The sequence below is a fragment of the Manacus candei genome, unplaced genomic scaffold (genome assembly GCF_025592945.1).
Source record: "Manacus candei isolate 608988 ecotype Guabito, Panama unplaced genomic scaffold, ASM2559294v1 h1tg000277l, whole genome shotgun sequence".
Lineage (NCBI taxonomy): Eukaryota > Metazoa > Chordata > Aves > Passeriformes > Pipridae > Manacus > Manacus candei.
In genome coordinates, this window is record NW_026138325.1 from 1 (window position 1) to 115831 (window position 115831).

The 115831-nt window shown below is 63.2% G+C and overlaps 6 protein-coding genes and 4 long non-coding RNA genes across 17 annotated transcripts; 5 read left to right on the plus strand and 5 right to left on the minus strand.

Moving 5' to 3' along the window:
* The first annotated feature begins 2435 nt into the window (after positions 1-2435).
* On the plus strand, positions 2436-3358 carry LOC127464816 (uncharacterized). The gene is made up of 3 exons (XR_007901649.1): positions 2436-2582; positions 3027-3130; positions 3239-3358. It is a non-coding gene; the product is annotated as an uncharacterized LOC127464816 (long non-coding RNA).
* Positions 3359-3482: 124 nt separating this feature from the next.
* LOC127464811 (DNA-directed RNA polymerase II subunit RPB1) lies at positions 3483-46332 on the minus strand. 6 transcript variants are annotated; one of them, XM_051775274.1, is made up of 30 exons: positions 46062-46332; positions 44410-44542; positions 42793-42929; positions 41069-41242; positions 39408-39689; positions 37918-38079; positions 36491-36711; positions 35572-35704; positions 34628-34752; positions 33830-34040; positions 32349-32558; positions 31503-31671; positions 30797-30891; positions 29574-29777; positions 27008-27230; positions 25651-25834; positions 23883-24054; positions 21570-21675; positions 20250-20455; positions 18625-18849; positions 18246-18294; positions 17063-17392; positions 15304-15404; positions 13905-14009; positions 12751-12933; positions 11333-11536; positions 9509-9695; positions 7160-7273; positions 6001-6150; positions 3483-4765 (listed from the first exon to the last, which is right to left on the minus strand). In XM_051775274.1, exons 1-30 carry the CDS (start codon positions 46149-46151, stop codon positions 3609-3611), a joined length of 6042 nt encoding a protein of 2013 aa, XP_051631234.1. In that variant the 5' UTR covers positions 46152-46332; the 3' UTR covers positions 3483-3608. The 6 variants fall into 6 exon arrangements, with proteins under 6 accessions (XP_051631234.1, XP_051631235.1, XP_051631238.1 ...); XM_051775275.1 differs by lacking the exon at positions 18246-18294 and having other exon boundaries at positions 17063-17309; positions 46062-46330; XM_051775278.1 differs by lacking the exons at positions 39408-39689; positions 41069-41242; positions 42793-42929; positions 44410-44542; positions 46062-46332 and adding an exon at positions 39283-39309.
* Positions 24150-25564, plus strand: LOC127464815 (uncharacterized). 2 transcript variants are annotated; one of them, XR_007901648.1, is made up of 4 exons: positions 24153-24317; positions 24401-24482; positions 24565-24769; positions 24811-25564. It is a non-coding gene; the product is annotated as an uncharacterized LOC127464815 (long non-coding RNA). The 2 variants fall into 2 exon arrangements; XR_007901647.1 differs by having other exon boundaries at positions 24150-24317; positions 24565-25564.
* On the minus strand, positions 27534-28534 carry LOC127464817 (uncharacterized). The gene is made up of 3 exons (XR_007901650.1): positions 28446-28534; positions 27821-28070; positions 27534-27571 (listed from the first exon to the last, which is right to left on the minus strand). It is a non-coding gene; the product is annotated as an uncharacterized LOC127464817 (long non-coding RNA).
* Positions 46333-46461: 129 nt separating the features above from the next.
* LOC127464813 (uncharacterized) lies at positions 46462-48091 on the minus strand. 2 transcript variants are annotated; one of them, XM_051775280.1, is made up of 3 exons: positions 47993-48091; positions 47842-47919; positions 46462-47667 (listed from the first exon to the last, which is right to left on the minus strand). In XM_051775280.1, exons 1-3 carry the CDS (start codon positions 48089-48091, stop codon positions 46783-46785), a joined length of 1062 nt encoding a protein of 353 aa, XP_051631240.1. In that variant the 3' UTR covers positions 46462-46782. The 2 variants fall into 2 exon arrangements, with proteins under 2 accessions (XP_051631240.1, XP_051631241.1); XM_051775281.1 differs by lacking the exon at positions 47993-48091 and having other exon boundaries at positions 47842-47980.
* A 36-nt stretch (positions 48092-48127) lies between these two features.
* LOC127464814 (zinc finger and BTB domain-containing protein 4-like) lies at positions 48128-64781 on the plus strand. Its single transcript, XM_051775282.1, is given in 7 exon segments — positions 48128-48454; positions 53936-54016; positions 55445-55521; positions 59344-59724; positions 59726-61113; positions 61145-64096; positions 64595-64781. Coding segments are annotated over 3 exon segments (3156 nt in total). The 5' UTR covers positions 48128-48454; positions 53936-54016; positions 55445-55521; positions 59344-59358; the 3' UTR covers positions 62547-64096; positions 64595-64781.
* A 341-nt stretch (positions 64782-65122) lies between these two features.
* LOC127464810 (uncharacterized) lies at positions 65123-67902 on the plus strand. The gene is made up of 6 exons (XM_051775273.1): positions 65123-65437; positions 65711-65759; positions 65830-65925; positions 66167-66778; positions 67444-67514; positions 67635-67902. Exons 1-6 carry the CDS (start codon positions 65244-65246, stop codon positions 67900-67902), a joined length of 1290 nt encoding a protein of 429 aa, XP_051631233.1. The 5' UTR covers positions 65123-65243.
* Positions 67903-71601: 3699 nt separating this feature from the next.
* On the minus strand, positions 71602-81406 carry LOC127464819 (rhodopsin kinase GRK1-like). The gene is given in 10 exon segments (XM_051775285.1): positions 71602-71638; positions 71640-71895; positions 73102-73303; positions 74093-74217; positions 75814-75897; positions 77071-77228; positions 78194-78321; positions 79573-79859; positions 80931-81213; positions 81215-81406. Coding segments are annotated over 10 exon segments (1752 nt in total).
* Positions 81407-89952: 8546 nt separating this feature from the next.
* Positions 89953-106200, plus strand: LOC127464818 (sodium/potassium-transporting ATPase subunit beta-2-like). Its single transcript, XM_051775284.1, is given in 9 exon segments — positions 89953-90132; positions 96712-96840; positions 98310-98315; positions 98318-98413; positions 99817-100022; positions 101218-101274; positions 104627-104725; positions 106022-106148; positions 106151-106200. Coding segments are annotated over 9 exon segments (867 nt in total). The 5' UTR covers positions 89953-90020; the 3' UTR covers positions 106186-106200.
* A 4690-nt stretch (positions 106201-110890) lies between these two features.
* On the minus strand, positions 110891-113424 carry LOC127464809 (uncharacterized). The gene is made up of 3 exons (XR_007901646.1): positions 113247-113424; positions 112109-112194; positions 110891-111407 (listed from the first exon to the last, which is right to left on the minus strand). It is a non-coding gene; the product is annotated as an uncharacterized LOC127464809 (long non-coding RNA).
* Between the last annotated feature and the right edge of the window lie 2407 nt (positions 113425-115831).

Genomic DNA, 115831 nt, shown 5'->3' on the forward strand with positions numbered 1-115831 from the left:
GGGGGCACCTGGGGGGCTCCGGGGGGACCGGGAGGAGGGGCAGGATGCCCAAGGTGACACCTGAGGGTCTCTGGGTGCCCTGGGGGTCCTTAGGGGTGCCCGGGGGGGTCCCCCCCGAGGCCCAGGTACCACCCAGGGCTCCGGGGGGGTCCTTGAGGAGCCCCCCGATCTCTCCATGGGGACCTTTGGGACACCCGTGGCCACCTAAAGGTGCTCCGTGACCACCTGGATGTCCCCCCAGGTGACACCCAGGGGAGCTCTGGGGGCTCTGGGGGGGTCTCTGGGGGCTCCTGGGGGGTCTTTGGGGGTTCCTGGGTGGTCTTTGGGGGCTCCTGGGGGGTCTCAGGGGTCTCCTGGGGGCTTTGGGGCTCTTGGGGGTCTGGGGTCTCTGGGGCTCCTGGGGGGTCTTTGGGGGTTCCTGGGGGGTCTCAGGGGGCTCCTGGGGGGTCTTTGGGGGTTCCCGGGTGGTCTTTGGGGGCTCCTGGGGGGTCTCTGGGGGCTCCTGGGGGGTCTCTGGGGGCTCCTGGGGGGTCTTTGGGGGTTCCTGGGTGGTCTTTGGGGGCTCCTGGGGGGTCTCAGGGGGCTCCTGGGGGGTCCCTGGGGTCCTGGGGGGGTCCATGGGACCCCAAGGAGCTCCAGGGTGGCCCAGGGGTGACACTTGTGGCCACCTCAGGTGGTCTCTGGTACCTGGAGGGGGAGGAGGGGGGGGGGCGTGTCCCCAAGGGGGCGGGGCCACCACAGGTGTGTCCAGGTGTGTGTGTGTGGGGTGTCCCCTAATTGGGGTATTTTGGGGGTGTCCCCCCCCCCCAAAACGGAGCCACGGTTGAAAATCAGTAAAACTTTTATTGGTTCTCCCAAAATCGGAAATTCCCCCCCCCCCCAAAATTCGCTTCCCCTCCCCCACCCCCTCCCCCCACCCACCCATTAAAGTGAAAACAGCAAAATAAAGGGGGGGGGAGGGGTAAAGGACCCAACCCCCCTCCCAAGACCCCCAAAACCATCACCAAGAAGAGCCCCCCCCGCCCCCCACCCCGATTTAAACCCCCCCTCATTAATTAACGACCCCCATAAATTACAACCCCCCACACACACCCCCACCCCCCAAAAATCAAAGGGGGGGAGGGGATGCCCTTCCTGCCCCTCCCCCACCCCAACTGGGGGGGTCTCCCCTCAACTTGGGGGGTCACCCTCGATTTGGGGGGGGTCACCCCTCAATTTAGGGATCAAACCCCCCCCAGTTTAAGGGTTTCACCCCAATTCAGGGGTCACCCCCCCCAACTTGGGGGTCACCCCAAATTTAGGCGTCACCGTCCTCAGATGTCACCCCACAACTTGGGGGTCACCCCCCAAATCTAAGGGTCACCCCCCCCCCCAAATTTAAGGGTCACCCCCCAAATTTAAGGGGTCACCCTCCCCCAAATTTAAGGGTCACTCCAAATTTAAGGGTCACCCCCCAAATTTAAGGGTCACTCCAAATTTAAGGGTCACCCCCCAAATTTAAGGGTCACCCTCCCCCAAATTTAAGGGTCACTCCAAATTTAAGGGTCACCCCCCAAATTTAAGGGTCACCCCCCTCTCCCCTCATCCCCGTTGGAATTTGGGGGTCACCCCCACGGCCTCTGGGATTTGGGGGGGTGACAACCCCGACCCCACACTGAGGTGAGGTTTTGGGGGGAAGGGGGTGACAACCCCGACCTCAGGGCAATTTGGGGGTCACCCCCCACGGCCTGGGGGTGTTTTTGGGGGTGACAACCCCATTTCCTTTAGAATTTGGGGTTCAGGGGTGACAACAACCATTAGATTTGGGGGTGACAACAACCCCCTCCCCATTTCAATTTGGGGGTCACCCCCCCCCCACGGCCTGTGGGTGTTTTTGGGGGTGACAACAACCCCGTCCCCACTGGAACTGGGGGGGTTTGGGGGGTGACACCCCCCTCCCCACACTGACGTGGGGGTTATGGGGGAGAGGGGGTGACAACCCCACCCCCACCTCAATTTGGGGGTCACCCCCAGGGCCTGGGTTGGTTTTGAGGGGGTGACAACAACCACTGGAATTTTGGGGTTGACGACCCCGTTCCCACAAGTCCATGGGGGAGTTTGGGGGGGGTGACAACAACAACCCCCATCCCCAAATCAAGGTGGGGGTGACAACAACAACCCCCCATCCCCAAATAATGTGGGGGTGACAAAAACAACAACCCCCCGTCCCCAAATCAAGGTGGGGGTGACAACAACAACCCCCCATCCCCAAATAACGTGGGGGGTGACAACAACAACCCCCCATCCCCAAATCAAGGTGGGGGTGACAACAACAACCCCTGTGGGGTCACCCCCCGGGCTGGGGGGTTTGGAGGGGAGCCCCCACTGGAATTTGGGGGTCGCCCCCACAGCCTGTGATGGTTTTTGAGGGTGACAACCCCCGTCCCCCCCTGTGACCTGGGGGTCACCCCCACGGCCTGTAGGGTTTGAAGGGGTGACAACAACCCCATCCCCACATTGACAGGGGAGTTTGGGCGGGTGACAACAACCCCCTGTCCCCAAATCAATGTGAGGGTCACCCCCACGGCCTGCGGGGTTTGTAGGTGACAACAACCCCCGTCCCCACACTGATGGGGGAGTTTGGGGGGGTGACAACAACCCCCTGTCCCCATCATCAACACAGGGGTCATCCCCACACCCTGTAGGGTTTGAAGGGGTGACAACAACCCTGTCCCCACATTGTTTGGGGAGTTTGGGGGGTGACAACAACCCCCTGTCCCCAAATCAATGTGGGGGTCGTCCCCACACCCTGTAGGGTTGGAAGGGGTGACAACAACCCCGTCCCCACATTGATGGGGGAGTTTGGGGGGGGTGACAACAACCCCCTGTCCCCATCATCAACACAGGGGTCATCCCCACACCCTGTAGGGTTTGAAGGGGTGACAACAACCCTGTCCCCACATTGTTTGGGGAGTTTGGGGGGTGACAACAACCCCCTGTCCCCAAATCAATGTGGGGGTCGTCCCCACACCCTGTAGGGTTGGAAGGGGTGACAACAACCCCGTCCCCACATTGATGGGGGAGTTTGGGGGGGTGACAACCACCCCCTGTCCCCAAATCAATGTGGGGGTCACCCCCAGGCCCTGTGGTGGTTTTGGGGGTGACAACCCCCCATCCCCAAATCAACATGGGGGTCACCCCCACACCCTGTAGGGTTTGAAGGGGTGACAACAACCCCGTCCCCACGTTGATGAGGGAGTTTGGAGGGGTGACAACAACCCCCTGTCCCCAAATCAATATGGGGGTCACCCCCGTGGCCTGTGATGGTTTTGAGGGTGACAACAACCCCTTCCCCACATTGACAGGGGAGTTTGGGGGGTGACAACAACCCCCCTGTGATGGTTTTGGGGATGACAACAACCCCGTCCCCACATTGATCTGGGAGTTTGGGGGGTGACAACAACCCCCCATCCCCAAATCAATGTGGGGGTCACCCCCAGGCCCTGCGGGGTCTGTAGGTGACAACAACCCCGTCCCCCCCGTGCTGGTTCTGGGGGTTGTTGCTGTTCCCCACAACCCCCGTCCCCCCCCACAAGCCGGGGGTCCCCCCCCAGACCCCCGGGGGGGTCTCAGTTGTCGTCGTCGCTGTCGTCGGGGCTGATGGCCGGGCTGGTGAGGCTGTAGGTGGGCGACGTGGGGCTGTAGCCGGGGGACGTGGGGCTGTAGGTGGAGCCCTTGGGCGACGTGGGGCTGTAGGTGGGCGAGGTGGGGCTGTACTTGGGCGAGGTGGGGCTGTAGGTGGGCGACGTGGGGCTGTACTTGGGCGACGTGGGGGTGTAGACGGGGGACGTGGGGCTGTAGGTGGGCGAGGTGGGGCTGTACTTGGGCGTGGTGGGGCTGTAGGTGGGCGAGGTGGGGCTGTACTTGGGGGACGTGGGGCTGTACTTGGGCGAGGTGGGGCTGTACTTGGGCGAGGTCGGGGTGTACTCGGGGGAGCTGGGGCTGTAGCTGGGGCTGGTCGGGGTGTACTTGGGGGACGTGGGGCTGTAGCTGGGGCTGCTGGGGCTGTAGCTGGGGCTGCTGGGGGTGTAGGTGGGCGACTGAGGGGTGTAGCGGGGGCTGGACGGGGAGTAACTGGGCGAGGTGGGGCTGTAACTGGGGGACGTGGGGCTGTAACTGGGCGAGGTGGGGCTGTAGTTGGGCGAGGTCGGGGTGTAGTTGGGGCTGGTGGGGCTGTAACTGGGCGAGGTGGGGCTGTAGCTGGGGGAGGTTGGGGTGTAGTTGGGGCTGGTGGGGCTGTAGTTGGGGCTGGTGGGGCTGTAACTGGGAGAGGTGGGGCTGTAACTGGGAGAGGTGGGGCTGTAGCTGGGGGAGGTGGGGCTGTAACTGGGAGAGGTGGGGCTGTAACTGGGGGAGGTCGGGCTGTAGCTCGGCGAGGTGGGGCTGTAACTGGGCGACGTGGGGCTGTAACTGGGGGAGGTCGGGCTGTAACTGGGAGAAGTGGGGCTGTAGCTGGGCGAGGTGGGGCTGTAGCTGGGCGAGGTGGGGCTGTAGCTGGGGGAAGTGGGGCTGTAACTGGGGGAAGTGGGGCTGTAGCTGGGCGAGGTGGGGCTGTAACTGGGCGAGGTGGGGCTGTAGTTGGGCGAGGTGGGGCTGTAGCTGGGGGAGGTGGGGCTGTAGCTCGGCGAGGTGGGGCTGTAGCTGGGGCTCTGGGGGGTGTAGCCGCCCGGCGAGCGCGGTTCGTAGGCGGGGGACGTCGGGCTGTAGCTGGGGGACATGGCCCCGCCTGCGGAGAGGGGACACGGGGGGGTTACACGGGGGGTACCGGGGGGGGTTGGGGTGTCGGAGAGGGTTGGGGGGTCTGTCAGGGGTGTTGGGGTGTTGTTGGGTGTTGGTGTTGGGGTGTTGAGGTGTGCGAGGGGGTGGTGTGGGGGTCTGTGAGGGGGTGTTGGGGTGTTGCTGGGTGTTGTTGGGGTGTTGGGGTGTGCAAGGGTGTTACAGAGCATTGAGGCGTCTGTGAGGGGGTGTTGGGGTGTTGTTGGGTGTTGTTGGGGGTGTTGTTGGGGTGTTGTGATGTGCGAGGGGGTGGTGTGGGGGTGTTACAGAGTGTTGGGGTGTCCGTGGGGGTGTTGTTGGGTGTTGGTGTGTTGAGGTGTGTGAGGGGGTGGTGGTGGTGTTGTAGAGTGTTGGGGGAGGTCTGTCAGGGGGTGTTGTGTTGTTGGGGTGTGTGAGGGGGTGATGTGGGGGTGTTACAGTGTGTTGGGGTGTTGTGGGGGGTGTTGGGTGTTGTTGGGGTGTTGGGTGTTGTTGGGGTGTTGTAGAGTGTTGGGTTGTTGTTGGGGTGTGCGAGAGGGTGGTGTGGGGGCGTTAGAGAGGGTTATGAGGTCTGTGAGGGGGTGTTGGGGTGTTGTTGGGGTGTTGTCGGGGTGTGTGAGGGGGCGTTGTGGGGGTCTGTGAGGGGTGTTGGGGTGTTGTGAAGGGGTGGTGTGAGGGTGTTACAGAGCGTTGGAGGGTCTGTCAGGGGGTGTTGGGGTGTTGTTGGGGTGTGTGAGGGGGTGTTGTGGGGGCCTGTGAGGGGTGTTGGGGTGTGTGATGGGTGGTGTGGGGCTGTTACAGAGTGTTGGGGGGTCTGTGAGGGGGTGTTGTTGGTATGTTGAGGTGTTGGGGTGTGCGAGGGGGTGGTGTGGGGGTCTGTGAGGGGGTGTTGGGGTGTTTTCGGGGTGTTGGGGTGTGTGAGGGGGTGCTGTGGGGCTGTTACAGAGTGTTGGGGGGTCTGTGAGGGGGTGTTGGGGTGTTGTTGGGGTGTGTGAGGGGGTGGTGTGGGGGTGTTACAGAGTGTTGGGGGTGTTTTGGAGTCCTGTAGGGGTGTGAGTGGCTGTAAGGGGTGTTTTTAGGGTATTTTTGGGTGTTTCGGGGGTGTTTGGGGGTATTTTTGGGTGTTTTGGGGGTATTTCGGGGGTGTTTGGGGGTATTTTTGGGTGTTTTGGGGGTATTTCGGGGGTGTTCTCGTGCTGTACTCACCGGGGGAGGGGATGTAGGGGCTGGAGGGTCCGGGGGACCCCGGGGACCCCGGGGTGGGCGACCAGGCCGGGGAGTAGCCGGGGCTGAACCCGGAGGCGTCGGAGGCGGCGCTGGGGGAGAACCCGGCACCCCCCGGGGTCATCCCGCTGCCTGGGGGGGCAAAAACAGGGTCAGGACCCCCAAAACAACCCCCAAACTACCCCTTGGACCCCCCCGGGGTCATCCCGCTGCCTGGGGGGGCAACAACAGGGTCAGGACCCCCAAAACAACCCCCAAAATACCCCCAGCACCCCCCGGGGTCATCCCGCTGCCTGGGGGGGTAAAAACAGGGTCAGGACCCCCAAAACAACCCCCCAAACCCAACCTGGCACCCCCCGGGGTCATCCCACTGCCTGGGGGGGCAAAAATAGGGTCAGGACCCCCAAAACAACCCCCAAACTACCCCTTGGACCCCCCGGGCTCATCCCCCTGCCTGGGGGGGCAAAAACAGGGTCAGGACCCCCAAAACAACCCCCAAAATACCCCCAGCACCCCCCGGGGTCACCCCCCAAACCCAACCTGGCACCCCCCGGGGTCATCCCCCTGCCTGGGGGGGCAAAAACAGGGTCAGGAACCCCAAAACAACCCCCAAACTACCCCTTGGACCCCCCGGGCTCATCCCACTGCCTGGGGGGGCAAACAAGGGGGTCAAGGGAGTGGAACCCCCCAAAGTGCCCCCAGGACCCCCAATGGATGCCCCAAAAGTGCCCCCAGGATTCCCAGTCTGCCCCAGAGCCCCCCAAATCCCCTCCCAGCCATCCCAGTGATCCCCCATTTTACCCCCAAAACCCCCCTCAACAGCCCCCCAAGCCCCCCCACATCCCAGTTCACCCCCCAGCATATCCCAGTGACCCCCAGTTTACCCAGTGACCCCCAGTCTGCCCCAGGGCCCCCCAAATCCCCTCCCAGCCATCCCAGTGACCCCCAGTTTACCCCCAAACCCCCCTCAACAGCCCCCCAACCCCTGCCCCACATCCCAGTTCACCCCCCAGCATATCCCAGTGACCCCCAGTTTACCCCAGTGACCCCCAGTCTGCCCCAGGGCCCCCCAAATCCCCTCCCAGCCATCCCAGTGACCCCCAGTTTACCCCCCCAGCCCCTCCCAGTGCCCCCCACTCACCGACACTGGGGGACCAGGCGCCGTAGGCGGGCGTGGCCGCCTGGTTCCAGGGGGTCATGGCGGGGGACATCCCCCCCATGGGGCTGGGGGCCGACCCAAAGAACATCCCCGTGGCTGTGGAGAGACAGGGGAGGAGGGTCAGGGGTGGGGCAGCCCGGGGGGACCCCAAAATTTGAGAGGGACCCCAAAATCTGGGGGATCCCCTTCCCACTGGGGTGACTGGGATGGGCTGGGGGCGGCCTGGGGGATGTTGGGGGGTTTCATGTCACCACCCCTGGGGTGTCCCCCCCCTCATCCCCTGTGGGTTCCAGGTGTCCCAGTCCTGGGGGACCCCAAAATCTGGGGGGGAGCCCAAAAATCTGGAGGGGAAACCCCAAAATCTGGGGGATCCCCTTCCCACTGGGGTGACTGGGACGGGCTGGGGGCGGCCTGGGGGATGTTGGGGGGCTTCGTGTCACCACCCCTGGGGTGTCCCCCCCATCATCCCCTGTGGGATCCAGGTGTCCCAGTCCTGAGGGACCCCAAAATCTGGGGGGGGGGCCAAAAATCTGGAGGGAACCCCCAAAATCCCACCATGGGGGATCCAGGTGACCCAGGGCAGGGTGATGGTGGTGACCTTGGGGGGCTTCGTGTCACCACCCCTGGGGTGTCCCCCCTTCATCTCCTGTGGGATCCAGGTGTCCCAGCCCTGAGGGACCCCAAAATCTGGGGGATACCCCAAAATCTGGGGGGGAAACCCCAAAATCTGGGGGACCCCCTTCCCACTGGGGTGACTGGGATGGGCTGGGGGCGGCCTGGGGGATGTTGGGGGGCTTTGTGTCACCACCCCTGGGGTGTCCCTCCCTCATTCCCTGCAGGATCCAGGTGTCCCAGTCCTGGGGGACCCCAAAATCTGGGGGGGGGCCCAAAAATCTGGAGGGAACCCCCAAAATCCCACCATGGGGGATCCAGGTGACCCAGGGCAGGGTGATGGTGGTGACCTTGGGGGGCTTCGTGTCACCACCCCTGGGGTGTCCCCCCTTCATCTCCTGTGGGATCCAGGTGTCCCAGCCCTGAGGGACCCCAAAATCTGGGGGATACCCCAAAATCTGGGGGGGAAACCCCAAAATCTGGGAGACCCCCTTCCCACTGGGGTGACTGGGACGGGCTGGGGGCGGCCTGGGGGATGTTGGGGGGCTTTGTGTCACCACCCCTGGGGTGTCCCCCCTTCATCTCCTGTGGGATCCAGGTGTCCCAGTCCTGGGGGACCCCAAAATCTGGGGGGGAGACCAAAAATCTGGGGGGACCCCAAAACCTGAGGGGACCCCAAAACCTGGAGGTGTCCCTTCTTCCCAAGTTGTCCAGATCAGGGTGATGGTGGTGGCAACCACAACCTTGAGGGTCTCCTTGTGACCATCCCTGGGCTGTCCCTGCTCCTTCTCAGGGTGTCCCAGCCCTGGGGGGACCCCAAATCTGAGGGGACCCCAAAATCTGAGTGGTCCTTCTCCAGCCATGGGGGTCCCACATGTCCAGGGGACCCAGGTCAGGGTGATGGTGGTGGCCACGATGACATTCAGGGTCTCCTTGTCACCACCCCTGGGCTGTCCCTGCTCCTTCTCAGGGTGTCCCAGTCCAGGGGGACCCCAAAACCTGGTGGGACCCCAAAATCTGGGAGAACCCCAAGACCTGGGGGTGTCCCCTCTTCCCAACAGGACCCAGGTCAGGGTGATGGTGGTGGCCACCACAGCCTTAAGGGTCTCCATGTCACCACCCCTGGGCTGTCCCTGCTCCTTCTCAGGGTGTCCCAGTCCGGGGGGACCCCAAAACCTGGTGGGACCCCAAAACCTGGTGGGACCCCAAGACCTGGGGGTGTCCCCTCTTCCCAACAGGACCCAGGACGAGGTGGTGGTGGCCACCACAACCCTGAGGGTCTCCATGTCACCACCCCTGGGCTGTCCCTGCTCCTTCCCAGGGTGTCCCAGTCCGGGGGGACCCCAAAACCTGGTGGGACCCCAAAACCTGGGAGAACCCCAAGACCTGGGGGTGTCCCCTCTTCCCAACAGGACCCAGGACGAGGTGGTGGTGGCCACCACAACCCTGAGGGTCTCCTTGTCACCACCCCTGGGCTGTCCCTGCTCCTTTCCAGGGTGTCCCAGCCCTGAGGGACCCCAAAACCTGGTGGGACCCCAAAACCTGGAGGTGTCCCCTCTTCCCAACAGGACCCAGGACGAGGTGGTGGTGGCCACCACAACCCTGAGGGTCTCCATGTCACCACCCCTGGGCTGTCCCTGCTCCTTCCCAGGGTGTCCCAGCCCCGAGGGGACCCCAAAACCTGGTGGGACCCCAAAGTTGGGGGTGTGGGGGACTCACGGCCGCCGACGCCGAGCCCGGGCAGGGCGCTGGGAATCTCCATGCCGTGTTTGCACTTCTCGGCGTCGAGCAGGAGGTCGAAGCAGCCGGTGCCGGCCGGGGCCAGCTGGCCCAGCATGATGTTCTCCGAGACCCCCTTCATGGGGTCGCTCTCCCCGTGAGCCGCCGCCTCCATCAGCACGTCCACCTGGGGGGGGAACCCCAAAATCGGCCTCAGATCCCAAAATAACTCCCAAAATCAGCCTCAGATCCCAAATAAACCCTAAAATCCTTCAATAACCCCCAAAATCAGCCTCAGATCCCCCAAATACTCTAAAAAATCCCTATTTTCAAAATCAGCCTCAGAACCCCAAAATAACCCCCAAAATCAGCCTCAAACCCCCCAAAATCCTCTAAAAAAATCCCTATTTTCAAAATCAGTCTCAGAACCCCCAAATCAGCCTCAGATCCCAAAATAACCCCCAAAATCAGCCTCAGATCCCAAATAAACCCTAAAATCCTTCAATAACCCCCAAAATCATCCTCAAAACCCTCAAATAACCCCCAAAATCAGCCTCAGCCCCCAAATCCTCCAACAGCCCCCAAATCCTCCAATAAACCCCCCAAATCCCCAAGAACCCCCACAAACCTCCATTTCCAGCCCCCAAAACCCTTCCAACACCCCCAAATCCTCCTTCCAGAGCCCCAAATTCCCATTCCCACCCCTCGATGCCATTCCCAGCCCAATCCCCCATTCCCAATCCCATTCCCAATCCCATTCCCAGCCCCATTCCCAAACTCATTCCCGAAGGAGCACTCCATGAGTGGCCCGGTGTCCTGGCGGTTGACGCCGTGCCGGGTGATGGCCATGAGCCCATTCCCACCCCAAATCTCCCATTCCCAGCCCCATTCCCATCCCCAAACCCCCAATCCCATTCCCAATCCCATTCCCAATCCCTCATTCCCACCGTCTCCTCGAAGGAGCACTCCATGAGGGGCCCGGTGTCCTGGCGGTTGAGGCCGTGCCGGGTGATGGCCATCAGGTGTTCCCAGCCCCATTCCCAGCCCCATTCCCATCCCTAAACCCCCAATCCCATTCCCAATCCCATTCCCATCCCCATCCCCACCGTCTCCTCGAAGGAGCACTTCATGAGTGGCCCGGTGTCCTGGCGGTTGACGCCGTGCCGGGTGATGGCCATCAGGTGTTCCCACCCCAAATCTCACCCCAAATCCCCCATTCCCACCCCAAATCCCCCATTCCCAGTCCCATCCCCACCGTCTCCTCGAAGGAGCACTCCATGAGTGGCCCGGCGTCCTGGCGGTTGACGCCGTGCCGGGTGATGGCCATCAGGTGTTCCCAGCCCCATTCCCACCCCAAATCCCCCATTCCCAGATCCCAATCCCTCATTCCCACCGTCTCCTCGAAGGAGCACTCCATGAGGGGCCCGGTGTCCTGGCGGTTGAGGCCGTGCCGGGTGATGGCCATCAGGTGTTCCCACCCCAAATCTCACCCCAAATCCCCCATTCCCACCCCAAATCCCCCATTCCCAGTCCCGTCCCCACCGTCTCCTCGAAGGAGCACTCCATGAGGGGCCCGGCGTCCTGGCGGTTGACGCCGTGCCGGGTGATGGCCATCAGGTGTTCCCAGCCCCATTCCCACCCCAAATCCCCCATTCCCAGATCCCAATCCCTCATTCCCACCGTCTCCTCGAAGGAGCACTCCATGAGTGGCCCGGTGTCCTGGCGGTTGACGCCGTGCCGGGTGATGGCCATCAGACCATTCCCACCCCAAATCTCACCCCAAATCCCCCATTCCCACCCCAAATCTCCCATCCCCATCCCCACCGTCTCCTCGAAGGAGCACTTCATGAGTGGCCCGGTGTCCTGGCGGTTGACGCCGTGCCGGGTGATGGCCATCAGGTGCCCGCGGGAGGTCATGGTGTCGCAGAGCAGCGCCAGGTGCCGGTAGTTGACGTAGGAGCCGTCGAAGGAGATGACGTGGTAGAGCTCCCGCTCCAGAGCCTTCCGCACCGCCTCGATGCCCAGAACCTGCCGGCACCGGCACGGATTGGAGGGGGGCAGGATCAGAGGGGGGCACGGATCACAGGGGGGCACACCCATGCCAGTCCGGGGGTATGGGACACACACACACACAGGGGGGCAGGAATCCCTGAGATCCAGGGGTCCAGGAATCCCACCACTCAAGGATCTGGGTGTCCAGGACCCCTGAGATCCAAGGATCCAGGAATCCCACCAACCCAGGGCCCGGGTGTGCAGGATCCCTGAGATCCAGATATCCAAGATCCCTGACATCCAGGGGTCCAGGAATGCCACCAACCCAGAGCCTGGGGGTGCAGGATCCCTGAGATCCAAGGATCCAGGAATGCCACCACCCAAGGGCCCAGGTGTGCAGGATCCCTGAGATCCAGATATCCAAGATCCCTGAGATCCAGGGGTCCAGGAATCCCACCAATCCAGGACCCCAGTGTCCAGGATCCTGAGATCCAGGGGTGCAGGAACCTTCGGGACCCAGAGGTCCCTCAAACCCCCTCCCAGGTGTCCCCAGGTGTCCCCAGGTGTGTCCCTCAAACCCCAGCCCAGGTGTGTCCCCAGGTGTCCCCCCCAGCCCAGGTGACTCACGGTGAAGATCTCCACGATGAGGCCCCAGATATCCCTCAAACCCCTTCCCAGGTGTCCCCAGATATCTCCAGGTGTCCCCCAGGTGTGTCCCTCAGCCCCCAGGTATCCCCAGATGTCCCCAGGTGTGTCCCTCAGCCCCCAGGTGTCCCCAGGTGTGTCCCTCAGCCCCCAGATGTCCCCAGGTGTCCCCAGGTGTGTCCCTCAGCCCCCAGATGTCCCCAGGTGTCCCCAGATGCCCCCCGGTGTCCCCAGGTGTGTCCCTCAGCCCCCAGGTGTCCCCAGATGCCCCCAGGTATCCCCAGGTGTGTCCCTCAGCCCCCAGGTGTCCCCAGGTGTCCCCAGGTGTGTCCCTCAGCCCCCAGGTGTCCTCAGGTGTGTCCCTCAGCCCCCAGGTGTGTCCCCAGGTGTCCCCAGATGCCCCCAGGTGTGTCCCCAGGTGTGTCCCCAGATGCCCCCAGGTGTGTCCCCAGGTGTGTCCCCAGGTGTGTCCCTCAGCCCCCAGGTGTCCCCAGGTGTGTCCCCAGATGTCCCCCAGGTGTGTCCCTCAGCCCCCAGGTATCCCCAGGTGTCCCCAGGTGTGTCCCCAGGTGTCCCCCAGGTGCCCCCCAGCGCAGGTGACTCACGGTGAAGATCTCCACGATGTCATTGGACGTTGTCCTCACGGGGTCCACGTCCTTCTCGCTCAGGACCCTCATGAGGCTCACGCCGTCCGTCTCCAGGATCCACTCCTGGAGCGCCTTGAACTCCCCGTCCTCGGTGATGATGATCTTCTTCTTGTTGTCCGTCTGGGGCAGGTGCATGTACACCTGGGGGGGGGTAAAGGGGGGGTCAGGGGCACCCAGGGGGGCTGCTGGGGTGGGCAGGGGTGTTTGGGGGGTCTTAAAGGTCTCCTGGAACCTCCTCGAGGTCTCCTGGAACCTCCTCGAGGTCTCCAAGGAGAGCTCTGGGTGCTCCTCGAGCTCTACCTGGAGCCCCCCAAGCACCCTTGGGTGTTACCTGAGCACCTGGGGGGGGTAAAAGGGGGGTCAGGGGCACCCAGGGGGGCTGCTGGGGTGGGCAGGGGTGTTTGGGGGGTCTTAAAGGTCTCCTGGAACCTCCTCGAGGTCTCCTGGAACCTCCTCGAGGTCTCCAAGGAGAGCTCTGGGTGCTCCTTGAGCTCTACCTGGAGCCCCCCAAGCACCCTTGGGTGTTACCTGAGCACCTGGGGGGGGGTAAAAGGGGGGTCAGGGGCACCCAGGGGGGCTGCTGGGGTGGGCAGGGGTGTTTGGGGGGTCCTAAAGGTCTCCTGGAACCTCCTCGAGGTCTCCAAGGAGAGCTCTGGGTGCTCCTCAAGCTCTACCTGGAGACCCTCCATCCCTTCCTGGAGCCCTCCAGGTGCTCCTGGAGACCCCTTACCCCTTCCTGGAGCCCTCCAGGTACCCCTGGGGACCCTCCAGGTACTCCTGGAGACCCTCCATCCCCTTCCTGGGCCCCTCCAGGTACCCCTGGGGTCCCTCCAGGTGCCCCTGAAGACCCTCCACACTCTCCTGGACCCCTCCAGGTACCCCTGGGGACCCCCCACCCCTTCCTGGACCCCTCCAGGTACTCCTGGAGACCCTCCAACCCTTCCTAGACCCCTCCAGCTGCTCCTGGAGACTCTCCCGGAGTCCCCCAGGTTCCCTTTGGGACCCTCCTGGACCCCTCCAGGTGCTCCTGGATCTCCTCCACCCCTTCCTGGAGCCCCCCAGGTGCCTCTGGGGACCCCCCCACCCCTCCCAGCCCCCCCAGGTGCCCCCACCTTGCTGATCTGCTCGATGCCCTGCAGGGTCATGTCCGTGAGCATGTTGGACTCGATGCAGCGCAGGAACACGTCGTCGTCCATCTTATCCACCACCTCCTCCTCCTGGGCACGGGGGGGCACGGGGGTCACCCCCACACCACCCACAGGTGACCCCCAGACCACCCTGTGTCACCCCAGCCCACCCTGTGTCACCCCAGCCCACCCTGTGTCACCCTCCCACCCATGGGTGCCCAAACTCACCCCATCACGGGACCCCAAAAAGCTCCTCAGATGCCCTCAAGGGTCACCCAGGACCATCCAAACACCCTCAAGGGTCACCCAGGACCCCCCAAACACCCTCAAGGGTCACCCAGGACCCCCCAAACACCCTCAGGGCTCACCCAGGACCATCCAAACACCCTCAAGGGTCACCCAGGACCCCAAAAAAGCTCCTCAGATGCCCTCAAGGGTCACCCAGGACCCCCCAAACACTCTCAAGGGTCACCCAGGATCCCCAAACACCCTCAAGGGTCACCCAGGACCCCCCAAACACCCTCAAGGGTCACCCAGGACCCCAAAAAAGCTCCTCAGATGCCCTCAAGGGTCACCCAGGACCCCCCAAACACTCTCAAGGGTCACCCAGGATCCCCAAACACCCTCAAGGGTCACCCAGGACCCCCCAAACACCCTCAAGGGTCACCCAGGACCCCAAAAAAGCTCCTCAGATGCCCTCAAGGGTCACCCAGGACCCCCAAAAAGCTCCTCAGATGCCCTCAGGGCTCACCCAGGATCCCCAAAAAGCTCTTCAGATGCCCTCAAGGCTCACCCAGGACCATCCAAACACCCTCAAGGGTCACCCAGGACCCCAAAAAAGCTCCTCAGATGCCCTCAAGGGTCACCCAGGACCCCCCAAACATCCTCAAGGGTGATCCAGGACTCCCAGAAGCTCCTCAGAACCCCCCAAAGCCCCTCCATTCTCATTCAGGACCCCCTGAAGGCCCCTCAGAACCCCCCAGAGCCCCTTCAGGCTCTCCCAAGACACCCAGAAGCTCCTCAGGACCCCCTAAAGTCCCTCCATGCTCACCCAGGACCCCCTGAAGGCCCCTCAGAACCCCCCAAAGCCCCTCCAGGCTCTCCCAGGACCCCCTGAAGGCCCCTCAGGACCCCCCAAAGCCCCTCCAGGTTCTCCCAGGACCCCCTCAAGATCCCTGAGACGCCCTCAAGGCTTTCCCAGGACCCCCTGAAGGTCCCTCAGATGCCTTCAAAGCTCACCCAAGATATTCCCCAAGCTCCTCAGGACCCCCCAAAGCCCCTCTAGGCTCCCCTAGGACCCCCTGAAGGTCCCTCAGAACCCCCCAAAGCCCCTCCAGGCCCTCCCAGGACCCCCTGAAGGCCCCCCAGATGCCCCCCAGGCCACCTCCTGCATCTTGTTCTCGTCGCTGTTCATGATGCGGATGCGCAGCACCAACTTCTCCGCGTTGTCGTCGTTGAAGATGCAGTTCAGGTCGTCCCCAAAGCCTGGGGGGGGACACAGGGGGGGTCAGTGGGTCACCCCCAGGCTCAGGGCACCCAGCAGAGCTCCAGGATCAACCAGGACCCCTCAGAGACCACCCAGGATCAACCAGAGACCACCCAGGATCAACCAGGACCCCTCAAAGACCACCCAGGATCAACCAGAGACCACCCAGGATCAATCAGAGACCATCCAGGATCAACCAGGATCAACCAGGACCCCTCAGAGACCACCCAGGATCAACCAGAACCACCCAGGATCAACCAGGACCCCTCAGAGACCACCCAGGATCAACCAGGACCCCTCAGAGACCACCCAGAACCCCTCAGAGACCATCCAGGATCAACCAGGATCAACCAGAGACTATCCAGGATCAACCAGGATCAACCAGAGACCACCCAGGATCAACCAGGATCAACCAGAGACCACCCAGGATCAACCAGGACCCCTCAGAGACCACCCAGGATCAACCAGAGACCACCCAGGATCAACCAGGACCCCTCAGAGACCACCCAGGATCAACCAGGACGTGCCAAAGCTCCCCAGATGCCCTCAAGGTTCATCTCGGTCACCCCAAAGCTCCTCCAGAATCCCCTGAGGCTCCTCAGAACCCCCTGAACACCCCTCAAATCCCCTCCATTCTCCCCCAGGACCCCTCAAATCCCCTCCATTCTCCCCCAGGACCCCCCCGAAGTCCCCCAGACCCCTTTGAAGCCCCCCCAGACCCCTTTTAAGCCCCCCCAGACCCCTTTGAAGCCCCCCCAGGCCCACCGGCGTTGATCTTCTCGGCGATCTGCTCCATGGTGAGCTTGGTCATGGGCTCCAGGACCCCTCAAATCTCCTCCATTCTCACCCAGGACCCCTCAAATCCCCTCCATTCTCACCCAGGACCCCCTGAGGCTCCTCAGAACCCCCTGAACCCCCCTCAAATCCCCTCCATTCTCACCCAAGACTCCCCTAAAGCTCCTCAGATGCCCTCAGGGCTCATCTCGGTCACCCCAAAGCTCCTCCAGGTTCCTCCAGGACCCCATGAAGATCCCTCAAATCCCCTCCATTCTCACCCAGGACCCCTCAAATCCCCTCCATTCTCACCCAGGACCCCCCTGAAGCCCCCCAGACCCCTTTGAAGCCCCCCCAGCCCCCTTTGAAGCCCCCCCAGACCCACCGGCGTTGATCTTCTCGGCGATCTGCTCCATAGGGAGCTTGGTCATGGGCTCCAGGACCCCTCAAATCCCCTCCATTCTCCCCCAGGACCCCCCTGAAGCCCCCCAGACCCCTTTTAAGCCCCCCCAGACCCCTTTCAAGCCCCCCCCAGACCCCTTTCAAGCCCCCCCAGGCCCACCGGCGTTGATCTTCTCGGCGATCTGCTCCATGGAGAGCTTGGTCATGGGCTCCAGGACCCCTCAAATCCCCTCCATTCTCACCCAGAACCCCCTGAGGCTCCTCAGAACCCCACAAATCCCCTCCATTCTCACCCAAGACTCCCCTAAAGCTCCTCAGATGCCCTCAGGGCTCATCTCGGTCACCCCAAAGCTCCTCCGGGCTCCTCCAGGACCCCAGGAAGATCCCTCAAATCCCCTCCATTCTCCCCCAGGACCCCCCTGAAGCCCCCCAGACCCCTTTGAAGCCCCCCCAGCCCCCTTTGAAGCCCCCCCAGGCCCACCGGCGTTGATCTTCTCGGCGATCTGCTCCATGGTGAGCTTGCGGTCCGTCATGTGCTTGCGGTCGAGCTCGACGCGCAGCAGCCAGGGCGAGATGCGGCTCACGTCGAAGTCGGGCATCTCGTAGTAGACGTTGACCCACTCCTGGTCCTCGGCCACCACCGTGCTCTGAGGGTTGGGGTCGTAGTAGATGGCGGTGTTGGCCGTCACCTTGCGCAGCGTCGTGTGCTCCAGGCGGCACAGGATGTCCTGGGAGGGGGACATGGGGACATGGGGACATGGATATGGGACATGGGACAGGGATATGGGACAGGGATATGGGACATGGTGTGCTCCAGGCGGCACAGGATGTCCTGGGAGGGGGACACAGGGGACATGGGACAGGGATATGGGACATGGGACAGGGATATGGGACATGGTGTGCTCCAGGCGGCACAGGATGTCCTGGGGGGACACAGGGGACATGGGGACATGGATATGGGACATGGGGACATGGATATGGGACATGGTGTGCTCCAGGCGGCACAGGATGTCCTGGGGGGGGGACACAGGGGACATGGGACAGGGATATGGGACATGGGACAGGGATATGGGACATGGTGTGCTCCAGGCGGCACAGGATGTCCTGGGGGGGACATGGGGACATCAGGGGTTACTGAGGGGACATGGATATGGGACATGGGACAGGGATATGGGACATGGTGTGCTCCAGGCGGTACAGGATGTCCTGGGGGGACAGCAGGACATGGGGACATCAGGACATGGATATGGGGACATGGGACATGGATATGGGACATGGGACGTGGATATGGGACATGGGACATGGATATGGGACATGGTGTGCTCCAGGCAACACAGGATGTTCTGGGGGGACAGCAGGGGACATGGGACAGGGATATGGGACATGGGACAGGGATATGGGACATGGTGTGCTCCAGGCGGCACAGGATGTCCTGGGGGGGACACGGGGACATCAGGGGTTACTGAGGGGACATGGATATGGGACATGGGGCAGGGATATGGGACATGGGACAGGGATATGGGACATGGTGTGCTCCAGGTGGCACAGGATGTCCTGGGGGGGACACGGGGACATCAGGGGTTACTGAGGGGACATGGACACAGGGACATGGACATGGGGACATCAGGACATGGGGACATGGACATGGGACAGGGATATGGGACATGGGACATGGATATGGGACATGGTGTGCTCCAGGCGGCACAGGATGTCCTGGGGGGACATGGAAAGGACATCAGGACATGGATATGGGACATGGGACATGGACATGGGACATGGGACAGGGATATGGGACATGGTGTGCTCCAGGGGGCACAGGATGTCCTGGGGGGGGACATGGGGACATCAGGACATGGACATGGTGTGCTCCAGGTGGCACAGGATGTCCTGGGGGGACAGCAGGACATGAGGACATGGACATGGGACATGGATGTGCTCCAGGTGGCACGGGATGTCCTGGGTATCTCCCAGGTTGTCCCCACCCCCAGGCTGTCCCCAGACTGTCCCCATCCCCGTGCCCATCCCATCCCATCCCCACCCCACCTTGGCCCTCTCTGCGTCGCGGGCGCTCTGGCCCAGCAGGAACACGGTGAGCGACGGCGTCTTGGGCTTCTTGGAGATGTTGATGAGCTCCTTGAGGCGGGGCACGCCCAGGGTGACGTTCTTGGCCGACACCCCCGCGTAGTGGAAGGTGTTCAGGGTCATCTGCGTGGCCGGTTCCCCCAGAGACTGCGCGGCCAGGGCGCCCACCATCTCCCCGGGGTGAGCCTGGGGGGACACGGGGGGTCAGGGGGGCCCCAGAACCAGCCCTGGGATGGAGCCAAACCCCCTGAGATGTGGGTTAAACGCCCCTGAGATGTGGGTTAAACCCCCCTGAGATGTGGGTTAAACCCCCCTGAGATGTGGCTCCAAACCCTCTCAGATGTGGCTCCAAACCTCTCTCATATGTGGCTCCAAACCCCCTGAGATGTGGGTTCAAACCCTCTCAGATATGGCTCCAAACCCCCTGAGATGTGGCTCCAAACCCCCTGAGATGTGGGTTAAACCCCCTGAGATGTGGGTTAAACGCCCCTGAGATGTGGGTTAAACCCCCCTGAGATGTGGGTTAAACCCCCTGAGATGTGGCTCCAAACCCCCTGAGATGTGGGTTAAACCCCCCTGAGATGTGGGTTAAACCCCCTGAGATGTGGCTCCAAACCCCCTGAGATGTGGGTTAAACCCCCTGAGATGTGGGTTAAATGCCCCTGAGATGTGGGTTAAACCCCCCTGAGATGTGGGTTAAACCCCCCCGAGATGTGGGTTAAACCCCCTGAGATGTGGCTCCAAACCCCCTGAGATGTGGGTTAAACCCCCCTGAGATGTGGGTTCAAACCCCCCTCAGATGTGGCTCCAAACCCCTCTCAGATGTGGCTCCAAACCCCCTGAGATGTGGCTTCAAGGATAAAGTCAAACACACCCCAAATCTGGTCCTAAAACCTTAGTTCTGACCCCAAAACCAGCCCTGAGGTGGAACCAAAACCCCCCTCAGATGTGGTTTCAAGGATAAAGTCAAAGACACCCCAAATCTGGTCCTAAAACCTCAAATCCCCCCAAGCCCCTCAGATGTGACCCCAAACCCCCCAAATCCCCCCCAAACCCCCCAGATCTCACCCTAAACCCCCAGATATGACCCCAAACCCCCACTGACAATGGCCTGGTTGAACTTGGACTCGATCTCCCCCAGCAGCCACTCGAAGGCCCCCAAACCCCCCAGATGTGACCCCAAACCCCCAGATGTGCCCCCAATCCCCCCCAAACCCCCAGATGTGCCCCCAAACCCTCCAAAGCCCCCAAACCCCTCACTCACGATGGCCTGGTTGAACTTGGACTCGATCTCCCCCAGCAGCCACTCGAAGGCCTCCAAACCCCCAGATCTGACCCCAAACCCTCCAAACCCCCCAGATGTGCCCCCAATCCCCCCCAAACCCCCAGATGTGCCCCCAAACCCCCCAAACCCCCCCAAACCCTTCACTCACGATGGCCTGGTTGAACTTGGACTCGATCTCGCCCAGCAGCCACTCGAAGGCCCCCAAACCCCCCAGCTGTGCCCCCAAATCCCCCCCAAACCCCCCAGTTGTGCCCCCAAACCCCCCCAAAACCCCCTGAATCCCCCCCAACCCCTCACTCACGATGGCCTGGTTGAACTTGGACTCGATCTCGCCCAGCAGCCACTCGAAGGCCTCCCCGCTGAGCCGGAACTCCTCGACCATGCGGCGGCTGCAGAGGGTGGAGCGCAGGTGGATGTTGAAGAGCAGCGTGGCGTTCTCCTGCGCCTGCCGGCTCAGGGGGTCCTCCCCGTTCACGATCACCAGCTTACGGCTCAGCTCCTTCACCCCTGGGGGGGACACGGCGTTAAAGGGGGGGTTTGGGGGCTCCAGAGTCTCCCTGGGGGGCTGGAGAACCTCCTCGAGAGCATCCAGAGCTTTCCTGGGGGATCAAGATCCTTCAGAACCTCCTCAAGAACATCCAGAGCTTTCCTGGACTCCTCAAGATCCTCCAGAGCCTTCCTGGAGGATCAAGATCCTTCAGAACCTCCTCAAGATCCTCCAGAACCTCCTCAAGAACCTCCAGAACCTTCCTGGAGGATCAAGATCCTTCAAAACCTTCTCAAGATCCTCCAGAATCTCCTCGAGAACATCCAGAGCCTTCCTGGAGGATCAAGATCTTTCAGAACCTCCTCAAGATCCTTCAAACCTCCTCAAGAACCTCCAGAACCTTCCTGGAGGATCAAGACCCTTCAGAACCTCCTCAAGATCCTCCAGAACCTTCCTGGAGGATCAAGACCCTTCAGAACCTCCTCAAGAACCTCCAGAACCTTCCTGGGGAGCCTGAGAACCTTCAGAACCTCCTCAAAAACCTCTAGGACCTTCCTGGACTCCTCAAGAACCTTCTTGGACTCCTCCAGAACCTCCAGAACCTTCTTGGCCTCCTCAATTATCTCCTGAACTTCCATAACCTCCTCCAGAACCTTCCTGGGGTCTCACAAACCCATTGGGGATTCCTGGGGGGGCTCAAGATCCTCCAGACCCTTCCTGGGGTCCCAAAGAACCTCCTGAACCTTCTTGGTCTCTTCAAGAACCTCCAGAACCTTCCTGGGGTCCCAAAGAACCTCCTGAACCACCTCAAGAACCTCCAGAACCTTCTCAAGAACCTCCAGACCCTTCCTGGGGTCCCAAAGAACCTCCTGAACCTTCTTGGCCTCCTCAAGAACATCCAGACCCTTCCTGGGGTCCCAACAAACCTCCAGAACCTTCTCAAGAACCTCCAGACCATTCCTGGGGTCCCAAAGAACCTCCTGAACCTCCTCCAGAACCTCCAGAACCTTCCTGGGGGGCTCCAATCCCCCCATAACCCCCCCCCCCAAAAATCCAGGGATTACCATTGGCTCTGGGATCTCCAAACCCCCCAAATCCCCCCAGACCCCCCCAGTTTGGGGTCCCCCCACTCACCCTCCACCACCTTGACGGGGTGCAGGTCCGAGGGCAGGCGGGAGTTGATGTGGAAAATCTTCTGAGCGTTCCAGATCATCCTGAGCAGGTTACAGGGCAGAACCACCTGGGGGGACCCCGAAACGGGGGGTCAGCGACCCGAAAACGGGGGCGGGGCGTCAAAATTCGGGGTGAGGGCGTCAAAATTTGGGGTGAGGGCATCAAAATTTGGGGTGAGGGCATCAAAATTTGGAATTAGGGCATCAAAATTTGGGGTGAGGGCATCAAAATTTGGGGTGAGGGCATCAAAATTTGGAATTAGGGCATCAAAATTTGGGGTGAGGGCATCAAAATTTGGGGACTGGGCATCAAAATTTGGGGACTGGGCATCAAATATTGGGGTCAGGGCATCAAAATTGGGGGTCAGGGCATCAAAAATTGGGGTCAGGGTATCAAAATTGGGGGTGAGGGCATCAAAATTTGGGGAGAGGGCATCAAAATTGGGGGTCAGAATTTGGGGACTGGGTATCAAAAATTGGGGTCAGGGCATCAAAATTTGGGGTCTGGGTATCAAAATTGGGGGACTGGGCATCAAAAACGAGGTCAGGGTATAAAAATTTGGGGTCAGGGCATCAAAATTGGGGGTCAGGGCATCAAAATTTGGGGTGAGGGCATCAAAAATTGGGGTCTGGGTATCAAAATTGGGGGACTGGGTATCAAAATTGGGGGACTGGGTATCAAAAATGAGGTCAGGGTATAAAAATTTGGGGTCAGGGCATCAAAATATGGGGATGGGTATCAAAAACTGGGGGCTGGGTATCAAAAATTAGGGGTCAGGGCAGGTCAGGGATGGGTTTTGGGTTGGATTTTGGGTTGGATTTTGGGGGTTTGGGTCAGGTTTTGGGTTATATTTTGGGGGTTTGGGTCAGGTTTTGAGGTGCCCTGGTTGGATTTTGAGGTGTCCCAGGGGGTTTTGGGTTGGATTTTGGGGTTTGGGGCAGGTTTTGGGGTTTGGGTTGGATTTTGGGGTTTGGGTTGGATTTCGGGTTGAATTTATGGGGTTTTGAGTTGGATTTTGGGTTTTGGGTCAGATTTTGGGTTTTGGTTCCAATTTTGGGTTTTGAGTCAGGTCTCGAGGTGCCCTGGTTGGGTTTTGGGTCAGATTTTGGGCTGGGTTTTGGGGTTTGATCTGGATTTTGGGTCAGATTTCGGGGTTTGGTTCCAATTTCAGGTCAGGTCTCTCGGTGCCCTGCCCAGTTTCGGGTCAGATTTTGGTTTTTGGGTCAGGACTCTCGGTGCCCTGCCCGGTTTTGGTTCCAATTTTGGGTTTCAGGTCAGGTCTCTCGGTGCCCTGTCCCGGTTCTGGGTCAGATTTTGGGTTGGATTTCGGGGTTTGGTTCCAATTTTGGGTTTTAGTTCCAATTTCAGGTCAGGTCTCTCGGTGCCCTGCCCGGTTCGGGGTCAGATTTTGGGGGTCAGGTCAGGTCTCTCGGTGCCCTGCCCGGTTCTGGGTCAGATTTTGGGGGTCAGGTCAGGTCTCTCGGTGCCCTGCCCGGGTTTTGGGTCAGATTTTGGGGTTTGATTTGGATTTTGGGTTTCAGGTCAGGTCTCTCGGTGCCCTGCCCGGTTTTGGGTCAGATTTTGGGTTTTAGTTCCAATTTCAGGTCAGGTCTCTCGGTGCCCTGCCCGGTTTTGGTTCCAATTTTGGTTTTTGGGTCAGGTCCCTCGGTGCCCTGCCCGGTTCTGGGTCAGATTTTGGGTTTCAGGTCAGGTCTCTCGGTGCCCTGCCCGGTTCTGGGTCAGATTTTGGGTCAGATGTTGGTTTTTGGGTCAGGTCCCTCGGTGCCCTGCCCGGTTCTGGGTCAGATTTTGGGTTTTAGTTCCAATTTCAGGTCAGGTCTCTCGGTGCCCTGGCCGGGTTCTGGGTCAGATTTTGGGTCAGATTTTGGGTTTTAGTTCCAATTTCAGGTCAGGTCTCTCGGTGCCCTGCCCGGTTTTGGTTCCAATTTTGGTTTTTGGGTCAGGTCCCTCGGTGCCCTGCCCGGTTCTGGGTCAGATTTTGGGTTTCAGGTCAGGTCTCTCGGTGCCCTGCCCGGTTCTGGGTCAGATTTTGGGTTTTGGTTCCAATTTCGGGTCAGGTCTCTCGGTGCCCTGTCCCGGTTTTGGTTCCAATTTCAGGTCAGGTCTCTCGGTGCCCTGCCCGGTTCTGGGTCAGATGTTGGTTTTTGGGTCAGGTCTCTCGGTGCCCTGTCCCGGTTTTGGTTCCAATTTCAGGTCAGGTCCCTCGGTGCCCTGCCCCGGTTCCGGGCGGGCTCGGGGGGTTTCCGGGCTCACCTTGCTGTCCCCGGTGGGGAAGATGACCCTGAGCACCTCCCTGTCCTCGCGCATGCGGTCGAATTCCCGCTCCAGCTCGTTCTGGATGTGGGCGTTGGACAGGATGTCCTTGACCAGCTCCTCCTGCAGCGTCCGGCGCAGCGCCCGCTCGTTCGTGTAGTCGAACTTGAACCTGGGGGGCGTTTCGGGGCTCAGGGAACCCAGAACGGGACCCAGCAAGGGCAGGAGAAGGTTGGGGACACCAAAATGTGCTTAAGTTGGGCAGGAGAAGGTTGGGGACCCCAAAATGGGAGCCAAGATGGGCAGGAGAAGGTTGGAGACCCCAAAATGGGAGCCAGGATGGGCAGGAGAAGATTCAGGACCTTAAAATGGGACCCAATTTGGGCAGGAGAAGGTTGGGGACAACAAAATGGGACCCAGGGTGGGCAGGAGAAGGTTGGGGACAACAAAATGTGCTTTAAATTAGGTAGGACAAGATTCAGGACCCCAAAATGGGACCCCAGGGTGGGCAGGAGAAGGTTGGGGACAACAAAATGGGACCCAGGGTGGGCAGGAGAAGGTTGGGGACCCCAAAATGTGCTTTAAATTGGGCAGGAGAAGGTTGGGGACAACAAAAAGGGACCCAAGTTGGGCAGGAGAAGGTTGGAGACTCCAAAATGGGACCCAGGATGGGCAGGAGAAGGTTGGGGACCCCAAAATGTGCTTTAAATTGGGCAGGAGAAGGTTGGGGACCCCAAAATGGGAGCCAAGATGGGCAGGAGAAGGTTGGAGACCCCAAAATGGGAGCCAGGATGGGCAGGAGAAGATTCAGGACCTTAAAATGGGACCCAATTTGGGCAGGAGAAGGTTGGGGACAACAAAATGGGACCCAGGGTGGGCAGGAGAAGGTTGGGGACAACAAAATGTGCTTTAAATTAGGTAGGACAAGATTCAGGACCCCAAAATGGGACCCAGGGTGGGCAGGAGAAGGTTGGGGACCCCAAAATGTGCTTTAAATTGGGCAGGAGAAGGTTGGGGACACCAAAATTGGACCCAGGGTGGGTAGGAGAAGGTTGGGGACAACAAAAAGGGACCCAAGTTGGGCAGGAGAAGCTTCAGGACCCCAAAATGAGACCCAGGGTGGGCAGGAGAAGGTTGGGGACCCCAGAATGTGCTTTAAATTGGGCAGGAGAAGGTTGGGGACACCAAAATGGGAGGCAAGATGGGCAGGAGAAGGTTGGAGACTCCAAAATGTGCTTTAAATTGGGCAGGAGAAGGTTGGGGACCCCAAAGATGTTCTCAACCCTTGGAAGGAGCTCTTTGATGACCCCAAGATGTTCCCAACCCTCAGCAGGAGTTCTTTGATGACCCCAAGATGGGTCCAACCCTTGGAAGGAGCCATTTGAGGACCCCAAAAACGTTCCCAACTCTTCAAAGGAGCCCCTCAATGACCCCAAATTGTTCCCAACCCTCAGCAGGAGCTCTTTGATGACCCCAAAACATCCCCAACCCTCGGCAGGAATTCTTTGATGACCCCAGAACATCCCCAACCCTCAGCAGGAGCTCTTTGATGACCCCAAACCGTCCCCGACCCTCATCAGGAGCCCCTCAATGACCCCAAAATGTTCCCAACCCTCAGCAGGAGCTCTTTGATGACCCCAAGATGGGTCCAACCCTCGGCAGGAGCTCTTTGATGACCCCAAACCGTCCCCGACCCTCAGCAGGAGCCCCTCAATGACCCCCCCAAACGAGCCCTAGACCCTCCCAGGACCCCCCAGCCCCCCCTCACTTCTTCTCGAAGGCCTTGTTGGAGGGTTTGAGGGTGGCCAGGTTCTGGAACTCGACGCTCTCCCCGGCCAGCCCGTCCTCGCCGTAGCGCAGCTGCACCACCTGGTTGATGGAGTTGCGGACGGTGGCGTCGTACTTCACCATCACCGACTCCATGGACTTGATCAGCCGCCGCTGGATGTACCCTGGGGGGCACACGGGGGTCAGGGGGCACTGGGGAGGGGGTTGGGGGGTCTGGGGGGCACACGGGGGTCAGGGGGCAGCTGGGCAGGGGGTTGGGGGGCTCCAGGGGGGACCTGGGGAGGGTTTGGGGGGTTGGGGGGCTCCAGGAGGGAGCTGGGGAGGGGTTTGGGGGGCCTGGGAGGCCACACGGGGGTCAGGGGGCAGCTGGGGAGGGGGTTGGGGGGCTCCAGGAGGGACCTGAGGAGGGTTTGGGGGGCTCCAGGAAGGACCTGGGGAGGGGTTTGGGGGGCCTGGGAGGCCACACGGGGGTCAGGGGGCAGCTGGGGAGGGTTTGGGGGGCTCCAGGGGGGACCTGGGGAGGGTTTGAGGGGCCTGGGGGGCCACACGGGGGTCAGGGGGCAGCTGGGCAGGGGGTTGGGGGGCTCCAGGGGGGACCTGGGGAGGGTTTGGGGGTCCTGGAGGTCCCCTGGAGGGACCTGGGGAGGGTTTGGGGGGTTGGGGGGCTCCAGGAGGGATCTGGGGAGGGTTTGGGTTTCCCAGGGATCCCTGAGTGGGATCTGGGGAGGGTTTGGGGGTATTGGAGATCCCCAGAAGGGATCTGGGGAGGGTTTGGGGGTATTGGAGGGACCTGGGGAGGGTTTGGGGGCCCTGGAGGGACCTGGGGAGGGTTTGGGGTTCCCCAGGAGGGACCTGGGGAGGGTTTGGGGGTATTGGAGGTCCCCAGGAGGGATCTGGAGAGGGGGTTGGGGGTCTCCAGGAGGGATCTGGGGAGGGTTTGGGGCTATTGGAGGTCCCCAGGAGGGATCTGGGGAGGGTTTGAGGTTCCTGGGTGGGATCTGGGGAGGGTTTGAGGGTCCCCAGGTGGGATCTGAGGAGGGTTTGGGGTTCCTGGGTGGGACAGGGGAGGGTTTTGTGTTCCCAGGGATCCCCAGGTGGGATCTGAGGAGGGTTTGGTTGGTATTTTGGGATCCCTGGGTGGGACCTGGGGAGGGTTTGGCGTTCCCAGGGTTCCCCATGAGGGATCTGGGGCAGGTTTGGGATTCCCCAGGTGGGACCTGTGGAGGGTTTGGCATTCCCAGGGTTCCCCAGGTGGGATCTGGGGCAGGTTTGGGGCTCCTGGGTGGGATCTGGGGCGGGTTTGGTGTCCCCAGGGGTGGGTTTCGGGGGGTGCTGACCCGTCTCCGCCGTCTTCACGGCGGTGTCGATGAGCCCCTCCCTGCCCCCCATGGCGTGGAAGAAGAACTCCGTGGGGGTGAGCCCGGCCAGGTAGGAGTTCTCCACGAAGCCGCGGCTCTCGGGGCCGTAGTCGTCCTTGATGAAGTGGGGCAGGGTCCTGTGCTTGAACCCGAACGGGATCCGCTTCCCCTCCACGTTCTGCTGCCCCACCACCGCGATCACCTGCGGGCACAGCCCGGGGGGCACCGTGGGGACACCGGGGAGAGCACCCTGGACACCCCAGATCCCACAGGGACACCCCTGGACCTCGGGGAGGTCACGGAGATGCTCCAGGATCCAGAGGGTTGGATCTCCTTGGACACCTTGGACACCACCCTGGACACCCCAGATCCCACAGGGACACCCCTGGACCTCGGGGAAGTCACGGAGATGCTCCAGGATCCAGGGGGTTGGGTCTCCTTGGACACCTTGGAGACCACCCTGGATATCCCAGATCCCACAGGGGCACCCCCAGATGTCAGGGAGGTCATGGAGATGCTCCAGGATCCAGGGGGTTGGGTCTCCTTGGACATCTTGGACACCACCCTGGACATCCCAGATCCCACAGGGACACCCCTGGACCTCAGGAAGGTCATGGAGATGCTCCAGGAGTGGATCTGTGGGATGGGAAGTCCCAGAATCCTGGGGGTTGGGTCACCTTGGAGACCACCCTGGATATCCCAGGAAACCCCAAACCCTACAGGGACACCCCTGGACCTCAGGGAGGTCATGGAGATGCTCCAGGATCCTGGGGGTTGGGTCTCCTTGGACACCTTGGAGACCACCCTGGACATCCCAGATCCCACAGGGACACCCCCAGATGTCAGGGAGGTCATGCAGATGCTCCAGGATCCAGGGGGTTGGGTCTCCTTGGAGATCTTGGACACCACCCTGGACATCCCAGATCCCACAGGGACACCCCCAGATGTCAGGGAGGTCACGGAGATGCTCCAGGATCCAGGGGGTTGGGTCTCCTTGGACACCACCCTGGACATCCCAGATCCCACAGGGACACCCCTGGACCTCGGGGAGGTCATGGAGATGCTCCAGGATCCAGGGGGTTGGATCTCCTTGGACATCTTGGACACCACCCTGGACATCCCAGATCCCACAGGGACACCCCTGGACCTCAGGAAGGTCATGGAGATGCTCCAGGAGTGGATCTGTGGGATGGGAAGTCCCAGAATCCTGGGGGTTGGGTCACCTTGGACACCACCCTGGATATCCCAGGAAACCCCAAACCCTACAGGGACACCCCTGGACCTCAGGAAGGCCAAGGAGATGCTCCAGGAGTGGATCTGTGGGATGTGGAACCCCAGAATCCTGGGGGTTGGGTCACCTTGGAGACCACCCTGGATATCCCAGGAAACCCCAAACCCTACAGGGACACCCCTGGACCTCAGGGAGGTCATGGAGATGCTCCAGGATCCTGGGGGTTGGGTCTCCTTGGACACCTTGGAGACCACCCCGGACATCCCAGATCTCACAGGGACATCCCCAGACCTCGGGAAGGTCACAGAGATGCTCCAGGATCCAGGGGGTTGGGTCTCCTTGGACACCACCCTGGATATCCCAGGAAACCCCAAACCCTACAGGGACAGCCCTGGACCTTGGGGAGGTCATGGAGATGCTCCAGGGGTGGATCTATAGGATGTGGAACCCCAGAATCCAGGGGGTTGGGTCTCCTTGGAGACCACCCTGGACATCCCAGATCCCACAGGGACACCCCCAGATGTCAGGGAGGTCATGGAGATGCATCAGGAGTGGATCTGTGGGATGTGGAACCCCAGAATCCTGGGGGTTGGGTCTCCTTGGACATCTTGGAGACCACCCTGGACATCCCAGATCCCACAGGGACACCCCCAGATGTCAGGGAGGTCACGGAGATGCTCCAGGATCCAGGGGGTTGGGTCTCCTTGGACACCACCCTGGACATCCCAGATCCCACAGGGACACCCCTGGACCTCGGGGAGGTCATGGAGATGCTCCAGGATCCAGGGGGTTGGATCTCCTTGGACATCTTGGACACCACCCTGGACATCCCAGATCCCACAGGGACACCCCCAGATGTCAGGGAGGTGCCATGGAGATGCTCCAGGATCCAGGGGGTTGGGTTTTCTTGGACCCCCCAAGCCCCCCCAAAGCTGGGAGATGTCCATCTTGGTGCCCAAGAGATCCTGGTGCCCAAAAGCTCCCAAAAAAACCCCACAAGAACCTCCTCAAACCCCCCTGAGATCCTCCTGGAACCCCTGAGGGAGGCCTCCAAGGTCCCCCAGAGACCCCCAAAGCTGGGAGATGTCCATCTTGGAGCTCCTGGTGCCAAAAGGATCCCAAAAAACCCCACAAGAACCTCCCCAAACCCTCCTGAGATCCTCCTGGAGCCCCCCAAAGCTGGGAGATGTCCATCTTGGATCTCCCGGTGCTCCAAAGATCCCAAAAAACCCCACGAGAACCACCCCAAACCCCCCCGAGATCCTCCTGGAACCCCTGAGGGAGCCCCCCAAGACCCCCTGGAGCCCCCCAAACCTGGGAGATGTTGATCTTGGAGCCTTTGGCCCCCGAGACCACCATGGACTTGAAGTTGTTGTACTCGGAGAGGGATTTCTGGGCGGAGGAGCCGGTCTTGTCGCGGGCGTCGTTGAGGATCCGGTTCACCTGGTTCTCGAAGGTCTGGCGCAGGGTGTTCCCCGGGGTGGGCTCCAGCTCGTTGTTGTGGGCCTTCTCGATCACCTGGAACCCCAAAAAGGGACCCCACGGGGTCAGCAGGGCCCCCCAAAATCCCACAAAGTCCCTGGGAGCTCCTCAGAATTCCTGGAAGCTCCTCGAGATTCCCGAGGGCTCCTCAAAGTGTCCCAGGGGAAGGGGCTGAGATGGTCCCGGGGTGGGTTCCAGCTCATTGTTGAGGGCCTTCTCGATCACCTGGAACCCCAAAAAAGGACCCCACGGGGTCAGCAGGGCCCCCCAAAATCCCTGGAAGCTCCTAAAGATTCCTGGAAGCTCCTCAAGATTCCCAAGGGCTCCTCAAAGTGTCCCAGGGAAGGGGCTGAGATGGCCCTGGGAGGGCTCCAAACCCCCCCCCAGGATACTTTAGGGTGCTCCTGGGGTGCCCAAAGGTGTCACCAGGGCTCCCCCAAACCCCTGAGAGCTCCTCAAAACCCCTGGGAGCTCCACAAGATCTCTGGGAGCTCCCCAAAATTCCTGGAAGCTCCTCAAGATTCCTGAGGGCTCCTCAAAGTGTCCCAGGGGAAAGGGCTGAGATGGCCCGGGGGGGGCTCCAGCTCGTTGTTGTGGGCCTTCTCGATCACCTGGAACCCCAAAAAAAGGACCCCACAGGGTCAGCAGGGCCCCCCAAAACCCCTGGGAGCTCCCAAAAATCTCCAGAAGCTCCTCAAGATTCCCGAGGGCTCCTCAAAGTGTCCCAGGGGAAGGGGCTGAGATGGCCCCGGGGTGGGCTCCAGACCCCCCCAGAAAGTCCCAGGAACCCTGGGAGTGATCCCAGACCCCCCCCAAACCCTCCAGAGACCCCAAAATTTGGGGGAGCACCCCAAAAACCCCTCCTTTGAGGGACCATCCCCCCCCAACTCCTTGGGACCCCCAAGGACCGGGGTGGTCCCCAAATCCCACGTTCCCCCCCAAAAAGGAACCCCCTGGTTGAGATCTGGCATCACTTGGGGCCTCCCAAAATTCCGGGGGACCCTCCAAACCCACTGAAGACCCCCCAAAATCTCCTGGGGACCCCCAAACCCCACCTCAATGACGTCCTGCTTGGCCTTCTTGATGGTGTTCTGGATGTCCTGGTAGGTCTTGGCGTCGGCGATGGAGTCCCCGATCCCGATGGTGTGACCTGGGCAGGGGGTGGCCCTGGGGGTTCAGGGGGGTCCCCCCAACTCAGGGTCCTCCCCCACCCCAGATCTGACCCCCCCCCCCCCGTGCCCCTCACCCCAAAAAAACCCCGACCCTGGGCAGATATTGGGGGGGGCTTGGGGTGGGAAAGGGGGGAAATGTGGACAAGGAGGGTCTTGGAGGGGCAAAAAGGGGGGTTGGGATGACCCCCAAGACCCCCCCAGGCCCCAAAAAGGGGGCCAAGGACCCCCCAAGTCCTTGTTGTCCCCAAGAAGAGGATCCAAGAGCCCCCAGGGACACCCAAGTCCCCTCAAAGCTGAGCTCCCAGAAGGTCCCTCAAGCCCCGTTTGGTGCCTCCAGGAGGGGTCCCAGCCCCCCGTGGACCCCCTCAGACCCTCCAGATCCCCCCAAAAAGGGGGTCCAAGACCCCCCAAGCCCCTGTTGCCCCAGGAACAGGGTCCAAGAGCCCCCAGGGACACCCAAGTCCCCTCAAAGCGGAGCTCCCAGAAGGTCCCCAAGTCCCTCAAGCCCCGTTTGGTGCCTCCAGGAGGGGTCCCAGCCCCCCGTGGACCCCCCTGGCCCCCCCTGGGCCCCCCCCCGAGCCCCACTGACCCTCGATGAGCAGCCAGTTGTTGATGACGGTCTGGATGTTGCTGTAGAAGAGCCGGGTGGTGTCGTGGCCCATCTCCAGGTAGGAGATGTGCACCAGCGACCCGGCCGAGGTGCCCAAGGACTTCTTGCACAGGATGCCCATGATCAGCTCCCCGTTCTCCACAATCACCTGGTCGGGGGAAAGGGGGGGGTCAGAGCCCCCCCTGGATTGGGGACACCCCCCCTTGGGGCACCCAACACCCCATTGTGGGGTCAGAGCCCCCCCTGGATTGGGGACACCCCCCCTTGGGGCACCCACCACCCCATTGTGGGGTCGGGACCCCCCTTGGGGCACCCATCACCTCATGGAACCCCCCCTGGATTGGGGATACCCCCTTTGGGGCACCCACCACCCCACTGTGGGGTCAGAGCCCCCCTGGATTGGGGACACCCCCCTTGGGGCACCCAACACCCCATTGTGGGGTCAGAATCCCCCTTGGGGCACCCAACACCCCACTGTGGGGTCAGAACCCCCCTTGGGGCACCCAACACCCCACTGTGGGGTCAGAACCCCCCTGGACTGGGGACATCACCCTTGGGGCACCCAACACCCAAGGGGGGGGTTCAGGTCCCACCAAAGTCCCTCAAATCACCCTCAAATCCCACCAAATCCCCCCCAGACCTCCCCAAATCCCCCCCAGATCTCCTCAAACCTCCCCAAATCACCCTCAAGTCCCACCAAATCCCCCCCAGACCACCCCAAATCCCCCCCAAACCCTTCCAAATCACCCTCAAGTCCCACCAAATCCCCTCCAGACCACCCCAAACCCCCCCAACTCCCCCCCCCAGACCCTCCCCAGCGCCCACCTTGGTGTCCCCGGGGGAGATGTGCTTGTAGGGCCCGCTGTCCTCGTCGTCGGGGTGGGTGCTGTGGGTGCGGATGCAGTTGATGTGCCCGGGGATGATGAGGGAGAAGATTTGCTTCCCGGTCCAGAGCGGGCGCGGCTTCAGGATGGCGGGTTGGGGCACCTTCCCGTCCCACGTGGACAGGAACATCAGCAGGTTCATCACCTCCCCCTGGGGACACCCCAAAACACCCCAAAACCTTCATGTCAGTCCAGGAGATCCCACAGGATATCCTAAAACACCCCAAAACACACCTCAGACAGCAGAACCTGTGGGGTCTCCTCAAACACCTTAAAATGTCTCAAAATGCACCAAAAGTGCCTTAAAAACCTCCCCAAAACACCCCAAAACCTTCACATCAGTCAAGGAGACCCCATAGGATATCCTAAAACTCAAAACCTTCATATCAATCAAGGAGACCCCACAGGATATCCTAAAACAACTCAAAACCTTCATATCAATCAAAGAGACCCCATGGGATATCCTAAAACACCTCAAAACACCCCAAAACCTTCACATCAGTCAAGGAGACCCCACAGGATATCCTAAAACTCAAAACCTTCATATCCATCAAGGAGACCCCGTGGGATATCCTAAAACACCCCAAAACACACCTCAGCCAGCAGAACCCGTGGGGTGTCCTAAAACATCATAAAAACGCCCCAAACCACCCCAAAACCCCCTGAAATCCCATCAGGACCCCCTAAACCCCCCCAGGACCTCCCCAACCCCCTCACCCTCTTGAGGAAGACGTCCCTCTTGGTGAACCTGGGCATGGCCACGAGCGTGTCCTGCACGATGCCCACGGACCCCAAACCCCCCAAATCCCCCAAATTCACCCCAAAACCACCCCAAATCCCCCAAATTCACCCCAAATCCCCCAAATTCACCCCAAACCCCCCCAGGACCCCCCCAACCCCCTCACTCTCTCCAGGCAGACGTCCCTCTTGGTGAACTTGCGCACGGCGGTGAGCGTGTCCTGCACGATGCCCATGGACCCCAAACCCCCCAAATTCACCCCAAACCACCCCAAAACCCCCTGAAATCCCATCAGGACCCTCCTAAACCTTCCCAGGACCCCCCCAACCCCCTCACCCTCTCGAGGAAGACGTCCCTCTTGGTGAACTTGCGCACGGTGGTGAGCGTGTCCTGCACGATGCCCATGGACCCCAAACCCCCCAAATCCACCCCAAACCACCCCAAAACCCCCTGAAATCCCATCAAGACCCCCCTAAACCTTCCCAGGACCCCCCCAAAGCCCTCACCCTCTCCAGGAAGACGTCCCTCTTGGTGAACTTGCGCACGGCGGTGAGCGTGTCCTGCACGATGCCCATGGACCCCAAACCCCCCAAATCCCCCAAATTCACCCCAAATCCCCCAAATTCACCCCAAATCCCCCAAATTCACCCCAAACCCCCCCAGGACCCCCCCAACCCCCTCACTCTCTCCAGGAAGACGTCCCTCTTGGTGAACTTGCGCACGGCGGTGAGCGTGTCCTGCACGATGCCCATGACGGGCCGGTTGCTCTGGGGGGTGACGATCATTCGGGGCACCATGGCCAGCTCCTGGATCTCCGCCCGCGTCTCCAGAGACTGCGGCAAGTGCAGGTTCATCTCGTCCCCGTCGAAGTCGGCGTTGTACGGGGTGGTCACGCTGAGGGGGGACAGCAAAGGGGTCAGGGGGGCATCAAAGGGGTCAGGGGGGGCATCAAAGGGGTCAGGGGGACATGGGGTGGGGTCAGGGGGGCACAAGGGGGTCCCACAGGGGGGTCAGGGCAGGGGCAGGTTCATCTCGTCCCCGTCGAAGTCGGCGTTGTACGGGGTGGTGACACTGAGGGGGGACATGGAGGGGTCAGGGGGGCATCAAAGGGGTCAGGGGGACATGGGGTGGGGTCAGGGGGGCACAGGAGGGGTCACAGGGGGGTCAGGGCAGGTGCAGGTTCATCTCATCCCCGTTGTACGGGGGGCAGGACGGGGTGTGGGATGGGACAAGGGTCAGTTTTGGGGGCCAGGGTCAGGTTTTGGGGTGCAGGGTCAGGTTTTGGGGTGCCCACCTGAGGTTGAGGCGGAAGGTGGACCAGGGCAGGATCAGGGGGTCAGTTTTTTGGGGTGCAGGGTCAGTTTTTGGTGGTTCAGGGTCAGTTTTTGGGGTGCCCACCTGAGGTTGGGGCGGAAGGTGGACCAGGGCAGGATCAGGGGGGTCAGTTTTTGGGGTGCAGGGTCAGTTTTTGGGGTGCCCACCTGAGGTTGAGGCGGAAGGTGGACCAGGGCAGGATCCTCACCCGGTGGCCCATCATGGACATTTTGTGCAGCGTCGGCTGCCGGTTGAAGATCACGATGTCCCCGTCGCACATGTGACGCTCCACCTGCACCCCAAAACCCCCCCAGGCACCCCAAAAATCAGGGGGAAACCCCAGCACAAGGGGGTTCCCAAAATCAGGGGGAATCCCCAAAAAACAGCGTCTTCAGGGGGGATAAAACCCAGGTTTAGGCCCCAATTCCACCCCGTGCCCCAAAAATCTTGACAAGCAAATCCAGAACTCTGAACCCCAACATCGGGTTTGGGGGTGTTCCCCAGGTCTGGGGGTGTTCCCCAGGTCTGGGGGTGTTCCCTGGCTCTGGGGGTGTCCCCCATTTTTGGGGTGCCCACCTTGTACCCGATCTGCAGGTGGAGGTGGCTGGGTTTGGGGTGGAAGTGCAGGTTTGGGGTGGAAGTGCAGGTTTGGGGTGGAAGTGCAGGTTTGGGGGGGGTGTCCCGGGGTCTGGGGGTCTCTCCTGGCTCTGGGGGGGTGTCCCTGGCTCTGGGGGTGTTCCCCATTTTTGGGGTGCCCAGCTTGTAGCCGATCTGCAGGTGGAGGTCGCTGGGCTTGGGGTGGAAGTGCAGGTTTGGGGGGGTGTCCCTGAGTTTGGGGGTCTCTCCTGGCTCTGGGGGTGTGTCCCTGGGCCTGGGGGTGCCCTGGGGGGGGTTGGGGTGCCCTGGGTGGTTTTGGGGTGCCCCGGGGGGCTCTGGGGTGCCCACCTTGTATCCGATCTGCAGGTGGAGGTGGCTGGGTTTGGTGTGAAAGTGCAGGTTTGGGGGGGGTGTCCCGGGGTCTGGGGGTCTCTCCTGGCTCTGGGGGTGTGTCCCTGGGCCTGGGGGTGCCCTGGGGGGATTTAGGGTGCCCTGGGGGCTCTGGGGTGCCCACCTTGTAGCCGATCTGCAGGTGGAGGTCGCTGGGCTTGGGGTGGAAGCGCAGGTCGATCCTGTCCCCGTTGTCCCTGATGATGTACTTGGCCCCCGGGTACTGACTGTTCCCCCTCCTCACCAGCTCCTGCAGCCTGGGGGGGACATTGGGGGGCTCAGGGGAGGGGTTGGGGGGTCCCCACCTGTCCCCAGAGTCACCCCCGGGGGGGATTGGGGACCCCCAGGGCCAGCCTGGGGGATTTGAACGGCGCTTGGAGTCGTTCTGAGCGACCGAGACCCCCCCAAATAACTCCTGGGGTCTCCCAAAGCACCCCCCAAATGGCCTCAGCCTCCCCCAAAGCCCACCCAGAACCCCAAAAGCCCCTCCAAATCCCCCCAGAACTGCCCCAAACCCCCCTAAAGCCCCTCCAAACCCCCCCGAACTGCCCCAAACCCCCCAGATCTGCCCCAAGCCCCTCCAACTCCCCTCCAAATCTACCCCAAACCCCCCCAGATCCCCTCCAAACCCCCCCAGATCTGCCCCAAACCCCTCTAGATCTGCCCTAAATCCCCCCAGAACTGCCCCAACCCCCCCAAATCCCCTCCAACACCCCCAAAGCCCCACCTGTCAATGTTGAAGGGGGTGACAATCTCAGCAAAGGTCACGTTGGCAGCGATGGACCGCGGGACCCCCACCCCAAACCTGCCCCAAACCCCCCCAGATGTCCCCCAAACCCCCTCAGAACTGCCCCAAACCCCCCCAAATCCCCTCCAAACCCCCCCCAAAGCCCCACCTGTCGATGTTGAAGGGGGTGACAATCTCAGCAAAGGTCATGTTGGCAGCGATGGACCCTGAGACCCCCACCCCAAACCTGCCCCAAACCCCCCCAGATCCACCCCAAACCCCCCCAAAGCCCCCCCAAAGCCCCCCAAAGCCCCACCTGTCGATGTTGAAGGGGGTGACAATCTCAGCAAAGGTCATGTTGGCAGCGATGGACCGCGGGACCCCCACTTGGTCGATGGCCAGGTTGGGGTCGGGGGTGATGACGGTGCGGGCCGAGAAATCCACCCTCTTGCCCATGAGGTTGCCCCTCACCCGGCCCTCCTTCCCCTTCAGCCGCTGCTTCAGGGACTTCAGGGGCCGCCCCGACTTCTGCATGGCCTGGGGGGGGCAGAAAATGGGGGTTCAGGGGGGTGGGACCCCCCAAAAACACCCTCCAGATCTGCAGTCCAAGGGGGGACACCCATTGAGCCCCCTGGGAATGTCCCCAGCTCCTGTCGTGGTTTTGGGGTCACAGGAAGGGGATCAAACATTTTGGGGGACCCCCCGAGTTCTGCATGGCCTGGGGGGGCAGAAAATGGGGGTTCAGGGGGGTGGGACCCCCCAAAAACACCCCTGAGACCTGAAATTCTCTGGGGGGACACATTGAACCCCCAGGACCCATCCCTGGATTCCCCTGTGGTTTTGGGGTCACAGGGAGGGGAATCAAACACTTTGGGGGACCCCTTGACTTCTGCATGGCCTGGGGGGGGAGAAAATGGGGGTTCAGGGGGGTGGGACCCCCCAAAACCACCCTCCAGCTCTGCAGTCCAAGGGGGGACACCCATTGGACCCCCTGGGACCCCTCCCTGGGGTCTGCTGGGACTTTGGGGGGCTCAGGGAGGAAATGGGGGGTCAGGGGGCTCCCAAAATGTTTTACCCTTGCCTGTACTGCCCTGCCTGCACCCCTGCCTGCACTCTGCCCCTGCCTGATTGCTGCCTACGAGTTCCTGTACTCTGCCCTGCCTGCACCCTGCCCTGCCTGCACCCTGCCCTACCTACACCCCGCCCTGCCTGCACCCTGCCCTGCCTGCACCTTGCCCTACCTGCACCCTGCCCTGCCTGCCCTTCCCAGCACACTCAGCCCCTGCCCTGCCCGTCCCCTGACCCTGCCCATCCCCTGCCTGCACTGCCAGCACCTCCTGCCCACCCTGCCTGTCCCCCTGCCTGCACTGCCAGCCCCTGCCTGACCCCCCCCCCATACCCGTGGCAGGCCGGGCAGCTCGTTGTCCACCACGGTGGCCACGTGGAACTGCAGCAGCTTCACGTCCTCGGCGATGACGTGGGGCCACCCCCTGCCTGTCCACCTCCCCAAACCCCTCTGGGAACCCCCCAAACCCCTCTGGGACCCCCCAAAGTCCCCCAAAATCCCCCCCCTACCCGTGGCAGGCCGGGCAGCTCGTTGTCCACCACAGTGGCCACATGGAACTGCAGCAGCTTGACGTCCTCAGTGACAACGTGGGGCCACCTCCCCTGCCTGTGACCCCCCTAAACCGCCCTGTAACCCCCCCAAAACCCTCGTGTGACCCCCCCAGAGCCCCCCCCTACCCGTGGCAGGCCGGGCAGCTCGTTGTCCACCATGGTGGCCACGTGGAACTGCAGCAGCTTGACGTCCTCGGCGATGACGTGCGCGGCCGCCCCGTTCTGCTCGTTGCGCCGCAGTTGGTTGTTGATCTTGACGATGTCGGCCAGTTTGTGGGTCAGGTCGTCCTGGGGGGGACCCCAAAATCAGCGGGGGGGGTTCCCAAAATTAGTGGGGGGGTCCCAAAATTAGTGGGGGAATCCCAAAATTAGTGGGGGGTCCCCAAATTTTAATTAACGGGAGTCCCAAATTTTAATTAACGGGGGGTTTGATCTCACTGGGAGGAGCCGTGGGGTGACACGGGTGGGGGGCACCTCAAAGGGTGTTGGGGGGCACCCCTAAAAGGGATTGGGAAGCCCAAGAATTGGGGAGGCCCCAAAAGGTGCCAGGGACAGCGATTCCCACCCTGGCACCCCCCAGAACCCTCCTGGTGCCCGGCTGGTGGGGGGCACAGGCAGGAAGGGATGTGGGCACCCCACTGCCCCAGGGACCCCAAAGGCTGCCACGAGGACCCCAAGGCCTGGTCCAGGACCCCAGGACCCACCCTGGCACCCCAATACCCACCCAGGGACCCCCCAAATGCCCACCTGGTTGCGGGCAGAGCCCTCCATCACCACAGCAGGGTGCAAGGATGGGGGGGCATGGGCACACCCCTGCCCAGCCAGAGACCCCAATATCACCCTAATGCCCACCCTGAGACCCCAATACCCACCCTGGGACACCAATATCCACTCTGGGACCCCAATACCCACTCAGGGACCCCCCAAACTCCCTCTGGTGCCCACCTGGTTGCGGGCAGAGCCCTGCATGACCACAGCCGGGCGCACGGACAGGGGGGGCACAGGCAGACTCCTGCCCACCCTGAGACCCCAATACCCACTCTGGGACCCCAATACCCACTCAGGAACCCCAATACCCACCCTGGGACCCCCCAAACCCTCTCTGGTGTCCACCTGGTTGCGGGCAGAGCCCTGCATGACCACAGCCGGGCGCACGGACAGGGGGGGCACAGGCAGACTCCTGCCCACCCTGAGACCCCAATATCACCCCAATACCCACCCTGGAACCCCAATACCCACCCAGGAACCCCAATACCCACCCAAGGACCCCAATACCCACCCAGGAACCCCAACACCCACTCTGGGACCCCCTGGGACCCCCCAAACCCTCTCTGGTGCCCACCTGGTTGCGGGCCGAGCCCTGCATGACCACAGCCGGGCGCACGGACAGGGGGGGCACGGGCAGCACGGTGCAGACCCTCACACCCCAATATCACCCCAATACCCATTCTGGGACCCCAATACCCACTCAGGGACCCCCCAAACCCCCACCTGGTTGCGGGCCGAGCCCTGCATGACGACGGCCGGGCGCACGGACAGGGGTGGCATGGGCAGCACGGTGCCCCAGGGACCCCAATACCCACTCAGGGACCCCCCAAGCCCCCTTTGGTGCCCACCTGGTTGCGGGCCGAGCCCTGCATGACGACGGCGGGGCGCACGGACAGGGGGGGCACGGGCAGCACGGTGCAGACCATCCACTCGGGGCGGGCGAACTTGGGGTCCATGCCCAGCACGAAGCACTCCTCGTCCGAGATGCGCTTGAAGATCTCGTGCACCCGCTCGGGGCTCAGCAGGATCTTCTTCTCCTGGGAATCCTCGTTGACGTGTTTCCACTCGGCGTAGAGCTCCAGCCCCGAGCGCCGGATCCGCGGCTGGTACCGCCCGCACCCCCCGTGGCCCTGGGGGGCATTAATGGGGGAAAAGGGGCATTAACGGGGTCCCAGGGGCACTGACCCACGGGGGCTGGTACCGCCCGCACCCCCCGTGGCCCTGGGGGCACCAGAGGGAGCATTAACGGGGGAAAAGGGGCATTAACAGGGTCCCAGGGGCACTGACCCACGGGGGCTGGTACCGCCCGCACCCCCCGTGGCCCTGGGGGGCAAAAAACGGGGCATTAACGGGGGAAAAGGGGTGTTAATGGGGTCAAAGGGGTATTAATAGGGTCACACGGGCATTAACAGGGGGTTAAAAGGGGCATTAATGGGGTAAAAGGGGCATTAACAAAGTTCCAAGGGCTGGTACCGCCCACACCCCCCGTGGCCCTGGGGGGCAAAAAACGGGGCATTATTGGGGTAAAAGGGGCATTAATGGGGTAAAAGGGGCATTAACAGAGGCTTAAAAGGGGCATTAATGGGGTAAAAGGGGCATTAACAGGGTCCCAGGGGCACTGACCCACAGGGGTTGGTACTGCCCACACCCCCCGTGGCCCTGGGACTCCAGAGGTGGATTTTGGGACTCCAGGGCTGGATTTTGGGACTCCAGGGCTGGATTTTGGGACTCCAGGGCTGGATTTTGGGACTCCAGGGCTGGATTTTGGGACTCCAGGGCTGGATTTTGGGACTCCAGGGCTGGATTTTGGGACTCCAGGGCTGGATTTTGGGACTCCAGGGCTGGATTTTGGGACTCCAGGGCTGGATTTTGGGACTCCAGGGCTGGATTTTGGGACTCCAGGGCTGGATTTTGGGACTCCAGGGCTGGATTTTGGGACTCCAGGGCTGGATTTTGGGACTCCAGGGCTGGATTTTGGGACTCCAGGGCTGGATTTTGGGACTCCAGGGCTGGATTTTGGGACTCCAGGGCTGGATTTTGGGACTCCAGGGCTGGATTTTGGGACTCCAGGGCTGGATTTTGGGACTCCAGGGCTGGATTTTGAGACTCCAGGGCTGCATTTTGGGACTCCAGGGCTGCATTTTGGGGCTCCAGGGCTGCATTTTGGGGCTCCAGGGCTGCATTTTGGGGCTCCAGAGGTGGATTTTGGGACTCCAGAGGTGGATTTTGGGACTCCAGAGGTGGATTTGGGGCTCCAGAGGTGGATTTTGGGACTCCAGGACTGGATTTGGGGACTCCAGGACTGGATTTTCAGGGTCCAGAGGTGGATTTTGGTGCCCAGGGCTGGATTTTGAGGGTCTGAGGGTGAATCTGGGGACCAAGGGCTGGATTTTGGGACTCCAGGGCTGGATTTTGGGACTCCAGAGGTGGATTTTGGGACTCCAGAGGTGGATTTTGGGACTCCAGGGCTGGATTTTGGGGCTCCAGGGCTGGATTTTGGGGTGCCCACCTTCTCCTTGGTGAGGTCCTCGTCGCCCTCGGGCTGCTCCACCCCAAATTTGTGGTCCATCTCCTCGCCCCCCTCGCAGATGTTCTTGCCCTTGCACAGGTCGTACACGTGGGTCAGCCTCTTCTTGGGCTGCCCCTTGGACTTGCCCAGGATGTCCTTGATCTTGGGGTTGTTCTGCCCAAAAAAACACACCGGTCTGGGGTCAGAAACGGTCATTTTGGGGTCATGGAGCAGCTTGGGGTCAGAAAAGTTGGGTTTGGGGTTACAAAAGTGGGGTTTGGGGTCACTAAAGTTGGGTCTGGGGTCACTAAAGTTGGGTTTGGAGTTACAAGAGTTGGGTTTGGGGTTACAAGAGTTGGGTTTGGGGTCACTAAAGTTGGGTTTGGGGTCACTAAAGTTGGGTCTGGGGTTACAAAAGTTGGGTTTGGGTCACTGAAGTTGGGTTTGGGGTCACTAAAGTTGGGTTTGGGGTCACTAAAGTTAGGTTTGGGGTTACAAAAGTTGGGTTTGGGTCACTAAAGTTGGGTTTGGGGTCACTAAAGTTGGGTTTGGGGTCACTAAAGTTGGGTCTGGGGTTACAAAAGTTGGGTTTGGGTCACTAAAGTTGGGTTTGGGTCACTAAAGTTGGGTTTGGGGTCACTAAAGTTGGGTTTGGGGTCACCGAAGTTGGGTCTGGGGTCACCGAAGTTGGGTTTGGGGTCACCGAAGTTGGGTTTGGGTCACTAAAGTTGGGTTTGGGGTCACTAAAGTTGGGTTTGGAGTCAAAAAGGGTCATTTGGGGTCACATGGTGGTTTTGGGGTTGTTAAAATCGGGTTTGGGGGTCACTAAAATGGGGTTGGGGGTCACTAAAATCAGTCTTGGGGTGACAAAAGTCGGGTTTGGGGTCACTAAAGGCAAGTTTGGGGGCCCTAAAGTCGGGTTTGGGGTTCCTAAAGTCGGGTTTGGGGTCTCTCCCTGGTCCCTCCCCATCTCCAGGGCTCCAAGGACCACCTGGCAGGTGACAACCCCGTGTGTCCCCAAGTCCTGTCACCTGCCCTTGATGCCCCCCAACTCTGTCACCCCCTCTTGGTGTCCCCTCACTTTGTCACCCCCTTTGGTTGTCCCCCCACTCTGTCACCTTTTCTTGGTGTCCCCCCCCTTTGTCACCCTCTTTGGTTGTCCCCCAACACTGTCACCTCCTCTCTGGGGTGTCCCCTCACTTTGTCACCCCCTCTTTGGTGTCCCCCCACTCTGTCACCTTCTCTCTGGGGTGTCCCCTCACTTTGTCACCCTCTTTGGTTGTCCCCCAACTCTGTCACCTCCTCTTGCTGTCCCCCCAACTCTGTCACCTGTTCTCTGGGGTGTCCCCCCACTTTGTCACCCCCTCTCTGGGGTGTCCCCCCACTTTGTCATGCCCTCTTTGGTGTCCCCCCATTTTGTCACCCTCTTTGGTGTCCCCTCACTTTGTCACCTTCTTTGGTTGTCCCCCAACTCTGTCACCCCCTCTCGGTGTCCCCTCACTTTGACACCCCCTTTTGGTTGTCCCCTCGCTTTGTCCCCCCCTCTTTTGTTGCCCTCCCCACTCTGTCACCCCCCACCCCACCCCAGCACCCCCCAAACCCCCCCAGGTGCCACCACCCCCCCGGTTGCCCCCTCCCCTCCCCAGCCCCTCCTGGCTGCGGTTTTGGGGAGCCCCCCCCCGTGTTTCTGGGGGTGTTTCTGGGGGTGTTTCTGGGGGTCTCACCGAGTCCACGAGCAGTTTGGAGCAGAAGAAGCAGACACAGCGCAGGATCTTCATGGTCTTGCCCAGGAAGCCCACGTGGAACACGGGCTTGGCCAGCTCGATGTGCCCAAAGTGCCCCGGGCACTCCGTCATGTTCCCTGCGGGCACCGGGGGCAGGGGGTCACGCTGGGGGGCTTGGGGGGCACGGGGGGGGGGGTTGGGGGGCACTGAGGGGGGTTTGGGGGCACCACAGCGGGGTTTGGGGGCACTAAAGTCAGGTTTGGGGACACAAAGAGTCATTATGTGTCACCACAGGGGGGTTTGGGGGGCACTGAGGGGGGTTTGGGGGCACTAAAGTCAGGTTTGGGGACACTGAAAGTGGGTTTGGGGACATTAGAGGTGGGTTTGGGGGCACTAAAGGTGGGTTTGGGGTCACTAAAGTCAGGTTTGGAGACACTGAAAGTGGGTTTGGGGACAAAAAGGGTCATTTTGGGGTCACTAAAGGTGGGTTTGGGGTCACTAAAGTCAGGTTTGGAGACACTGAAAGTGGGTTTGGGGACAAAAAGGGTCATTTTGGGTCACTAATGTTGGGTTTGGGGTCACCAGAGGGTCATTTTGGGTCACTGCAGGTGGGTTTGGGGACACACAGGGTCATTTTGGGGTCACTAACAGTGGGTTTGGGGTCGCTAGAGAGGGGTTTGGGGACACTAGAGGGGGGTTTGGGGACACAAAGGGTCATTTTGGGGTCACTAAAGGGGGGTTTGGGGTCACTAAAGGTGGGTTGGGGGTCACTGAAGGTGGGTTTAGGGATACAAAGGGTCATTTTGGGTCACTAATGTTGGGTTTGGGGTCACTAGAGGGTCATTTTGGGTCACTAAAGGTGGGTTTGGGGACACAAAGGGTCATTTTGGGTCACTAATGGTGGGTTTGGGGACACTGAAGGTGGGTTTGGGGACACAAAGAGTCATTTTGGGTCACTCATGTTGGGTTTGGGGACACTAGAGGGGGGTTTGGGGACACACAGGGTCATTATGGGTCACTAACAGTGGATTTGGGGTCACGGAGAGTGGGTTTGGGGACACAAAGGGTCATTTTGGGGTCACTAAAGTCAAGTTTGGGGACACAAAGGGTCATTTTGGGTCACTGAAGGTGGGTTTGGGGACACAAGGGGTCATTTGGGGTCACTAAAGGTGGGTTTGGGGACACTGAAGGTGGGTTTGGGGACACAAGGGGTCATTTGGGGTCACTAAAGGTGGGTTTGGGGTCACTAAAGGGGGGTTTGGGGTCACTAAAGGTGGGTTTGGGGACACTGAAGGTGGGTTTGGGGACACTGAAGGTGGGTTTGGGGTCACTAGAGGTGGGTTTGGGGACACTGAAGGTGGGTTTGGGGTCACTAGAGGTGGGGTTGGGGACACAAAGAGTCATTTTGGGGTCATCGATGTCAGGTTTGGAGTCACTAAAGTTGAGTTTGGGGTCACTAAAGTTGAGTTTGGGGATCCAGGGTCCCCCACGGGGGGGGTTTGGGGGCCCAGGACTCTCCCATGAGAATTTAGGGGTTCAGGGTCCCCCACGGGGGAGGGTTTTGGGGGCCCAGGACCCCTCCTGGGGGTGTTTTGGGGGCGCAGCCCCCCCCCTCACCAGCGCAGGTCTGGCAGCGCCCCGTCCTCTCGATGACGCCCTGCCGGGGGTCCATGAGCCCCCCCAGTTTGGGGCGGCCCCCCTCGGTGGTCTCGGGGTATTTGATGCCCCCCTCGGTCACAGACATCCGTTTCTGGGGGAGGGGGGGGAAAAAAGGGGGCAACTGAGGCACGTGGGGACCCCCCAGACCCCCCAATTCATCCACGACACCCCCCAGCACCCCAAGAACCCCAACTCACCCCCCCAGAACCCCAAAAGGGGGGGACACCCTAAGTTACCCTCCCCAGGTGAGCACGACCACCTCAATGCACCCCAAAAGTCTCACACCCCCTGGACACCCCCTGAGATCCCCCCCCTGGCCCTTCAGGGGGTGTCCAGGGACCCCAAAACCCCTCCAGGGATCCCAATAACCCTTCAGGGACCCCAAAACCCCTCCAGGGACCCCAAAACCTCTTCAGAAATCCCAATAACCCTTCAGGGACCCCAAAACCCCTCCAGGGACCCCCAAAACTCCTCCAGAAATCCCAATAACCCTTCAGGGACCCCAAACCTTTCAGGGCACCCCCGGGGACCCACACGGCTCTTCAGGGGGTCCCAGGGACCCCCAAAGGGACCCCCCAAAAGGTTTGACACCTCTGGGGAGTCCAAATCACCCCTTTTAGAGGGTCCCTGGGTGGGGGCTGTCCAGGGACCCCAAAGTCCCTCCAGGCACCCCAAGACCCCTCCAGGGGACCCCCAGGGACCCCAAAACCTTTTCAGACCCCCCTCCAAGACGCTTCCAAAGACCCCTCCTGGCCCTCCAGGACACCCCAAAGCTTTTCCAGAGGTTCCCTGAGCACCCCCAGGGACCCCCAAACCCTTCCAGGGCACCCTGAGCCACTCCCAGGGACCCCAAAGCTCTTTCAGAGCCCCCCTAAAGACCCTCAGGAACCCCAACCCTCCTTCACAACCCCCCGAAGCTCTTCTAGAGACCCCCCGGGTGCCCCCAGGAACCCCAAAACCCCTCCAGGGCCCCTCAAAGCTCTTCTAGAGGCCTCCTGGGCACCCCAAGGACCCCAAATCCCCTCCAGGACACTCTGAGCCACTCCCAGGGACCCCTAAACCACTCCAAAGACCCCTGGGCACCCCCAGGGATCCCGAAACCCTTTCAAAGCACCACAAAGTTCTTCCAGAGCCCCCCTGAACCACTCCCAGGAAACCCAAAGACCCCCAGACACCCTGAGCCACTCTCAGGGACCCCAAATCCCCTCCAGGGCATCCCAGTGCCCTTCCAGAGACCCCCCTAAACACCCTCGGGGACCCCAAACCCCCTTCAGGGCTCCCCGAGCCACTCCCAGGGAAGCCAAACACCCCCGGACACCTTGAGCTACTTCCAGGGGCCCCAAAGCCCCTCCAGGGCACCCCAATGCTCTTCCAGGGGCTCCTTGAGGTCCCCAACACCTTCCAGACCCCCCTGTCCACCCCAAGACCCCCCAAACCCCCTCAGGACCCCCCAAACCCCTCACGCGTTCACTCCTCCGGGCCTGCGGGGGGCGCTGTCCTCCCCCCTCCCAGGGGCCGCTCCGTCCCCCCCTCTCGGTGCCCCCGGCGCCATTTCCCGCCGCCGCTTCTCCCTCAGCCGCCGGCCCCGCTCCCCGCCCGGGCCCCGGTACCATCTCATCGGGGCTGAGGATGCCGAACTGGACCCGTTTGATGGTTCGCAGCGGGCAGGCGCTGTCGCCCGAGGGCGGTCCGCCGTGCATGGCGCCGCTTGGGGGGGGGGGTCGCGGCCTGGCGCCGCTCAGGCTGCTCAAAATAAACCTTTTCACCCTTTGGGGGGGGTTAATTAAACCCCGCCCGGGACTTCTGAGGGGAGCGCCCCCTCAGAGCCCCTCACGGAGCCCCCGGCCGGAGCCCCCCCCTTTTTAGCTCCGGCCGCTCCGCGCTCACGGCGCGACTGAAGAGTATGGGGCGCCCGCGCCACCTTTTATAGACTCGGCCCCCGCGCGCCGCCGAAAGGGGGCGTGGCCGGAGCGTACCAAGCGCCTCACGGCCCAAAGGGGGCGACGGAAGAGAATCCGCCGGGCGAGGAGGGAGCGGCGCGGCGCGCGATGGCGTCTGAGGGAAGCGGAGAGAGGGAAGGGGAGAAAGAGGCGGCGGCCGCGCCCTGAGACCCCCGCGGGACGCGCCGCGGCAGAACCTCCACCCCGCTCCGGCGCGGTGAGATCGCCTCATGAATAATTCATAAGCGAAGCCACGCCCCCCGCGCCCGAGCTGGGGGAGATCGCGGGGGCGACCGGAGGGTGACGGAGATTGACGGAAATGGCCGAAGCGCTGACGAGGGTAGGCGGGGATCCCCGAAGGGCCGCCGGGGGGTGACGGAAATGGCCGAAGTCACCCGGAGATGGCCGAACGCTGAGGGAAGGTGACGGAAGTTACCGAAGTACAGGCGGAGGGTGCCGAAAGCTGCCGAAGAGCTGACGGAAATGGCCGAAGCGCCGCTCCGGCCGCGGCCTGCGCAGCCCCGGCCTCGCCCGCCCGGACCCGGCCGCTCTCGGCGCTCCAGGCCCGGCCGCGGCCGCTGGGAAAGGCCGAGGCTTCGGGGCCTGGACCGGAGGGGGCGGCGGGGAAGGGGCTGGGGGAGGCCAGAGGGGGTGGGGGAGTGTTTAGAGGGGGAGAAGGGAGGGGGCGCAGGGAGGGGTGGGGAGGGAGGTTGGGGGGGCAGAAGGGGGTAGTTTGGAGGAGCAGGAGGGGTCGGAGGGTATTTAGGGGTTTGGGGGTATTTCGGAGGAGCAGGAGGGGTTGAGGGGCAATTGGGGCAGGAAAAGTAGATCTGGGGAGAGCAGGAGGGGTTGGAGGGGGCAGGAAGGGGTTGGGGCATAATTGGGGCAAGAAAGGGGAATTTGGGGGGAGCAGGAGGTTTGGGGGGGACAGAGGGGTTGGGGGGTGTTTAGGAGGAGCAGGAGGAGATTGGGGGATAATTGGGGCAAGAAAGGGGGAGTTTGGGGGGCACTTTTGGGCAGGGAGGGAGAATTTAGGGGGATCGCTTGGGGGGGCAGGAAAAAGGTGTTCGGGGGCACAGGGAGGGTTGGGGGGCAACTGGGACTGGGAAGGGGCAATTTGGGCACTGGGGGGTATTTTGGGGGGACAGGGAGGGGATTTTTCCCCCCCTGTGTCATTCCCAGGGTCTCCCTTGTCACCAGGGGGGTTCAGGTCACCCCATCCAGGGTGTCCCCCGGTGTCACCGTGTCCCCTTGCTGTCGGTGCCATCCCCATTCTCTGTGTGTCCCCCCCCGGCCCCAGCGGGATCTTGTCACCATCACTGGTCCCTGGTGGGGTCTGGGGGTCCCCCCTCACCGCTGGGCTGAAACGGTGGGACAGTGGGACACGGGGTGTGACACGGGGTGACGCAACAGCGTGACACAGGTGTGACACGTGACATGGCAGCACCACATGTGTGACACAGGTGTGACATGGGGTGATGCAACAGCGTGACACAGGTGTGACACGTGACATGGCAGCACGACACAGGTGTGACACGGTGTGACATGGGGTGACACAACAGCGTGACACAGGTGTGACACGTGACATGGCAGCACCACATGTGTGACACAGGTGTGACACGGGGTGACACAACAGCGTGACACAGGTGTGACGTGATAGCGTGACATGGGGTGTGACACAGCAGGGACAGGCGTGACATCGGTGACACGACAGGGTGACACGGGTGTGGTGCGTGGTGTGACAGGCGTTGCCCGTGTCACCGTGCAACAACGTGACCGCGGCACCACCGGACACCCGATGGGCCCCGTGACACGGCTGTGACACCGCGTGGCACAGCCTGACACGTGACACACCCACACAGCCCCGTGTGGCACAATCTGAGGTACAACCGAAGGGTACAACTAAGGGTACAACCCACCCCACAGCTGGACACACAACACGACACACAACATGACTGTGACACCACATGATACAGCCGGACACGGGACACAACCCGCGTGGCACAGCCTGACACGGGACATGGCGTGACACAGCCGGCCCCACGGCGACAGTGTGACACGAGGTGACACAACGTGTGACACCGGGAGGGCAGCAACCCCCGAGACACCCCCCCATACACACACACACGGAGGGGGGGGGCTGTGCTACCTCTGGACGCGGCTGTTGTGTCACCGGTTGGGTGTCACCGGTTGGGTGTCACCGGTTGGGTGTCACTGGTTGGGTGTCACCGGTTGGGTGTCACTGCACCCCGGCTGTGCCCCCAGTTTTGTGCTGTGGTTGTGTGTCACCGTGTCCCCGGTTGTACCCTCAGCTGTGTCCCCAGTTGTCACTCGTTCTGTCCCCAGTTTGTCCCCAATTTTGTGTCACCGTGTCCCTGGTTGTGCCCTCAGTTGTGTGTCACCGTGTCCCCGGTTGTACCCTCAGTTGTGTCCCCTGTTCTGTCTTGTTGTGCCCCCACTTGTGTGTCACCGTGCCCCCGGTTGTACCCCCAGCTGTGTCCCCAGTTGTCACTCGTTCTGTCCCCAGTTTGTCCCCAACTTTGTGTCACCGTGTCCCCGGCTGTGCCCCCAGCTGTCCCGGGGTTGCACCCCAAGCTGTGTGTTGCTGTACCCAGAGTTGTGCCCCCCGGCTGTGCCCCCGCTTGTGTCCCGCTGTCACCTCACCCGTGTCCCCGCCTGTGTCCCCCTCGGTTGTTCCCCCACCCGTGTCCTGCTGTGCCTCAGTTTCTGCCTCTGGTTGTGTCTCACTCTCCCCCCCCCCCGACTGTGTCCCCACTGCCCCCCCAGTTGTGTCCCAACACCCCCTTGGTTGTCACCCCCGGCTGTGTCCCCAGTCCTGTCCCCTGTTGTGCCCCTCCTGGTGCCCCCACCTGCGTCTCCACCTGTGCCCCCCTGGGTTGTGTCCCCTGGGTTTGTCACCCTGACTGTCCCCCCAGCTGTGACACCCCCCCCTCCCCCAGTTTTGTCCCCCTGACTGCCTGTGCCCCCCCCACTGTCCCCCGGTTGTGTCCCTCCCGTGTCCCCCCATGTCCCCCCTCAATGTCACCCCTCCCATGTCCACCCTCAATGTCCCCCCATGTCACCCCCCTCATGTCCCCCCCCATGTCCCTCCTCAGTGTCCCCCCCATGTCCCCCATCCCATGTCACCCCCCCGAATGTCCCCCCCGTGGGGCGGGGGGTTCCCCTCCATATCCCCCCTCCCATGTCCCCTCCTACCCCCCCCGATGTCCCCCCATGTCCCCCCCCATGTCCCCCCTCAATGTCTCCCCTCCATGTCCCCCGCCATGTCCCCCCTCCCATGTCCCACTATGTCCCCCCCCATGTCCCTCCTCAGTGTCCCCCCCATGTCCCCCCCTCCCATGTCCCCCCTCCCGAATGTCCCCCCCGTGGGGCAGAGGGTTCCCCTCAATGTCTCCCCCCATGTCCCCCCTCAGTGTCCCCCTCCCATGTCCCCCCTCCCATGTTCCCCCCCCATGTCCCCCCCCATGTCTCCCCTCCCATGTCCCCCCATGTCCCTCCCCAGTGTCCCCCCCATGTCCCCCCTCCATGTCCCCCCCCTCCCGAATGTCCCCCCCGTGGGGCGGAGGGTTCCCCTCCATGTCCCCCCTCCCATGTCCCACTATGTCCCCCCCTATGCCCCCCCCCAATGTCTCCCCCCCCATGTCTCCCCTCCCATGTCCTCCCATGTCCCCCCCCAGTGTCCCCCCCCCGAATGTCCCCCCCGTGGGGCGGAGGGTTCCCCTCCATGTCCCCCCTCCCATGTCCCCCCCCATGTCCCTCTTCAGTGTCCCCCCCATGTCCCCCCTCAATGTCCCCCCTCTCATGTCCCCCCCCAGTGTCCCCCCCCCGAATGTCCCCCCCGTGGGGCGGAGGGTTCCCCTCCATGTCCCCCCTCCCATGTCCCCCCCCATGTCCCTCCTCAGTGTCCCCCCCATGTCCCCCCTCAATGTCCCCCCTCTCATGTCCCCCCCCAGTGTCCCCCCCCCGAATGTCCCCCCCGTGGGGCGGGGGGTTCCCCTCCATGTCCCCCCTCCCATGTCCCCGCTCAGTGTCCCCCCTCAATGTCCCCCCTCCCATGTCCCCCCCCCAGTGTCCCCCCCCCCCGAATGTCCCCCCCGTGGGGCGGGGGGGTCCCTCCCTCCCTCCCACCCGGGGCCCAACGCGCCGCCTCCATCTTGTGCCGCCGCCGCCGCCGCCGCCGCGACATCACCCGGCCCCGGGACAGGCCCCGGTAACGACCCCCCTCCCCCTGCCCCGGGACCCCCACGAGCCCCGGGACCACCCCCCGCTGCACCGGGACCCCCCTCCCGCCCCCTCCCCCGAGGGGGCGTCGCGACCCCCCCCCCCTCCCTCCTCCCCTCTCTCCCCACGTCCCGCCTGTCACTGTCGCGACCCCCCCCCCTCCATCCCCCCGACAGCGACCCCCGGGGAGGGGGGGCCGCGACCCTCCACCCCCCTCATCGCCTTGGGTCACGCCCACCCCCTAAATCCACCCCCCGCCCCATAAATGCTCCCCAAACCCCCCAAACACCCCCCCGCCTCCCCCAAACACCCTTGCGGGACCCCCGAAGTGCCCCCCCAAAGCCCCCAAAGTGCCCCCCCGGGGCTCCCCGAAGTTCCCCGTCCCCCTGCGACACTCCCTGTCACCCCCCCCCACACCCAGAACGTCCCTCCCCCGCCTCAGGACCCCCCTCTGCCCCCCCCCAAACGCCACTTGTCCCCCCCCGAGCCCCCCAAAGTGCTGCTGGGAGGGGGGGGCTGCACCCGGGGGGGTGTCGGGGGGTGCGACTGTTGGGGGGGGGGGAGGGTGTTGCGTGTTTGTGGCGTGGGGGTGGGTGTGTTTTGGGGGGGTGTGTTTTGGGGGGGTGTGTTTTGGGGGGGTGTGTTTTGAGGGGGGGTGTGTTTTGGGGGGTGGGTGTGTGTGTGTGTCAGGTGTCCCTGTGCAGGTGGGAGTGTGACAGGTCCCTGTGCGGGTGCGTGACAGCTCCCTGGGTGGTTGTGTGTCCGTGTGTCAGGCGTCCCCGTGCGGCTGTTTGTCCGTGGGCGGGCGCGTGTCCGTGTGTCAAGTGTCTAAGTACGGTTGTTTGTCCGTGGGCAGTTGTTTGTCCGTGGGCAGTTGCGTGTCGTATCCGTGTGCAGGTGTCGTGTCCGCGTGCGACTGTGTGTCGCATCCATGTACGGGTCTGTGTCATGTCTGTGTGTGACTGTGTGTCGCATCCCTGTGCGGGTGTGAGTGTGTCATGTCTGTGTGCGGTTGTTTGTCCGTGTGTGACTGTGTCACATCCCTGTGCGGGTGTGAGCGTGTCATGTCCGTGTGTGGCTGTTTGTGTGTGACTGTGTGTGAGTGTGTCATGTCCGTGTGTGGCTGTTTGTGTGTGACTGTGTGTCGTATCCCTGTGCGGGTGTGAGTGTGTCATGTCCGTGTGCGGTTGTTTGTCCGTGTGTGACTGTGTCACATCCCTGTGCGGGTGTGAGCGTGTCATGTCCATGTGTGGCTGTTTGTCCATGGGCAGTTGTGTTTGTGTGTGACTGTGTGTCGTATCTCTGTGTGGGTGTGTGAGTGTGTCATGTCTGTGTGCGGTTGTTTGTCTGTGTGTGACTGTGTGTCGTGTTCCTGTGCGGGTGTGAGTGTGCCATGTCCATGTGTGGCTGTTTGTCCGTGTGTGACTGTGTGTCACATCCCTGTGCGGGTGTGAGAGTGTCATGTCCGTGTGTGGCTGTTTGTGTGTGACTGTGTGTTGTATCCCTGTGCAGGTGTGAGTGTGTCACGTCCTTGTGTGGTTGTTCATCTGTGTACAGGTGTGTGTCATGTCCATGTGTGGCTGTTTGTCCGTGTGTGACTGTGTGTCGTGTTCCTGTGCGGGTGTGAGTGTGTCAGGTCTGTGTGTGGTTGTTCATCCATGGGCAGGTGTGTGCCATATCCGTGTGTGGTGGTTCATCTGTGGGCAGTTGTGTGTCATATCCCTGTGCGGGTGTGAGTGTGTCATGTCCATGCGCGGTTGTTTGTCCATGTGTGACTGTGTGTCATATCCCTGTGCGGGTGTGAGTGAGTGTGTCAGGTCTGTGTGTGGCTGTTTGTCCGTGTGTGGCTGTTTTTCCATGTGTGACTGTGTCGTATCCCTGTGCGTGTGTGTGTGTGTCATGTCTGTGTGCGGTTGTTTGTCCGTGTGTGACTGTGTCGTATCCCTGTGCGGGTGTGTGTGTGTCATGTCCGTGTGTGGCTGTTTGTGTGTGATTGTGTGTGAGTGTGTCATGTCCGTGTGTGGCTGTTTGTCCGTGTGTGACTGTGTGTCATGTTCCTGTGCGGGTGTGAGTGCATCATGTCCGTGTGTGGCTGTTCATCTGCGGGCAGTTTTGTGTTGTATCCCTGTGCGGGTGTGAGTGTGTCAGGTCTGTGTGTGGTTGTTCATCTGTGTACAGGTGTGTGTCATGTCTGTGTGTGGCTGTTTGTCCGTGTGTGACTGTGTGTCACATCCCTGTGTGGGTGTGAGTGGGCCATGTCCGTGTGTGGCTGTTTGTCCGTGTGTGACTGTGTGTCAGGTCCGTGTGTGGTTGTGTTTGTCAGGTTGTTCGTGTGGTTGTGCATCCCTGTGTGGTTGTGTGTTGTGTCTGTGTGCGGTTGTTTGTCCGTGTGCGGGTGTGTGTCAGGTCCCTGTGTGATTGTCCATCCGTGTGCGGGTGTGTGTCAGGTCTGTGTGTGATTGTCCATCCGTGTGCGGGTGTATGTCCACGTGTCGAGTGTCTGTGGGGGTTTGTCTGTGTGTGGTTGTTGTCTGTGTGCAGTTGGGTGTTGTATCCATGTGTGGCTGTTTGTCCAAGCCCAGTTGTGTGTTGTATCTGTGGGGGGGTGTCAGATCCGTGTGTATGTGGGTGTGGGTGTGTGTCAAGTGTCCGTGTGGGGTTGTTTGTCCGTGTGGGGTTGTTTGTCCATGTGCAGTTGTGTATCCATGAGGGTGTTGTTTGTCCGTGTGTGGCTGTGTGTCTGTGAGGGGGTTGTTTGTGTGTGGTTGTGTGTCCCTGAGGGTGTGAGGGTGTTGTCTGTGTGTGGCTGTGTCAGGTCTGTGTGTGGCTGTGTCAGGTCCGTGTGTGTAGTTGCGTCACATGTGTGTGTATGTCACATGTGTGTGTCTCACACGTGACATGTGTGTTGTGTGCTCTGTGTGCGCTGTGTGTGTTCTGTGTGTCACACGTGTGTGTTGTGTGTCACATGTATGTGTTGTGTGTGTGTCACACGTGTGTGTTCTGCGTGTCACACGTGTGTGTTGTGTGCTCTGTGTGTGCTCTGCGTGTTGTGTGCGTGTCCCACACGTGTGTTTGTGTCCCGTGTCCCCCCGGGGGGGTGTCTCCCCCCCCCCCCCCCGTGACACGGTGACACCTCCGTGTGTCCCCCCATTCCCCCGGTTCCCCCTCTGACCACGCCCCCTTCCCTCTGACCACGCCCACACGTCCCACCCATCTCTGCTCTCGGCCACGCCCCGATTGGCCCCGCCCCTCCATACCACGCCCCCTTCTGACCCCGCCCCCTTTGGCTCCTCCCCCCGCAGCCTCCGCCGGCTCCTTTAACACCCCCCGCGGCAGGACGGGGCCCCGTGACGTCACTCCCAGCCCAGCCAATGAGCATCCAGGTGAGCAAACGACGTCAGCGCGACGCACACTCTCCCATTGGCCGCCCACAAAGAGCGGGCGGGGCCAGAGAGGGGGCGTGGCCTCCCCTTCGCTGCCCCTGATTGGTCGCAGGTGAAAGGTGTTTCCCACGGGGGGGGGGAGGGGGAGGAGCCTGGAGGGGGGTCCGGGGGGTTGGGGGGGGAGGGGGGTGTGTTTCCATGGCAACAGTTGGGTGACACTTCGCCCCCCCCCCACCCCCGGTGACGTCGCGGACGGACAGAGTTGTCAGGCGGCTCCGGGGGTACCTGGGGGGGGGGCGGGGGGGGAGGGGGACACACACGGAGTGGGGGAGGGGTGGGGGGTCTGTGTGTGTCCCCCCCCCCCCTCCGGTGACACTCGGGGTCCCCCCCCCGGTGCCCCCCGGGGGTTGTCGCGGGTTGTTCCGGGTGCCGGGGGGGGGTTGGGGAGGCTCGGGGGGGGTGGGAGGGGATCCAGGGGGGGTCGGGGGGTGCATGGGGGGGGTGTCCCGGTTGTAGCGGCCGCCTCAAGTTGTTCCCGCCCCCCTCCCCCCTCCCCCCCTCCTCCGGGTGTCCCCCAACCTGCGTCACCCCCGGTGCCCCTCCCCCCTCCGCGTGTCACACCCCTCCCCCCCCGGCTTGTCACCCCCTGCTTGCGTCACCCCCCACGCTGTGACACCCCCCCCCCCGCGCGTGACACACCCCCCGCGACGTCACTCTGATGCCTGATGACGTCACACCACGCCCGGGCCCCGCCCCACCCCGAGCTCCCCCCTCGTGACGTCACTGAGGTCCCCTCTCGCGGTGACGGTGAGGCCACACCCCCGACCCCCCCCGGGTGACGTCACACAACGCCTGACACGCCCCCCAGTGATGTCACACCACCCCTGACCCCCCCATGACATCACTCTGACTCCTGATGACATCACAGCACACCCGAGCCCCCCTGTGACGTCACTGATGTCCCCTCGTGGTGACAATGATGTCACACCCACCCCATGACATCACTCTGACTCCTGATGACATCACAGCAGGCCTGAGCCCCCCATGACATCACTGACGTCCCCTCGTGGTGGCAATGACGTCACACGCCCCATGTGATGTCACTCTTGTGTTTGATGACGTCACACCACCCCTGACCCCCCCATGACATCACTCTGACTCCTCATGACATCACAGCACACCCGAGCCCCCCTGTGACGTCACCGCTTTGCCGCCCCCTACTTTGTCACCCCCACTCTGTCACCTCCCCATTTTGTCACCCGCGTTCAGGTGTTCTGACCCCCCCCCAGCCCCCCCAGCCCCCCAAATCCAGGTGTTCTGACCCCCCCAACACTCCAAACACCCCAAATCCAGGTGTTCCCACACCCCAGGGACCCCCAAATCCCCCTGTTGTGACCCCTCTCCGTGTGTTCTCCCCCCCCCCCCCAGGAGGCCCGGCCGGCTGTGACCCCTCCCCGAGGACCCCCGGAGCAGCAACACCCAGTCCATGAGGGCCCCGCGCACAGGTGGGGGCACTGGGGGCACTGGGGGGATGGCACTGTGGCACTGTGGGTCCTGCCGTGGGGCAGAGCTGTGGGTTTGGGTCCACCTGTGGGTCCTGTTGTGGGGCAGAGCTGTGGGTCAGGGTCCCACCCTGGGTCGGGGTCAAGCTCTGGGTCCCTCCCTGAGTCTGGTTGTGGGTCAGGCCGTGGGTCAGGGTCAGCTGTGGGGCAGAGCTGTGGGTCAGGGTCAGCCATGGGGCAGAACTGTGGGTCAGAGTCACACTGTGGGTCCATTTGTGGGGCAGAGCTGTGGGTCAGGATCACACTGTGGGGCTGTCTGTGGGTCAGGGTCACACTGTGGGTCTGTCTATGGGTCAGGGTCACACTGTGGGTCAGGCTGTGGGTCAGGGTCACACTGTGGGTCTGTCTGTGGGTCCCACCATGGGTCAGAGCTGTGGGTCAGCATCATGCTGTGGGTCCTGCCGTGGGTCAGGGTCAGCCCATGGGTCAGCCATGGGTCAGGCTGTGGGTCAGGGTCACACTGTGGGTCTGTCTGTGGGTTCAGCTGTGGGGCAGAGCTGTGGGTCTGTCCATGGGTCCCTCTCCCTCCATGGGTCTGTCTGTGGGTCAGGGTCCTGCCGTGGGTCAGAGCTGTGGGTCAGGATCCGTCTGTGGGTCTGTCCATGGATCCCACTCTGGGTCTGGGTCCATCTGTGGGTCCTTCTCTGGGTCCATCCGTGGGTCTGTCTGTGGGTATCAGTCTGTCCGTGGGTCTGTCCGTGGGTCCATTCATGGGTCCCATCTGTGGGTCCATCTGTGGGTCTGTCCGTGTGTCCCGCTTTGGGTCCGGGTCTGTCTGTGGGTCTGTCTGTGGGTCTGTCTGTGAGTCATGCTCTGTCCGTGGGACCCAGCTGTGGGTCTGTCCGTGGTTCTGTCCGTGTGTCCCGCTCTGGGTCCGGGTCTGTCCGTGGGTCCCATCTGTGGCTCTGTCCATCGGTCCATCTGTGGGCCCCATCTGTGGGTCTGTCCGTGTGTCTGTCCGTGTGTCCCGCTCTGGGTCCGGGTCTGTCCGTGGGTCTGTAGGTCAGGATCTGTCCGTCTCTGTCAGTCGGTCTGTCCGTGGGTCCATCCATGGGCCCCATCCGTGTCTCTGTCCGTCGGTCCGTCTGTGGGCCCCATCTGTGGGTCTGTCTGTGGGTCTGTCTGTGTGTCTGTAGGTCAGGATCGATCCATGTCTCTGTCAGTCGGTCCATCTGTGGGCCCCATCTGTGGGTCCGTCCGTGTCTCTGTCCGTGGGTCCCATCTGTGGGTCTGTCCCTGTCTCTGTCCGTGGGTCCCGCTCCGTCCGTCGGTCCGTCCATGTCTCTGTCCGTGGGTCCGTCCGTGTCTCTGTCCGTGGGTCCGTCCGTGTCTCTGTCCGTGGGTCCCACTCCGTCCGTGGGTCCGTCCGTGTCTCTGTCCGCGGGTCCCGCTCCGTCCGTCGGTCCGTCCGTGGGTCCGTCCGTGTCTCTGTCCGTGGGCCCCATCTGTGGGTCCGTCCGTGTCTCTGTCCGCGGGTCCCGCTCCGTCCGTCGGTCCGTCCGTGGGTCCGTCCGTGTCTCTGTCCGCGGGTCCCGCTCCGTCCGTCGGTCCGTCCCTGTTCCCCCCTCAGGGCGCGGCCGCCATTTTGAGCCGCCGCCGGTGCCCGAGGAGGCCCCGAGACGCAAAATGGCTCCGCGGGGCCGCGGGGGGGGAACCGGGACGGGACGGGGGTGACGGGGGAGCGACCCCCGGGCCCGGCCCCACAGAACGGGGGGACCCCCGTTCCAGCCCCACAGAACGGGGACCCCCGGCCTCACCCCACAGCACAGAGACCCCCGGCCTCACAGAACGGGGACCCCCAGGACATGGTGTGGGGAGACACCCGGACTCACCCCACAGAACAGAGACCCCCGGCCTCACAGAACGGGGACCCCAGGACATGGTATGGGGAGACACCCGGACTCACCCCACGGCACAGAGACCCCCGGCCCCACAGAACGGGGACCCCCAAGCCCAGCCCCACAGAACGGGGGGACCCCCGGGACATGGTGTGGGGGGACCCCCGGACTTACCCCACAGAACAGAGACCCCCGGCCCCACAGAACGGGGGGACCCCCGGACTCACCCCACAGAACAGGGACCCCCGACCCCCACAGCATGGGGGGACCCCCAGGCCCAGGTCCACAGAACAGGGGACCCCCAGGACATGGTGTGGGGGGAGCCCCGGACTTACCCCACGGCACAGAGACCCCCGGCCCCACAGAACGGGGATCCTCAGCCTCACCCCACAGAACGGGGGACCCTCAGGACATGGTGTGGGGGGAGCCCCGGACTCACCCCACGGCACAGAGCCCCCGAGGACACGGTGTGGGGGGACCCCTGTCCCGACCCCACAGCATGTGGGGACCCTCAGCCCCATAACACAGGGACCACCACAGTTTGTGAGGACCCCCAACCCCACAGCACAGGACCCCCAGGCCCACGGCATGTGGGGACCCCCAGCCCCATAACCTAGCATGGGGGGACACCTCCCACGGCCCCACAGCATAGGGGGACCCCCGACCCTACAGCATGAGGGGGACCCTGACCCACAGCTGTGGGGTAGGGGGGACAGCAGTGGGGGTGTGGGGCTGGGGGACCCCGAGCCGTGGGGCAGGGGGGATGTCCGGGGATGTGGGGGGCCAGGGGACCCCAATCTATGGGGCAGAGGGACCCCAATCTGTGGGACTGGGGATCCCAATCTGTAGGGCAGAGGGACCCTGATCTGTGGGACTGGGAACCCCAATCTGTGGGGCAGAGGGACCCTGGTCTGTGGGATTGGGGACCCCAATCCATGGGGCAGAGGGACCCTGGTCTGTGGGGCTGGGGGTCCCTAATCTGTGGGACTGATCTGTGGGACTGAGAGACCCCGATCTGTGGGGCTGGGGGTGAAAGTGTGCGGGGCTGGGGACGCCCTGGGCCATGGGGACCCCCAAGCACCCAGAAGGGACCCAGGTGAGCCCCAAAAGGGGCCCCAGTTATTTGGTTGGCCCCATAGAAGGGACCCAGGTGACCCCAAATAGGGGACTCAGGTGTCTGGGTGACCCCAAATAAGGGATCCATCTATCCAGGTGATCCCAAATAGGGGACTCAGGTGTCAGGGTGACCCCAAATACGGGACTCAGGTGTCAGGGTGACCCCAAATAAGGGATCCAGGTGTCCATCCAGTCCCAAATAACAGATTCATCCATCTAGGTGACCTCAGATAGGGGATCCAGGTACCTGAGTGGCCCCAAATAGGGAATCCAGGTGTGTGGGTGACCCCAAAAAAGAGATCCATCTATCCAGGTGATCCCAAATAGGGGATCCAGATACCTGAGTAACCCCAAATAAGGGATCCAGGTATCTGGGTGACCCCAAATAGGGGATCCAGATACCTGGGTGACCCCAAATAGGGGATCCAGGTGTGTGGGTAGGGGACTCAGGTGTCTGGGTGACCCCAAATAAGGGATCCAGGTGTCTGGGTGACCCCAAATAGGGGATCTGGGGATCTGGGTGACCCCAGTTAAGGGATCCATATATCCAGGTGATCCTAAGTAGGGGATCCAGATACCTGGGTGACCCCAAATAGGGGATCCAGGTATCTGGGTGACCCCAAATAGGGGATCTGGGTATCTGGGTGACCCCAGATAAGGGATCCATATATCCAGGTGATCCCAAATAGGGGATCCGGGTATCTCTGTGACCCCAAACAAGGTACCCACGTGTTCTTCCAGCCCCAAATAAGGCGCCCACCCACCCGGGCGCCTCCAACCCACCGTGTGTGTGTCCCCCCTCCCCGTCCAGGTGGCCCGCGCGGGGATGGCTCCGGTCGTGGAGGTGTCGGACGCCGGGCACTGCCGGGCGCTGCTGCTGGAGCTGAACGAGCAGCGGCTGCGGGGCCAGTTCTGCGACGTCACCATCATCGCCGAGGACACCAAGTTCCGCGCCCATAAGAACGTCCTGGCCGCCTCCAGCCCCTTCTTCAAGCGCGCCCTGGCGCAGGAGCCCGCCTGCCCCTCGCCCGCCCAGGTGCTGGAGCTGCCGGGGGTGCAGGCCGGCGTCTTCTCCGACGTCCTCAACTTCATCTACAACTCGCGCCTGGCGGTGCCGTCGCCGGCGGCCGCGCGGGCGCTGGGGGCCGTGGGCCGGCGCCTCGGCATCCCCTCGCTGCAGGGGCTGGAGGCGGGGGGGGGGGCCCCCCTGCCCGCCCCCCGACGCCAACGGCACGTGGACCCCCCCGCCGCCCTCCCCGGGGGACCCCCGCGCGCCCGCCGCCGCCCCCGTGGACCTCACGCTGCCGGCGCGGCCCGGCGAGACGGCGGCGGCGGCGGCGGCGGCGGGCGGGGACACGGCCACGGCGTCGCCCTCGTCGCCCTCGCCGGTGTCGCCGGCCTCCTCCTCGCCGGCCTCGCCGGCCTCGCCGTCGCTGCGCTGCGGGCTGTGCGGGCGCGGCTTCGGCTCGGCGGCCGCGCTGGCCTTCCACGCCAAGCTGCACCGCGGGCGCCGCGGCCTGGCCTGCCGGCACTGCGGCAAGAGCTTCATCCACGTCAAGCGCCTGCAGACGCACGAGGTCGGCTGTCGCGACGGGGACTCGGCCGACGCCGCCGATGCCGCCGTCACCGCTGCCGCTGCCGCCACCACGATAACCACCACCACCACCGCCGGCGTCACCGGCGGCGCCGCGTCGGCGGCGCCCAAGGCGGGCAAGAAGGCGCTGCTGCTGCGGCACCGGGCGCTGCTGGAGCCGGGCCCGGAGCAGGAGCCGGTGGTGAAGGTGGTGGACGGGCAGGTGCTGTACCTGTGCGGGGTGTGCCACCGCTCCTACATGACGCTGTCCAGCCTGAAGCGCCACGCCAACGTCCACTCGTGGCGCCGCAAGTACCCGTGCCGCTACTGCGACAAGGTGTTCGCGCTGGCCGAGTACCGCACCAAGCACGAGGTGTGGCACACGGGCGAGCGCCGCTACCAGTGCATCTTCTGCTGGGACACCTTCGTCACCTACTACAACCTCAAGACGCACCAAAAAGCCTTCCACGGCATCAGCCCGGGGCTCATCGCCTCCGAGAAGACGCCCAACGGCGGCTACCGGCCCAAGCTCAACGCGCTCAAGCTCTACCGGCTGCTGCCCATGCGAGCGCACAAGCGGCCCTACAAGACCTACAGCCAGGGCGCGGTGACGGACGGGGCCGGGGGGGTCCTGCTGCCACCCCCCGCCGCGCCCGGCGGCGGCGGCGACGCCCCGGCGGCCCCCGCGGCCTTCCCGGTGCCGCCGGCGCCGCCGCGGCCGGAGCCGGCGTCGGTGATCGCCTACGGCCGCGCCGCGCCCTCGGTCATCGTGCGCGGCAGTGGCGCCGCCGCCTCCGTCATCGCCTACAACGGGCGGGCGGCCGAGGAGGCGCCGGGCGTGCCCGAGGTGCCGGCGGCGCCCGCGGTGCCGGCGGTGCCCATGAAGAAGCAGGTGCTGCGCGACTACATCGAGGCCCAGCGCGCGGCGGCCGCGGCGGCCGACGGCAACAACGGCAACGACGGCGGCAGCGGCGGCAACGGCGCCGCGGCGCCCGCCCCGAACCCACCGCCCGGCACCGGGACCCCCCGCGGGCGGCGGCACCGGCGGCGGCCGCACCATGACCTACGTGGCCAAGCCGGCGTACGCCGGGTCGGCGGGCGAGGGGCTGTGCCAGATCACGGTGCGCATCGGCGAGGAGGCCATCGTCAAGCGCCGCATCTCCGGCAACGACCTGCGCGGCGACGCCGGCACCGCCGGCACCGCCGGCGACGCCTCGCCCGCCGCCCGCGACGACAGCGATGCCGAGGACCGGCTGTGGCGGCCCTACTACTCCTACAAGCCCAAGCGCAAGGCGGGCGGCGGCGGCGGCGGCGGCACCGCCGTCCCCGGCCTCGGGACCCCCGGCAACGTGGCGGCGGCGGCGGCGGCCAAGAAGCCGCGCTGGCGCCGCAAGCTGCGCTCGCTGCGGTGGGCGCCGGGCGACGGCGACGACGGCGGCGACGATGGCGCCGGGGGGGACGGGCGGCGGCGGCGGCACGAGCGGCACCACCCGTGCCGCGTGTGCGGGAAGAGCTTCTCGGCGCTGCGGAAGCTGCGCAAGCACCAGCGGGGACACGACGCCGCGGCGGCGGCGACGCCGGCGGGGACGGGAGGGGGGTCCGGCGGCGCCCCCGGAGCCGCCCCCCACCCCCGGGTGGGGCGTCGCCCGTCGCTGCGCTTCGCCTGCGCCCGCTGCGCCAAGGTGTGCAAGACGGCGGCGGCGCTGAGCCGGCACGCCAAGCGGCACCGCGCCCACGACCAGTCGACGCCCCCCGGGTCGCCCCCCGCCGGGTCGCCCCCCCCGGCCACCCCCTCGCCCCCTGTCCCCCCGTCGCCCCCCCCGCAAGCCGCGTCCCCCCCGCCCAGCACCGTCATCGCCTACACCCCCCCGGCCGCCCCCGGCAAAGAGGAGGGGGCCGCTGACGGGCCGGGGGTCCCCCCGCCGCCCCCCCCGGCCTGGGGATGTGCCCCCCGAGCGAGGGGAGGTGGCGGCCGGGGGGGACCGGGCGGGGGACCAGGGGGAGGGGCCGGGGGTGGGGGGGTCGCCGCCCCCCGCCCCGGCGGGTCCCAGCGCGGGGTTCCCGGTGCAGGAGCAGCCGCTGGCCCTGCTCAGGAGGGGGGGGGCGGCGGGGACGGGGGCGGGGGCGGCGACGGACCCCCCCCCCCGAGCTCGGGGGCGACCACAGGGCGGGGGGGGGTCCTCCCGCTCCCCCTCCTCCTCCTCCTCCTCCTCCTCCTCCCCCCCCCGCGTTCCCCCCCCTCCCCTACGGCCCCCGGCTGGTGGCCGCCTACCCCTACCCCTTCCCGCTGCCCCTCGCCCTCGTGCTCCCCGAAAACGAGGGGGGCTTCCTCGGGGGGGGGGCCCCCGCCCCCTTGCCCCCCACCCCCGCCCTCCCCCCCCCCACTTTTGGCTTCCCCGGGGGAGGGGAACGGCCCCGGAAAGGGGGGGGGAGGGACTTGAGGGGCGAGGGGGGGGGGGCGGGGTTAGGGGGTTGGGGGGTCCCGCCCCATGGGGAGGGGGCCCAGAGCACGTGAGGGGGCCCCAAAAGTGGTTTGGGGACCTCCAGGAAATGGGGGGGGGCCGTAGAAGTTGGGGGGGGGGGGTCCCATAGGAATTTGAGGGTCCTCATAGAATTTGGGGGGAGCCCCCTGTGGTTTGGGGGACCTATAGGAGAGGGGGGACCCCCAAGGAGATGTTGGGGGGGGCCCAGAGCACGTGGGGGGCCCCCCAAAGGTGGTTTGGGGACCTCTAGGAAAATGAGGGGGGGGCCCGTAGAATTTTGGGGGTCCCCGTAGAGTTTGGGGGTCCCCATAGGGATTTGGGGGTCCTATAGAAGAAGGGGGGGCCCCGAAGGGATGGGGGGACCCAGAGGGTTTGGGGGGGGTCCCGTAGATGATGGGGGGGGTCCCTCAGAAAATTGAGGGGGGGCCCTTAAATTTTGGGGGCCTATAGGGGGCCCCCATAGAATTTAGGGGTCCCCATAGAAGCTGGAGGGACCCCTGTAAGAGTTGGGGGGGGTCCCATAGGAGGTTTGGGGATCCCAGAGAAGATTGGGGGGTGGGGGGGCCCTCATAAAATTTGGGGGTCCCACAGGAGGTCGAGGGGGTCCCGTAGAAGTCGGGGGGGTCCCACAGGTAGTTGTGGGACCCACAGAATTTCGGGGATCCCACTGGGGGGGGGCAGAGGAGTCAGAGGGGCCCCCATAAGAGTTGGGGGTCCCATAGGAAGTGGGGGGGACACCCACAGAATTTGGGGGGGGGTTAGAATTTGGGGGGGCCCATAGGAAATTGGGGAGACCCCCTCCCCCGTTGGGACTTGGGGGGGGGGCAATGGGGACACCCCCCCCCCTAATTTTGGGGGGCAGGGGGAGCACAGGGACCAGTATGAGGCTCGGGGGGGGGGCACTGGGTATACTGGGGGGTGTTGGGGGGGGGGCTTCCAGTCACCCCAAACTCGGGGGGGGGGACACGGAGTGGGGGCTGGGGCCCCCCCCCCAGAATAGGGGACACCCCCCCCACTATAGGGGACCCCCCTCCAAATAGCAGAGACACCCCCCCCCCCAGTATAGGGGCCCCTCCCACTTTAGGGACCCTCACTGCATATTGGGGACCCCCCTCCCCCCATTACAGCCCCCCCCTCAGTTTAGGGGAACCCCCCCCCGGGCTCCCTCCCCCCAAAATACACCCCCCCACACACTCCAGAGGGCCCCCCCCCCCCCAATATTTGGGGCCCCTCCTCCCCCTCTCCCCCCCCCCCTCAGCGTTTTGCACCCCCCCAAAGGGCCCCCCCCCACTATCGGGGCCCCTCCCCCCCCCGCGCACCGGGGCCCCCCCACTATCCCGGGGCCCCCCCCAAAAAACCTGACACACCCCCCACCCCAAAAAAACCCCCCCCCCCGACCCCCGTTTGGCACCTTAACGGCATCGCAGCGACATTCCAGCGCCTGAGACCCCCCCGGGGGGCTGGGGCAGGGCCAGTGGGCAAGGGGGGGGCCCTGGGACATGGTGAGTGTGCAAGGGGGGGGGCCCTGGGCGATTGTGGGGGTGCGAGGGGGGGGCCCTGAGTGATTGTGAGTGTGCAAGGGGGGTCCCCCTGCAATTGTGAGTGTGCAAGGGGGGGCCCTGAGTGATTGTGAGTGTGCAAGGGGGGTCCCCCTGCAATTGTGAGTGTGCAAGGGGGGGCCCTGAGTGATTGTGAGTGTGCAAGGGGGGGCCCTGAGTGATTGTGAGTGTGCAAGGGGGGGCCCTGGGACATGGTGAGTGTGCAAGGGGGGGCCCTGGGACATGGTGAGTGTGCAAGGGGGGGCCCTGGGTGATTGTGAGTGTGCAAGGGGGGTCCCCCTGCAATTGTGAGTGTGCAAGGGGGGTCCCTGTGCAATTGTGAGTGTGCAAGGGGGGGCCCTGGGTGATTGTGAGTGTGCAAGGGGGGGCCCTGAGTGATTGTGAGTGTGCAAGGGGGGGCCCTGGGTGATTGTGGGGGTGCAAGGGGGGTCCCTGTGCAATTGTGAGTGTGCAAGGGGGGGCCCTGAGTGATTGTGGGGGTGCAAGGGGGGGTCCCCCTGCAATTGTGGGTGTGCAAGGACCGTCCCTGTGCAAAGGGGGGTTGTTATTGTGCAATACTGAGCGTGCAAAGGGCCCCCCCCTCGTGCAAAGGGCCCCCCCCTCGTGCGACACACCCCCCCCTTGCACACCCACACCCCCCAACCCCCCCCCCCGGTGCCTTGCACGAGTGTGCACGGCCAGTGTCACCCCCTCACCCCTCCCCCCGCCCTCGTGCAAGGCCCCTCCCCCACCCCCGGCCCCCTCCCCCCCCCCCGTGCAAGGCTGTGGCACACTCGCACCCCCCACCCCCCGACCCCCCCCCGGCACCGGGGGCCTCCTGGCACCGGGAGGGGCCTTGCACGAGGGTCTTCCTTGCACCAGGGTCCTTCTTGCACCAGGGTCCTTCTTGCACCAGGGGCTTCCTTGCACGAGGATGGTCCTTCTTGCACCAGGGGCTTCTTTGCACCAGGGGCTTCCTTTGATGGGAGTCCTCCTTGCACGAGGGTCTTCTTTGCACGAGGGTCTTCTTTGCACAGGGGTCTTCTTTTCATGAGAGTCCTCCTTGCACGAGGGTCTTCTTGCACAAGGATCCCCCTTGCACGAGGGTCCTCCTTTGATGGGAGTCCTTCTTGCACGAGGGTCCTTCTTGCACGAGGGTCTTCTTTTTATGAGAGTCTTCCTTGCACAAGGATCCCCCTTGCACAAGGGTCCTCCTTTGATGGGAGTCCTCCTTGCTCGAGGGTCTTCCTTGCACGAGGACGGTCCTTGCACGAGGATCCCCCTTGCATCGAGGGTCTTCCTTGCACCAGGGTCTTCCTTTGATGGGAGATCTCCCTGCACGAGGGTCTTCCTTGCACGAGGGTCCTCCTTTCATGGGAGTCCTCCTTGCACGAGGGTCTTTCTTTCATGGAAGTGTTTCTTGCACGAGGGTCTTCCTTGCACGAGGATCCTCCTTTGATGGGACTCTTTCTTGCACCAGGATCTTCTTTTCATGGGAGTCCTCCTTGCACGAGGGGGCTCCTTGCACGAGGGTCTTCCTTGCTCAAGGATGGTCCTTGCACGAGGGTCTTCTTTTCATGAGAGTCTCCCTTGCTCGAGGGTCTTCCTTGCACGAGGACAGTCCTTGCACAAGGTTCCTCCTTTGATGGGAGTCCTCCTTGCACGAGGGGTCTTCCTTGCACGAGGGGTCCTCCTTGCACGAGGATCCCCCTTGCACGAGGGGCCGGGCTGGTGCTCCCAAGAGGCCGTTCCTCGCACGAGGCCCCGTCCTCGTGAGTGTGGCCCTTGTGGGGGGGGGTCTGGGCCTCGTGCAAGAGCCACCCCTGTGCAAGGACAGTCCTCGTGCAAGAGCCACCCTCGTGCCAGGACAGTCCTCGTGCAAGAGCCACCCCTCGTGCAAGGACAGTCCTTGTGCAAGAGCCACCCTCGTGCAAGGACAGTCCTCATGCAAGAACCACCCTCGTGCCAGGACAGTCCTTGTGCAAGAGCCACCCTTGTGCAAGGACAGTCCTTGTGCAAGAGCCACCCTCGTGCCAGGACAGTCCTTGTGCAAGAGCCACCCTCGTGCCAGGACAGTCCTTGTGCAAGAGCCACCCTCGTGCCAGGACAGTCCTTGTGCAAGAGCCACCCTCGTGCAAGGACAGTCCTCGTGCAAGAGCCACCCTCGTGCAAGGACTGTTCTCATGCAAGGACTGTCCTTGTGCAAGGACCCACCCTCGTGCAAGGACCACCCTCGTGCAAGGACCATCCTTGTGCGAGGATCATCCTTACCAAAAGCCCTACACTTGTGCAAGGACCGTCCTTGTGCAAGGACCCCTCCTCATGCAAGGGCCACCCTTGTGTGAGTCTGGTGCCTGCCAAAGCCCTGCCCCTGTGCAAGGACCACCCTTGTGCAAGGACAGTCCTCATGCAAGGAGAAGCCTCGTGCAAGGGCCACCTTCATTCAAGCCTGGTCCTCGTGCAAGGCCTGTCCTTGTGCAAGGGCCACCCTCGTGTGACCCTGGTCCTCGTGCAAGGGTCACCCTCGTGGAAGGACTGTCCCTGCCAAAGCCCTGCCCTTGTGCAAGGACCATCCTTGTGCGAGGACCATCCTCGTGCAAGGGCCACCCTTGTGTGACCCTGGTCCTTGTGCAAGGACCCTCCTCGTGCAAGGCCCACCTTCGTGCAAGGGCCACCCTTGTGCAAGGGCCACCCTCGTGCAGGGACACTCCTCGTGCACCAGGACACTCCTCATGCAAGGACTGTCCCTGCCAAAGCCCTGCCCTCGTGCAAGGACCCTCCTCGTGCAAGGACCATCCTCATGCAAGGCCCCCCTCTCACACCAGGACACTCCTCGTGCAAGGGCCACCCTCGTGTGAGTCTGGACACCAGGACACTCCTCGTGCAAGGGCCACCCTCGTGTGAGTCTGGTGCCTGCCAAAGCCCTGACCTGGTGCAAGGAGCCTCCTCGTGCAAGGGCCACCTTCGTGCAAGGGCCACCCTTGTGCAAGGGCCACCCTCGTGCAAGGGCCATCCTCGTGCAGGGACACTCCTCGCGCACCAGGACACTCCTCATGCAAGGACTGTCCCTGCCAAAGCCCTGCCCTCGTGCAAATACCCTCCTCGTGCAAGGACCCTCCTCGTGCAAGGCCCCCTCTCACACCAGGACACTCCTCGTGCAAGGGCCACCCTCGTGTGAGTCTGGTGCCTGCCAAAGCCCTGACCTGGTGCAAGGACCCTCCTCGTGCAAGGCCCACCTTCGTGCAAGGGCCACCCTTGTGCATGGGCCACCCTCGTGCAGGGACACTCCTCGCGCACCAGGACACTCCTCATGCAAGGGCTGTCCCTGCCAAAGCCCTGCCCTCGTGCAAGGACCCTCCTCGTGCAAGGACCCTCCTCGTGCAAGGACCTCCTTGTGTAAGGACCCTCCTCGTGCACCAGGACACTCCTCATGGAAGGACTGTCCTTGCCAAAGCTCTGCCCTCGTGGAAGGACCCTCCTTGTGTAAGGACCCTCCTCGTGCAAGGACCCTCCTCGTGCAAGGACTGTCCCTGCCAAAGCCCCCCCCCTCGTGCAAGGCCCGTCTTCGTGCACCAGGACCCCCCTCGTGCAAGGCCCATCTTCGTGCACCAGGACCCCCCTCGTGCAAGGACCGTCCCTGCCGAAGCCCCCCCCTCGTGCAAGGCCCCCCCCTCTCGCACCAGGACAATCCTCGTGCAAGGCCCTCCCCCCCTCCCCTCCCCCACCCCCGCGGCCCCTCCCCCCGTTTGCACTTTCGTGGCCGCGTTTGCTACTGACTGGCCCCTCCCCCCGCCCCTCCCCCACCCCGCGCGTGTCACACACCCACCCCGCCCCCCCCGTGTCACCTCCCACCCCCCCCCCCCCGCCCCCTCCCCCCCAACCGCACTTTAAGGGGGGAAAAAAACATAAAAAACAAAAAAAAAAAGGCAAAACCGAGCGAAAATGGGGAAAAGGGCAAAAAAATAAAAGGGGGGGAGGGGCCGGGGGGGGGACACCCCGGGGACGGTGGGGGAGGGGCGGGGGTGGCACCGCCTGGGGGGTGACGTCGGTGGGGGACATCCCGTGCAGTGGGGACCCCAAAAAAGGGGGGGGCCCCAATGGGGACATCGCCGGGGGGGCGCCGGGGGGTGGCCCCAAAAAGGGGGTGTCCCCAAAAAGGGAGTGTCCCCAAAAAGGGGCGTGTCCCCAAAAGGGGGCATGTCCCCAAAGGGGTGTCCCCAAAAAGAGGTGTCCCCAAAGGGGTGTCCCTAAAAAGAGGTGTCCCCAAAGGGGTGGCATCAGTGGGGACATCCCCGTGGGGGGGCCCTGGAGGTGTCCCCAATGGGGTGTCCCCAAGGGAATGTCCCCAAGGGATGTCCCCATGGGAATGTCCCCAATGGGATGTCCCCAAGGGAATGTTCCCCATGGGGTGTCTCCAAGAGATGTCCCCATGGAATGTCCCCCAGAGGTGTCCCCATGGGACGTCCCCAATGGGATGTCCCCATGGGGTCACCCTGGGGATGTCCCCAAGGGATGTCCCCAAGAGATGTCCCCATGGGGTGTCCCCCATGGAATGTCCCCATGGGGTGTCCCCAAGGGAATGTCGCCCAGGGGTGTCACCATGGGATGTCACCAATGGGATGTCCCCATGGCTGATGTCCCTTTGGAATGTCCACAAGATAATGTCCCCAAGACTTGTCCCCATGGCCGATGTCCCCAAGGGGTGTCCCCAAGGGAATGTCCCCATGGGGTCACCCTGGGGGTGTCCCCATGGAATGTCCCCCAGGGGTGTCCCCAAGGGAATGTCCCCAAGAGATGTCCCCATGTCCGATGTCCCCATGGAATGTCCCCCAGGGATGTCCCCAAGGGATGTCCCCAAGGGAATGTCCCCCAGGGGTGTCCCCAATGGATGTCCCCATGGGACGTCCCCATGGCTGATGTCTCCAAGGGATGTCCCCATGGAATGTCCCCAATGGGACATCCCCATGAGATGTCCCCAAGAGATGTTCCTATGGCTGATGTCCCCAAGGGATGTCCCCATGGGGTGTCACCATGGAATGTCCCCAAGGGATGTCCCCAAGGGAATGTCCCCAAGAGATGTCCTCATGGCCGATGTCCCCAAGGGATGTCCCCAAGGGATGTCCCCAAGGGAATGTCCCCAAGGGATATCCCCAATGGAATATCCCCAAGGGATGTCCCCCAGGGGTGTCCCCAATGGGACATCCCCATGGAATGTCCCCATGGGATGTCCCCCAGGGATGTCCCCATGGAATGTCCCCATGGAATGTCCCCATGAGATGTCCCCAAGAGATGTCCCCATGGGAATGTCCCCCAGGGATGTCCCATGGAATGTCCCCACGGGAATGTCCCCATGGGATGTCCCCCAGGGATGTCCCCACGGGAATGTCCCCATGGAATGTCCCCCAGGGATGTCCCCAAGGGATGTCCCCATGGAATGTCCCCAGGGGTCTCCTCCCCACCGGGACGGGGTCCCCTCGCGTGTCCCCGCGGGGTCCTTCCCCCTTCCCCCCTGGGGTGGCCCTGCAGGGGAGGGGTCCCCAGCAGGGAGGGGACCCTGGGGGGGGTCGGGGTGTCCCCGGGGTGTCCCCGGGGTGTCCCCACAGCCGTGGGTGGTGGCGGTGACCAATGTCCACTATTTATCTGCATCAGTGAGTGTTAGAGACGCCAATAAACACCGTAGAGCTGAGGCGGCCTCGGGGACGGGGGGACATGGGGGGGACATTGGGGGGGACATTGGGGACATTGGGGGACATTGGGGGGACATTGGGGGGACATTGGGGGGACATTGGGGGACATTGGGGGGACATTGGGGACATTGGGGGGACAGTGGGGGACATTGGGGACATTGGGGGACATGGGGGGGACACTGGGGGGACATTTGGGGTGTTGGGGGATGGGGGGGTGACCCCGGGGGGTCCCCAAAACCAAAATCCCCCCAAGGAGCAGCAACAACCACGATTTATTGTACACGGAGTGTGTGGGGGGAGGAGGGACCCCCCCCCGTTTTGGTGAGGAGAAGGGGGGACCCCCTTTTTTGGGGGGAGGGGGCCCCCAAAGAGTGTCCCTGAGTCGGGGGTAATGAGGTAAATTTTGGGGGGGGTGGGTTCCCCCAGGGTGGCACCGAGGTGGGGGGGGGGGGACCCCAGAGGTTTGGGGGGGCGGGGGGGCTCCAATTTGGGGGTGTCGCGTGTTTTGGGGTGTCCCCAGGGCTCCCCCAACTTTTTTTTTGGGGGGGGGGGGGGTCTCTCCTTCCCGGGGGGGGGTTTGGAGGGTTCCTGGGGGGGCTCATTTTGGGGGTGAAGCACCGGGGGAACCCAGTTTTGGGGGGGGTCCTATTTGGGGGGGGGGGGTCCCCACTTCCTCCCCCCCCATTCCAACTACCCCTCCCCCCCTTTTTTGGGTCCCCATTCCAGGTATCCTAAGGGGGGACACCCCCATTTTTTTTTGGGGGGGGGTGTCCTCCCCACTTTTGAACCCCCCCACGAGCGCCCCCCCCTCCACTTTTGAAGCCCCTCAGACCCCAAGGTGTGCGTGGGGTGGTTCCCCCACCTTCGAACCCCCCACCCCAAAGAGGGGGGTCCCCCACTTTTGACCCCCCCCCCAATTCCAGGTATCCCAAGGAGGGGAATCCCCCGATTTTGACCCCCCCCCATTTCATACACCTCGGGGGGGGTGAAAACCCCACTCTTGAAGCCCCTCCAACCCCAGGGCGGGGTCCCCCCCACTTTTGGAGTCCCCAGGGAGAGACACGACCCCTCAAGGAGAGACACGACCCCCCAAGGAGAGACACGACCCCCCAAGTTCAACCCCTCATTCCAGGTATCCCAAGGGGGGGGGGAATCCCCCGATTTCGACCCCTCCCCGCCATTTCAGCCCCCTCGGGGGGGTGGGGACCCCCACTCTTGGAGCCCCCTCAACCCCAGGGCGGGGTCCCCCCCACTTTTGGAGCCCCCAAGGAGAGACACGACCCCCCAATTCAGCCCCTCATTCCAGGTATCCCAAGGGGGGGGAATCCCCCGATTTTGACCCCCCCCATTTCATACACCTCGGGGGGGGTGAAAACCCCAGTCTCGGAGCCCCCCCAACCCAAGGGCGGGGTCCCCCCCACTTTTGGAGCCCCCAAGGAGAGACACGACCCCCTAAGGAGAGACACGACCCCCCAAGGAGAGACACGACCCCCCCAATGCAACCCCTCATTCCAGGTATCCCAAGGGGGGGGGGAATCCCCCGATTTTGACCCCTCCCCGCCATTTCAGCCCCCTCGGGGGGGTGGGGACCCCCACTCTTGGAGCCCCCTCAACCCCAGGGCAGAGTCCCCCCACTTTTGGAGCCCCCAAGGAGAGACACGACCCCCTAAGGAGAGACACGACCCCCCAAGGAGAGACACGAACCCCCCAATTCAGCCCCTCATTCCAGGTATCCCAAGGGGGGGGGGGAATCCCCCGATTTTGACCCCCCACCCCCAAATTGGGGGGTCAGAGCAGGCGGCAGGTGGAAGATTTGCCCCCCGCCCCCCCCCGCGGCGTTGGGGTCGAGGTCGGGGGGCAGCGTGCCGGGGGCCCCCCAGACGTTGAGCTCGTCGAAGACGCCGGTCTCGATGAGCTCCTCCTGCCAGGGGATGGGCACCGTGCCCGAGGCGAACGTGTCGAACATCGCCGCGTCCCCCGCGTCCAGCTCCACCCCCCGCACCGTCGAGAAGGCCCCCACGTCCCCCAGGTCCTTGGCGTACACCCGCCGGGGGTCCGGCACGAACGGGGGGGGCACCAGCCCTGGGGGGGACACCCCGAGGTCACCCCGTTATCCTCCAATAGACCCCCAATGTCCTCAGGTACCTCCTGGACCCCCCAACACCTCAGGTACCCCCCCAATAGACCCCCAATGCCGCAGGTACCTCCTGGACCCCCTCATTGACCCCCAGTGTCTCAGGTACCCCCCCAGTAGCCCCCCAACATCTCAGGTGACCCTCTGGAACCCCCAACACCCATTGGGGACCCCAACACTCATTGGGAGACCCCAACCCTTGACCACCCAACGCTCTACCAAGACCCCCCTCCAAGAGCACCCCCTGGAGACCCCATTTCTTGACCCCCAACACCCCTTGGAGACCCCAACACTCATTGGGAGACACCAACTCTTGACCACCCAACGCTCTACCAAGACCCCCCAACAAGAGCACCCCCTGGAAACCCCGTTTCTCAACCCCCAACACTCATCAGGGACCCCAACACCCACAGGGGAGACCCCAACCCTTGACCGCCCAACGCTCTACCAAGACCCCCCTCCAAGAGCACCCCCTGGAGACCCCGTTTCTTGACCCCCAACATCCCTTGGAGACCCCAGTTTTGGGGCACCCAACACTCAGTGGAGACCCAATTCTGGAGCACCCAACGCCCAACGGGGACCCCAATCCTAGAACCTTCCACACCCATGGGAGACCCCAACCCTTGGCCACCCAACGCTCTACCAAGACCCCCCTTCAAGAGCACCCACTGGAGACCCCATTTCTTGACCCCCAACATTCACTGGGGACCCCAACACTCATTGGGGACCCCAACCCTTGACTGCCCAACGCTCTGCCAAGACCCCCCTCCAAGAGCACCCACTGGAGACCCCATTTCTTGACCTCCAACATTCATTGGCGACCCCAATGCTCATTGGGAGACCCCAATTCTGGAGCACCCAACACCCACTGGGGACCCCAACCCTTGGCCCCCCAACGCTCTACCAAGACCCCCCAAGAAGAGCACCCACTGGAGACCCCATTTCTTGACCCCCAACACCCATTGGGGACCCCAACGCTCATTGGGAGACCCCAACCCTTGGCCACCCAACGCTCTACCAAGACCCCCCTCCAAGAGCACCCCCTGGAGACCCCATTTCTTGACCCCCAACACCCCTTGGAGACCCCAACACCCCTTGGAGACCCCAACACTCATCGGGGACCCCGTTTCTCGTCCCACCCCCCCGGGCGTTACCTGCCTCGAGCCGCCCCCAGTTGATGGCCCCGAAGAAGGGGTGGGCCTTGAGCTGGGCGCAGTCGTTGCCGCGGAAGCCCAGGCGGCTCTGGGGGTCCTTGGCCAGCAGCCCCTCGCAGGCGGCGCGCGCGGCCGCGCTGAACTTCTCCGAGTAGCTCACGGGGTCGTGGAGGATGCGCCGCGTCACCTCCTTGTTCTCCACCTCGGGGGGGGGGGGGGAAAGTGTCCTTCGGGGGGTCCCTGGGGGTCCTGAGAGGTTCCCGGGGGGTTTCTTGGGGGGGGGGGTTGGGAGGTTCTTGGGGGTTCCTGGGGTGTTTCTGGGGGGGTTCTTGGGGGTTCCTGAGGGTTCTGAGGGGGTTCTTGGGGGTTCATGGGGTGTTCCTGGGGGGGTTCTTGGAGGTTTTGGGGGGGGTTCTGAAGGTCCCGGGAGGTTTTGGGGGGGTTCTTGGGGGCTTCTGATGGTCCTGGGGGTCCCTGTGGTTACTGGGCAGTACTGGGGGTCAGTGGGGGTCCCTGGGGGTCCCTGTGGTTACTGGGAGGTCCTGGGGGTCCCTGGGGGTCCCCGTGGTTACTGGGAGGTACTGGGGGTCCCTGGGGGTCCCTGTGGTTACTGGGCAGTACTGGGAGGCCCTGGGGGTCTCTGAGGGTCCTTGGGGGGCCCCGTGGTTACTGGGGGTCTCTGGGGGTCCCTGGGGGTACTGGGAGGTACTGGGTGGTACTGGGGGTCCCTGGGGGTCCCTGGGGGTCTCTGGGGGTACTGGAAGGTACTGGGAGGCCCTGGGGGTCCCTGGGGGTCCCTGGGGGTCTCTGGGGGTACTGGGAGGTACTGGGAGGCCCTGGGGGTCCCTGGGGGTCCCTGGGGGTACTGGGAGGTACTGGGTGGTACTGGGAGGCCCTGGGGGTCCCTGGGGGTCTCTGGGGGTACTGGGAGGTTCTGGGTGGTACTGGGAGGCCCTGGGGGTCCCCGGGGGTCCTTGGGGGTCCCGGTCACCTTCTCCCCCCGCCGGCGGAAGGGCCCCTTGGCCTCCAGCATCTCGTAGAGCGTCACCCCCAGCGTGAAGTAATCGACGGACCAGTCGTACTCCTCGTCCCGCAGCAGCTCCGGGGCCATGAACCCTGCGGGGACACCCCGGGCACCTCACACTGGGGTAGGGGACACGGGGGGGGACAGGGGACACTGGAGACACCTCACACCGGGACAGGGGACACCGGGGGGACCTCACATGGGGGACAGGGGACACCCCGGACACCTCACATGGGGATAGGGGACACGGGGGGCCAGGGGACACCGGGGACACCTCACACTGGGATGGGGGACACGGGGGGGACAGGGGACAGGGGGGACAGGGGGGACAGGGGACACCCCGGACACCTCACATGGGGACAGGGGACAGGGGGGGACAGGGGACAGGGGGGACACCTCACACGGGGATAGGGGACACGGGGGGGACAGGGGACACCGGGGGCACCTCACATGGGGACAGGGGACACGGGGGGGACAGGGGACACCGGGGACACCTCACACTGGGGTAGGGGACACGGGGGGGACAGGGGACACTGGGGGCACCTCACACGGGGATAGGGGACACGGGGGGGACAGGGGACACCGGGGACACCTCACACTGGGGTAGGGGACACGGGGGGGACAGGGGACACTGGGGGCACCTCACATGGGGACAGGGGACACGGGGGGGACAGGGGACACCGGGGACACCTCACACTGGGGTAGGGGACACGGGGGGGACAGGGGACACTGGGGGCACCTCACACGGGGATAGGGGACACGGGGGGGACAGGGGACACCGGGGACACCTCACACTGGGGTAGGGGACACGGGGGGGACAGGGGACACTGGGGGCACCTCACATGGGGATAGGGGACACGGGGGGGACAGGGGACACCGGGGACACCTCACACTGGGGTAGGGGACACGGGGGGGACAGGGGACACTGGGGGCACCTCACACTGGGGTAGGGGACACGGGGGGGACAGGGGACACCCCCGGCACCTCACACTGGGACGGGGGACACGGGGGGGACAGGGGACAGGGGGGACACCTCACACTGGGGTAGGGGACATGGGGGGACACAGGGGACACCCCGGGCACATCACATGGGGACAGGGGACATGGCGGGGACAGGGGACATGGAGGGGAGACCAGGTGACACAGGGGGGGACAGGTGACATGGGGGCCACCCAGAGGGTTGGGGGGGACCCTGGTGATTGAGGGGTGATTGACCCGTGTCCCCCCCATGTCCCTCCATGTCCTTCCATGTCCTCAGTGTCCCCCAATGTGTCCCCAATGTCCCCAATGTCCCCAATGTCCCCCCAATGTCCCCCCAATGTCCCCCCAATGTCCCCCAATGTGTCCCCAATGTCCCCAATGTCCCCAATGTCCCCCAATGTCCCCCAATGTGTCCCCAATGTCCCCCCAATGTCCCCAATGTCCCCCCAATGTCCCCCCAATGTCCCCCAATGTGTCCCCAATGTCCCCAATGTCCCCAATGTCCCCCAATGTCCCCCAATGTGTCCCAAATGTCCCCAATGTCCCCAATGTCCCCCCAATGTCCCCAATGTCCCCCCAATGTCCCCCCAATGTCCCCCAATGTGTCCCCAATGTCCCCAATGTCCCCAATGTCCCCCAATGTCCCCCAATGTCCCCCCAATGTCCCCAATGTCCCCAATGTCCCCCCAATGTCCCCCTGTCCCTACCGGGGGTCCCGGCGTAGCCACGGGTTTTGCTTTGCCCCTCCTTGATCTCCACGGCCAGACCCATGTCGGACAGACGGACGTGGCCTGTGCCAGGGACACCAGTGACACCAGGGACACCAGGGACACCAGTGACACCAGTGACCACCAGTGATACCAGGGACACCAGGGACACCAGTGACACCAGTGACCACCAGTGATACCAGGGACACCAGGGACACCAGTGACACCAGTGACCACCAGTGATACCAGGGACACCAGGGACACCAGTGACCACCAGGGACCAACAGGGACACCAGGGACACCAGTGACCACCAGGGACCAACAGGGACACCAGGGACACCAGGGACACCAGTGACACATCCCCAAGAACCCGTCCCAGTGCCCTGCACACACCAGTAACACAAACCCCAGTGTCCCCAATGTCCCCAAATAACCCACAGCCCTCAATGTCCCCAATGTCCCCAATGCCCCCAATGCCCCCAATGCCCCCAATGCCCCCAATACCCTCAACATCCCCAACATCCCCAACATCCCAACGTCCCCAACGTCCCCAACGTCCCCAACATCCCCAACACCCCCAATGTCCCCAATGTCCCCAATACCCTCAACACCCCCAATGTCCCCGACGTCCCCAACATCCCCAATGTCCCCGATGTCCCCAACATCCCCAAATCCCCAACATCCTAGCGCCCCCAACGTCTCCAATGTCCCCAATGTCCCCAACACCCCCAATGTCCCCAATCCCCTCAACATCCCCAATGTCCCCAATGTCCCCAACGTCCCCAACATCCCCAAATCCCCAACGTCCCCAACACCCCCAATGTCCCCAACGTCCCCAACATCCCCAATGTCCCCAATGTCCCCAACATCCCCAACATCCCCAAATCTCCAACGTCCCCAACATCCCTAAATCCCCAAATCCCCAACATCCCAACACCCCCAATGTCCCCAACACCCCCAATGTCCCCAATGTCCCCAACGTCCCCAACATCCCCAAATCCCCAACGTCCCCAACACCCCCAATGTCCCCAACACCCCCAATGTCCCCAACGTCCCCAACATCCCCAATGTCCCCAATGTCCCCAACATCCCCAACATCCCCAAATCTCCAACGTCCCCAACATCCCTAAATCCCCAAATCCCCAACATCCCAACACCCCCAATGTCCCCAACACCCCCAACATCCCAACACCCCCAATGTCCCCAATGCCCCCACTGCCCCCTCCGTCCCCTCCGTCCCCTCCGTCCCCGCGTCACCGGCGTCGTCGAGCAGGACGTTCTCGGGCTTGAGGTCGCGGTAGACGATGCGGTGCTGGTGGAGGTGCTCCAGCCCCAGCAGGATCTGCGCCGTGTAGAACACCGCGCGCGGCTCCGCGAACCCCGGGTTCTCCTCGTCCACGTTGTAGATGTGGAACCTGACGCGCCAACGGCGCCGCGGGGACACGCTCAGGGCACACCGGGGACGCGGTGGGGACATGGTGGGGACATGCCAAGGACATGCTAAGGACACGGGGACACCCCGGGGACACACTCAGGGCACCGGGGACGTGGTGGGGACATGCCAAGGACATGCTAAGGACATGGGGACATGCTGGGGACACGCTCAGGGCACCGGGGACGTGGTGGGGACACGGTGGGGACATGCCAAGGACATGAGGACATGCTGGGGACATGCCAAGGACATGGGGACATGCTGGGGACACGCTCAGGGCGCCGGGGATGTGGTGGGGACACGGTGGGGACGTGCCAAGGACATGGGGACACCCCGGGGGACACGCTCAGGGCACCGGGGACGTGCCGGGAATACCCCAGGGACGTGGTGGGGACATGCCAAGGACATGGGGACACTCCAGGTCTCTGAGGACATGCCAAGGACATGCCAAGGACATGCCAAGGACATGGGGACACTCCGGGTCTCTGGGGACACTCTGGGAACATGCCAAGGACATGCCAAGGACATAAGGACAGGCCAGGTCCCTGGGGACACTCTGGGGACATGCCAAGGACATGCCAAGGACATAAGGACAGGCCAGGTCCCTGGGGACACTCTGGGGACATGCCAAGGACATGCCAAGGACATGCCAAGGACATGGGGACACTCCAGGTCCCTGGGGACACTCCAAGGACATGCCAAGGACATAAGGACAGGCCAGGTCCCTGGGGACACTCTGGGAACATGCCAAGGACATGGGGACACGCCGGGGACACGCCCTGGAGACCCCAGCACCGCCCTCATCCCCAGTCCCCCACACACACGCGTGTGGCACATGCCAAGGCCACGCCCAACGCACCACCAGGAGCCACCCCCGGCAGCCGCACGCCACGGACACGCCAAGGCCACGCCACGGCCACGCCAAGGCCACGCCAGCCCCCCCCGTACCGCAGGTCGCCGCCGTTCATGATGGTCATGACGAGGCAGAGGTCGGTCTTGGTCTGGAAGGCGCAGGCCAAGGACACGATGAAGCGGCTGTGGACGCGCGCCAGGATCCGCTTCTCCACCATCGCCGCCTGCACACGCCAAGGACACGCCAAGGACGCGCGTTGGCACCGCCACGGGCACGGGGAGGGGAGGTGGAGAAGGGGGCAGGGGGGACACGCCAAGGACACGCCAAGGACACGCCAAGGGCGCGCGTTGGCACTGCCATGGGCACACGGAGAGGGCGCAGAGAAGGGGGCGGGGGGACACGCCAAGGACACGCCAAGGACACGCATTGGCATCGCCACGGGCACACGGAGGGGAGGTGGAGAAGGGGACGGGGGGACACGCCAAGGACACGCCAAGGACACGCCAAGGGCGCGCGTTGGCACTGCCACAGGCACACGGAGGGGAGGTGGAGAAGGGGGCGGGGGGACATGCCAAGGACACGCCAAGGACACGCCAAGGACACGCGTTGGCATCGCCATGGGCACACGGAGGGGAGGTGGAGAAGGGGTGGGGGGACACGCTAAGGACATGCCAAGGGGACACTGGCTGAGGACACGAGTGGTGCACACGCCAAGCACGTGTCAAGGACATGGAGGTGGCACGTGCCAAGGGAGACAAGTGAAGGCCACATGAAGGCCACGCCAGGGACACGTGAAGGTCATGCCAAGGACACATGAAGGACATGCCGGGGACACGCCAAGGACGTGCGGGTGGCACGTGCCAGGGGAAACGTATAAAAAACATGCCAAGGGCATCCAGAGGAGCAGGTCTGGGGACAGAGGGACGGATTTGGGGACAGAGGGACAGATTTGGGGACAGAGGAGCAGATTTGGGGACAGAGGAGCAGGTTTGGGGACAGAGGGATGGATTTGGGGACAGACAGATGGATTTGGGCACTGAGGGATGGATTTGAGGACAGTGGGATGGATTTGGGTGCAGAGGAGCAGGTTTGGGGACAGAGGAGCAGGTTTGGGGACAGAGGGACAGATTTGAGGACAGACAGATGGATTTGGGCACAGAGGGACGGATTTGGGGACAGGGGGACCACTGAGGGGACGGAGGGACAGATTTGAGGATAGAGGGATAGATTTGGGCACAGAAGAAGAGATTTGGGCACCGGGGGACCACCGAGGGGACCAAGGGACAGATTTGAGGACAGACAGATGGATTTGGGCACCGAGGGACAGATTTGGGTGCCAGGGCACCACCGAGGGGACCGAGGGACAGATTTGAGGACAGACAGATGGATTTGGGCACCGAGGGACAGATTTGGGTGCCAGGGCACCACCGAGGAGACCGAGGGCCGCCCGCGGGGGACCCCAAAGCGCCCCCACCTCGTATCCCTTGCGCTTCTTGAGGCGTTTCTTGTTGAGGCGCTTGTTGGCGTACATCTTGCCGGTGGCGCGGCGCTGGCAGGCGCAGACCTCGCCGAAGCCGCCCTTGCCCAGCACGCGGAACTCCACGAAGGCGTCGGCGCCCACGGGCTGCCCCTCGAGCCACTTGAACTGCACGTAGCGCCCGAACTCGGGCGAGGCCCGGTACGGCCCCCAGGCCGCCGCCTCCAGGTGCTCCAGCAGCTCCCGCCGCGCCTGCGCGAAGGCGTCGCCCGGGATGGAGGGGCCTGAGGGGCGGGAGGGGCGAGGGAGGGGGCGGTGAGGGGCGGCGGGGTGGTTTTCAGGGGGGTCATGGCTGCCCGTGCCGTCGTGGTGGCTTTTGGGGGTGTCATGGCCACAAAAGGGGGCGTCATGGCTGCCATTGGGGGTGTCAGGGAGGTGTCATGGTCGCCATTGGGGGTGTCATGGCCGCCATTGGGGGCGTCAGGGAGGTGTCATGGCTGCTGTTAGGGGTGTCATGGTCGCCTTTGGGGGCATCATGGTTGCCGTTGGGGGTGTCAGGGAGGTGCCACGGCCACCACTGAGGGTGTCAGGAAGGTGTCATGGCCGCCATTGGGGGTGTCATGGAGGTGTCATGGCCGCCATGTTGTTGCCATGGCTGCCATATTGATGTCTTGGACGCCATGTTGTTGCCATGGCCACCATGTTGATGCCATGGCACCCACGTTGGTGCCATGGCCGCCATATTGGTATCATGACCACCATATTGATGCCATGACCTCCATATTGGTGTCATGACCACCATACTGTTGCCATGACCGCCAAATTGGTGCCATGGTCACCATATTGATGCCATGGCCACCATAGTGGTGTCATGGTCACCATATTGTTGCCATGGCTGCCATATTGGTGCCATGGCCGCCATATTGGTGTCATGGTCGCCATATTGTTGCCATGGCTGCCATATTGGTGCCATGGCCGCCATATTGTTGCCATGACCACCATATTGTTGCCATGGCCGCCGTATTGTTGCCATGACCACCATATTGTTGCCATGGCCGCCATATTGGTGTCATGATCACCATATTGGTGTCATGGCCTCCATGTTGGTGTCATGACCACCATATTGTTGCCATGGCTGCCATGTTGATGCCATGGTCGCCATATTGTTGCCATGGCCGCCATATTGATGCCATGGCCGCCATATTGGTGTCATGGCCGCCATATTGGTGTCATGACCGCCATATTGGTGCCATGACCACCATATTGATACCATGGCTGCCATGTTGGTGCCATGGCCGCCATACTGTTGCCATGACCGCCATATTGGTGCCACGTCCGCCACGCCGGCCCCTCACCTGTGGGCACAGCCGTGGCGGCGGAGCTGAGGAAGCCGCAGTGCTCGGCCCCGCCGGCCGTGAAGAACCGCCCCTGCAGCTTCTTGGCCTTCTCGGCCCTCTCGGCGTCCTCGCACTGCTCGAAGGCCTCCAGCTCGGCCCACAGCGCCCCGGCCGCCGCCAGCTCCGGCGTGCCCTCCAGGAAGCGGCGGAAGAGCAGCTTCCCGATGGGCTGCTCCACGCACTGCCACCGGAACGATGCGTCCTGGCCTCCGTCCGGGCCGTGGCCGCCGCCGGGGGGGCCGCTGGGGGCCGCGGGGCCCCCCGTTCTGGGCGCCGGCGCCGCCCAGTTGGGCGCGCAGGGCCTCGCACTGGGAGATGTGGGGCAGGCGGAGCCGCGCCCGCGCCCGCTTGTCCTTGCCGCCCGCGCCGGGGCCGCCCCGCGCCGACACGTAGGCCGAGTTGGCCACCGCCGTCTCCAGGCCCCCGATGTCCATGGCTGTGACACACGGGGGGGGGGGGGGATGGGACACGTGAGGGGGGTCTCATGGGACACGTTGGGGGGGTCAAGGGGGGCTTTGTGGGACATCTTTTGGGACTGGGGGGGGACAAGGGGGGCACTGGTGTGACGTGGGGGGAGGGAGGGTGGGGACACGTGAGGGGGTTGAGGGGCATCGTGTGACGTGTGGGGAGGGTCATGGGGGTCGTGGGACACGTGGGGGGGCTGGGGGGTCAAGTGAGGGGTGGGACACAGGGGGGGGTCAAGGGGGGCTTTGTGGGATGCGTGGGGGGTGTTGGGGGGTCAAGGGGGCCACTGGAGGGAGGGGGGGGAGCCTCCTGGAACACGTGGGGGGGCTGGGGGGGCATCGTGTGACACATGGGGAGGGTCATGGGGGTCGTGGGACATGTGGGGGGTCGGGGGGGGGACAAGGGGGGCACTGGTGTGACGTGTGGGGAGGGACAATGGACATGGGGGGGGTCGAGGGGTCCTGGTGGGACACATGGGGGGGTCTGGGGGTCATTTGTGTGACAAGGGACATGAGGGGGGGGTTGGGGGGTCCTCAGGTGACCCACGGGGGGGTCTGGGGGGTTGTGGGGGGTCCCTTCTGTGACAAGGGACATGGGGTGGGGTTGGGGGGGCCTCGTGGGACACATGGGGGGGTCTTGGGTTTTGGGGGGGTCCCTTGTGCGACAAGGGACACAATGGGGGGTGTTTGGGGGTCCTCGTGTGACACATGGGGGGGTCAGGGGGTCACTTGTGTGACAAGGGACACAACGGGGGAGGGGTTGGGGGGTCCTCGTGTGACCCATGGGGGGGTCTGGGGGGTTTGGGGGATCCCTCACGTGACACACGGGGGTGTCGGGGGTGGGGGGGCCCTTGCAGGACACACGGGGGGGTATTTGGGGGTGTGAGGGGGGGTCAAACCCTGGGGTGACACACCGGGGGGTATTTGGGGGTGTGAGGGGGGGTCAAACCCTGGGGTGACACACCGGGGGGGTATTTGGGGGTGTGTGGGGGGGTCAAACCCTCGGGTGACACACGGGGGGGGTCTGGAGGGGGGGGTGAGGGTCCCTGGAGACCACGCCCTTCCCCCTTCGCCCCCCCCCCCCCGGATTAAAACCCCCCTACCCGGGGCAGGTCGGGGGGGGGGTAGGGGGGTGGGGAGAGGGGGGCGTGGGGGGGGGTCGCGGCTCTTAAAGGGCCCGCGCTATAATTAGCGTAAGCGGCTCAGCCCGTGCCTTAAGCCGCTTTCCCGGCCCCTCGCACGAGAGCCCCCCCCGACCCCCCCCCCCTCCATGATCCCAGCGAGCAGCGGGGCCGCGGGGCGGGATGGGAAGGGGGTCACCCACCCCACCCCCCCCCCCCCAAAAAAAAGGATTCTGGGAGAGATCCCCCCCCAAAATGGGGTGGATCCCGCGGGGGATGATGGGAAAGGTGGGGAGGGGGAAGGGGGAGGAGCGAGGAAAGGGGGGTGGGACCACCCCCTCACCCACCCACCCTCCCACGGGGGACTCGGGTGGTCGGGACCCCCCACCCCCGGCATTGACCCCCCCCCCGCAGGACCCCCCACCCCCAGGGTCTCGGGACCCCCCCATTGACCCCCCCCCGGGCACCCCCCCAATAAGGGACTCATCATCCCGGGACCCCCCAACCCCCCCCCCAACCCGCAGGGATCCCCCCACCCCTCATTAATAAGCCCACGTGACCCGGAGACCCCTGACCTCTGACCCCAGGGGACCCAGGTGTCCGCGACCCCCCCCCCGCCAATCTGGGACAGCCCCCCCAGCCCCAGGGACCCCCAGGACCCCTCGGGACCCCCACGGAGACCTCCCACCCCCAGGGACCCCCAGGGACCCCAGAGAACCCCCGGCATCCTGGAGACCCCCCCCTCGAACCCAGGGGACTCGGGTGTCCCCCAGGGACCCCTCGGGACCCCCACGGGGACCCCCCACACTCTCCTGGGACCCCCCCCACCTAGACACCCCCAGAGACCCCCGGCATCCTGAAGACCCCCACCCTGATCCCAGGGGGCTCGGGTGTCCCCCAGGGACCCCCCGGTATCCTGGAGACCCCCACCCTGATCCCAGCGGACTCTGGTGTCCACGACCCTCCCCAGGACCCCCCCGGGGACCCCCCAACACTCCCCGGGGACCCCCAGGGACCCCCCGGCATCCTGGAGACCCCCACCCCTGATCCCAGCGGACTCGGGTGTCCACGACCCACCCCGGGACCCCCACGGGGACCCCCCAACACTCCCCTGGGATCCCCCCCACCTAGACACCCCCAGAGACCCCCCGGCATCCTGGAGACCCCCACCTCTCATCCCAGGGGGCTCGGGTGTCCCCCAGGGACCCCCCGGCATCCTGGAGACCCCCACCCCTCATCCCAGGGGACTCGGCTGTCCACGACCCACCCCGGGACCCCCACGGAGACCCCCCCCCAACACTCCCCATGACCCCCCACCCCCAAGGACCCCCAGGGACCCCCAGGGACCCCCAGGGACCCCCCGGCACCCTGAAGACCCCCACCCTGATCCCAGCGGACTCTGCTGTCCACGACCCTCCCGGGACCCCCACGGGGACCCCCCCCCACTCCCCTGAGACCCCCCCCCCCCAGCGACCCCCAGACCCCCCCAGGGCATCCTGGAGCCCCCTGCCCCCCAGGACACCCAGCTATCCGGGACTCCTGCGACCCCCAACCCCGGAGCACCCCCTCGGGACCCCCCCAGGAGACCCCCCCCCCGCCCCTCCCGCCCCCCCCCCGGGACCCCCGTTCTCACCTGCGCAGCTGCCGCGGCCCGCGGCGGGTCCCGGTGCCCCGGGGCCGGATTAGCCTCGCCCGGGGATTAATCCAAATCCTCTGGGGGCGGCTCCCCCCCCCCCCCTTTGACCCCCCTCCTACCCCAAACCACCTCATTTACCCCCCCCCCGGGGCTCCTCACCCCGGGGGACCCGCGAGAACGGGCCCCCTCCCCTCCCGCCGCCCCCCCCCCCCAAACTGATCGGGAGAACCGGGGGGGGGGGGAGGGAGGGGCTCAGTGAGTCGGGACCACCCCCCAACCCCCCCCTCCATTGACTCAGACACCTGGGACTGACCCCCCATTGGTCCCAGGGAATTCAGGACTCCGGGACCCCCCCTCATTGATCCCGGGGTATCCAGGAGTCCGGACCCCCCCCCTCATTGATCCTGGAGTATCCAGGAGTCCGGACCCCCCCACATTGATCCCGGGGTATCCAGGAGTCCGAGACCCCCCTCCCCAATTGATCCCGGGGAATTCAGGGGTTCGAGACACCCCCCCCCTCATTGATCCCGGGGAATTCAGGACTCCGGGACCCCCCCCCATTGATCCCGGGTTGTCCAGGAATTCGGGACACCCCCCCCATATTGATCCCAGGGTATCCAGGACCCCCCCCATTGATCCCGGGGAATCCAGGATTCCGGGACCCCCCCCCATTGATCCCGGGATATCCAGGACCCCCCCCCATTGATCCCGAGGAATCCAGGACTCCGGACCCCCCCCCCCCCCCCATATTGATCCCAGGGTATCCAGGACCCCCCCCATTGATCCCGGGATATCCAGGACCCCCCCTCATTGATCCCGAGGAATCCAGGACTCCGGGACCCCCCCCCCATATTGATCCCAGGGTATCCAGGACCCCCCCCATTGATCCCGGGGTATCCAGGACCCCCCCCCATTGATCCCGGATATCCAGGACCCCCCTCCCATTGATCCCGGGATATCCAGGACTCCGGGACCCCCCCTCATTGATTTTGGGGAATCCAGGACCCCCCCCATTGATCCCGGGGAATCCAGGACCCCCCCATTGATCCCGGGGTATCCAGGACCCCCCCCCATTGATCCGGGATATCCAGGCCCCCTCCCATTGATCCCGGGATATCCAGGACCCCCCTCCCATTGATCCCGGGGTATCCAGGAGTCCGGGACCCCCCCCATTGATTTTGGGGAATCCAGGCCCCCCCCCCCATTGATCCCAGGTTATCCAGGACTCCGGGACCCCCCCCCATTGATCCCGGGTTATCCAGGACTCCGGGACCCCCCCCCATCACCGCTCCGAGGGGGGGGGAGAGAATCCAAACATCCAGGACCGCCCCCCCCCCTTAATTTCGGAGCACCCAGACCCCCACCCCCCATCGATCCCATCATTAACCTCGGGGGTCCCAAAGATCCCCTCCAATTAACCCCGGGGGGGGGTCACACACACACACACACACGGAGGAGCCTTCCCGGACCCCCCCCCTCAGTGATCCGGGGGATGGGGGGGGGGACACCCCTCAGGCCTCCGGGGGGGCCCCGGGGGGGGGATTTTTTGGCGGCCGCCGCCGCCCGGGACGCGCCGTTACCGGGGGAGCAGCGAGCGCTCGGCCGGGAACGCGGGGCCGGACGGGCCCCCCCTTCCCCTTCCCCTTCTTCCCCCCCCCCCGGGGGCCTCGGGGGCCCCCCCGGATTTCTGGGTGTGTGTCCCCCCCCCCTGGATTTCTGCGTTCCAGTCCCGAGGATTTTGGAAACCACCCCCCCCCCCCCAATGTTTGGGATTCCCCTCCCCCCATGAGCTTCTGGGTGTGACCCCCCCCTCGGGACTTCAGGGCCCCCCCCGCACCTCCCAGGATGCCTCGGACCCCCCCCCCCGGGATTTTGGAGCCCCGGGCTGTTTGGGGTCCCCCTCCCGATGCCTCGGGACCCCCCCGGGGTTTTTGGAGTCCCCTGGGTCTTTGGGGTCCCCCCCTCCGAATTTCTCGGGACCCCCCCCCGGGATTTTTGGAGCCCTCTGGGTGTTTGGGGTCCCCCCGGATTTCTGCCTCCCCCCCCTCCGAATTTCTCGGGACCCCCCCGGGATTTTTGGAGCCCTCTGGGTGTTTGGGGCCCCCCCCTGGATTTCTGCCCCCCCCTCCCGAATTCCTCGGGACCCCCCCCGGGATTTTTGGAGCCCCCAGGGCTTTTGGGGACCCCCCCCCCGAATTCCTCGAGCCCCCTCGGGATTTTTGGAGCCCCCTGGGTCTTTGGGGACCCCCCCCGGATACCTCGGGACCCCCCCCCGGGACTTCTGGAGCCCCCAGGGTTTTTGGGGATTCCCCCCCCCCTCGGATGCCTCGGGCCCCCTCGGATTTTTGGAGCCCCCAGGGTGTTTGAGGACCCCCCCCGGATGCCTCGGGCCCCCCCCGGGACTTCTGGAGCCCCCTCGGATGTTTGGGGACCCCCCCCCGGGACTTCTGAAGCCCCCCCCCCGATGTTTTGGGGTCCCTCCACACTTGGACAACCCCCCTCCCCTTATCCCGGTGCCCCCCCCGGACTTCTGGGTGTCCCCCACCCCCCAAAACTGATCCCAGGTGACCCCCCCGGACCCCCTGAGCCCCCTCCCCCTCCCAAAATTGATCCCAGGGGACCCCCCGAGCCCCCCCCAAAAAAAGCTGATCCCAGGGGACCCCCTGAGCCCCCCCCTCATCCCCCCAAATTGCTCCAGGGGACCCCCTGAGCCCCCCCTCCCAAAATTGATCCCAGGGGACCCCCCGAGCCCCCCCCTCCCAAAATTGATCCCAGGGGACCCCCTGAGCCCCCCCTCCCAAAATTGATCCCAGGGGACCCCCTGAGCCCCCCCTCCCAAAATTGATCCCAGGGGACCCCCCGAGCCCCCCCCCCAAATTGATCCCCCGGCCCCCCTTTGAGAGGGGAATGGGGGGGGGAGGGTCGGTGTTTCCCAGTCTGACCAGTTTGGGACTGGGGGAACTGGGAAGGGGGGGTCGGGAACGCCGGAAATCCCCCCCCCTTTTGGGGGGAGGGGCTTCACCCTCCGGCCTTGACCTCAGGTGACCTCTCCCAGGCCACGCCCCCCCTCGTTAGCCCCGCCCCCCCGTTAATTAGCCGGCAAGGTCAGATCAGCCTGGGTGGTCCGAGAGCTCCCAGTAACCACTCCCAGTGCTCCCAGTAACCTCCCAGTGCTCCCAGTAACCACCCAGTAGCCTCCCAGTAAACCCCAGTGCTCCCAGTAGCTTCCAGCACTCCCAGTAACCATCCCCCAGTACTCCCAGTAACCAACCAGTAGCCTCCCAGTGCTCCCAGTAACCACCCAGTAGCCTCCAGTGCTCCCAGTAACCATCCCCCAGTGCTCCCAGTAACCTCCCAGTGCTCCCAGTAGCCTCCCAGTAATCCCCCAGTGCTCCTGGTAACTCCCCAGTGAACCCCAGTGCTCCCAGTAGCTTCCCAGTGCTCCCAGTAACCATCCCCCAGTGCTCCCAGTAACTCTCAGTAGTCTCCCAGTAGCCTCCCAGTAACCCCACAGTGCTCCCAGTAACCCCTCCCAGTGCTCCCAGTAGCCTCCCAGGGATTCCCAGTGCTCCCAGTAACTGCCCCTCGGGGATTCCCAGTGCTCCCAGTAACCCCTCGGGGATTCCCAGTGCCCCCAGTAACCCCTCAGGGATTCCCAGTGCTCCAGTAACTGCCCCTCGGGGATTCCCAGTGCCCCAGTAACCAACCCCCAGTGCTCCCAGTAACCCCTTGGGGATTCCCAGTGCTCCCAGTAACTGCCCCTCGGGGATTCCCAGTGCTCCCAGTAACCCCTCGGGGATTCCCAGTGCTCCCAGTAACTGCCCCTCGGCACTCCCAGCAGCGTCACAGCGATTCCCAGTGCCCCCAGTAACCAACCCCCAGTGCTCCCAGTAGCCTCCCAGGGATTCCCAGTGCTCCCAGTAACCAACCCCCAGTGCTCCCAGTAGCCTCCCAGGGATTCCAGTGCTCCCAGTAACCCCTCAGGGATTCCCAGTGCCCCAGTAACCATCCCCCAGTGCTCCCAGTAACCCCTCAGGGATTCCCAGTGCCCCAGTAACCAACCCCCAGTGCTCCCAGTAGCCCCCTCAACAACCCCAGCGCTCCCCGTGGCTTCCCAGTGCCCCCAGTAACTGCCCCTCGGGGATTCCAGTGCTCCCAGTAACCCCCTCAACAACCCCCAGTGCTCCCAGTGGCTTCCCAGTGCTCCCAGTTACCCCCCCAGTCCTCCCAGTAACCCCCAGTCCCCCCCCCACCCCCGCGCGGCCCCTTTAAGACCCCCCCAGACCCCCCCCAGCCCCAAATCTCTCAATGGGGGACGGTGGGAACCGCCGCGGGGGCGGCCACGCCCCCTCATTAGCATAGGGGCGGGGCCAAAGCCCACGCAGCCCATTCTATTCGTGGAGGGGCGTGGCCTGGAGGCTTGGGGGCGGAGCTTGGGGGTGTTTAATCCTTTTATTAGCATAAGGGGCGGGGCTAGAAGGGTTCAGACCTCGCATTAGCATAAGGGGCGGGGCGAGGTGACGGAGGAGGGGTCTATGAGGCTTCTGGACCCACGATTAGCATAAGGGGCGGGGCCACACGGCTTTAGACCGTGCTATTAGCATAAGGGCGGGGCGAGGGGCACACGGGGCTCGTTATTAAGCACAAGGGGAGGGGCTTATGGGCTTTATAAAGCGCAATTAGCAGAAGGGGCGGGGCCAGACCACTTAAGAACATGCTATTAGCATAAGGGGAGGGGCCAGGTGCCTTCAGCACCGGCCATTAGCATAAGGGGCGTGGCTTTGGGGCCTTTATGAAGCTCTATTAGCATAAGGGGCGTGGCTTTGGAGCTTTATACATCCCTATTAGCATAAGGGGCGTGGCTTTGGGGACCTTTATGAAGTTCTATTAGCATAAGGGGCGTGGCTTTGGGAGCTTTTAAAGCTCTATTAGCATAAGGGGCGTGGTTTAGGGGCTTTTAAAGCCCTATTAGCATAAGGGGCATGACTTTAGGGCTTAATGAAACTCTATTAGCATAAGGGGCGTGGCTTCGGGGGCTTTATAAAGCATTGTTAACATAAGGGGCGTGGCTTTTAGGGGCCTTTATACAACCCTATTAGCATAAGGGGCGTGGCTTTGGGGGCTTTTAAAGCTCTATTAGCATAAGGGGCGTGGCTTTGAGGCTTTGTAGAGCTTGTTAGCATAAGGGGCGGGGCTGGGCATCACCAGCACGGGCTATTAGCATAAGGGGCGTGGCTTTGGGGCTTAATAAAGGTCTATTAGCATAAGGGGCGTGCTTTGGGGACTTAATAAAGGTCTATTAGCATATGGGGCGTGGCTTTGGGGGCTTAATAAAGGTCTCTTAGCATAAGGGGCGTGGCTTTGGGGAGCTTACACCCTACTTAGCATAAGGGGCGTGGCTTTGGGTGTCTTTATAAAGCCCTATTAGCATAAGGGGCGTGGCTTTGGGGGCTCTATAAAGCCTTTATGAAGCTCTATTAGCATAAGGGGCGTGGCTTCGGGGGCCTTTATAAAGCTCTTTTAGCATAAAAGGGGGCGGTGTGCGCCCCGGGGGGCGGGCTTTATTAGAGTGGGCGTGGCCCCCCGAGGGTGGGCGTGGCTTCCGAGCCCATTTAGGGCCCGGCGTGGGCGGCCGAGGGGGAGTCGCGGGTTCGAGTCCCGGCGCGGGAGGAGCCGAGCGGGGTCCGAGGGAGCTCTCGGGGGAAGGGGGGGGAGAGAGAAAACAACCGGAGGAGGAGGAGGAGGAGGAGGAGGAGGAGGAGGAGGAGGAGGGGACACACACACACAGCACGGGCCGGGGAGGTCGCGGCGGCGCAGCCCCCTCCTGATGGCGCGGGACAAGGAGAAGCGGAGCTGCGGGCAGGTGGTGGCCGAGTGGAAGGCGTTCATCTGGGACCCCCGCACCCGCCAGTTCCTCGGCAGGACCGGCTCCAGCTGGGGTGAGTCTGGGGGGGCCTTGGGACCCCCCCATCAGCGCTGGGACCCCAGAGGGACCCCCCCTCAATGGGGAGCGGGGGGGGCGGTTGGGGTGTTGCTCTATAGGGGGGCGTTTAGAGGATCCCCCCATGTCTGGGGGTGGTCGGGGGGCGTTGGGACCCCCCCATCAGCGCTGGGACCCCAGAGGGACCCCCCCTCAATGGGGAGCGGGGGGGGCGGTTGGGGTGTTGCTCTATGGGGGGGCGTTTAGGGGACCCCCCCAACAGCGCGAGGGTCCCCCTCATGTTTGAGGGTGGTCGGGGGGTGTCGGGACCCCCCCCATCAGCGCTGGGACCCCCCCCATCAGCGCTGGGACCCCAGAGGGGGGGGGCGGTTGGGGTGTCGCTCTATAGGGGGGGCGTTTAGGGGATCCCCCCCATGTCTGGGGGTGGTCGGGGGGGGCGTTGGGACCCCCCCCCATCAGCGCTGGGACCCCATAGGGACCCCCCCTCAATGGGGCGCGGGGGGGGCGGTTGGGGGTGTCGCTCTATGGGGGGGTTTTTAGGGGATCCCCCCCCATGTCTGGGGGTGGGTCGGGGGAAGTGTTGGGACCCCCCCATCAGCGCTGGGACCCCATAGGGACCCCCCCTCAATGAGGCGCGGGGGGTGTCGCTCTATGGGGGGGGTATTTAGGAGACCCCCCCACAAGAGCGTGAGGGGTCCCTCCCATGTTTGGGGGGTGGTCGGGGGGGGTGTTGGGACCTCCCCCCATCAGCGATGGGACCCCCCCATCAGCGCTGGGACCCCCCCCCATCAGCGCTAGGACCCCATAGGGACCCCCCTCAATGGGGCACGGGGGGGGCGGTTGGGGTGTCGCTCTATAGGGGGGTATTTAGGGGATCCCCCCCATGTCTGGGGGGTGGTCGGGGGGTGTTGGGGACCCCCCCATCAGCGCTGGGACCCCATAGGGACCCCCCTCAATGGGGCGCGGGGGGCGGTTGGGGTGTTGCTCTATGGAGGGGCGTTTAGGGCGTTGATCCCTCCCCCCATGTCTGGGGGTGCTCGGGGGGGCCTTGGGACCCCCCCATCAGCGCTGGGACCCCATAGGGACCCCCCCTCAATGGGGCGCGGGGGGGCGGTTGGGGTGTCGCTCTATAGGGGGGCGTTTAGGGGACCCCTCCCAACAGCGCGAGGGTCCCCCTCATGTTTGAGGGTGGTCGGGGGGGTGTTGGGGACCCCCCCCCCATCAGCGCTGGGACCCCCCCCATCAGGGCTGGGACCCCAGAGGGACCCCCCTCAATGGGGCGCGGGGGGTGTCGCTCTATGGGGGGGGCGTTTAGGGGACCCCCCCATAACAGCACGAGGGTCCCCCCCCATGTCTGGGGGTGCTCGGGGGGGGGGGGTGTTGGGACCTCCCCATCAGCGCTGGGACCCCATAAGGACCCCCCCTTAATGAGGTGCGGGGGGGTTGTCGCTCTATAGGGGGGGGTTTAGGGGACCCCCCCAACACCGCGAGGGTCCCCCCGTGTCTGGGGGGGGTCCCGGGGGTGTTGTGACCCCCCCCCAACACCCCAAGAGGGTGCTGGTGGGAGGGGGGGGGCGCGGGGACCCCCCCGATGCGGGTGCGATGGGGTTTGGGGGGGGGGGAGCACAGGGACCCCCCTTACAGGGGGTTCATTGAACCCCCCCCCCACTCCCCCACATCCCGGGGGGGCTCCGTAGGGACCCCCCCTTATGCATAAATGAGGGGGGGGGCTGCCCGGAGACCCCCCCTCAGGAAGGGGGTTCGCTCAGACCCCCCCCCTTTGGGTGCAACTGGTGGGGGGGGGGGCTGTTGTTGGGGGACCCCCCCCCAAACTGGGCGGCAATTTGGGGACCCCCCCCCATTTTTAAAGCTCTTTTTTTGGGTTGGGGGGACCCCCCTGGAGGTGTGTGGGGGGGTCTTTTCACGGTGTCCCCCCCCCGTTTGGGGTGCAACTGGTGGGGGGGGGGGGGGCTGTTGCTGGGGGACCCCCCCCCCAAACTGGGCGGCAATTTGGGACCCCCCCCCCCATTTTTAAAGCTCTTTTTTTGGGTTGGGGGGACCCCCCTGGAGGTGTGGGGGGGTATTTTCACGGTGTGTCCCCCCCCCTTTTGGGGAGGGGGCTGCGCAGAGACCCCCCCTCTCTTTTTTAGGGGTTTAAAGGGGGGGGATGAACCCGCGACCCCCCCCCCAAAAAGAGCGGCGAAGGGGGGAAGGGGGGAATTTTGTGGGGGGGGTTCACGAGGTTCAAGAGGACATTCCGGGGGGGGGGCGGGGGCGGTTTGTGCCCCCCCCCCCCCCCCCCCTCCATCCCCCCCCCTCCATCCCCCCCCCATCTGTCGCTCCGCGGCTCCAAAAAGTAGGTCACGGGCGGGGGTGGGGGAGGGGGAAGAGACGGGGGGGACCCCCCCCCAAATGGAGGGAGGGGAGAGGGGGGGTGACCAGATGACCCCCCCCCTTCCTTTTCCGAGCGCGGGGACCCCCCCAAAAAGTGCCAAGGGACAGATGGGGAACCCCCCCAAACCCCCCCCCCCCCCGTGTCCGTGTCCCCCCCCCCGCGCGGGGCCAGATGGCTGCGGGGGGGATTTAAATGTCTGGGGGGGGGATTTAGGGGGGTCGGGGGGGGGGGTTAGGGGGGTTGGGGGCGTTTGCCGGGGGTGCAAAGGGGGTTTTGGGGGGGGTCAGGAGGGTGCAAAGGGGGTTTTTGGGGGGTCCGGGGGGTGCAAAGGGGATTTTGGGGAGGGGGTTTAGGGGGGTTGGGGGCGTTCTGGGGGTGAAAAGGGTTTTTTGGGGGGGCTCCGGGGGGTGTAAAGGGATTTTGGGGGGGTCCTGGGGGTGTAAAAGTGATTTGGGGGGGTCTGGGGGGGTGCAAAGGGGGTTTTTGGGGGGGTCTGGGGGGTGCAAAGGGGGTTTTGGGGTGAGGACCGGAGGTGCAAAGGGGATTTTTGGGGGGGTTCGGGGGGTGTAAAGGGGATTTTTGGGGGGGTTCTGGAGGTGCAAAGTGGATTTTGGGGGGGGTCCTGGGGGTGCAAAGGGGATTTTGGGGGGGCATTTAGGGGGGTTGGGGGCGTTTTCTGGGGGTGTAAAGAGGGTTTTGGGGGGGTCCGGGGGGTACAAAGGGGATTTTGGGGGGGTCCGGGGGCTGCAAAGTGGATTTTGGGGGGGTCCTGGGGGTGCAAAAGTGATTTGGGGGGGTCTGGGGGGGTGCAAAGGGGGTTTTGGGGGCGTCTTGGGGGGTGCAAAGGGGGGTTTTGGGGTGAGGACCGGAGGTGCAAAGGGGATTTTTTGGGGGGGTTCTGGAGGTGCAAAGTGGATTTTGGGGGGGGTCCTGGGGGTACAAAGGGGATTTTGGGGGGTCCGAGGGGTGCAAAGGGGATTTTGGGGAGGGGGTTTAGGGGGGTTGGGGGCGTTTCTGGGGGTGAAAAGGGTTTTTTTGGGGGGGGCTCCGGGGGTGTAAAGGGGATTTTGGGGGGGTCCGGGGGGTGCAAAGTGGATTTTGGGGGGGTCCGGGGGGTGCAAAGGGGATTTTTAGGGGGGTGTTCGGGGGTGCAAATTGAATTTTGGGGGGGGGTCCGGGGGGTGCAAAAGGGATTTGGGGGCGTTCCTGGGGTGCAAAGTGGATTTTGGGGGGGTCCTGGGGGTTCAACGGGATTTTGGGGGGTCCGGAGGTGCAAAGGGGATTTTGGGGGGTTCGGGGGTGCAAAGGGGGTTTTGGGGGGCTTTGATGCCATTGGGGGGGGTGTTTTGATGCCATTGGGGCAGTTTTTTTGGGCGGGGTTGATGCCTTTGGGGCAGTTTGGGGGGGATTTTTGGTTCAATCGGGGCAGTTTTTTTGGGTTTTGATTCAATTGGGCAGTTTGGGGGGGGGGTTGATGCCATCAGGGCACTTTTTGGGGGGTTTTGATGCCATTGGGGCAGGTTTTGGGGGAGTTTTGATTCAATTGGGGCAGTTTTTTTGGGGGGTTGATGCCTTTGGGGCAGTTTTTTGGGGGGGTTGATGCCTTTGGGGCAGTTTATGGGGATATTTTTGATTCAATTGCGGCAGTTTTGGGGGTTTGTTGGTGCCATTGGGCAGTTTTGGGGGGGTTTTGATGCCATTGGGGGGGGGTTTGGGGAGGGTTTGATGCCATTGGGGCAGTTTTTTTGGGCGGGTTGATGCCTTTGGGGCAGTTTTTGGGGGGATTTTTGATTCAATCGGGGCAGTTTTTTGGGGTTTTGATGTAATTGGGGAAGGTTTTGGGGGGTTTGATGCATTGGGGAGCAGTTTGGGGGGTGTTGATGCCATCGGGGCAGTTTTGGGGCGTTTTGATGCCATTGGGGAGATTTTTTGGGTGGGATTTTGATGCCTTTGGGGCAGTTTTTGGGATTTTTGATTCAATTGGGGCAGTTTTTGGGGGGTTTTGATGCCATTGGGGCAGTTTTGGGGAGGTGATTTGGGGGATATTTGGGGTGTTCAGGGCAGTTTTGGGGGGTATTTAGGATGTCCAGGGCAATTTTGAGGATATTCGATGTAATTAAGGCAGTTGGGGGGGGGTCTTTAGGTTTTCCCCCTTTTTTGACGGGATTTTGGGGTTCTCTGACCCCGGACTGGGTTTTTACCGCCCAGGGGGGTATTTTTGGGGCTCTTGACCCCCCCTTTTTGCTCCCCCAGGGCTGATCCTGCTCTTCCAAAGTGATTTATTCGTGAATTTATTCACTATTTTGGGGTTATTTCCCCCTTTTTGGTGGGATTTTGGGGTTCTCTGACCCCAGGGTGGGTGTTACCCCCCGGAGGGGTATTTTTGGGGTTGCCGACCCCCCTTTTTTTGCCCCCCCCAGGGCTAATCCTGCTGTTCTACCTGGTGTTTTACGGGTTCCTGGCTGGGCTCTTGGGGATTTATTCACCATTTTGGGGGGGTTTTCCCCCATTTCGGGTGGGATTTTGGGGTTCTCTGACCCCAGGGTGGGTTTTACCCCCCGGGGGGTATTTTTGGGGTTCCCGACCCCCCCTTTTTCACCCCCCCCAGGGCTGATCCTGCTCTTCCACAGTGATTTATTAATGAATTTATTCACCATTTTGGGGGGTTTTGGGTGGGATTTCGGGGGTCCCTGAACCTGGGGTGGGTTTTCCCCCCCGGGAGGGTATTTTTGGGGTTCCCGACCCCCCTTTTTGCCCCCCCCCCAGGGCTGATCCTGCTGTTCTACCTGGTGTTTTACGGGTTCCTGGCCGGGCTCTTGGGGATTTATTCACCATTTTGGGGGGGGTTTCCCCCATTTCGGGTGGGATTTTGGGGTTCTCTGACCCCAGGGTGGGTTTTCCCCCCGGGGGGGTATTTTTGGGGTTCCCGACCCCCCCTTTTTCGCCCCCCCAGGGCTGATCCTGCTCTTCCAAAGTGATTTATTCGTGAATTTATTCACTATTTTGGGGTTATTTCCCCCCTTTTTGATGGGATTTTGGGGTTCTCTGACCCCGGGCTGGGTTCTACCCCCCGGGGGGGTATTTTTGGGGTTCCCGATCCCCCTTTTCTGCCCCCCCCAGGGCTGATCCTGCTGTTCTACCTGGTGTTTTACGGGTTCCTGGCCGGGCTCTTGGGGATTTATTCACCATTTTGGGGGGGTTTTCCCCATTTCGGGTGGGATTTGGGGGTTCTCTGACCCCGGACTGGGTTTTACCGCCCAGGGGGGTATTTTTGGGGCTCTTGACCCCCCCTTTTTGCCCCCCCCAGGGCTGATCCTGCTCTTCCAAAGTGATTTATTCATGAATTTATTCACCATTTTGGGGTTATTTCCCCCCTTTTTGATGGGATTTGAGGTTCTCTGACCCCGGGCTGGGTTCTACCCCCCCGGGGGGGGTATTTTTGGGGTTGCCGACCCCCCCTTTTTCACCCCCCCAGGGCTGATCCTGCTGTTCTACCTGGTGTTTTACGGGTTCCTGGCCGGGCTCTTGGGGATTTATTCACCATTTTGGGGGGGTTTTCCCCCATTTCGGGTGGGATTTTGGGGTTCTCTGACCCCAGGGTGGGTTTTACCCCCCGGGGGGGTATTTTTGGGGTTCCCGACCCCCCCTTTTTCACCCCCCCAGGGGCTGATCCTGCTCTTCCACAGTGATTTATTAATGAATTTATTCACCATTTTGGGAGTTATTTGATGGGATTTCAGGGTTCTCTGACCCCAGGGTGGGTGTTACCCCCCGGGGGGGTATTTTTGGGGTTGCCGACCCCCCCTTTTTTTTGCCCCCCCAGGGCTGATCCTGCTGTTCTACCTGGTGTTTTACGGGTTCCTGGCCGGGCTCTTGGGGATTTATTCACCATTTTGGGGTTTTTTGGGTGGGATTTCGGGGGTCCCTGAACCTGGGGGTGGGTTTTCCCCCCCGGGGGGGGTATTTTTGGGGTTCCCGACCCCCCTTTTTGCCCCCCCCCAGGGCTGATCCTGCTGTTCTACCTGGTGTTTTACGGGTTCCTGGCCGGGCTCTTGGGGATTTATTCACCATTTTGGGGGGTTTTTCAGGTGGAATTTCAGGGTTCTCTGACCCCAGGGTGGGTTTTACCCCCCGGGGGGGTATTTTTGGGGTTCCCGACCCCCCTTTTTGCCCCCCCCCCAGGGCTGATCCTGCTGTTCTACCTGGTGTTTTACGGGTTCCTGGCCGGGCTCTTCGCCCTCACCATGTGGGTGATGCTGCAGAGCGTCGACCCCCACGTGCCCAAGTACCAGGACCGGCTCGTCACCCCCGGTGAGGGACCCCGGGGGGGGTCATGGGGGGGTCACAGAGGGGTCACGGGGGGGTCGTAGAGGGGTCACAGGGGGGTCACAGGGGGGTCACGGGAGGGGGGGTGTCACGGGGAGGGTCCTGGAATGAGGGATGAGGGATTGGAGACCCCCCCGGGGGGGTCACAGAGGGGTCACAGGGGGTCACAGGGGGGTGACAGGAGGGGAGGTCATGGGGGGGTCACGGGGGGGGTCACGGGGGGGGTCACAGGAGGGGGGTGTCACGGCGGGGGTCCTGGAATGAGGGATGAGGGATTGGGGACCCCCCAGGGGTGGGGGTGGGTGGCACTGGGGGGGGGTCCTGGAATGAGGAATGAGGGATGAGGGACCGGGACCCCCCCGGGGGGGTCATGGAGGGTCACGGGGGGGTCGTAGAGGGGTCACGGGGGGGGTCACGGGAGGGGGGTGTTGTTGGGGGGGGTCCCTGGAATGAGGGATGAGGGAGTGGGACCCCCCTGGGGAGCGAGGGGGTGTCATGGGGGGGTCATGGAGGGTCACGGGGGGGTCACAGGAGGGTCACGGGGGGGTCACAGGAGGGGGGTGTCACTGGGGGGGGTCCCTGGAATGAGGGATGAGGGACTGGGACACCCCCGGGGGGTGAGGGGGGGGTCATGGGGGTCACAGGGGGGTCACGGGAGGGGGGATCATAGGAAGGGTCCTGGAATGAGGGACCGGGGGGGGGGAAATGGGGGTGGGAGGGTTGGGGGAGGGGTTTGGGGGGTGTTTGGGACCCCCTGGAGTGACCCTTGCAGGGGGGGGTCATGGGGGGTCACAGGAGGGGTCACGAAGGGGTCATGGGGTCACGAGGGATCACAGGAGGGGTCACGGAAGGTCACAGGGGGTCATGGGGGGTCAGAGGGGGGTCATAGGAGGGGTCATGGAGGGGTCATGGGGATCACAGGAGGAGTCATGGAGGGTCATATGAGGGGTCATGGGAGGGTCACATGAGGGGTCATAGGGGGTCACAGGGGGTCATGGGGTCACAGGGATGGCACAGAGGGGGTCACAGGAGGGAGGGGTCACAAGGGGAGTCCTGGAATGGGGGGTCACAGGAGGGGTCACAGAAGGGTCATGGAGGGGTCAGAGAAGGGTCACAGAAGGGTCATGGAGGGTCAGAGAAGGGTCACAGGAGGGTCATGGGGGGTCACAGGGGGGCCATGGGGGAGGGTCACAATGAGGGCACAGGAGGGTCACAGGAGGGGTCACAGAAGGGTCATGGAGGGTCACAGGAGAGTCATGGGGGGGGGTCACAGGAGGGTCACGGGGGGGCCCTGGGGGGAGAGGTCATGGTGAGGGCACAGGAGGGTCACGGGGGGTCATGGGGGGTCACAGGAGGAGAGGGGGGTGTGATGCGAGGCCCCCATGGAAGGGGGGGCTGAGGGGTCCCCGTGACCCCCCTGTGACCCCTCTATGACCCCCCGGTGACCCCCCCAGGGCTGATGATCGCCCGTGCATGGAGGGGCTCGACGTCACCTTCAACGTCACCCAGAGCCACACCTGGCACCGCTACGTCAGGGCCCTGCACCAGTTCCTGGAGCGTGAGTCAACTGGGGGCACTGGGAGGGACTGGGAGGGAGTGGGGGGCACTGGGAGGGGACTGGGGGGCACTGGGGGGGACTGGGAGGGGACTGGGGGGGGCAAACCTGGCACTGCTACGTCAGGGCCCTGCACCAGTTCCTGGAGCGTGAGTCAACTGGGAGGGACTGGGAGGGACTGGGAGGGAGTGGGGGGGACTGGGGGGGAGTGGGGGGGACTGGGAAGGGACTGGGAGGGGAATGGGAGCACTGGGGGGCACTGGGAGGGGCCACACTTGGCACCGCTACATGAGAGTCCTGCACCAGTTCCTGGAGCGTGAGTCAACTGGGGGCACTGGGGGGCACTGGGAGGGGATTGGGAGGGGAATGGGAGCACTGGGAGGGGACTGGGAGGCACTGGGGGCCACTGGGAGGGGAGTGGGAGGGACTGGGGGGCACTGGGAAGGGACTGGGAGGGACTGGGGGGCACTGGGGGGCACTGGAAGGGGCCAAACCTGGCACCACTACGTCAGGGCCCTGCACCAGTTCCTGGAGCGTGAGTCAACTGGGGGCACTGGGAGGGACTGGAAGGGATGGGGAGGGACTGGGAGGGGAATAGGAGGAGTCGGGAGGGACTGGGGGGCCCTCCCACATACTGGGACAGCTCTAACCCATACTGGGATGTCCTTACCCATACTGGGACAGCTCTAATCCATACTGGGACAGCTCTAACCCATACTGGGACAGCTCTAACCCATACTGGGACGGCTCTATCCCATACTGGGACAGCTCTAACATATACTGGGATGTCCTTACCCATACTGGGACAGCTCTATCCCATACTGGGACTGCCCTACCCCGTACTGGGATGGTCTAATCGATACTGGGACAGCTCTATCCCATACTGGGATAGTCCTACCCACACTGGGACAGCTCTAACCCATACTGGGACGGCTCTAACCCATACTGGGACAGCTCTATCCCATACTGGGATAGTCCTACCCACACTGGGACAGCTCTAACCCATACTGGGACAGCTCTATCCCATACTGGGATAGTCCTACCCACACTGGGACAGCTCTAACCCATACTGGGCTGGCCCTACCCACACTGGGACAGCTCTAACCCACACTGGGACAGCTCTAACCCACACTGGGCTGACTCTACCCATAGTGGGAGGGCCCTACCCCACACTGGGATGACCCTACCCATACTGGGACAGCTCTAACCCATACTGGGCTGACCCTACCCATACTGGGACAGCTCTAACCCATACTGGGCTGACCCTACCCATACTGGGACAGCTCTAACCCATACTGGGACAGCTCTAACCCACACTGGGCTGGCTCTACCCGTAGTGGGAGGGCCCTACCCCATACTGGGATGACCCTACCCCATACTGGTGTGCCCTGACCCCCCCCCCCCAGAGTACAACGACAGCGTGCAGGCCGCCCGCAACGCCGCCTGCGCCCCGGGCCGGTACAACGAGCAGCCCGACGACTCGGTGCCCAACTACCCCAAACGCGCCTGTCGCTTCAACCGCTCCCTGCTGGGGCCCTGCGCCGGCCTCGGCCCCCACGGCGACTACGGCTACGCCAGCGGCCAGCCCTGCGTGCTCGTCAAGGTCAACAGGGTGAGCATGGTGCTGGGGGGCACTGGGAGGCACTGGGAGAGGGGTTATGGAGCACTGGGATGGACTGGGAGGCACTGGGAGCACTGGGAGAGGGGTTATAGACTGGTATTATATGGTAATGTTGAGTTGTGTTGGACTGGGAGGCACTGGGAGGCACTGGGATGGTGCCTGGTGGTGCTTGGCCGTGAGTTGGGTTGGACTGGGATGGACTGGGGTGGACTGGGAGCACTTGGAGAGGGGTTATGGAGCACTGGGATGGACTGGGATGGACTGGGATGGACTGGGAGCACTGGGGCCCTGCGCCGGCCTCGGCCCCCACGGCGACTACGGCTACGCCAGCGGCCAGCCCTGCGTGCTCAGCAAGGTCAACAGGGTGAGACACCCAACTGGGATGGACTGGGATGGACTGGGACACACTGGGGTGGACTGGGAGACGGGTTATGGGCAGGTATTATATGGTAATGTTGAGTTGTGCTGGACTGGGAGAGACTGGGAGGCACTGGGAGGCACTGGGAGGCACTGGGAGCACTGGGAGAGGGGTTATGGGCAGGTATTATATGGTAATGTTGAGTTGGGTTGGACTGGGAGAGACTGGGAGGCACTGGGAGGCACTGGGGCAGTGCCTGGTGGTGCTTGGCAATGGATTGTATTGGACTGGGAGGCACTGGGACGGACTGGGAGGCACTGGGAAGGATGGAGCACTGGGACAGGGCCTGGTGGTGCTTGGCCATGAGTCACATTGAACTGGGAGGCACTGGGATGAACTGGGAGGCACTGGGAGCACTGGGACGGTGCCTTCTGCAATGGACTGCCGTGCACTGGGAGGCACTGGGAGGGACTGGGAGACACTGGGAGGCACTGGGCTGTACTGGGAGATGCTGGGAGCGACTTGGGGGCACTGGGAGGCACTGGGCTGTACTGGGAGACACTGAGAGGGACTGGGAGGCACTGGGAGTGACTGGGCTGTACTGGGAGGCACTGGGAGGCACTGGGCTGTACTGGGAGAAACTGGGCTGTACTGGGAGGCCCTGGGGTGTTGCTCACTGCAGCACCGTGCTCTGTACTGGTCCATACTGGTTCATACTGGTTCATACTGGTCCATACTGGTTCATACCGGTCCATACTGGTTTATACCGGTCTGTACTGGTCCGTACTGGTCTGTACTGGTCCATACTGGTCCCCTCCCCCCCCGCAGGTCATCAACTTCTTCCCGGGGAAGAACAAGAGCATCAACATCGTCTGCGCCGCAAAGGTGACGTCCCTGCCACCCCCGGGGTCACCAACCCCCTCATTGTCACCTCCCTGACCCCCCAGGGTCACCAACCCCAGTGTCACCTCCCCTGACCCCTCCAGTGTCACCCCCCCACCCCCCCGGGGTCACCAACCCCCTCATTGTCACCTCCCTGACCCCCCCGGGGTCACCTCCCACCCCCCGGGGTCACCAACCCCTGTGTCACCTCCCCTGACCCCCCCAGTGTCACCAACCCCCCCCCAGTGTCACCTCCCACCCCCCCCGGGGTCACCAACCCCAGTGTCACTGACCCCCTCATTGTCACCTCCCTGACCCCCCCAGTGTCCCCAATGTCCCCCAGTGTCCCCCCAATGTCCCCCCAATGTCCCCAATGTCCCCCCAATGTCCCCCCAATGTCCCCCCAATGTCCCCAATGTCCCCCCAATGTCCCCAATGTCCCCAATGTCCCCCAATGTCCCCCCAATGTCCCCCCAATGTCCCCCCAATGTCCCCAATGTCCCCCCAATGTCCCCAATGTCCCCAATGTCCCCCCAATGTCCCCCAATGTCCCCAATGTCCCCAATGTCCCCAATGTCCCCAATGTCCCCAATGTCCCCCCAATGTCCCCAATATCCCCCCAATGTCCCCCCAATGTCCCCCCAATGTCCCCAAATGTCCCCAGTGTCCCCCCAATGTCCCCAATGTCCCCCAATGTCCCCCCAGTGTCCCCCCAATGTCCCCCCAATGTCCCCAATGTCCCCAATATCCCCCCAATGTCCCCCCAATGTCCCCCCAATGTCCCCCAATGTCCCCCCAATGTCCCCAATATCCCCCCAATGTCCCCCCAATGTCCCCCCAATGTCCCCCAATGTCCCCAATGTCCCCAATATCCCCCCAATGTCCCCCCAATGTCCCCCCAATGTCCCCAAATGTCCCCCAATATCCCCCAATGTCCCCCAATGTCCCCCCAATGTCCCCAATGTCCCCAAATGTCCCCCAATGTCCCCAATGTCCCCCAAATGTCCCCAAATGTCCCCTCACTGTCTCTTGTCTCTGCCCAGCGGCCCCGGACCAAGGGTGACCTGGTAAGGGGGGGAATCCCCCCAGAGCGCCCCAAAATCTGCTCTTTGCACCCCAAAAATCCCTCTAGGACTCCCAAAATCTGCTCGTTCCACCCCAAAAATCCCTCTAGGACTCCCAAAATAGGGCAGGTTCCCCCCAAAACGCTTCTAGTTATCCCAAAATTCGCTCGTTTCACCCCAAAATCCCGGTAGATGGCGACCCAAAATCCCATATTTTCGCTCCAAAATCCTTCCAGGAGTTCGAAAGTCGCCTCATTTCACCCCAATATCCCAGCAGGCGCCCCAAAGCTTGCTGATTTAATCCCAAATGCTGCTTGGCTTACCCCAAAATCCACTCGTTTCACCCCAAAAATCCTTCTAGGTCCCCCCCAAATCCTGCTGGATGCCCCAAAATCCGTTCGTTTCACCCCAAAATCCCGCTGGGTGGACCAAAATCTGCTGATTTCACCCCAAATCCTGCTCGGTTTACCCCCAGAAAGCTCCGGTTTCATCCCAAAATCCCGCTGGGTGTCCCCAAATCTGCTTCTCTCCCCCTCCCCAAAATCCTTGCTGGGTGTCCCCAAATCTGCTTCTCTCCCCCTCCCCAAAATCCTTCAGGTGCCCCAAACTGCCCTGATCTCACCCCAAACTGCCACCAGTTGCCCCAAAATCTGCTGGATTCCCCCAAAATGCTGCTGGGTGTCCCAATGTCCCCCAATGTCCCCCAATGTCCCCCCAATGTCCCCCCAATGTCCCCAATGTCCCCCCAATGTCCCCCCAATGTCCCCCCAATGTCTCCCCAATGTCCCCCCAATGTCCCCCAATGTCCCCCCAATGTCCCCCCAATGTCCCCCAATGTCCCCCCAATGTCCCCCAATGTCCCCAATGTCCCCAATGTCCCCCAATGTCCCCCCAATGTCCCCCCAATGTCCCCCAATGTCCCCAATGTCCCCCCAATGTCCCCAATGTCCCCCCAATGTCCCCCAATGTCCCCCAATGTCTCCCCAATGTCCCCCCAATGTCCCCCCTGTCCCCAATGTCCCCCAATGTCCCCAATGTCCCCAATGTCCCCCCAATGTCCCCCAATGTCCCCAATGTCCCCAATGTCCCCCCAATGTCCCCCCAATGTCCCCCAATGTCCCCAATGTCCCCAATGTCCCCAATGTCCCCCAATGTCCCCAATGTCCCCAATGTCCCCCAATGTCCCCCCAATGTCCCCAATGTCCCCCAATGTCCCCAATGTCCCCCCAATGTCCCCCAATGTCCCCCAATGTCCCCAATGTCCCCCCAATGTCCCCCAATGTCCCCCCAATGTCCCCCAATGTCCCCCCAATGTCCCCCCAATGTCCCCCAATGTCCCCCAATGTCCCCCAATGTCCCCCCAATGTCCCCCAATGTCCCCCTGTCCCTCTCACCGTCTCTCTCTCGCTGCCCGCGGGGCCCAGGGACAATCGGCCGCCACCGTAAGGGACCTGGGGGGGCACTGGGACGAACTGGGGGGGCACTGGGATGAACTGGGGGGCACTGGGACGAACTGGGGGCACTGGGACAAACTGGGGTGGCACTGGATGAACTGGGGGCACTGGACAAACTGGGGGGCACTGGGAGGCACCGGGGGGGGTTTATGGGACCTTTGGGGGGGTTTGAGGGTCCCGAGGGGGTTTTGGGGGGAATTGGGGGGTATTGGGGCATCCTGAGGGGGTTTGGGGGGCACCAGGGGATATTTGAGGGGTCCTGGAGGGGGTTGGGGGGTCCCGGGGGGATTTTGGGGGAGTTCGGGGGGGGTTGAGGGGTCCAGAGGGGTTTGGGGGGAACTGGGGGGAGTTGAGGGGGTCCTGGGGGGGTTTGGGGGACACCGGGAGGTATTTGGGGGGTCCTGGGGGGGGTTGAGGGGTCCCAGGGGGGTTTGGGGGGAACTGGGGGGGGGGTTGAGGGGTCCGAGGGGGTTTTGGGGGGGAATTTGGGGGTATTTGGGGGGTCCCTGGGGGAGTTAGAGGGGTCTGGGGGGAATTTAAGGTATTTGGGGGGTACTGGGTGGTTTTGGGGGGTACTGGGGCTCTCTGGGCTTGTATTTGGGGGGTCTTGAGGGGGGGATATTGAGGAGGGGGGGTGGGAAGGGTCCCCCTATTTAGGGGGCGGTCCTTTGGGGTTATTAAAGGGGGGAACTGGGGGTGGGTCCTTGGCAGGGCATTTACGGGGGGTCCTGGAGGGGAATTCTGGGGGAGCCTGGGGGGTGTTTGGGGGTCGGGTGGGGGTGTCCCCCTCGCCGTGGGACATTTGGGGACCCCCCCGTGTCCCCGTCCCCCCCCCAGCGCGAGGAGGACGCCGCCCTCCTGGGCCCCCTCCAGCTCTTCCCCCCCAACGGCTCCATCGACCTCATGTACTTCCCCTACTACGGCAAGAGAGTCCACGTGAGTCCACGAGACCCCCCCCCCGAGACCCCCCCGAGACCCCCGGGGGGGCCCCGAGACCCATCACCATCCTGGGGGTCGAGGAGGGTCCCAAAAATTTGGGTGTCCCTGTGGGTCTGGGGGGTTCTGTATCCATGAGGTCCTACCGAGGGATTTGGGGGTTGGGACCACCCCCCAAAAGGGGTTTTGGGGGGTCTCCTGGATGCTGGGGGGGCAAGGGGGGGCCCTGAGACCCCCCACCACCCCGGGGGTCGGGGGGGTTCCCAAAAATTTGGGTGTCCCCGTGGGTGGGGGGTCCTGTATCCCTGAGGTCCTACCGAGGGATTTGGGGGTGGGACCCCCCCAAGGGGGTTTTGGGCCCCCCCCCCTTTGTCCCTTTTGGAGGGATGTGGGAGCCCCCGGGAATGGGGGTGTTGGGACCCCCTGGATCCCTGGGAATGGGGTGTTGGGAATGGGGGTGTTGGATCCCCCCTGGATCCCCAGGAATGGGGTGTTGGGACCCTCCTGGATCCCTGGGAATGGGGGTGTTGGGAATGGGGGTGTTGGATCCCCCTGGATCCCTGGAAATGGGGTGTTGTGTTCGTCCTGGATCCCTGGGAATGGGGGTCTTGGGTCCCTCCTGGATCCCTGGGAATGGGGGTGTTGGGACCCCCCTGGATCCCTGGGAATGGGGGTGTTGGGTCCCTCCTGGATCCTTGGGAATAGGCATGTTGGGAATGGGGGTGTTGGATCCCCCTTGGATCCCCGGGAATGGGGGTGTTGGGAATGGGGGTGTTGGGTCCCCCCAGATCCCTGGGAATGGGTTTTTTCCCTGCTCTGCTCCCCTGGATCCCCGGGAATGGGGGTGTTGGGAATGGGAGTGTTGGGAATGGGGTGTTGGGTCCCCCCTGAATCCCTGGGAATGGGGGTGTTGGGAATGGGGGTGTTGGGAATGGGGGTGTTGGAATGGGGGTGTTGGATCCCCCCTGGATCCCTGGGAATGGGGGTGTTGGGAATGGGGGTGTTGGGAATGGGGGTGTTGGATCCCCCCTGGATCCCCGGAATGGGGGTGTTGGGAATGGGGGTGTTGGGACCCCACTGGATCCTTGGGAATAGGGGTGTTGGGAATGGGGGTGTTGGGTCCCCCCTGGATCCCTGGGAATGGGGGTGTTGGGAATGGGGGTGTTGGGTCCCCCTGGATCGACCCGGAATGTTTTTTTTCCCTGCCGTGCTCACCCGGACCCCGGAATGGGGATGTCGTGTGTGTGTCCGTGTGTCCCCCCCCCCAATTCCCGTGTCCCCCCCGTGCCCCCCCAGGTGAACTACACGCAGCCGGTGGTGGCCGTGCAGTTCCCCAACGCCACGGCCAACGTGGACCACCACGTGGAGTGCCGGCTCAACGCCGCCGGGCTCCGCACCGACGACGAGCGCGACAAGTTCGCCGGCGCGTCGCCTTCCGCCTCCGCATCAACCGCGACTGACCCCCGGCCCCCCGGGCCCCCCCGTAGCCCCCCGGCTCCCCCCCGTCCGCCGGCGCCCCCCCCTCGGGTCTAATCGCCCTCCCGCCGCCGCCGCCCCCCCCCCGGATGCCCCTAATATAAGGATAATAAATGTACATAGGTATTTTTTATATGATAAATCTATTAAACGGTGCAGTAGGGCCCTGGCTGCTCCCCTTCCCTCCCTCGCCCGCCCCGAGGTCGGGGGTCACCCCAAAATTTTGCCTCCGCTTTGTGCGCCTGAGGTGGGTTCGGGGCGCGCTTTGGGGGCGGCCGGGTGGGGATTTGGGGGTTTTGGGTGGTTTTGGGGGGGGTTTGGAGGTCGTTGGGTGATCTTTGGGGAGGCCGAGATGGCTGTCGGGCCACCAGCCAAGATGGCGGCGTGTGGGGAGAAGAAGCAAGATGGCCGCCCTGCTGTGGGGTGGGTGGTGCTGGGTGCCAAGATGGCCGCCATTGCCAAGATGGCTGACGTCGGTTGGGTAGATAAGAGTAAGATGGCCGCCCTGCTGTGGGGTGGGTGGTGCTGGGCGCCAAGATGGCCGCCATTGCCAAGATGGCTGACGTCGGTTGGGTAGGTCAGGAGCAAGATGGCCGCCAACGCGGTGGAAGGGCAAGGCTGCCATTGGCTGAGCTGGCCAAGATGGCCGCTGTTATGCAAATGAGGTCCCAAATGGCCACCATTGGCTGAGCAGGCCAAGGTTGCCCCGCCCACAGCCCAATATGGCGGCTTCTGGCGGCCATCTTGGGCCCCCATCGCTAATGGTGGTTGGGCCTGGCGGCCATCTTGGATAGCGCTGTTACCATGGAAACCTGGTGGCCATCTTGAATCCTTAGTGACCATCTTGGATAGCGCTGTTGCCATGGCAACCTGGTGGCCATCTTGGATCCCTGGTGGCCACATTGGCAGCCATCTTGGATTCTGCTGCCTACAGGAGGAGCTGGTGGCCATCTCGGTGGCCATCTTGAATCTCCCTTCCTGCATGAAACCCTGGCAGCCATCTTGGATCCTGCTGCCTACAGACGGGCCTGGCGGCCATCTTGAATCCCTGGTGGCCATCTTGAATCCCTGACGGCCATCTTGAATTCCTGGCAGCCATCTTGAATCCCTGGTGGCCATCTTGGCTCCTTCTCCCCCCATTCCTGCCGCCGCCTTGTCCCCTCTCCTTCCCAGCAGCCATATTGCCCCTCCGCCATCTTGGCGGCCATCTTGAATCCCTGACGGCCATCTTGGCTCCTCCTCCTCATCTCTGCCACCACCTTGTCCCCTCCCCTTCCCAGCAGCCATCTTGCCCCTCCGCCATCTTGACCCCAAGCCCCTCCCCCTACTATGCCCCGCCCCCCAATTTTGGGGTGACTTGAGCTTTTTTTGGGTGCAATCAAAGCAGGATGAGGGACGTCCCCTCAGCATGAAACCTCTGCATTTTGGGTTGGAAAGTCTCACTTCGGGGTGTTTTTTGGTGCTTTTTGATGTTTAACGTCGCTTTTTAGTGGGTTTTGTTCTTTTTTAGTGTTTCGTGGGGATTTTTTGTTTCGTTTTGTTTTGTTTTCTGCTTTATGAAAGTTTTTTTTGGTGGTTTTTGGGCGTATTTTGGTCGTGTTTGAAGGTTATTTGGCAGTTTTTGGTCCTTTTTGGTGGAGTTTTTCAGCGGCTTTTATGCGTATTTTGGTCGGGTTTGGGTGCATTTTGGTAATTTTTGCTGGGGTTTGGTGCATTTGGTAGTTTTTCGGTGGATTTTGGTGCTTGTTGGGCGTATTTCAGTGGGGGTTTTGAGAGTTTTTTTGGTGGCTTTTTGCCGATTTTGCTGGGTTTTTATTCGTTGGTGTTCATTGGTGGAGTTTTGGTGTTTTTTCGTTGAACTTTGGTGCTTTTTGTTTATTTTTTTTTGTATGGTGGTGGGGTTTTGTGGTTTTTTTGGTGGTTTTCGGCCTTTTTTTGGTGTTTTTTGGTTCCTGTCCCCCCCCCCCCCGACGTTGGCGAAGGGGCCGCGGGCCTCCCGGGGGTGGTAATTAGGCCATGGGGGGTGGGGTGGTTAATGAGCCTGACGAGCTCGTTAGGGTGGCCCTGCCAGGGCCCAGTGCCCAGACCCCTCCCCCACCCTTGGCAGGGGGGACCCGCATTCAGGAGGGGGGCGGGGCCACGGCGATGACGTCATTGGAGGAGGGGACACCAAAATCGCCCCAATTTGCCCCAAATCCTTCCCCCCTCCCCTCTCCCAGACAGGGCCCAATTAGCCCCTCCCCCCCAATTAGCACCTCCATTAACAGCCCCCAATTAACACCCCAAATCTGCCTAATGAATGCCCCTAATTAAGATCCTCCTTTAATTAACATCCCAAATCTGCCCCTCTCTAATGAACCCCCCAATTAACAGCCCAAATGCCCCTCCCTAATGACCCCCCAAATTAAGATCCCCCCCCAATTAACACCCCAAATCCTCCTCCTAATGAACCCCCCTAATTAACGCCCCAAATCTACCCTCTTAGCGAACCCCCCTAATTAAGACCCCAAATCCCCTTTCCCAATGAACCCCCTGATTGGAGCCCCCAATTAACACCCTAAGTAAAAAGGTCACTAATTAACGAGCCCCCAATTAAAAGCCCCCCAATAATGACCCTCCCAATGCACCTCCAATTAATAATCCCCAATTAACAGCTCCAATTAACACCCCATTAAGATCCTCCAATAACCCCCAACAACCCCCCAATTAATAGCCTCTAATTAACACTCCCCAATTAACACTCCCCCTAATTAATAATCCTAATAGAGACCCCTAATTATCAGCCTCTAATTAACGGCCACTAATAGAAATCCTCAGTTAATAACCCGCTAATTAATACGCCCTAATAGAGACCCCTCTAATTAATAGGCCCCAATTAATGGGCACTAATTAACTAATTAACCCCCTAAATTAACATCCCCCTGATTAATTAGCCTTTAATTAACGCCCCCGAGACCCCTCCCCAGAATTCCCCCCCATAGATCCCCTAAAATTAACATTCTCCCTTAATTAACCCCCAATCAACCCCTCAAATTAATAACTCCCTATTAATTAACCATTAATTCCCCCCCTAATTTGCCTCCCCGGAATTCCTCCCCCCAAATTATCTCCCTCTTAACGAACCCCCCAATTAACACCCTAAATAAATAAATTCCTCCAGATTAATTAACCTTTAATTAAGGTTAATTAACCCCCAGAGACACCTCAAATTGCCCCCCCCGACTGGAATTACCCCCCCACCTCTGGAATTACCCCCCCTGGAATTACCCTCCGAATAACCCCCCAAATTAACCCTCCCCATTCATTAACCCCTCGAATTAATTCCTCCAGATTAATTAGCCTTTAATTAAGGTTAATTAACCCCAGACACACCTCAAACCGCCCCCCCCCCCGGAATTACCCCCCTTGGAATGGAATTACCCACCCGGAATTACCCCCTAAATTAACCTCCCCCGCATTAATTACCCCCCTAAATCACCCCCCTCCCCTAATTAACCCCCTTAATTACCCCCCGGACACCCCCCGTGTCCCCTCCCCCCCCTCCATGACCCACATCTCCCCCAGGGGGGGGCAAATCCCGCCCTGATCCCCCCCCCTAATCCCGGACAGATGGTGCCTCCCCCCCCCCATCCCCCCTTCCCTTCCCATCCCCCCCCCTCTGGAATCCCGGATCCTCTTTTTTTTGGGAAGGGGGGGATTTTTTGGGGGCTCCCGGAATTCTGGATCCCCCCCCCCCCCCAATTCCAGGATTCCCCTGAATCCCGGGATTTCCTCTTCCTCTCTGGAATCCGGATCCTTTTTTTTTAGGGAAGGGGGGGGGATTTTTTGGGGGCTCCCGGAATTCTGGATCCACCCCCCCGGAATTCCAGGACTCCCCAAATCCCGGGATTTCCTCTCCCCCCTCCCCGGGACGGATCCAAGGTCGAGTGAAGGGGACGGAGGAATTTTCCAGGCTCGGCCTTGGCAGGATTCGGGAATTGGGGGGGGGAGGGAGGGGAAGGGGGGGAGGGGGGGCTGGGAGGGCAGGAAGCGCCACCCCCTCCCCCCTTTAGCCCCGCCCCCCTCACAGTGGGGACCCCAAATGGGGCCGTTTTGGACCCCCCAGCCCCCAACTGGGACATCCCAGCCCCAAACTGGGATCTCAGTGATCCAAACTGGGACATTCCAACCCTAAACTGGGACATTTCACCCCCAAACTGGGATCTCAATGATCCCAAACTGGGACATCCCACCCCCAAACTGGATCTCAGTGACCCCAAACTGGGACATCCCACAATCCCCCCCCAGTGACCCCAAACTGGGACATTCCAGCCCCAAACTGGGATCTCAGTGACCCCAAACTGGGACATCCCACAATTCCTCCCCCCCCCCGTTATCCCAAACTGGGGTCCCAGTGATCCCAAACTGGGACATCCCAACCCCAAATTGGGACATTTCACCCCCAAACTGGGACATCCCAGCCCCAAACCCAAACTGGGACATCCCACCCCCCAAACTGGGATCTCAGTGACCCCAAACTGGAACATCCCAGCCCGAACTGGGATCCCAGTGACCCCAAACTGGGACATCCCACCCCCAAACTGGGATCCAGTGACCCCAAACTGGGACGTTCCCCTCCCCCCCTCCCCAAACCGCCCCTCCCCCAACCACTGCGGGGGTGGGGGAGGGGCCACCGTAAAAAACCCCTTTATTTGTATAAAAAAGCCTTTTAAAAACCCGCGGGGGGCGTGGCCAAGCGGCGGGGGCGTGGCCGGGGTGAGTGACATCATGCAGGGACCCGCGTGGGCGGGGCCAGAGCGCCACGAGCGGGGGCGTGGCCCTTCCCGGGGGGGGTGGGCTAATTCATAGGGGGAGTGGTTAAAATGTGAGGGGGTGTGGCTAAAAACGCTGGAGGCGTGGCTAAAATGCTGGGCGTGGACAAGGGTGGGGCTGAGGGCGTGGCTTAGCCCGGGGGGTGTGGCTAAAGCAGCAGGGGCGGGGCTAAAATCGGGGTGATGCTACAAATATGGCGTGGCTACAGCTATGGGAGGGGCTACAAAGGGCAGAACAGCCAATGGGGGACAAGGGGTGGGTGGGCGTGTCCGGAGGGCAGGGGGCGTGTCCTCCGGGTGGGCGGGGTCAGTCGGAGTCCCCCTGTTCCACCTTGAGCAGCAGCTTCTTCCCGCGGGGCACCGGCCCCTCCCCCCGCGGGCCACGCCCCTTCGAGCTGGGGGGGGGGGGAAAGGGGGGGTCAGGGACCCCCAGACTGCCCCCAAAATCCAAAATCCCCAAAAATCCCCTGGGAGGGACCCCCAAAGTCCCCTAAATCCTCTCAAAAGGAACCCAAACTACCCCTAAAAACCTCAAACCCCCCCAAATCCTCTCAAAGAGACCCCCAGACCCCCCCCAAAATCCCCAATCCCCCCCAAATCCCCTCAAAAGGAGCCCCAAACTCCCCCCAAAAACCCCAAACTCCCCAAATCCCCTCGAAGGGACCCCCAGACTCCCCCAAACCCCTCCCAAGGTACCCCCAGACCCCCCACCCACCACCCAAAGGACCCCCAGACCCCCCCTCTGCCCCTCCCAAAGCACCCCCAACCCCCGGGGACCCCCAGACACCCCCCCAACCCCCCAAACGCCCCTCGAGACCTCTCCATCCCCTCAAAGGGACCCAAACCCCCCCAGAGGGACCCTCAGACCCCCCCAAGCCCCCCCAGAGAGAACCCCAGACCCCCAAAACCCCCCAGAACTACCCTCAGACCCCCCCAAATGGACCCCCAGACCCCCCCAAACCACCTCAAATCCCCCAAAGGAGGCCCAGACCCCCCCGCCCCACCCCCGAGGGACCCCCAACCCCCTCAAACAGACCCCCCCAAACTCCCAACCCCCCCAGACCCCCCCAAACCCCCCCAGCCCCCCCAGACTCACGGCCTGGCCACTGCCCCTCCCCCCTGGGTGGCCTCCAGGGCCTCGTTGAGCATCTTGAACATCTCGAAGCGCTCCCGGCCCCGGATCTGACCCCCCCCAAAAAAAATAGGGGGTCAGGGGGGTGCTGGGGGGGTCAAACACCCTCTCAGGGACCCCCTCCCCCAGAAAAAGGGGTTATGGGGGGTCCTGGGGGGGACAAAACCTCTCTCAGGACTCCCTTCCCCAAAAAAAGGGGGTCAGGGGGGTGCTGGGGGGACAAAACCCTACTCAGGGACCCCCTCCCCCAAAAAAGGGGTTATGGGGGGGACAAAACCTCTCTCAGGGACCCCCTCCCCCAGAAAAAGGGTTATGGGGGGACAAAACCTGCTCTCAGGGACCCCCTTCCCCAAAAAAAGGGGGTCAGGGGGTCCTGGGGGGGTCAAACACACCCCTAGGGACCCCCTCCCCCCAGAAAAAGGGTTATGGGGGGTCCTGGGGGGGACAAAACCTCTCTCAGGGACTCCCTTCCCCAAAAAAAGGGGTTATGGGGGGGCCAAACCCCCTCTCAGGGACCCCTTTCCCCAAAAAAAGGAGGTCAGGGCGTGCTGGGGGGGACAAACACCCCCTCAGAGACCCCCTCCCCCCAAAAAGGGGTTATGGGGGGTCCTGGGGGGGACAAAACCTCTCTCAGGGACTCCCTTCCCCAAAAAAAGGGGTTATGGGGGGGCCAAACCCCCTCTCAGGGACCCCTTTCCCCAAAAAAAGGGGGTCAGGGCGTGCTGGGGGGGACAAACACCCCCTCAGAGACCCCCTCCCCCCAAAAAGGGGTTCTGGAGGGTCCTGGGGGGTCTTGGGGGGGCCAAACACCCCCTCAGGGACCCCCTCCCCCAAAAAAGGGGGGTCAGGGGGGTCCTGGGGGGTCCAACACCCCCCTCAAAGCCCTTCTGCCCCCCCCAAATCAACACATTGACCCCCCCCAACTCCCCCTGGGACCCCAAAATCCCCCCCTTTGCCCCCCAGACCCCCTGAAATCCCCCCTAAACCCCCAAAATCCCCTCTAATGCCCCCAACCCCCCCCTGGACCCCCAACCCCCCCCCGGACCCCCAAACCCCCCCTGGACCCCCCAAAACCCGCCCTGGACCCCCCCCAGGCCCAGACCTGCAGGTAGAAGGTCTCGGGGTCGGGGTTCAGGACCCTCTTCTTGGAGCTCTCGGGGCTTCACTCGGGGGGGCAGGGCTGGGGGGGGGGGCAGGGGGGGCTCAGGCACCTGGGGGGACCCCCCCAAAGGCCCCAAGTGTTTGGGGGACCCCCAGGAACCCCCCAAGTGTTTGGGGGACCCTCAGGGACTCCCCAATTGTTTGAGGGACTCTGGGACCCCCCCAATTGTTTGAGGGACCCCCAGGACCCCCCCCAATTGTTTAAAAGACCCCCAGGGACCCCCTCAATTCTTTGGGGGACTCTGGGACCCCCCCCCATGGTCCCAATTTTTTAGGGACCCCCCCAAAAGTGTCTGAGCCCCAGCCCCTCCCCAGGCCCCACCCACCCCTCTCTCAGCCCCACCCCCTCCTCAGGCCCCACCCACATTTCTCCAGCCCCACCCCCTCCAAAGGCCCACCCCCTCCAGCCCCACCCCCTTCCCAGGCCCCACCCCTCACCTCTCTTGGTCCCACCCCCTCTCCAGTCCCACCCCCTCCTCAGGCCCCACCCACCCCTCTCCAGCCCCCCCAGGCCCCACCCTCACCTCTCCAGCCCCACCCCCTCCCAGGCCCCACCCACTTCTCTCAGCCCCACCCCCTCCCCAGCCCCCACCCACCCTCCCAGGCCCACCCACCCCTCTCAGCCCCGCCCCCTCCCCAGGCCCCGCCCCTCACCTCTCTTGGCCCCGCCCCTGGCCCCGCCCCTCTTGCGGTGATTCTCCTCCTCGATGCGTCGATCCCGCCCGGGCAGGCGCAGACCCGAACCTCGAAACAGCGCCGGCCCAGCAGCTGCCCCTGAGGGGAGAGGGACCCTCAGACCCCCACAGGGACCCCCAAACCACCCCAGGGACCCCCAACCATCCCTGAGACCCCCAAACCACCCCTGAGACCCCCAAACCACCCCAGGGACCCCCAAACCATCCTGAGACCCCCAAACCATCCCTGAGACCCCCAAACCACCCCTGAGACCCCCAAACCACCCCAGGGACCCCCAAACCATCCCTGAGACCCCCAAACCACCCCTGAGACCCCCAAACCCAGCAGCTGCCCCCTGAGGGGAGAGGGATCCTCAGACCCCTGAGACCACCCAGGGACCCCCAAACCACCCCAGGGACCCCCAAACCATCCCTGAGACCCCCAAACCATCCCTGAGACCCCCAAACCACCCCTGAGACCCCCAAACCCAGCAGCTGCCCCCTGAGGGGAGAGGGACCCTCAGACCCCCTGAGACCACCCAGGGACCCCCCAACCACCCCAGGGACCCCCAAACCATCCCTGAGACCCCCAAACCATCCCTGAGACCCCCAAACCACCCCTGAGACCCCCAAACCCAGCAGCTGCCCCCTGAGGGGAGAGGACCCTCAGACCCCCTGAGACCACCCAGGGACCCCCAAACCACCCCAGGGACCCCCAAACCATCCCTGAGACCCCCAAACCACCCTGAGACCCCCAGACCATCCCTGAGACCCCCAAACCCAGCAGCTGCCCCCTGAGGGGAGAGGGACCCTGAGACCCCCTGAGACCACCCCAAACCATCCCTGAGACCCCCTGAGACCCCCTCAAACCCAGCAGCTGCCCCCTGAGGGACAGGGACCCTGAGACCCCCTGAGACCCCCTGAGACCACCCCAGGGACCCCCCCAAACCACCCTGAGACCCCCAAACCCAGCAGCTGCCCCCTGAGGGGAGAGGGACCCCTGAGACCCCCTGAGACCCCTGAGACCACCCCAGGGACCCCCCCAAACCACCCCTGAGACCCCCTCAAACCCAGCAGCTGCCCCCTGAGGGACAGGGACCCTGAGACCCCCAAACCACCCCTGAGACCCCCAAACCACTCCTGAGACCCCCCCAAACCCAGCAGCTGCCCCCTGAGGAACAGAGACCCCCATGAGACCCCCTGAGACCACCATAGACCCCCAAACCATCCCTGGGACCCCCAAACTCGGGGTTTGGGGGCAAAAATTCCCAGTTTTTTAGGGCAAAAATGAGATTTTTGGGGCAGGAATTCCCAGATTTTTGGGGCAGGTGTTCCCAGATTTTCGGAGCAGGTATTCCCAAATTTCTGGGGCAGGTATTCCAGATTTTTGGGGCAGGCATTCCCAACATTTTGCGGAAGGGATTCCCAATGTTTTTAGAACAAATATGAGACTTTGGGGTGGAGTTTGGGGGCAAAAATTCCAGTGTTTTAGGGCAAAAATGAGATTTTTGGGGCATGTATTCCCAGGATTTTGGGGCAAGAATTCCCAATTTTTTTAGAATAAACACGAGACTTTAGGGCAAAAAATCCCATTTTTTTAGGGCAAAAATGAGATTTTTGGGGCAGGTATTCCCAGGATTTTGGGGCAGGGATTCCAGATTTTTGGGGCAGGTGTTCCCAGATTTTTGGGGCAGGTATTCCCAAATTTCTGGGGCAGGTATTCCAGATTTTTGGGGCAGGTGTTCCCAGCATTTTGGGGCAGGGATTCCCAATTTTTTTAGAATAAACACGAGACTTTAGGGCAAAAAATCCCATTTTTTTAGGGCAAAAATGAGATTTTTGGGGCAGGTAT

Excerpts from the sequence above, each read along its gene's own strand:
- LOC127464811 (XM_051775274.1), bottom strand. The coding sequence starts at position 46,151 with ATGCACGGCGGACCGCCCTCGGGCGACAGCGCCTGCCCGCTGCGAACC. Across the intron at positions 29,778-30,796 it reads CCAAGCAGGACGTCATTGAG|GTGATCGAGAAGGCCCACAA; the intron begins GTGGGGTTTGGG and ends TTGGGGTTCCAG. Across the intron at positions 9,696-11,332 it reads AGTGCTCCTTCGAGGAGACG|GTGGACGTGCTGATGGAGGC; the intron begins GTGGGGATGGGG and ends TTCCCCCCCCAG.
- LOC127464813 (XM_051775280.1), bottom strand. The coding sequence starts at position 48,091 with ATGTCACGCCTGTCCCTGCTGTGTCACACCCCATGTCACGCTATCACG. Across the intron at positions 47,920-47,992 it reads GTGTCACACCTGTGTCACAC|CTGTGTCGTGCTGCCATGTC; the intron begins ATGTGGTGCTGC and ends ACCGTGTCACAC. Across the intron at positions 47,668-47,841 it reads GTCACACCTGTGTCACACAT|AGAATGGGGATGGCACCGAC; the intron begins GTGGTGCTGCCA and ends GGGGACACACAG.
- LOC127464810 (XM_051775273.1), top strand. The coding sequence starts at position 65,244 with ATGGGAGTCCTTCTTGCACGAGGGTCCTTCTTGCACGAGGGTCTTCTT. Across the intron at positions 66,779-67,443 it reads AAGGACCCTCCTCGTGCAAG|GGCTGTCCCTGCCAAAGCCC; the intron begins GCCCACCTTCGT and ends TCCTCATGCAAG. Across the intron at positions 67,515-67,634 it reads GACCCTCCTCGTGCAAGGAC|CCTCCTCGTGCAAGGACTGT; the intron begins CTCCTTGTGTAA and ends TCGTGCAAGGAC.